Source organism: Sceloporus occidentalis, unplaced genomic scaffold (assembly GCF_023333645.1).
Source record: "Sceloporus occidentalis isolate IW3139 unplaced genomic scaffold, rSceOcc1.0.p SCAF_1, whole genome shotgun sequence".
Classification (NCBI taxonomy): Eukaryota; Metazoa; Chordata; class Lepidosauria; order Squamata; family Phrynosomatidae; genus Sceloporus; species Sceloporus occidentalis.
Genome location: NW_028316981.1, coordinates 124,449,622 through 124,593,800, shown reverse-complemented (window position 1 = coordinate 124,593,800; position 144,179 = coordinate 124,449,622). Strand labels below are relative to the sequence as shown.

General features: G+C 41.3%; 1 pseudogene across 1 annotated transcript; it reads right to left on the bottom strand.

Annotated features, from left to right (window-relative positions):
• Positions 1–30,507: 30,507 nt before the first annotated feature.
• LOC149322088 (heparan sulfate glucosamine 3-O-sulfotransferase 6-like) lies at positions 30,508–139,084 on the bottom strand (annotated as a pseudogene). The gene is made up of 4 exons (XR_016281086.1): positions 139,006–139,084; positions 127,111–127,217; positions 125,904–126,447; positions 30,508–33,225 (listed from the first exon to the last, which is right to left on the bottom strand). The product of XR_016281086.1 is annotated as a heparan sulfate glucosamine 3-O-sulfotransferase 6-like (transcript).
• Positions 139,085–144,179: the final 5,095 nt, after the last annotated feature.

The following is a 144,179-nucleotide window of genomic DNA, read 5'->3' as shown; positions in this document are numbered from 1 at the left end:
CCTTAAAACATCCAATTGTCAAATCATATACCATCATAATTAGGGTGGAACCTTAAACATAGTCTCTATATAAAATCCAATGGATAAGTCCATCAGAAAAGATCCGTCTTAAGTGCCTTCTTAAAGGTATCTAAGGTGGTAATAAGACAGATCTCCTCCGGTAGAGCATTCCATAATTTAGGGGCTGTGGCAGTAAATGCTCTATGGCAGTGTTGGTGAATCTTTTAGAGTCCGAGTGCCCAAACTGCAAACCAAAACCCACTTATTTATTGCAAAGTGCCATGTACCTCTGGCTTTCTAGTAACAAACTCTGGCAAACTCTGTGCTGGGGCGATGGCACATGTGCCCACAGAGAGGGCTCTGAGTGCCACCTCTGGCACATGTGCCAGAGGTTCTCCATCACTGCTCTATGGGAAGCTTAATTGAGTATTACGATATTCCAACAAATTCTTCCCAGATGTTTTAAGTATGCAGGGCATATTATGCAGGGAGAGGAGTTCCTGCAAGTAACTTGGGCCCAAGCCATGTAGGGCTTTAAAGGTAATAACCAACAACTTGTATTGTGCTCGGAAGCTAACTGGCAGCCAGTGAAGACATTTTAGCAGTGGTGTTATGTGGTCAAACCTAGATGTACCGGTGACCAATCTGGCTGCTGAATTTTGAATCAGTTGAAGCTTCTGTACTTGGTACAAGGGTAGCCCCAAGTAGAGCGCATTACAGAATTCTGTTGATGACATTGACTAGTATAAATTCTCTTACAGTAGTGAAAGTGCAACTTATTTGTTGGTAGCTCCATGGCCATATCCAGTTGATCATTGCACAAGCAATGTTGCACAAGTGTAACCTTTGCATTGTTGAGGTTGGCATGTATCTATTGATCTTTGCAGAAATGTTCTGGGTTTACTTTTGTGCAACAAGGGTGGCACACTACTCTATTGCGTGCCATACACTATAAAGGCGCCATAGCGCAATGACTGCATAACTGCACATGGTGATTTACTCTAGTCAAGTGTAGAATCTCTACCATTTATTTAACATTTCTGGAAAAGGCTACCACTATGATGTTACCTAAAATACTCTAGTTTTTGTTTGATTATCTTCAAGTTGTTGTTGTTAAAATCACCTTTAAAATATGCATGACATGGGAAGAAATCCAGAATTAGGTCAATTACATATTGTAGTTGTTGTCGACTGCCTTCAAGTTGATTGATGCCAATTGTATCATAAGCTTTCTGGCAAGAGGGGATTTGCCATTGCTTTCTTATGAGGCTAAGAGAGGTCACCCACTGGGTTTCAACAAGTGAATAAGGATTTTCCCTGGTTTTCTAGAGTCATCTACTCAATTTGAGTCTGAATCATACAGTCCAATACTCAAACCACTACACTATGCTGCCATATACAGGGGTCTAGACCTATTTGTTAGCCCCAATGAGAGTAAAGCCAGTAAATCAATTATTGAATGGTTAGTCAGTGGGTGTACTCTACATGTGACCAGTAACTGGACTGGATATACACGGGGGGGGGGGGGGGGAAGAGGAGAGTAGTTAGATCTGTCTCAGATGTGATAAAGCTGAAAACCACAATAATCTTCCACCATAATATTATTATGGAAGATTATTATTCCATAATAGAATTTGTAGACTTTAATGTGCCACAAGACCGCTGTGAAATGCTAACAAAAACGGCTGTCCAAAATTGTATTAAATGAATATCAGGTTGGTTGGAAGAAACTAATTTCCAAATCTATTTCTTTTAAAGGACTATAATACAGGCACCTTTATGCAGGAGTAATAATTCTAGAACACTCAATACATTTTTTGTGTGCGTGCATGTGGGGAGGGGGGTAATCTGCTACACTATCACTATCACTACTGGGAACACTTTAAAGCTTTAATTAACAATTTAACAATACAAAAACAAACCTGAAGAGTTATTATCAAACTTCCATGACCAGCTATATTTTACATTTAGACAAGACACTGAGATCTGTAATTGGTTGACCGGCCGAACCCAAAGGGTGCTCAACAATGGCTCCTTTTCATCCTGGGGAGAAGTGACCAGTGGGGTCCCACAGGGCTCTGTCCTGGGCCCAGTGCTATTCAACATCTTTATCAATGACCTGGATGACAGAATTGGGAGCATACTTATCAAATTTGCAGATGACACCAAATTAGGGGGAATAGCTAATACTCCAGAGGACAGGATCAAGATTCAAAATGACCTGAATAGACTAGAAAGCTGGGCCAAAGCTAACAAAATGAAATTCAACACAGAGAAATGTAAGGTATTGCACTTAGGGCGGAAAAATAAAATGCACAGATATAGGATGGGTGACACCTGGCTGAATGAAACTACGTGTGAAAGGGATCTAGGAGTCCAAGTAGACCACAAGTTGAACATGAGTGAACAGTGTGATGCGGCAGCTAAAAAGGCCAATGCTATTTTAGGCTGCATCAATAGAAGTATAGTGTCTAGATCAAGAGAAGTAATAGTGCCACTGTATTCTGCTTTGGTCAGGCCCCACCTAGAATATTGTGTCCAGTTCTGGGCGCCACAATTCAGAAAGGACATTGAGAAACTGGAGCGTGTCCAAAGGAGGGCGACTAAAATGGTGAAGGGCCTGGAAACCATGCCCTATGAGGAACGACTCAGGGAGCTGGGGATGTTTAGCCTGGAGAAAAGAAGGTTAAGAGGTGATATGATAGCCCTGTTTAAATATTTGAAAGGATGTCATATTGAAGAGGGAGCAAGCTTGTTTTCTGCTGCTCCAGAGAACAGGACCCGGAACAATGGATGCAAGCTACAGGAAAAGAGATTCCACCTGAACATTAGGAGGAACTTCCTGACAGTAAGGGCTGTTCGACAGTGGAATGCACTTCCTCGGAAGGTGATAGAGTCTCCTTCCTTGGAGGTCTTTAAACAGAGGCTGGATGGCCATCTGTCAGGGATGCTTTGATTTGGATTTCCTGCATGGCGGGGGGTTGGACTGGATGGCCCTAGTGGTCTCTTCCAACTCTACGATGCTATGATTCTATGATTCTATATTCAACAGAAAATCTGGAAGCCAAAATAATGCCAAAATCTGGAATACTGATGTTGAAATATTAATCATAGAATCATAGACTTGGAAGAGACCACAAGGGTCAGCAAGTCCAATCCAGTCCAGTGTCTAACTGTTAAAATCTGGAAAGAAAGGAATGCTTAGTGGTAAGGATTTTCTAAGTCAACCTAGCAAGCTACCTTCTGCTTGTAAGCATTTGTTACACTACATTAGATGAGATGAAAGTAGGGGAGGGGAAAGTAAGGGAAGGGGTTATATGTATAGGTGGGGGGAGGGTGAGAGGTAGGGATGTTGTAGATATAGATATAATTATATGCACATTGTATGTATATTGGAAAGATGGGTGTAAAAATGTGTTAAAATAAAAAAAGAAAGTAGAAATACATGTCAAGATTCAAGTTCACGGTATAAAATTCATTCCATTTTCTTTCAAGAAAAAGTGTGAAAAAAAATGTCCTTAATGTTTAAGGGGCTTGACAGACCGTCCCATTTTCCATCCAGAGGGAGCCCACAGCAACCAAACCGCGCAGGCCCCCTCAGCAGGTTTTTTTGGGCGCATGGGGAGGAGGTCATCAGTGCACCATTGGTGCACTGTGATGAATCCATGATGCAAGTGGGGCACCCAGAGGTGTGGACACAGCACTGCACTTGTGTCGTGCATGCATGCCACATATGGATGATGTCATCTTTACGTGTTAGGGTTCCAGAGCGTGCAGTTGCTGGAACACTAATTTCGGCGCCAACACAGCACTTATCCCGTGGAGTTCCCTTTTCCTCAGTACACATACCTCTGCATTTTGACCTCCAAAAGGATAAAAAAGAATGACAAAGTGAAAGACTTTATGTTCTTATGTCCACCCTCCAACTATCCTCATTCGGCAGAGACAGTCCCAGTTAATCCTATTTCATCCCACTTTTCCAGCTGTTTTAAAAATGTCCCAATTTCTCTCTCCTCCTCACATTTCCCCCTTTGTCCCCAGCTGACTTCAATTGCTGCAAACTAAGTTCAAAGAGTAAAAATAGTTTCCACTTAATCTCAGCAGTAGGAGAGGAGGAAGAAGAATCTTGCCCTTCCCAGAAGGCTCAGGTGAAAGCAAATGGCTGCAGCCTCTCCTAGCTTATTGTGTTCTTTCTCATTAATAACTTTTGCCATGTTGACTGCACTCTGATGTTACTTGGCCACATGTCTCAGTTTTCATCTACGATATGTTGGAAAATGTGTTCTCACAAGCTTCCCGTGGTTTCCTGGCTGGTAAATTGTTTGAAAATGGATGTTAGACTAGCTAGGCCTTTGGTCTGAGCCAGCAGTCTCCTCTTATATTCTCACTCCCCCCCCCTTTTTTTTTTTTTTTTTTTGGAATTAATAAAAACTTCTCCTATAATCATGTCTATTTCAACTGAGGAAACAATTTTAACAGAATCTATTTCAAGTAGGATTGATTGTTTCCCCCTCCACTGAACACCAAACAGTGACTTTGGTCATTTGTCTCTTTCATCAGTATCCAGTATCTCCTGTTATAACATCAAGATAACATAGCAAAAGCCTGACTTTGTAATCATGACTTTATGTGTAAATAGAGATGAAAGATTTCAGTAGAAGTGAGTCCTGAGTAAAATGCAGAGCAGTATCTTGCTAGGTAAATAGGGGTCAGGCAGACCTATTGGCCAGGAAGTACACTGAAATAAGAGCCCGAGAGTATAAACAACCGTATCAAAGCTATGTCTGTTCTAAATGAATCTTTAGAAAAGCAGCATCTGCAAAGAAGCTTGTGAAATGTAAGATCCCAACACAGCAAAGAATTGTGCCTCCAGGAAAAGTTAAGCAAAGGGGCTTGAATGAGCGCCTGTGGCAGGCAGTGGATTTGCTTCTTCCAAAATAAATATGGACACGGGGAAGAAAGATTAGGCCCTTTTGTGGCATAGAATTGCCTCTCTGGGCAGATTCCAAAGCCAGGATATGTTGCTTTCTTCTTTCTTTCTTTCTTTTGAGTATGACACCTAGCTATACTGGCTGGAGGGTCATGGGAATTGTAATCCCAAAAAGTAACATTTCCAAGCTTTTGCCTGAATTATAGCAAGAATTTTAATTTGCAATTTTTGTTTGCACTAGTGAACCTATCTGAACATTTGCCTTAAGAGCAGGGGAGCTTTGGTCCTCCAGATGTTTTAGACTTTAGCTGTCATAATCCTTGATCATTGGCCATGCTGGGTGTGGCTCATGTGTGGAAGATTAAGCTTCCCCACCTCTACTTTGGGGGATGGTTTTGCAAATCTCAGTTTAAATACAATGATTTGCCCAGGCTACACATACAGCACTTTTGATTTCTCTCCCAACCCCACAGGATTCAACTGGTAATACATTTCCAAGATTCAACTGGCAGTACTTTAGCTACAGTTTTAGACAACCAAGAACCTCAAGACTCTCTGTTGACTGTATTTGTGAGCTTTATCCACATTTTAGAATACTCTGATTTTGCAATTGTGAAATTTTGTATGTTTGATACAAAGAACAGGGACAGTTGTGCTCTTCCATCATCAGAGAAGTCATAGATACTGTCTGGTAAGAACCACCGAGACATATCTGCTTATGGATGATGCATGAAACTCCAGTGTGTTCACCAGTTGTGGGGAGAAAAAACTCTCCAGAAACAATGGATTGTGTGGTTTGATAGACAGATCAGTATGGGAGCCCTGAAGCAGAAATATTTGCCTGAAGGAAGATGTCTTAATCTCTTACAAGGAATAACTGAAATTCCATGCAACAAATGCACAGCAACTGTGCATCTATTGTGCTATATTGTCTGGAAAGATCCTGCATCCCTCCTGCTGGCCTCTAGTCTTGCAAAAGACAATGCCAAGCTTCCAAAAAGGAGAGAGCAGAAGATGCTGATCTTCCCTTAATTTGAAGGAGAATGCTGTTGGCAGCATGCTTCATTGCTTGTCCAGCTGCTATAGGAGAACAGCCAGATTTGCTCACTGGTTGCCAAGTTTGTAAACTATTGAAATGCTCCAAGAAAGCCTGTCCTTGAGAACTGTTTGGGTTCCACCCCTCTTGAATTCTATATTGGCCATCCAACACAGCAATTCTGGCACAGAGAAGTAGAACACCCTTATTTAGAATGAACATGTGTGTAACATGATGAAACTGACAAGCATTTTAAATATCTCTATGAAAATGGAGTAAAAGGTTAAGATGGTGTCACTCAATACACTGAAAATGGATTGCACAAATTCCTATAAAAACTTCCTTTCAGCGTGCTAGAATCCATTAAATAGTCTGCTGATGCTAACCTTAACCTTGCTGTGTTGACATACTATGTTAATTAAGGGGGATCCTTAGAATGATTGGAAAGTGGAGAAGGGGTGTTTCCCTCTTTTCAAATAATGCAGATATTGAAATGTTTATTTTAGATTTCATAGGGTTGTGGGGTTTTTTTTTTTGAATACTTGTATTTGCATATATGTACATAATGAGACATCTAGGAGATGGGACCCATGTCTAAACACAATAATGTTGTGCACAAAATTTTGTGAACATTCAGAGAACAAAGATGTCACTATCTCAGCCACCCATGAAAAATGTTTTGCTTTTTCAAGTATTTTGCATTTCAGAATTCTGGGTAAGGGAGACTCAACCTATATACAGGTATTTGTATAGAGAAAATAGGATTGCGACTTCTCTGTTTCTGATCAATAGCCAATGCCTGTCTAGAAGAATTGTACCAGTTTTTCTGCATTGTTATCTATCTACTAAATGTCTAGGCTAGTGATTCTCAGGTTATCTGATGGGGGGGGGGAGCAATCTCCCTCAGTGTACCAAGGAGTGGAACCATATTTGATCATATTGGCTATACAGTATTTTTTTTTCTTTCCTAGAAACTCACCAGAAACTGGCAGCCAGTGTTTTGGGGACTGGCATGATTTCAGGGACAGCTGCTTTTAATGGCAGTGGTCAAGGCAACCTGACCTCCAGATGATTGAGGGCTCATTCCCACTTACAAAATAATCCAGTTCGAAACTGGATTATTTTGAAAGCAAATTCTCTCCAGGGCAGTTTACTCCCCTTTTACTCCCCTTTGTCGTTCACATTAAGGGGAGAAATGAGGAAAAACGGCCACAGAGAGAATGGATGGAGGAGGAAGAAAGAAAAGGGGGGAAAATCTTCCCTCTTTCCCTCTTTCTTTCTTTATTTCCTCCTCCATCCTCCTCCTTCTTGGAGGCCGGCCTACCTGGGTGCTGCTGGTGGATGGGTACCAGTTCCGGTGGCAGCAGCAACAGCAGTTCTCAGGGCTTGGGTCTGGCCCTTTCCTCTGGTCCTCCTCCTCCTCCTCCAGGCCAGACCTTTCTCCGCTGCCAAGCCTCCTTCTCTGGGAGTTCTCTGTCCCAGTAGGCCTCCTTAGAAGGAGGCCTGGGTGGAAAGAGAGAGGCAGGCAGGCAGGCAGGGAGGACGCAGGACCGGAGGATGCAGGACGGAGGCATGCACACATGCACATGCACGTCCTGGGCCCTCTGGTCCTGCGTCCTCCCGCCCTGCCTGCCTGCCTGCCTCTCTCTTTCCGCCCAGAGGACTCCTGGAGAAGGAGGCTGGGCAGCGGAGAAAGGTCCGGACTGGAGGAGGAGAACCAAAGGAGATGCCCACCGCCCCTGCTGCTGCCGGACCACCAGCACCCAGCCACGTAGGCCGGGGGAGGGAGGGAGGAGGAACCCTTGGGGTCCTTCTGGGGCCACTGCCACCCTTGGATCATGTGATCCAAGGGTGGCAGTGGGAGGGAGATTGAGGAAGGAGGAGGAAGGAGGGGAAGCCCGTGACAAGGAGATGGCAGGGGTCATTGCAGCTGCCCTTGTCATCTCCCTGTCATCGGTGGCGGATTCGATTCCGTCCTTCGTTCCCATTGGGCTGAATCGATTGTGATCAATTCAGCCCAAAAAGAAGCGGTAAATCCCAGCATCCTTTTGACGTGGGTTTAATTGGGGAAAACCCTAACCCCCCCTTGGTGAATTTATTCCAAATCAATTTGCCATTGGGAACTATAGTGGTTTAAATCGGATTATAATTCCATATGATCCGATTTAAACCTCATTGGGAATGAGCCCTTAGTTTACAACTCCTACCACATAAAGCTAGAGTGGCCAATGTGATGATTTTGAGACAGCCTGCTATAGGGTTTTTTCACCCTATGTAAAAATGAAAAACCAGTGTTTTCCCATCAGAACCAGCAATAACCAAAAGTATGAGATCTTGTACAAAATTTGCCATGCATTTCCCACAGAAATGGTATTTTGTGCAAAAACAATGGGATTTTGGCACAAAAGACTATAAAATTCTCACCAAAGAAATATAAATCTACAAAGACATAAATATGTGGTGAGAGAGAAAAAATCCCTTGTAATCTTGCTGAAAAGAAAGAAAACTTTTGAAATTGTTCATTCTCATGTGAGAGAATAAATGAAGATTTACATCCCTCTACACTAAACTTCCCAAAGCCAAATCTTTCCTTCCAGAAACAGGGGAAGAGTGTGGTAAGACAGGAGCATTTCCCCATTTCTGATACCATCTGTCCAAACCCTTGGTTTACATATTTGAGGTTTTTATTCACAAGAACAAAAGAGTAGCTACAGAGAAGCAGCTGGTATGCTGCAGATAATAGACAGAGATCTGGCTTATTCTGGACTTTATGAAGATAAAGTGTGCAGATCTAAATCCTTTGCAACCCCTCTGTGGATCTAGTATCATTTTGTTTTGTAAGAAATCAAACCACACATATTTCTTTTTTGCCTTTGATCAGTGTTCAGATGACCACAATACTGCAGGCTTGTGGCGTACTCTCTGTACTTCCTTTGAATGCCAATCTGTGAAACAAATTGTACAAGTCTAAACCAACGTCTGAAAAACTATAGCCATAGTGTTCATGCTTGGGCTTATGGGCTGATGAGAAGGTAAGAAACTTGTCCTGTCCCCTCCTCCCAAGTCCTGAAAGCCTTTATTTTCATCTAAGCCAAACTGTATTTATTTTCAGCTAGGGAAAATGTAAGAAAAGCCAAGATGGATTAGACCAAAAGGTTGATCTGACTCAGTTTAGTCCAGCTTTTGGTTTTCAAGGAGGATATCCTGAAATCTTTGGGAAGATTGAAAAGAAAGTATGAAATTAATCTTCCTGGTTGTTTCCTCCTATTTATACTGATACATGCCCTCATCTATCATTTCATTATTATTTTGACCTTGGAGTTGGAAGGAAAAAGAGGAGGAGGAAGGAAAGACATTCAACAAGAATAATATAATTGAAAAACTGGCATTCTGTTGCCATTGTCAGTGACTTTTCTTATTTTAGTAAAGATTTCAATAGGGCATAAAACATATTTTGCAGAAAATATGTTTCATGCAGAACCATTGTGTTTTGCAAGTGTGCCTTTCTGACTTATGATGACCCTAAGGCAAACCTATCACTGAGTTTTCTTTGTAATATTTATTTGGAGGAGGGGGGATAGCTTTGCCATCTCTGAAGCTGAGAGAGTGTGATCTACCTAAGGTTACCCAGTGGATTTCCGTGACCAAGTGGGGATTTGAAACCGGGGTGGGTTATAGACCGCCCATTTTGGGGGGTCTGGACCTGCCCCTTTCCCCGGAGTATCGGGGCTTCAGCGGCTACACCGGCAGCCGCTGAGGCCCCGATCCGCCGCTTTTCAGGCTGCGGGGAAGCAGCAAAATGCCGCTTCCCTGCAGCCTGAAAAGGGGTGTCCTTGGGGCTTCAAGCCCCAAGGACACCCCGCGGCGGCGGGGAGGGGGAGAAAGGGGCCGCTTGGCCCCTTTCTCCCTTGCTTTGCTGGGCGCAGCTGTCTGAAGGCTGCACCCAGCGAAGCAAAGTGGCGCCGCGGACCAGGAAGGAGCTCCGAAACGGAGCTCCTTCCTGGTCCGCGGAAAGGGCGCCCTAGGCGCCCTGCCGCGGATTGAGGACGTCACGTCCACGCCGCCCCGTCTAGAGGCGGTGTGGCCGTGACGTCCTCACGGCGGCGGCCGTATGGAAGGTCCGCTGCCGTTTAGTGTGTGACGAGCACACACTAGGGTTAGGGCGGTGCAGAAGCACCGCCCTTTTGTAACCCTAGTGCGTGCTCGTCACGCACTAAAGTGCCGGTGTGTAACCAGCCCTGGTTTCCAAAATAGTGCTCAAACCACTACTCCATGCTGGTTCCCTTGGTGTTTTGGACACCTCATGACAATTACTTGTTTGTTTCTTTTTCAAAAACGTCCCGAAATATGAAAAAATTTCAGAAATGAGCAATGATACTTATAACATGTCAACATAACAGGCTGTCTCTTTCCATCTCTGTGCATAAATGAGGCCTTTTCATTCCTCTTGGGCAAGTCAACCGCTCTCAGACAAACCATTCACATGTTGCTTACTATTCCTCCATGTCTGTGTGATCGATGCAGTAATGGCACTAAACCACTAGGACCAGGGAAGGTGGAATTATTGGGGAAAGATTAACTGTCCTGGTTTTGGACAAGAGTAAGAGGTGATAACACTGGCCTGAGCTGATGAGCACTGGAGTCAGGAGTCCCTGATCTTTCAGAAATTCTGGTACTTTTGGCTTGGGGTATGTGTGTATGAGCCTGATGTCTTCTGGTACCATGGATCCTTCACTTTCATGTTTGTTTCCTGATCACTGCTGAACTCCTGGGTCAGGACAAGCTAGGGGATTGTTGTTTTACTCCATTCTGCTTTGCTTTTCTACATATCATCCTTATTCATTCACCAAAACCACATGTACATCCAAAACAACAGCTTTTGTTGCTAAGAGAAACAGTTGCCTAACCATACCACTCCAAGGATGAAAGAAATGACAAAAACCAGGATTCTTTCCTTTGACTGGATACAGCAGTGCAGGTTGTGTACAACAAACACAGGGATTTTTTCAAAGTGGAATTCACCGTCTGATACATATGATCTAAACATCCACCGTCCACCCCAAATACTGAGGGGGGGGGGCACAATTCTCTCTTGCCAAAAGCATTTGGATTCCCCGGGAAAGGCCTTGTTATGTTAGAGCACAACACTCAGGAGCAACATGATTTATTTCCGTTTCCCCCCTTCCCTTCCTCATTAATAGAGTGCATTTCACAAGAGAGGTATCCACTGAGGCAAGCAGATGAAGCGGTGAAGCTCTGCATTGAGAGAAAAGATGGCTTTTGTCAGTTGCTGTAGGAGCAGCATGAGTACAGGAAAGGGCTTCTATTTATGATGCAAAATAGCAATGTTCCAGCCAGCTCTCTGAAACCTTGTTGATTATTTATTTAGAAGTACTTGTCTCACAGGCACAGTCTGTATGTATGCACGCCTGTGCATGCATGCATGAGACAGCTGTCTAATATATTTTCCATAAACAGCCTTGTAACTTAATTATATTAGTCTTTAACTGCTTCTATTAATGTTTTCAGAAAGCTATAATGAGGATTTTTATTTTTTTTAAAAAAGTTTCAGTTGGGAAGCCAGCACTGCTGTTCAAACCCTTCTAGCTGTAATGTTTACAGCAACCTTGAACTGCTGGTTACCACCAGATAACAAGGAGGAAAATTCTGATCCTCTAACATGGGGAGAAGCAGGTGACAAGAGTTGAGGGAGTATATTGTCCCCCCCGCCCAATTGGGACCTTACAAAAATTAAACCCCACTGTATCCTCATCCCCCCCATTTTTAAAACTTTTAAACTAAAAATGTTCCCATATCCTCTGGGGTAATGGGGTGGGGGAGCAATTTCACAATGTTTTCCTGCTTCTCCAGGCTGTTTCAGACCTAGAAGGGACCTTGTTTAAAACCAAGAAGTAAATCAGATGGATATTTTAAAGGTGCTGCTTTCCTTCTCACTTCTGCATAAGACGTTACCCAGGGCCATCACTCTCTATAACAACTAGCACTGTAATATGAAGACTGAAAAGTCCTACTTTTTAAAAAAAGTTTTTATTAACACATCATATTAATAATATGAAACAACATATAAGGTTCAACTACCAAAAACACACACATCCAAATAACAAATCTAAAACTAACTACTACAAACTACACAAACTAACCACTACACAAAATAACAAAAAGAGGGAATGACTTCCACCTTGACAACCAATGACTAGAATGGTTATAAGTATCAACTTATTCTACTTCCTCTAAATATGTGTGTGTATAATACACTTCTACATGTATTTCCATTCTACCATTCTTCAAATCCTAAAATTTATATTTCTCCCCAATATTTTAAAAATAATATCAGCTTATCAGTTTCCACTCCTTTTAAAATTATTTAGTGAGCTTTCTTTAATCAAATCCATCAGTTTATCAATTTCAACAAAGTCATATAATTTTATCAACTAGTCTTCTTGTGAGGGAATAGCTAAGTCTTTCCACTTTTGGGATAAAGTATTCTAGCATCTGTGAGCATATATAGGACAATTCTTCCATGTTTCTTCTCCAACTGTTAGTCCATCAAGCCCAATAGGAAAAGTTCAATTGAAAGAATCCTATCATTCATAGTTATGGAAGACCATTGAGAATCACCATACCTTCTGGGAGAGATCCTGTTAGTGACAAATGTATGCCTAGTGACAAATGTATAAGTTATGCTCATGTGTTCCTCTTTTGAGCTGCACAGGCAGCTATTCTCTCGCTCCTTGCTCCACATCTAAAATCTCCTCACTGGGTAGCTGTAAACCCTGGAGGGGCTGTTGCTTAGAGGAAGGGGAGGCAATTCAGATGCTGAAACCGAGCTGCTCTGGACTCTGAGGGAAAGGAAAGTGTGCACCATCTGTGAGCACAGCCCTGTTTCTTCCCCCTCCAAGCTGAATTTGGCTCTTTCTTCATTGACTTGCATCCCCCTCCCCACGATCAGTCTTGCACCAGCATCAGCAGTGCTGGGGATAGGAGTAAGGCATGTAACTGCACAGGTAGAATATTACCCACCACATACTTCATGTAAGATCTTGGCTATAGTTGCTTATTTTCCCAGAGAGACAAATCGTGTGTGCTAGAATAGGCTTGTTTTAAAGGAAGCTACTTGTCAATGGTCCTTCTTCATGAGTATCCTACAAATATTCAAATGGTGAAAGTAATCCAGGAGGAATCCGGGTTGAATCTCTGGGGTCATTCACACATTTTTTTTAACATAACAATGTGAATATTATCACTCACATATTCCAGTTTTGTTATTCACACTTTGAAATGACAACCATCCGCATCTCTTCGGGATTTTAGCAGGAGCCATCAGCTAAGGAAGGGGGGTATCCCCCATAGCCAGTCCTGGCCTCGTCCACCGGGGTCTGAGGAGAGAACACACTGCTTTCCTCTCGGGAAGCCCCCGAAATCCACCTGTAGCAATGGCTGTGAAGGGAAAGAGAAAAAGGAGGAGTGTCTCCTCATAAAGCCAGTTGGGCAGAACCTTGCCCCACCAACAAGTAGATGATGTGAATGTATTCGAAACCCGATGCTTAGTTTAATCTGAGTTTGTTTGCATCATTTTTCACACTTCAGACAATGCAAATCTTTTTTAAAAACTCGGGAAAAGACCCCGTGTTGAATAACCTAGGTTAAGTGAGGGAGGGGGGTCTTTCTCTCTGAACTGGTCTGTAATAGGCCAGCTATGAGGAAAGCTGTCTTGTGAAGATGTTTCCAGTGAAAAATCAGGAAACAGGAGAGTTTGTGCAACTTTGTCTTGCACTCTAATTCTTTCTCTGTTCGTTAGCAAGCTTCAAATGTCTATACTCACTGATTACTAATTTGCATGTTTGCAGATGTTCATTTTGATTGCTTTTCCATACCCACTCTCTTCCTGTATTACTCTAAATTGCAGCCATTTTTTTCTTCCCTGTCTCTACACCATAAGACCTTGTAATTGATTATGCAAAAATTTTAGTAAAGTAAAGCTACTTCATATGTTTTACAGAGAAGCCTACTTTATCACATGGGGAAAAGTGGGAGTTTAAGCTGTCATTTTCCTGTGAAAGTCGCACGGTTGTGCTGAAGATTTTCAGATAATGTCACATGAAATCTCATGAATGATTTGTTGCTAGTTATTACCTGGTTATTCCCAGGATAAGTCCTCTTTAATCGTGATGTGTGTGAAAATCTTCCCACGATCACCTGATTTTCCTGGAATAATGACAGTTTAAACCCCTAATTCCCCCCCATTTCCCCCCATGTGATAAAGATCTAAGCTTAATCATGTTCTCTGCTAGACCTTGTGTGAGTGGGGGGGGGGGGGGATGGGAGTAGTGGTTGTTCAGTTTCTGCTTTACCAGTCTGGTTACTCTGAGATCCAGTATTCTCTCTTACATTTCTCAACAGTCTCCTGTACCATGCCCCTATTTCAAAAGATGTTTCAAGATGTGTATTTGATGTGGAAATCTAAGCCTGAATCTTATACATTGGTCCCAGCTAAAGTAGAGACTCTAAATTAATGGTTGAAGGGTGAGTCTACATGTAGGTATATTCCATTGGTTTAATGGATCAGTTCTAGTTGACACTATCAGTAAGGTATAGACCACCTAGTTTTGCCACCTGGATACAAAATAAATTTGTTTTCCTTTTTCCTACAGATGATGACCCAGGACAGTGAATATGAAAAAAGAATGCAAATCAAACAGCAACATGTTTTGGCTGCAAAAACAAAACAATATTGTTTTTTACATACAACACCCTGAAACATATGCTTTGTTTTGCAGAGAGTAAATATCCTTGGGATGATGAAATTCAGATTTGGAGTGCCTTCAAACTGTGTGTGGAGATGATTATCTACTTTGTAGACTCTGTAGCTGTGCGTTCACAATATGCCTACCTGACAGGGTTTTTGGGTGGAGAAACTGGGTAAGAGGAGAGCCATGTATTCAACAAGCCATAAACTTATTTGAACAAAAGGGAAATATGGATGTAAGAAATAACTTATGCGGCTTTGTAAGCAGCCAAAGCATTTGAAGCAGGACTTAGGATGGGGGCAAGACTGAACCAGAACTACCATGCTCATAATTTTTTACTTTGAACATTCTTTTTAAGCTCTGTTTCTATGGAGCCAACAAGGGAGTTTCAGTGAACTGGTGCTGGTCTGGCATCTAGATGGACAGCTGTTGAACTTGAAAAACATGAGAGCAGAGCACCCTTAGGGTAAAAGATCAAACTGCTTCTTTCAGACAGCAAGTACCAGGGGATCTTTCTTATTCATAATGAGCAGACTAGACTCTTGCTCTTGCCATGTCCTGTGGAAGAGAGCTAGAAAATGAAATGTATAATGCTCAGCCTAAGAGGTTGTACGGATCCTTCAGGGACTGGAATCAGTGGAGCTGCCCCAGATACAACAGCCTGAGGTTCACAAGTGCTTCCAACCATCTCATCTGCAAAACTATGCACCAGGAGAAAGGAAGCAGGTCAAGTTAGCTCATGCTGGAAATCCTGACCTCCCATGAGCCAGTACAACAGGTTAAATTCAAAAGGATCAATGGAGCAAAAGGGGAGAATATGAAAGCCAATTATTGTGTTTCTTGGTAAGCAATGGCAGAGTCCCCTTTGCAGAGCCCTGATAGAATTCCCAAATCACCCAGGCCACTGCGAGTGCATTTCCATGTCATGCCTGCTGTAATGGGAAGTGACAGCTGATGAAAGCTTTTATTCATGGCCTCCTGACACTGCTGCTCCATGTCGGCACATTTCAGGGTGAAGTGAGTCTAAACACAGAGACCAAAGAGCCTGGAGAACGTCTCCTTGTGTCACCAGAGGGAGCTGGGGAATGGCAGATACCATGCCCCCATTTTTTTCTGATGGTTTTTAAAATTATTTTTTACTTGACTGTGTAGCTCAGTGGCTTGCAAAGGACAATGGGGGCCTTTATGTTCCTTCCCCCACCTTTTGCAACTATGCTGTGTCTGGGTGTGTATAGTTCAGCAGTGTGGTGAGCTCCCCTTCTTGCCCTTGATGCCACGGTATCATGTTTGCACTGTGCTTACGGTCAGAGACTGCAAATTAGTGAGTGGCGGAGCCCTTGAAGTGGCCAGTCTTTCCCACATGAGTGTGGGATTCTGTTTCCTTCCCGCAACACTTTACCTTGATGCCAGTGGCCTGAGACTGCAATGTATAGTTATTAAAGGGCAGAATGGAATAGACATGAGCAAGGATGAATGATTAACTTTCCCTTGCACCTCCTCTGCTGCTCCACAGAGCTTTACTTTGGATGCCTACGCTCAACAACTGTTTTCTATTATTCAGTGTTTGATTATTCAGTGCCAACAGCATGCTAAGTCCTGACAGAATATTCATCTCTGGACTCTGTATGTGTGTTCAAATCTGCTTTTTCCCCCCATTTCCAACAAGGCTGATGTATATTTGCATTTTGAACATGAGCTGTATCCACCCATTCTTTTACAACTCTTCTACTTTCAGGACATTAATAAACCAAGTAATGTCTTTCTGCATTCCTCTCCCTTTGTAGTCAGTTGTGGGATGCATTCCTTTGTGGTTTCCTATTTATCTATCTACAGTACAAATCAAACTGTATCATGTTGTAACTGGGGACAAAGCTATACAGTATAAATCCTCAAGAAGTTTGCTGTTCCTGCTGTGAAGCTATGCCTTTTTTTGTTGCTGTGTGCCTTCAAGATATTTCTTACTTATGGAGACCCTAGGTTGAACCTATCAGGGATTTTCTTAAAATATTTATTCAAAGGGACTTTGTCATTGCCTTCTTCTGAGGCTTAGGGAATGTGATTTGGGCAAGGTCACTCAGTGGGTTTCTCTGGATGAGCAAGGATTCAAACCCTGATCTTTCAGAGTTCTAGTTGTAGTTGTTGTTGTTGTGTGCCTTCAAGACATTTCCAACTTATGGTAACTCTAAGGCAAACCTGTCATGGGGTTTTCTTGTCGTGATTGGTTCAAAGGAGGTTTATCATTTCCTTCCTGAGGGTGAGAACATGTCATTTGCCCAACATCCCCCAATGAGTTCCATGGCCGAGCAGGAATTGAACCCTGGTCTCCAGAGTCTCAGTCCAGCATCCACTATGCCATGCCAGCTTTCCCAGAGTCCTAGGCCAACACTTAAACCACTATATGATGCTGGCTTTCAGAGTTACTTTAGGCTCAGCCAAACTGAAGAGGCAGTGCCAATAAACTAAATGCAACTCACCTGCATTCATTTGTGGGTTGCCACCTACCTGAGCAGTCTTTTTCTTACATGTCAGATAAGCAGTAGAAATAAATAAATAAATTGCATGTCACCCTTCAAACCTGGAAGGCAACAGTCAGCTCAGCAAAGTGCAGGTTTTGTAAGTGAGACCTAATGTAGGATAATTCATGTACCTTGATGTGTAAGCAACAAATCTGGCACTACTATATGCTGTTCCTCACTCCATTGCATCATGGGGAGATGGCAGAGGCATAGCCATGTTGGCTCCCAGCCTCTTCAGCAACATTGCTTGCCACCTTTTTCCCTCCACAAGGCTTTGGCTTAAGGCAAGAAGAACTTTTTGAGCAATTCCAGTAGTATCCCCCCCCCCCCCCGCTGCATTTTGTCATAAATTGTCGACTGAATATAGAATCATAGAATTATAGAGTTGGAAGAGACAGCAAGGGCCATCCAGTCCAACCTCCTGCCATGCAGGAAATCACAATCAAAGCATTCCCGACAGATGGCCATCCAGCCTCTGCTTGAAGACCTCCAAGGAAGGAGACTCCACTACACTCCGAGGAAGTGTGTTCCACTGTCGAACATCCCTTACTGTCAGGAAGTTTCTCCTAATGCTGAGGTGGAATCTTTTTTCCTGTAGTTTGCATCCATTGCTCTGGGTCCTAGTCTCTGGAGCAGCAGAAAACAAGCTTGCTCCCTCCTCAATATGACATCCCTTCAAATATTTAAACAGGGCTATCATATCACCTCTTAACCTTCTCTTCTCCAGGCTAAACATCCCCAGCTCCCTGAGTCGTTCCTCATAGGGCAAGGTTTCCAGACCTTTCACCATTTTAGTCGCCCTCCTTTGGACACGCTCCAGTTTCTCAATGTCCTTTTTGAATTGTGGTGCCCAGAACTGGACACAATATTCCAGGTGGGGCCTGACCAGAGCAGAATATAGTGGCACTATGACTTCCCTTGATCTAGGCACTATACTTCTATTGATGCAGCCTAAAATCGTGTTGGCCTTGTTAGCTGCCGCATCGCACTGTTGACTCATGTTCAACTTATGGTCTACTTGGACTCCTAGATCCCTTTCACACGTAGTTTCATTCAGCCAGGTGTCCTCCATCCTATATCTGTGCTTTTCGTTTTTCTGCCCTAAGTGCAGTACCTTACATTTCTTCATTTTGTTAGCTATGGCCCAGTTTTCTAGTCTGTTCAGGTCATTTTGAATCTTGATCCTGTCCTCTGGAGTATTAGCTATTCCCCCTAATTTGGTGTCATCTGCAAATTTGATAAGTATGCTCCCAATTCTGTCATCCAGGTCATTGATAAAGATGTTGAATAGCACTGGGCCTAGGACAGAGCCCTGTGGGACCCCACTGGTCACTTCTCTCCAGGATGAAAAAGAGCCATTGTTGAGCACTCTTTGGCTTCGGCCATGTAACAGTTGCCTTGTCTAGCCCACATTTTACAAGCTTGTTTGCAAGAATATCATGGGGAACTTTGTCAAAGGCCTTACTGAAATCAAGATATACTACAGCCACAGCGTTCCCTTCATCTAACAAGTTGGTAATTTTATCAAAAAAAGAGATCAGGTTTGTCTAGCATGACTTCTTTCTCTGAAACCCGTGTTGACTTTTTGTGATTATGGCATTGCTTTCTAGATGTTCACAGACTCTTTGTTTAATTATCTGCTCTAGAATCTTTCCTGGTATCGATGTCAGACTAACTGGACGATAATTGTTTGGATCCTCTCTTTTCCCTTTTTTGAAGATGGGGACAATGTTTGCCCTCCTCCAGTCTGCTGGCACTTCTGTTCTCCAGGACTTCTCAAAGATTATTGCCAATGGCTCCAATATTACATTTGCCAGTTCTTTTAATACCCTTGGATGTAGTTCATCTGGTCCTGGAGACTTATATTCGTTTAGGTTAAACAGGTATTCCTGTACTATCTCTTTGCTTATTCCGTGCTGAAATTCCTCCTTTCTGTCCTCTGCTCCATTATCATCAGGTTGAGTTCCCTTTGCCTTTTCTGAGAAGACTGAGGCGAAGAAGGTGTTGAGTAATTCTGCCTTTTCTCTGTCCTCTGTTAGCATTTTGCCATCTTCTCCACGCAGTGGCCCTACCATTTCCTTCTTCTTCCTTTTGCTGCGGACATATCCAAAAAAGCTTTTTTTGTTGTTCTTAACCTCTCTAACAAGCCTGAGTTCATTCTGTGCTTTGGCTTTTCTGACTTTACCCCTACACAGGCTCGCTATTTGTTTGAATTCCTCTTTGGTGATTTCCCCATTTTTCCATTTCTTATTGCAATAGCAATAGTATGTACTTTTCTGTACCACTTATCAGTGAACTCAGCACTCTTTAAGTGGTTTACAATCTGTAAGCCAATTGCCCCCAACAAGCTGGGTACTCATTTTACTGACCTATGAAATGATGGAAGGCTGAGTGAATCTTGGAGCCCCTGGGATTGAACTCACAACCTTGTGGCTGCAGTACTGGCATTTATCCACTGCGCCACCAACTGAATATGAGAGGTAAATACTTCTTCATACAGCATATCCAAATATCCAAAAGATATGATGGCCACCATTTTTGGGTTAAAATACATGCAATGTTTTGTACTGAGTCATTCACATTGGCCCCTCCAAATCAGTTTTATCTACATCAATTGGGAAAGGCATGCCAGGATTTTCCCAACCTATTTGGAACTGCTAGGGAATAAACTTGGGATCTTTGGACAGCCATTCCCTTTGTTGTGTTCTTACAAAAGGTTTTACATTGGCTAATGTGATGGCTGTCATTTACAGTGGACAACCTTTCTTCTGAAAAGCTTTTCAAATGGTAGTATGGAAAAGCATGGAGAATAATAATATGTAGTGCACAGTTCTTCTCAAAAGTACCGTATGTGTATGTGGTCTTGGGCTGGGAATTTTTTTTTTTACCTTATTTCATTTCCAAGCTGAAAACAAGACTCAGGGAAACTCGTTAGGAAGGATATGTGCACATGTAAGGGCCATTTACGAATGCACATGTCCACAACAGGATTCTAGCTTGTGATTGTTAACTGTCCATTGGAGAAGGTCTTTTAATTGGGATGTGCTGTATTTTTATCCACTATTGTTATGTTTGAGCTACCTTTTAAACCGTTTTAAATTAATGACCTAAATCCTATTGCTAGTTTAATGCCAGTAAAGCCACTGAATCAATTGGATTTACCTATGTGTTGACTCACCACTCATTAATTGACTAAATGTGTCTACTGTAGTTGGGGGCTAACCAATTCAATGCCAGCAAATGTTTTTAATATAATTATTGTTTTGTTTGGTATTTTTAACTTTTGTATTATCGATTGTTTTAACTGTATTCTGTTTTAACTAATACAGTGAGCTGCTTTGAGTCATATATAGGGAGAAAGGTGGGATAGAGCAATAGCAAGTGCATTTCTATACTAGTAATCAGTAAATTAGTACTCCCTATGTGGTTTACAATTTGTAAGCCAATTGTCCCCAACAAGCTGGGAACTCATTTTACCAACCTATGAAAGGATGGAAAGCAGAGTGGACTTTGGAGCCCTACTCTAGAATCGAACTTACAACGTTGTGGCTGCAGTACTGGCATTTAAGCACTGTGCCACCAGGGCATCTTTGATCCACCAGGGCTCCTTAAAAGAAAGAAAGATATAAAAGGAAGGAAGGAAGATAGTTTCTGGAAAGGAAGTGGCATGAAAAACATGGTTTTTGTACAAAGCCTCCACCGCTTTAATGCACTTGCCCCTTTATGTATTGCTGCCCAGAATAATTTCCCTGAAGAACTTCAGGATATACAAATAGCTGGTGAATGCTGTGCAGAAATATTTTTCTCCTGCAGCAGGGAAAAAAACTATGGAAAGTATTTGGCCTTGCATGCAAGCAGAAAATAGTTGAAGACTGATATACCTAGTGCGGTCATTGTGGCTTTTCAAAAAACTTACCAGATGATCCACTTTCCACCTACTTGACAGCCTTCAGTACTGCCACAGATTATTTGCCACCAATTATTTACATCTCCATCCTGCTCTGTGGGTATCAGATCATTGCTTTGTCCACTTTGTCTCTTCCTTTTATTAATTGTGGGCCATTCTTGTAATGTGCTACAAAGTCTTCAACTCAATACCATGCCTTTCAACATTTTACAACTGAAAATCAGGACATGTGTAGCCAAGCAACATCAGAGTGTGATCAAGATGGCAAAGGTTATTGGAGAAAAAGAACATACAGTATACTGTAATCAGCCCTCCATATCCATGGATTCTTTATCCATGCATTCAACCATCCATAGCTTAAAAATACTTTTAAAATACATAAATTTCAAAAAGCAAACTCTGATTTTGCTATTTTATGTAGCTGTATTACTACAGCATTGTATTGAATGGGACATGAGCATCCATGGATTTTGGTATCCACGGGGGGACCTGGATACTAAGGAACCACTGAAATAATAATAATAATAATAATAATACCCCATTGTATATAGTGGGACTTGAACATCCAGGGATTTTTATATCTATTGGGGGTCCCAGTAGATACCAAGGGCCCACTGTACAAGCTAGAAGACTCTGCAGCAGTTTGCTTTTGCCTTAACTTATTGGGAAGAGCAAGATTCTGCCCCTCAACCTTTTGTTTCCTCCTGGCTGTGTTAACTAAGGGCCAAAACACACTGCAGAAATAATCCACTTTGAGACCACTTTAACTGCCCTGTCTCAATGCTAAGGAGTTCTGGGAACTGTAGTTTTGTGAGACACTTAGCCTTTTCTGTCAGAGAGCTCTGGTGCCACAGTAAAGTACAGTTCCCAGGATTCCCTAGCACTGAGCCAGGACAGTTAAAGTGGTGTCGAACTGTATTATTTCTGCAGTGTGTCTTGGACGTAAGTGCACATTTTTTCACTGTGAACTCAGTTTGAAGCAACTGAAATAAACTGAAGACAAAGGAGAAAAGTGGGAAGACAAGAGAGCAACTGGAACATTTTAAGGGCAGCTGAAAAAGTGGGACAACAGAGAACTAACTGAGACTATCCCAATCAAATCGGGACAGCTGGAGCATATGGAATGCAGCTTCAAGGCCAAAGTGGGCCTTAAATTTCTTCACATAATGGTGAATTTTATGAAGACTTAACAAAACAAAATAGGTAAATAGGATCTGTAGGGGCACCCAATCCTAACTGGGACTGTTGGGAGATGAGTACTTTAACCCTTTGACTAAGCAATGCCCTGATTTGAATTGCTTCTCCCTCCACACAGTTTTAAAAAATCCCCACAAAATTAATAATTGTGTAAATGACATCTCATCTAATTTGGCCTGTTGTTCCAGGACTGACTCTTTCCAAGGGAAATGGCCAGAGATGCTTCTGCCTGTTGTTGCCAGGTCAGCAGCATCCTATCTGACATTTTGAAGCCAAGGCAGGGGTAGGCAACCTTTTTGAGCCGGGGGCCGGGTTGCTGTCCCTCAGACAACTGGGGGGCCGAAGCCAAAAAAATAAATAATTAAATATTTTTTAAAAGAAAAAATTAAATAAATAAATAAACCGGGACAAATGTAGGACAAAATTTTCAAATGGTGGACACTTTTTTTAAAAAAAGTGGAGGACACACGAAAAAATTTGCTGATTTTTTAAAAAATGTTAATATAAATGCATGTTTCTGAGGCTTCTATAGACAATTGACCCTGCGTGTGAGAGGCCAAAGGCCCCGGCGGCAATCGGCGGCAGGACCGGGCTGGGGCCGGTCCCAAGGCCTTGCCGGGCCACATCCGGCCCGCGGGCCGCAGGTTGCCTACCCCTGGGCCAAGGTGTGAGACTAGTAAAGAAGGCCTTGTTGATGCTACAGAGGCAGGGGAGATAGGGGAAGGGGCAGAATCTTTCTGGGCCAGCTATTTATGGAAACTGGCATGAGGGGGGTTCAGATAAATACACCCAGAATATGGTATAATCTGGCTAACCAGGTAACATGGCAACTCAGAGCCAGCAAAAAGGGCAGGCAGCAAAATGACCCCAGCAGTTACAATGGTTGCTTTCCTGCTACATTTTTCATCCCACATAACCTTACCACAGCATACACAGCACAAGGCGAGTTTGGCCATGTCCTGCAACACTGCTGGCAGTGCTTGTCTAATAACAAGGACCCCAAGTCAAGATATTGACTTTCCTTTCCCTATCCGCTCCAAGTAGCAATAGTGTATGCACCAGTTTGCTTACTCACCATCTCCTCTCCCTTTGATTGTGCTAATGTGTAAAAAAGTGAAATACACATACAAACCTTTTTGTGCCGAGCCAGGGATCCTTGATTCCAGCTGGGGATGGGTGGAGGTGGATGGCCACATCTTAAAACCACATCACACACCTAAAAATTGTGCTTTCTCTGTCTCTAGTGCCTCTGTCTCCCTGCCTGGAGGAAAAAAGAAAAGCAATTTCTTTTTTGGGACTTCAGCTGGTGTCTTGAGACCTGGCAAACCCCCTTTCAGGTGAAGCTTTATTGTGGGCATTCTGGGCAAGTCATACTATCTCAGCCTTAGAGGATGGCAATGACCCCCCCCCCCCCCCCGGAAACGTCCCAGGAAAACACCATGATAGATATGACTGGAAAGCACACAACAACAATTCACAGAAGTGGTGGTGTTGTCTTTTATTTCTAACCCTTTCATGTCTTCTTATTACTTCTTTTTAACAAACACTGTTAAGAAGAGAAAGAAGGAATAGTTGTATGTTGGTATCTTCTACGCCAGTGGTTCCCAACCTTCCTAATACCGCAACCCCTTAATACAGTTCCTCATGTTGTGGTGACCCAAACCCATGAAATTATTTTCATTGCTACTTCATAACTGTAATTAAATAGGTGTTTTCCAATGGTCTTAGGCAACCCCCATGAAGGGGTCCCGACCCATAGGTTGGGAACCACTGTTCTTTGCTGTAGCATGAATAAGTACTCTACATGGAGGCATCCAAGTGTGTGTGTGTAGGGGGGAATAACCGCTGCTTGACATGCATGTAGTACCTTTGAGACTAGGAGATTACTGTACTACACACTTATAGTGATGCTATTCCACTTTTACTTTTCTGACTACCTCCTATTGCATTCCGAGGTTTGCATTGAGCCATGGTTAAAGTGGTGCCAAACTGCATTATTTCTTTAGTGCAGATGCAACATTTGACTCGCTATTCTGTAAGTATAATCCAATGGCAATCCAAACGCAATCATGGGATTTAACGTTATTGCGTGATAGACTACCACACACAATTTTGGGCAATGGGAAGTCAGTCCAAATGCAATCATGGGGTTTCATGTTATTGCATGATAGACTACCACATGCAATTTTGGGCAATGGCAAGCTATTTTCGGGCAATGGGAAGTCAGTTCAAATGCAATTCGAATTCATGTAAATTCGCTGAACTAGCGAATTCACGTGAATGCGTTCTGGCCCCACTTTCTTTTCATTCGAAATTAAGAGAAATTCCTCTCGTGTGATAAACTCCAGTTTCACAAAAAGCATTCACAAAAGCACAAATGGCTGTGGCCATAGCCTGTAGCATGCTTATACTGTATTTGAACCCAATATTCTAAAAAGTAGCACAAAGTGCCCAGCATACACAGGGAACAACTCCTGGTGCTGAATAGATTCTCTGTTTTTTTTTAAACCAATGTCATCAAAGATATTTTCCATAATATTTCCCCAGAAAGGATCTGTAATGTGCTCCGATCTTGTTTCTCATTTTAAGATCCTGGCTTTGGATCCAGAAGCCACAGGCACCACAGTGCTGCATTTTTATGTCACAAGAGAGCTGCCAAGGAAAACAGATGGGGTTTATGATAGCAAATTGGAAAGAAATAAAAAGGTAGATGGGTAATTCAGGGATTATAAGGCTCAGGATTTTTGTGAGGCAGTTTGAAGTTCTTGCACATTTCCCCTCACCCCTTTAATAAGATAGGAAGGAAAGTTGCTACATTTCATGTAGAACATAACACTGCAGATGCTGCAAAAATGTCTCACCCTGAGGAGTTTGTTAAAAGAAACTGCAAACCCCAAAGGCTTCCTCAAGTTGAAAAATGCACTATAACAGTGCTCTCAGGGCTCACAGAGGAAAACTGAAGGGCTGACTGTCATAATAGGAGATGAGGGCATAAGAGGAAATAGGATCTGGTCAGACAGGAATTTATACCCTTGTGTACTATGTAAAACATGCACACAATGGGCCCTCAACTCAGAGACTTTGCCAGTTTCTTCATCAGCTTGGGGTCAGAGTATTCTTGTGGCCTTGGCATTTCCTAGTGTCTGTGTCCAAGAACATGCTTTCCCAGTATTCTTTCATTCAAGATGTTACAAGGAAGAAGTCTGGAATCACTACTGCTCATGAAACATTGTACTCAAACATACAGGGACTAATGGCATGACAGTGCAAGGCAGATGTCTGTGTTTCTAGGCTGAAAGAGTTGTAGAGTGGTTGCCAGAGGTATTTTGATGGGGAACAATCTTACTCCAGTCCAAATCAATCCACTTCTAAAATACAGTTCATAGTTTAAAACTGAATGGGTTGGCTTGCTGAAATAGAGAGATCTTTAATACCATTTTAAATTCAGACAGCATGTTTAGCTGTCAAATCTCTCCCAGCAGGTCATTCTACAATCTAAGAACTGGGTGTTATTCTTTGTTTATTCCTTGAGGGTTAGTTAAGAAGACATTTCCCTTCTCCTCCATTCTGACCCAACTGACTGAAGTTCAATGTTAAATATTAGTAGACCCATCTGTGTGCCTGAGTAGTAATGTATTATTTGATTAATTGTGTCTGTGGTTTTCATTGTACATGGCTGTTATACACAGTCAGAGTGTGCATAGGCATTCCATTAGGATACACTTTGTGTCATCTGGTGACAAGCATGATGAAAAGGTTGTCCTTGACAATTTGTTGGACTGTAACTCTCACCATCCCTCACTGATGGCTGTACTGGCTAAGGATGATGGGAGTTGCCTCCAACATCTGGAGGGCTGCATGATACATTTTACCTGGCCACAGTGCAGAATGGCTATTCACTTGCCAAGATACTGGAAGGACATTTTGCGTATAATCATTTCCAGCTTTTTCAGGGCAGGAGGGGCTGTAGTTTAGTGGTAGGGAGAGAAATAATACTTCCAAGCATTTCCATCCCATGAGAAGGGTCTTGACACCATGTGGAAAAAATTGCCAGACTCCAGGAGGCTTTTTACTGTGCACAATGTTTTTTTGGGTGAACAATTTGGAGGGGGAAAAAAGTGCCTAAGTGCAAAACAAATAAATAAATATGTGCAAAATACCTTGGAATTTCATCCACTGGAGAGAAAACTTGTGAAATTCTTCATTTATCTAGGCAGGAAATGAATAAACAAATATTTCTCTGCTATCTCAGTGGCAGAATATGTGCTCTGGATGCTAAAAGCCCTATATTCAATCCCCCATAATGCTGAGAAAGAATACTGTCTAGAATCCCTAAAAGTGCTGCTGCCTCTCAGAATAGACAGTAGGGAGCCTGATAGATCAGTGGTGTAGCATCTTCCTGGGTTCTACCGGATTTGTGCCTATGCCACCATTATGTCCCTTGGAGGGGCCTCTAGGAATATACAAATTTGCAATCCCTGTTCTAGAAATCCATGTCCTTCCTGTCTGCTTTGTCTGTCTTCTCCTTTGCTCAAGAGCTTGATTTACACATTCAGGAGAATAAGGTGGTAGAGTTCATGACATCATGATGGTGATGATGGCCAGAATCCTGTATGGTCTTTACATATGCGTAACCACCAAAGTTATTTATTTATTTATGGGATTCATATCCCACTTTTCTCCCAAAATGGGATTACAAAGAATTCCAATCCCTACTCACTTCACAGCTGTCACTGCAATTGATGGAGATCTGTTTATCTGTCACTCAGCAAACACCTGGCTCTTGTTTCCACTCCCTCTTGTGAATGATCCCCATTGTGAAGTGAAGATCATACCCAGGAGGGAATGAGTGGGAACAGCAGTCAGCAACAGGGGAATGGATCTCCATTGATTGCAGCAGCTGCTTCCTACTCTACATAGGGAATGTGAGTGCATAACAGTCATGAGTGAGTAACTCCAGGTGATAAATTAATAACTGTGATACAAGATTCAGATGTATTTCAACCCAATGATGATGATAATGAGAACCACCACCACCACCAGCCACCATTCTCCCAAAATTGGGACTCAAAGTGTATTATGAGTTAAAAAAAGAAAAATATAGCTAAAAACATATAAGAAATGAATATTACAATAATGCTATTCACAATATTAAAACAAATTAAACTAAAATGATAAAAGGCAAAGGAATAGATAAAAAAGCAATTAAAACAGTTTCCGTTTGAAACAGAGTTGAGAGTCCAAAAAACCCACAAAAAAAAAACCGTAGAGTTGAGAGCGTTAGGATGTGTCTCCTTGTTTTAACACTAAGGAGTACATTTTTCACCCAACTCCTTCGTTCTTGGGCTCATTTTTATTTGTAGGCTGTCCCCTTCCCTCCCTCCATCTCTTTCTTGCTACATGTAAATGATTCAAACAGTTTTACTAGGTGTATCTAAAACCCTTTTTTCAAGGCGTTCAGATAGCCTATGCCGTTCTTTCCCATCCTTTTCATCCTGATAAGAGGATGAGATAGCTTGGGTGGAAAGAATATGACTGAGCTAAAATCACCCAGTAGATATGGTAGATCAGAGAGAACTGAACCCAAATTTCCCTGGCCATAGTCAGGGGATCTGGCCACAGTACTACATGAGCTTATATGTGATGTTTACCTGTAATCTGAAATACAACCCACTGCTTCTTTGCCCCAGGCCTTTACCACCTCATTCTTGCTGGAGGTGTGGGGTTCAGGCAAAGAGAAGAATGTCACGGACAGAGCCTGACAGAATCCAGCTGGTGACTTGTCATACTGAGTGCTGTTGCTGTATGCCTTCAAGTCATTTCTGACTTATGGCAATCTTAAGGCAAATCTATCATGGGTTTTTCTTGGCAGAGGGGCTTTCCCTTGCCCTCCTCTGAGGCTGAAACAGTGTGGTTTGGCCAAGATCACTTAGTGAGTTTCCAAGGCTGAGCAAGGATTCGAACCCTAGTCTAGTGTCCTAGTCCAATGCTCAAACCACTACCATGTTGACTCTTTCCAATAAGAATTACCATTTTATTTTTTATTGGTGGGGCTGGTAAAAGATGAGCTGTTTAGCACCCTGTTTCTATTTCTTTGGCTAAACCTCTGTTGATATCTGTTTTCAATACCAGGGTCCTATTTTCTGCTCCTCATACCAGTAAGCTAGGTCCATTGTCACCTGCAAAGTTTCTAACATCTTTTCCCTCTCTTTAAATGGACCTTGATATTTACAGCTCATATAAAATTCTGGAGTCAGAGCATTTCATTAAAACTTGTATGCATATCAAATAGGTGATGTTTGCAGCATGTTCCTGCCCAGCTATTTTCAGCAAAGCCAAAAAGACAGCACAGCTTCTCAGTACCCGTAAACTTTATTAAAATATGTGCTTCTCCAGCCTTAAGTTAAATTAAAAAGTATTTCAGCTCTTGCAGAAATAGCATCAAAGTGAGGAAATGAGAGGATTAAAACACAAAGAAATAACATAAAACAGTATGTACAAAGAAAATAAGATTTCTTCCCATTAATAATAACAAAAAGGCATGGATATCTCTCTTGTTAGGCCTTATATGGTACACCTTATATACTGAATAGAAAAGGCGATTTAAAATAATAACTATTTAAAATAAATAAACCTCTGAAGGTATTTTCATGAATAGGAACCATAGAATCCACAAGATATAATGTGATGTTATATCCATTTGCATTTATTATACCAATGGTGCTAAAGGGTAAGAGATCCATTCCCATCAGTTCCTTTGACAATCTGGCTTTTAATTTTATTTAGGAACAAGTTTGTGAGTTTACTGTAGGTCCCACTGTGGCAAAAAATGATGCTTTGGGGGTAAAGATGAAAAGTTTTCTCTTTCAGCCTTTGACATGAGCTTTAGAATTTACAGAAAACAGATTATGGTTAGTTTTTATGAAACAGCCCTTCCTAGGGCTCACAGGAAATCCCATTTGCATCAAGAACTGTTTTAAGCCTTGCATTACAGGGGGGAAAGCCAATCTAGAGACTGTGAACCAGTATTCTGCTTTACTTTGTTTGAAACTGTATGTCTGTTGCAATTGTTCTATGTAAACACACGTGCTCACATACCATGGTGCATTGGGAGATGTTCCTCTATAGAAACATCTTTCAGAACTTTTGAGAGCTTCACCAAATCTGCTAAACATGATGGAAATTTCCCATTTTAAAACATTTCAAGTTGTCTATGGAGTTCATTGCTCCAAGATGTCCAAGCCATCAAAGCCCAACCAAGTCATTCTCTTGGAATCAACTCAATGGGATTGTTAGCAGATTGTTATGAAATGGATCCATCCCAGACTTTAAAAAGACACAGTGACCAGGAAGATGGAACTCTCCTTTTTCCAAACTGCATAACTGCAGCCATGTGGTGTCTAGGAGCTCCCCAGCCCTTGGCCAAAGATTATTAATAGGGATGCATTCTTGTGTCTTCAAGCTAAAGTTACATGCCTGTGTATCATTACAGAAGGAGGTATTGGACAACTCCTTCCACAACAACATAAAAAAGGATGTAATGGAAAATTATGCTGTTTTAGGACTTTATCACACAAGACCTATAAGGGACCACATTCACGTTAGTCTAGGAACATACCAGGTTAGGGAGAATAGTTATCACACAGTTCTTCCAAATCTCTCCATTTCCCTGCCCTAACCCCTTCCCAGTATGTATTTTGCTCTGTATTTATTTCTATTTTTAGTGCAGTTGCACAATCATGGAAATCCATTAAGTAAAAAATAAAGGAAAGAGTTTTTTTTTAAAAAACACACACACAAATGAACAAAAATAAACAGCCCATTTGGGAATAGCAAGGGAGAGGAGGAGAGGAGCATAATCACACCCACTCACACCATGTGTCTGCTTGCATATTGGAATTGCTTCCAAAAGGAACTTTTCACACTTGACACTGTGCAAAAGCAGTGCAATTGGGAGCACTCCAGTAACAAATAGACTACAGACCAGCTACTGAACAGACACAGCATCATGTGATAAAGTACATCCACAGATGCTACTATCCTGCTCTAAGTCCACTTTTCAAGCCTCATGTGATAAAAATCCTTATATTACCAATATGATTCAGGGAATATACTTCAAAAATCTATGAAAAACTTCTAAGGTTTATTTTTAATTTAGGCTTTTTTTTGGGGGGGGGGGGTTGAAACATATTTAATACATGTTTTTATACAAATTAGATTCCAGGAAAAAAAATTCCTGGAATCTGAAAAATCTCACAGCACTTTTTTAAAAAAGAAAATTTGCAAGTACTCTTTCCATCCCTAGTTTCAGGGTACATAGTAGAATCCTTCATCTGAAAAAAGAGAGAGTGAGTTGGAGGGAGGGAAGGAGCATAACATAACCCCTGCCGCTGTGGCTCTTTTGCCTCTTGGGGTCACTGAACAGTCTTTCCCATAGGAGATTACACAGTATTTTGGCTGAATCAAGCTCCTTGATGGACCTCTGACAGGAGAGTTATTGTGAGCTGCAGCAAGCCAGCTTTGTCATATGTTCCATTCTCAAGTGACCTATTAGATACTTTCCCTTCTCTTTGTTTGGGTGATTTTAACATGTTTACCCAGATGTTTTATGGCACAAAACCCTGCCAGAAAAGGGCTTAAGGCTAGATAGAACATTCTGAGTTGAGACAGGAGGCTGAGCGGATTGGGTGAAGGTAGCGAGTGGTGACCTTGCAACCTTTCGGACTTAAGTGGGGGAGATGACAAGGAAAATGACTTACTTTTCCTCTTACTTTTCCCTACTGTTGACTCTTCAGCTCAGCCCAGCTGTCACTGGGCTCTGCGTAAAGAAATCTGAGCTAATATAAGGCTTTATGGAGACAACAGGTGGGTGAGCCGGGGGTTGAGGAAGCAGGCTTTGAAAAGCCTTTCAAACTATAATGAAGATACTTTATCTTAATTAGCCTGGATATTGGATCTTCTTTGAGAAAACACACAGGTTTGGAGTCATGTGTTTGGACAAGGCCTCACACCACTCTTCAGTTAATGCCTAATGATGCAATCCCAAGGGTGTACTTCAGCTTTAAGTAGTACAAACAAAGAAGCAGTATTAGACACCTTAGGAAATGATGCCTCTGCAGTGGAACTAGAGGGAAACTTTCTGTTCATGCTGGCTTGAGGATTCTGGGAGTTATGGGGTGCAGCTACAGTGGATAAATAATGCAGTTTGACACCACTTTTTACTGCCATGGCTCAATCCTACAGGATTTTGGTATTGGTAGCTTCACCAGCACCCTTTAAAGGTACAAATCCCAGGATTCCACAGGATGGAGCTACAACACTTATAGTGGTGTCAAACTGCATTATTTCTACAGTGTAGATTCACCCATAGTTTCAAAAAGCATCCACCCCCCCATTCCTCTTCCATTCCTGATTGTGTTGAGTAAAATCCAGGCAAAAATTAGAGGGTTATACTACAGTGGCTTTTTTAAGTCATGGGGAGATCAGATGGGTTACACCTGAATACAGAGCTCTTCAATATCAGCCAACCAGATAGGTGTTCACTTAATTTATATCATGAGACTCATTGAGGGGGGGGAACCTTTCCAGTTCTAATTATTTTGGTCAATAATGGAGCGGTACACATGGATGCTTTGTGATGCCCTGATGCCAAAATTAGGGCTTGCTACAGCACAGCATCTATATGCGTTGAGCCCTAATATCAGCGCCATTATGTCACAAGGCTGTGGCCCGTCCACATGGCGCATCCTCATGGCAGAAGCGGCGTCATAAGGGTGTCTCCTTTTTTTCTGCGCTGTGTTGCCGCCCTGTTTGGTTGTCCCGGCAATGTGGCGCAGCAAAGAGAGGTGGCCTTTCCCTGCTGGTATGTACAGCCCCAATATGATCAACCCCTGTGCCATGTTTAAAGAAGTCTGGCCACTGACTTTGAGATTAACAGAGGGATGGCTCTGAATGACTTTTTTTAAAAAGAGAAAATAAAAGAAAGATGACATAGAAAACTGGAAATATATTTATCTAGGCCACATACTGGTCTCATCAGCCAGACCTCAACTGAGAGTCTTCTGAATTGGATACTAATAAATCCTGAACAATTAAAACAAGTAAAATAGAAAACTGTAATATTTGCTTCCAAATGAAATAATAATTAGGGCCACCAGACATTTGCTCAAATATTAATTTCCCCTCTCTGTTGATATGTACAAAAATATAGATTTTTCCCCTTTTTATTTGTTTAAATTATAGTATTCCAGCCTCAGTCCCAGCCAAAGTTATGCCCAGTCATCTGGTAGAACTTCATGTTGAAGGGCCTGTAGAACTCCCTCAGCCGCTGCACCACCTTCTGGTCGATGCTGGGGTGGGTCCGCCCTTTTGTTTTGCCCAGACAGTGAGGCTTGCTGCTGCCTTCTGCCTTTTTCAGGCAAGGGAAACCCTTGGTCTTGTTGAAGTAGAAGTGTTTGTCCGTGATGATTCTCTTGAGGCCCAGAAAGTCCTGGACACGGCCCAACTCACCAGCTGGGTCACTGATCAGTCTCTCCCCACTGACAAAGAGGATTTGCCCAATGGGGAAATACAGGAGCCAGTTTTCCAGATGTTTGGCGTAAATGCCAATCTGGATGGCACTCCAAGAGGTATCAATAAGGCCTGTAGTCCTGTTTTTGAAAGTCAGGCTCTCAAAGGTGGGGATATCAGGCTTCTTGGACAGCGTCTGTGTGTAGTCAGAAATGGCTCTGGTGACCGGATCTCTCACCACCACAATGAGTTTGGTGTCCTTCGACATGGCAGAGATACGGGCAGGTGCTTCCTTTGTGACAAAGTAGCTGGGCGTTTTTTCCATGGTGATCTGCCCATCAAGAGTCCTTGGCATCAATTCCCTAATATAAAAATGAGAAAAGAAATAAATTACTTCTGCAGTATTGTAACCTTGTGTCTGGGAGAGAATTGACTTGACAATCAGTCATTGACTTAACTATCAGAATTGACTTGACTATCAGAATTTTAGCATTTGGGACAGCAGAATAGGTAGGGGGACACATAAATGTGGGATCTTAGGTATGGAGAAGTATTTGAAAAAAAAAGCACAGAGTTCTTCAATTGTTGCCCTTATTTATGTGAGCTATATTTGCTGTTTCCAACAAGCGCATTACAACCATGCTTTTTTCTCCTCATAATTTCTTTAATCCACAGCCTCTTATTTATATCTTTTAGGTTCTCATTTATCTTGGACACCCATTTACACCAACACATATGTGGAGGGGGCAGCTGGTGTGTTATAACCCTTACAGTTTGATTGGATAATCCACGAATGTCCAGGATGTCCCCATGTCCAGTGGCTGTATAATTCTGAATACCAGATGCTTACTACAGTATGAACAAACAGGGAGTGACCTGATTTAGCAGTGCTCCTCTTATGTTCTTCTTATATATTAATTAAAATGTTCCAGACTATAGCTCTAACCCATCGCACAACAAAGGAATCTTGCATTCTTATTTTAACACTGCACAGTATCAGAAACTGCAAGGTCAGAGACAGAAAAAACAACACTCCAATGTATGAGAAGCCTCCAGGATAAACAAACACTTCCCTTGAAACTATGCAGCATGGAGCCTTGTCTTTTAAAATCTTTTCCTCTAGAGTATTTTCTGAGTTCTGTTGAGAGGGAGTATGTCTTAAGAGAAAGACATACCCTTTGGGAAGGAGTTCTGTTTCAGGTCATAGTATATGCTAGAGGTTGGAAGGCAGAACAATTTCTCCTGTCTGTGTCTATAATGAGGGTGGGAGGATGTATCAGACTCGGTTCTCTGATGTTGTTACTTTGCATCTCCTTTCCGCCTTTGCCACAGAAGCCAAGAGTCAGCATAATGAAAGCTGTAGTCCTTTAATAACATTGGGAAGCAAGAGTGCCAAAAGCATGTTCTGGCCACTAGAGTGGGGGGATTACAGGCCACAGATTCTGTGGGGGAAACCTGGCTAGAATTGTCAGGTTTTTCAAATAGAAGGATGTTGCTAGGCCAGGTTAAAGCTGGTAATACATGCGAGGCACTCCTATATGAAACCCTTACAACTGCTCGTGAGAGTTTCAGGTTCCCATGAGATCAGAGACTATGAAACTTGAGGTATGCTTTCTTTTGGCTGGCCTCACGTGCTACTTGCCTAATTTGCCAAGACAAATATGGACCTGAGAGTGGAAAGAGTGGGTGCCAGCCAACAGATGGAATCCTAAAGTATTTAGTATGCAATTTACAGACATTTTGCTGTGTATCAAATGCTTGGGGTGTGTGTATGTCAATCTCTTGTCACACAGGATTAGTGGAGTGAAAACTGGAGAGGGCTCCTGTACCTTTAATAAAGGAAGGAATTTCAGTGTGTATTGTTTGTTATCTAGTTCTGCTGAAATGCCCTTTTATGCATAACAAAGCTACAGGAACTCTCACCAGTTTTTACTCTGACAGCCTTATGTGTGAGTGCAGCTAGTACCTGTTTTTCCTGGTCTCATCAAATGAAATAGGATTTGAGGCTGCACCTTCCTATATACAAAAACATATATAACATAGGACAAGTTTTAGATCACTAGACCACGAAATTAATACTGGGCCTTCTTGTCAGCCCTGTTGAGAGAGCAAGATACGCAGTAAAGGTGAACCAATAAGATATTAATGGCTAATTTAATGTTTACATCAATTACTTCCGTAGTTATTTCTGAATCACACTCTGGCTATTCAACTGCATTATTTATGTAACAGAGGCAAGTCACCATGAAATTGTGTTTGTCCTGCCGAGTAGCCTCTACGGAACTGAATTTGTTGATCTGGGACAAACTTGGAGATGGACCAGCAAAATATGAATAATATTAATGTATTAGTATTGTGCTGGTAAAGACTTCATTTGAATTTTTTTGTTTAAATTACACATTTCAAAAAAGTTATTGACAAAACAGAGAGGATCTGAGGAGAAGTGTGAAGAGCTACAGAGTAAGTCTTAGGAAATAAACCTGAAGGAAATGTTATTTTTTTAGCCTTGAAAAGAAATTATTTATTTGAATCTTTCCCTTCTTCCAAGGCAGTCATACTAAAACTTCAATTTCATCATCAACTTGATTGTGAGTTCTTGCATGGCAGGGGGTTGGACTAGATGGCCTTTGTGGTCTCTTCCAACGCTATGATTCTATGATCACCCAGAGACAAGGATACTAAATAATATGGGTTTACACTTGCAGGCGAATCACATGGTATAAGTTGAGTACCCCTCATCCAGAATTCCAGAATCCAAAATAGTTCAAACTCCAAAATTCTCAGCATAGGTGAGTGACATAGTTATACCTTTGCTTTCTGATGGTTCAATGTACACAAACTTTGTTTCATGCACAAAATTATTAAAAATATTATGTACAGAATTACCTTCAGGCTATGTTTATAATGTTTATATGATACATAAGTGAATGTCATGTTTTAACTTGCTATGGAATACACAGATATTCCAAAATCTGGAAGAAAAATCCAAAATGCAAAATCTGGTCCCAAGTATTTTGGATAAGAGAGACTCAACCTGTAGAATTCTGTGGTGTCACTAAACAAGTACTGTACAGTACTACTTTAGGCTGAGAGAGCTGACAGTTTTTCAGTGTCCCCTGAAAGTTCAAACTATCCATCAAGGAAAATGAGTTGGGTTTAGACTGTTAGTTTTCTGCTAGATTTCTAGGGAGATTAAAAAAAAAAACCACTGGGAAGAAGCAAAAGAATGAGATTCCAGCCTATGCAGTGTTTGTATTGCAGGGCCTGGTGGTTCTGTTTTGTTTTTTGTTACAGTGGGCCCTTGGTACCCACTGGGTACCAACTGAGTTCCAAGGCCCTCCTATGGATACCAAAATCTGAGGATGCTCAAATCCCATTAAATACAATGCTGTAGTGAAATGGTATCTCTTATACAAAATAGCAGAAAATCAAGGTTTGCTTTTAGATTTTATATATATATTAAAATATTTTCATGCTATGGATTGTTGAATTCATTGATAAGGAAGGAATCTGTGGCTACAGAGGGCTGACTGTATTGCTGTTTTGGACAACATAATTGCTTTACCGGGGACATATATCAGTGTGTACATCCCTTGCAATGTCCTCTGTAGTTATAAGATTTATGAACATGCTGCAGTAGTAGGAGCAGTGCTTTCAAGACTGCATTTTATCAGTTTGCAACACAATTGTGTGTCACATGATGGCACATAAAGCTTTCACTGCATAAGTAGCAGATGGTGGTTGTAAGAGACACCTTTCTAACTTCAGCCATTTTTTAAATGTTGTTCAGCCCAGGTACTGCTTTGCTGGTGTGCGTGTAGTGGATGTTGATGGCTTCCATATCAGTGAGATGGGGAATCCACTCCTGGTTTTAGCCTAAACTTTAAAGGAGCTTTCCAAGGCCATGAAACTATTTGGCAATACGGCCCAACTATTTGGTGGTAGAAGATTTTACGTTCAGACTAAAAGCAGGAGTGGATTGCCTACCTCATTGTCACGGACAGCCACAAGCTGTCCATGACTTTGGTCAACACCACACTACATTGTTATAGCACTGTTATTCCAATTTAACTGCCATGGTTGCACCCTGTGGAATTGTGGGGTTTCTAGTTTAGTGAGGCTGTTTTTGGAAGAAAGGTGGCATATAAATGAAGTTAAGTAAAATAAATAAATGATGTAAATAATGAGTTTTCTGGCTAACAATCTAAATGCCCCTCCCTAAGCTGCAAATCCCAGGGTTCCACAGGAGGCAGACACAGCAGTAAAAGTGGAATAATAGAACTATAACAGTGTAGAGTTCTATCATTCTTTATCTGAAAAGTCTTCTTAAAAACATTACCATTTTTATCCCAATGCAAAATGCCTCTCCCTCCTCTCATGCCCTAGTGCTACGGGGAGCTGGTGTGGCTGCTGACCTCTCTAACCAAACACCTGCCTCCTCTATCTTATCTTTCCAATCACCTTCTTTACATTTGCTGCAATCTGGGAGAAGCATGAGCCATTAATGGTGAGGGTTTTCTTGCTTTGTCTCTCTCTTTCTCAACAGTGCACTTTAGCACACACACACACACCCAAGAAAAAAATGATGGTTTTTTTTTGTTTTTGTTTTTGGCTACAGCTCCCAGAATCTTCCAGCCAGCATGGCTATTGGCCAAGGGATCCTGGAAAATATTGTCTAAACATAAATAAATAAAATTGTTCTCTTGCTTGGCATCCTGTGTGTGTGTGTTTAAAATTGCCTCTCCTGCCCTGATTTGCTTTGCATGCTGACACCACTCTTAAGGATATGGCTACAGCAGTTTACTACTTCTCCAAACTTTGGTCAATATTACAGGGACAACATAGCAAAGAAAAATACTATCCTAAATTGGATCTGCAAAATACTGAAATACAGTTAGAACTGTAGGTGTATCACAATTTGTGTGGCTGAATGAGTCAGATTTTGTTACGGAATGTGAAAGATAGTACCATAACACTCAAGCAGGGTAATTGGTATGCTTGAGCAGAAAGTGAGCAACAACCAGTCCTATACTACTACTACCCATATGCGGAGTCTAGCAGAGTACAGGTTTCTTTGTGAAAACATATCAAGCAGCTTTATTTATGAATATTAAAGTTCTATAACATCTCATGCTGAGAGGCTTTGCAGCATGTGGTTTTCTAACATGGAGGAGAGAGAGTGTGTGGCTAAGACCAACAAACAGGAAGTAACATGACTACATGCATGTGTAATCTCCTACAGAGACATGTAAACTAGCAACTATTAACTACAGGCTGGGATTTCTAGTTCCAACAGATGTTGCAATAATGGGAGTGGAAACCCTGGTGTAGATTGGGACAGGGACACTGACACAGATGGCTCAATGCCGCCCCTTTGAGCCTCGGATGGAGGCCACAGCAACCACATGCTGCAGCATCTGGAAGGAGCAAAAAGAAGCTCCCAAAAGGGGCTTCTTTTTGCATCATGGAAAGGGCGTCATAAGCGTTGTGCTGCGGTGTCATGATGCCTCTTCCATATAGCGCTGTTTGGTTGCTGCACCCAGCATGTGTCATCATGGTGCGCACTGTATGGTTGGGCGCATGCCATGATGGTGACCAGGTGGCACAATAAGGGTTTTGAGAGTGTGAACGCTCAGCCCTTACTGTGTGTACAGGCCAGAACAAAGTGCTGGTCTGTACTGCCCCTTAGTGACCTTCATACTTGCATGGGGATTTAAGCAAATTCAATCCTAGACCCACCCACTTCCCTGTACTGGTGAAAGATGGGAATCATTTTTGGAGTTTTAAAACAGTCCAAGTGGACAGAGGAGGCAGAACAACTGTTATTTTAGGGATCTGACATAGGGGAACATAAGATGTTGTAAAGATTGGAAGAAAGAGCAGTTAACACAAATGATTCAGAACTTCAGAATTGTGATGCACACTGCATTATTTTTGTTGTCAACAATGTGACACTTCATTAAACTGTTCTCTCTGAATGGCTTTCATGTATTTAAACCTCACTGTGTGACTCAGTGTATGATTATGCAGACAGAAGCTACAGTGAAGTCTTCATAGAGTACGAAAAAATCTGGTCTCTGGGATGTCTTGTACTTCAGTTCCTATAATATCTTAACATGGGCTGTACTGAGTGAGACTTCTGGCTGCTGAAGACATCTGGATGGCCAATAATTCCCTGGCATATGAACATGCCCCAGAAATTTCTGTTCTTTACTGTTTAAACATTTGAAGGAAGGTAATAATTATCAGGAGAGAATGGGTAATTCTAGAATTATCTAATTTATAAGAAGGACATTTGTGGACTTTCTTTCTTAAAAAGTAATGCTGAAGGTTCAGCCAAAATCCAGTCCCAAAAAAGCAAATAAGGATTTCTACAGATGAATCACAATATAATCAGACATAACCATATCTAGCATGAATGATCTTTTTCATAGAGGAACTACTGCAAAGCTACCCAAGCAAAGCAAACACATAAAGGGACTTGTGCCTATAGCCAGTTTAACTGGAAGAAATGAATGTTTAGTTGGCATCTCCATGGCACAATGGTCTTATTTAAAATTAGGAGATGAAAAGAATTTGGTAGGCTTAAACCACCAACTGCATGTCAGAAGCCACTAAGAATGTCCTGACCTAGCTTTGGAGAGATTAGTTAATGACAAAAGCATCTATCACGGACATACATGGGAGCTTATAATGTCTTATAGATGGGTGGCCCCTATTTTATTGAAAAGAAGCCACCAAAGAGATCAGAACCACATAAATATTTTGCAAACACAATTTCAAAAGGACTTTTGCCAAAATAAATGTTCTCATGCTATTTTTGTTTTAGTGAACTCTGTTTAATTACTTAGTAGATGACAGCTTCACTTTAGATGTACATATTAAATTCAGAGAGCAGGACATCTTCTGTCCTAAGCCTTGTGCAGCTGGTACTACAACCATGGTAGTTTAGAGTTGTACTGAAGAGTGCAATGCCCCTATGGAAGCTTAGGAACACTCAACACTTGCAGTTTGAGAACCAAGAATATATGTTGATGTATATTCTTCATAATGATGTGCATCAGCATTTCACAAAAACATGCCTCAGACCTAGTGTTTCAGGCAGTGTGGAAAGATTAAAGAGCTTTTAGCTGTGAGCTGTAGCATAATCAGAGTCATCTATCCTTGTTAGCTGGTTTGCTAAGTCATAACATACATACATGCTTTTATTTGCATCCAGACAACCTCCAGATCTTGAACAACTACAGTACTCACAACAGGATGCAGAACATGGCAATACAGAAAAAAAGATAAACCCAGATGCCAACTCTGTCCCACATCTATTCAGGATACAATATTACAAGGGCCAGTCATCCACATCAGAGGAACAGTCACTTGTTCTTCCCCCAATGTGATATGTGCCATCCCAGGGACGTAGCCAAGGGGGGGGGGGGCTCTTGGGGTCCGGACCCCCCCTTCCATTAGAAAAATGAATGGTGTGTGCTGCTGCACTGCCGCATCCAAGCCCCATTATAATGGTGGCACTTAGTCTGGAACCCCCCCCCCCTTTTTTCTAAAATCCTAGCTACATCCCTGGCCATCCTATAGCAGCACTCCAATGGAGAAACTCCAATGGAGAGTCTCTATGCAAGTGGATAAATCAAGCATTAGATGTAGCTATACCCAAAAACCAGTTGTACGACATTTCAACCTCTCCAGACATACAGTACAGGATTTAAACATTGCAGTCCTTAAACAAGGCAAAGGAAGACTAGAAAGAGAATAGTTGAAATTATATTTATAAATTCCAATCCAAATATATATATATATATATATAAATTCCAATCCATTAGCAGAGAAATAAACAAATTTGTTTCATGGTTCTTTACAAGTATTAATACAAGAAGCCTTGCTACTTTTGAACTCAAGGAAATTGACTTTTGGTAAGCAGATGTACTGCTTTCAAACTGACCACTGTAGAGATCTGAAACTACTGCATCATTTGACACAGACCTTTGAAAATTCAGGGCAAGGGACATGATTTGTATCTTTCTGGATCTTATTACAGTCCATCCTACTCCCCCAACTGTGTAAATACACTTTATATAGTATATCTTGATTTCAGTAAGGCCTTTGACAGGATTCCCCATGACATTCTTGCAAAAAAGCTTGTAAAATGTGGGCTAGACAAGGCAACTGTTATGTGGATTTGTAACTGGTTGACTGGACGAACCCAAAGAGTGCTCAACAATGGCACCTTTTCATCCTGGAGAGAAGTGACCAGTGGAGTCCCACAGGGCTCTGTCCTGGGCCCAGTGCTATTCAACATCTTTATCAATGACTTGGAGGAAAAAATTGGGGGAATACTTATCAAATTTGCAGATGACACCAAATTAGGAGGAATAGCTAATATTCCAGAGGACAGGATCAAAATTCAAAATGACCTGAATAGACTAGAAAGCTGGGCCACAGCTAACAAAATGAACTTCAACAGGGAGAAATGTAAGGTACTGCACTTAGGGCGGAAAAATGAAATGCACAGATATAGGATGGGGGATACCTGGCTGAATGAGACTACAGTTGGCCCTTCTTATACACGGATTTTTTATACACGGATTTAAGCATACACGGTTTGAAAATGTTCCAAAAAAATATAAATTTACCTTGATGTTCCATTTTTTTATTAGGGACACCATTTTGCTATGTCATTATACTTAATGGGACTTGAGCATACACGGATTTTGTTATACACGGGGGATCTTGGAACCAAACCCCAGCGTATAACAAGGATCCACTGTACATGTGAAAGAGATCTAGGAGTCCAAGTAGACCACAAGTTGAACATGAGTCAACAGTGCGATGCGGCAGCTAACAAGGCCAATGCGATTTTAGGCTGCATCAATAGAAGTATAGTGTCTAGATCAAGGGAAGTAATAGTGCCCCTCTATTCTGCTCTGGTCAGGCCCCACCTGGAATATTGTGTCTAGTTCTGGGCACCACAATTCAAAAAGGATGTTGAGAAACTGGAGCGTGTCCAAAGGAGGGCGACTAAAATGGTGAAGGGTCTGGAAACCAAGCCCTATGAAGAACGCCTTAGGGAGCTGGGTATGTTTAGCCTGAAGAAAAGAAGGTTAAGAGGTGATATGATAGCCCTGTTTAAATATTTGAAGGGATGTCATATTGAGGAGGGAGCAAGCTTGTTTTCTGCTGCTCCAGAGACTGGGACCCGGAGCAATGGATGCAAGCTACAGGAAAAGAGATTCCACCTCAACATTAGGAGGAACTTCTTCACAGTAAGGGCTGTTCAACAGTGGAACACACTTCCTCGGAGTGTAGTGGAGTCTCCCTCCTTGGAGGTCTTCAAACGGAGGCTGGATGGCCATCTGTCGAGGATGCTTTGATCTGGATTTCCTGCATGGCAGGGGGTTGGACTGGATGGCCCTTGTGGTCTCTTCCAACTCTATAATTCTATGATTCTATATCTTAAGGCCTGATTATCATTCTGTACTGCTTACAAACAAGTGGATTTATATTTATGAAAGTTTATGCTAAAATAAAATTTAAAAAGAACAGTTTTAAATGTGCTGTATTATTCCTTTCCCCCCTTCCACTTCCTCCCTCCCGTGTATGCCATATATGGAATTTCACAGAGACATCTGGCAATTGTTCCAAAAGTCCATTGTGATCTTTAATGTTTGAATGTCAAGCTAGGAGACCCTGAAGCTTCACTGTGAAATCTAGTAAACAATAACCACAATTCTCATCCAAATTGAAATGGATTTCATGGAAGGAGAGGAAACTGTATATTTCCTATGGGGGATCTTGTGCTCTGGTCAAGTAAGCATTCTATTTTAATTCATTTCAATAAGAATTTATCAGAATTTACACATTTCTTCATATTTGGAATGTAAAGACATGGAATTTTTTAAAAAATGGATGAGAGAAAAATTTTAAAAGATGGATTTATGGTTCTTAAAAGGTGCGATCAGAATCCCTGTTTATTTAGCCGTATTTTTCCTAACTTAGAATTGCCTTTTTTCTGGGAGACTCTTCGCCTTTAATGCTTATATGCCAGGCAGACATAAATGTGTTCCTCTCTGTGCTGGGAATAGCTGTACCCATTGAATAGTATAAACGGGGGAGATATTTTGCTTGTTTTTGAAAAAATACCATAAATCACAAACATTTTCATTTAAAACTTGAGGTTTAAAATGCTTGAATGTGGGCAGAAGTGGAATGCTCAGATGTTTGCACTCATAGGAAACAGTCACAGCTGTATCCTGGAATTGGTTTCATAGCATACAGGCCTGAGGGTGTCCTCCATCAAGACCAATTCCATGCCATTTTAGGTAGGCCCCAGGATGAACAGAATTGAGGGGTCTGCCTCTTGGGCTTCATTCACACTGCAGAAATAATCAATTTATCAAAATGTGGAAACTGTAGTATATGAAACATTTATATTGTTCTCTGTCAGAGAGCTCAGAGTGCAGCACTATGGAATTCTTGGAAACTACAGTTCCAAGAATTCCATAGTGCTGCACCATAGCAGTTAAAGTGGTGTCAAACTGGATTATTTCTGCAGAGCCCATATCTCCAGGCCTGATAAAACAAAATCCTATGGCTGTGAATTGCTGTCCAGTGAAAGTATGAGGGCAATATGCATGTCTGCCCTTCAGCTTTTACCTGACTGAGATTGAAGTGCCCCCTTCCTCTCAATCCATTACATCCTTCCAAACCAAGCATCACATGAATGGATCATCTCATGTTCATTTCTTCCAGCATACAATGTCTCCATTCCCTCCACAGGCAGCTTTGTAAACGGGTGGAGTAAGAGATGGGAATCTGTTCCACTCGACTGTGCTCTAGATGATCTTTCAGCTAAGATTATGAGACGGGGAGAAAAATGACTGCTAGGGCTATTGCTGAACCTGGTGTGGCAGTTTTCCTGTACCAATTCTCTCCTTTCCTTCTGTTCCTCACTTTGCAATGGCTGATGGTGATTTACTGAATGGACAATTGTGTCTTGAATGATATAGGCTTGGGATGCCAAGTCAGGAAGAAAAGAGCAGCAGCAGGCACACTTGTAAGCAGCACGGATCCAGTTTCCATGCAAATGCCCTTGGGTGCAAAGAACAAAGAGTGGCATATCATGGCACACAGTCCCTCATAGCAGAATCATCCCTGAACACTCTCTCACACTGACACAATCATTTATCCTTATTGTTGGCTTTGTTACCATTGACCTGGCCATGGCCTGTAAAGGGTATGTGGGCCATTAAATATCTTCGAGGGAAACAATGGGAAAAGAACAGAAGCCAATGCTTCAGAAAAACACACAGAGAAAGAATTATTTGTACAATGACAAGCCTGGTACAAGGTTCAGCCTATAGACTGACTTATTCATGCAGCTCTCCAGAAAAGCTTCCAAATCCCAAAGGCTTGAAAGTCTTATCACAGAAGCAAAACATGGTCCACAAGGAAACAGCAATGTGCATTCAGACATTCATTTCTATAGTCTTGACTGGAGAAGGTGATGTTTATACATTTGTAAGGTGGGCCTTTGCTAACACTCCAGGTGCACTTGGGGAGTCAGAAGGAATTTCATAATTAAAGGTGGGAACACTTAGTAAACAAGGAAATGTGAAGTCGAAGGCTTTCATGGTCGGTATCCATGGTTTTTTGTGGGTTTTTCGGGCTATGTGGCCATGTTCTAGAAGATTTTCCGCCTGACGTTTCGCCAACATCTGCGGTTGACATCTTCAGATGCCAGCCACAAATTCTGGTGAAATGTCAGGAGGAAAATCTTCTAGAACATGGCCACATAGCCCGAAAAACCCACAAAAAACCAAACAAGGAAATGATTACATTAAAAATACTACTCTCAATTCTGACATGGACACCTGGGGTACCGAGGTTATTGTGGCTCACTGCAGCTTAAAACAACCTTTCTTTCTTTCTCAACATTTCTTCAGTTTCCAAATGCATGTGATTCCTTTACTATTACCAGAAAGGCCAGAGTGTAAAGCCTGATTGCAGCCAACATCTCTGAAGTCCTAACATTATTAATGCACACCTTGGGTCCCTTCTGGGAGAAAGGCAGCATAAAAATGAAATTAATAATAATAATAAATAATGTTGTATATCTGAGTATTCCTTGCCTGAGAAAATCTTGTGAAATTCATTGGATTGTCATAAGTTGATAGCCAACTTGAAGACCTATACACGCATATTGGAAAACTAGGATTCAGCACTGGTCAGAGGAGTGCAGGGCCTTGGCTACTGATAGAATCCAACCAGAACCTAGAGGGCCATGATGCTCTTGCCACTGAAGGAACCATTACTGGCAGCTAGTTACACTTCCTAGAATATTTGCACCAACTGTAGTCTATAGTCTCTGTCTGGATGCCAGTGATATAGTAGGTCCACCATATTGGTGGGCTAGCCATCAATTGAAGTATCCATGGAGAATAATCAATGGTGGTGTGTGCTGTTATGGCCATGTGCACATTGGCATCCATTGTTTTAAGGAGACATGAGTTTGCACATTTTTTTATATTCATGGGGCAGTCCAGAGGGATGACTGTACCTCTTACAGAGCTTTGTTTCATTCTAGCTTTTAGTCAGGCTCAGCTGGCTGCCAGGGTCTTGGGGTGCTTTGAGTAGCACAGAAATTCTGTTCTCCTGTTAAAATCAAAATCAAATCAGAAAAAGACTATCATTAACTTTGCATAAATAAGGTAAGCACCAACACTACCCCATTACCAGACAGACCCTCAGACTATTTGAGTGAATTATCTTATGGCCTGAGCACACATGCCCATCATGGATCTTGTGACCTTGCCAAATTGGACTCAAGAAACCATATTCAATTGGAGCTTTCTAAAAAGGAAATTTTAGGGAACACACAACATTCAATTCAAAGATATAGTCATGTTAGCGTGTAGAATCAGTATGTAGAGAGATCTTGTAGCACCTTTGAAATTAATTGAAAGAAAGAAGTTGGCAGCGTGAGGTTTCACAGACCTAAGCCTACTTCCTCAGATACATTTGGTGGAGTTGAAAGCCAGGGACAGATCAATATATGCTACTGGTGTGAGAGAATGTCAATTCATATTCAAAATCCGTTGTGTATGGAAATGAAGCGGCAAGTCCAGTTTTAACAATTGTCATTTGTGAACAAAGGAATTGGAAACTAGCTTGTGTATGGTGCTTCATTTCCATACACAAAGGATTTTGAATTTGAACTGACCTTCTCTCACACCAATGGTTTATATACGTCTGTCCCTGGCTTTTCACCCACTGAATGCACCTAAGGAAGTAGACTTAAGCCTACAAAAGCTCATGCTGCCAACTTCTTTCTTTCAGTTAGTCTCAAAAGTGCCGCAAGATCTCTCTCTACACACAGCACTCAAGATATACTACATATTTGCACTGGAGAATTATGGTAAAACTTCAGAAATGGTAAACAGTACATGCAAAATAGAACACAATTGCTTTAGGATAAGGAGATACTAATTTGAAATGAACAAAACTCCGAGGCAGCAAGAGTTTGGAATTAAGCAAAGGGAAGCTATGTGGGTTGGTAGGAGGAAAAAGAGATGAGAGAAAGAAAGATGTTCAAAAGTGAGGATAATGTAATACTTTCACTAATTCATATGCACACACACAAACACATACACATCACAGAGAAAAAGTGGGCAATTTGGAGAAGCTACAATGTAAAGGGAAAGTACTCCCTGAAAGATTTTAAAAATCATAGAATCATACAGTTGGAAGAGACCACAAGGGCCATCCAGTCCAACCCCCTGCCATGCAGGAGCTCACAATCATCAGAAAACAAGCTTGCTGCATCTCCACCTTAAACAGGGCTATCATATCACCTCTTAACCATCTCTTTTCCAGGCTGAACATACCCAGCTCCCCAAATCTTTCCTCCTAAGGCATGGTTTCCAGGCCCTTCACCATTTTGGTCGCCCTCCTTTGGATGCGCTCCAGCGCATCAAAATATTCTTTTTGAATTGTGGTGCCCAGAACTGGACACAGTATTCTAGGTGAGGCCTGACCAAAGCAGAATAGAGTGGCACTATTACTTTCCTTGATCTAGACACTGTTCTTCTATTGATGTAGCTTAGAATTGCATTGGATTTTTAGCTGCCACAAAAACACTGTTGACTCATGTTCAACTTGTGCTCTGCTAGGACTCCTAGCTCCCTTTCACATGTAGTCTCATTAAGCCAGGTGTCCCTCATCCTATATCTATGCATTTCATTTTCCCATCCTAAGTGCAGTATCTTATATTTCTCCCTGTTGAAATTAATTTTGTTAGCTTTGGCCCAGCTTTCTAATCTATTAAGGTCATTTTGAATTTTGATCCTGTTCTCTGGGGTATTTATTAGCTATTCCTCCTAATTTTGTGTCATCTGCAAATTTGATAAGCATGCCTTCTATTCTTTCATCCAAGTCATTGACAAAGATGTTGAATAGCACTGGGCCCAGGACAAAACCTTGTGGCGCCTCACTAGTCACCTCTTTCCAGGATGAAGACGAGCCATTGCTGAGCACTCTTTGGGTCCCACTGGTCAATCAATTACAAATCCATTTAAGAGTTGCCTTGTCTAACCAACATTTTACTAGCTTGTTTGCAAGAATGTAATAAGGCACTTTGTCAAAGGCCTTACTGAAATCAAGATATGCTGTGTATACAGCATTCCCTTCATCTATCAAGCTTGCAATTATATGAGCAAAACAGATCAAATTAGTCTGGCATGACTTGTTTTTGAGAATCCCTTGTTGACTTTTTGTGATTATGCCATTCCTTCTAAATGTTCACAGTCTTTCTGTTTGAGGATCTGCTCTAGAATCTTTTCTGGTATTGATGTCAGACTAACTGGACAATAATTATTGGGATCCTTTTCCCCCTTTTTGAATATGGGGACGATGTTTGTCCTCCTCCAGTCTGTTGGGACTTCTGTTCTCCAGGAATTCTCAAAGATTAATACCAATGGCTTTGAGATTATTTACTAGTTCGTTTAATACCCTTGGATGTAGTTCATCTGGTTCTGGAGACTTAAATTCATTTAGATTACCAGGCATTTCTGTACTTTCTCTTTACTTATTCTGTGCTGCATTTCTCCTATTCCTATTGTGTCCTCTGCTCCATCAGGCTGGGTGTCCCTTTCCTTTTCTGAGAAGACTGAGGCTAAGAAGGTGTTGAGTAATTCTGCCTTTTCTCTGTCCCCCGTTAGCATTTCACCCTCTACTCCGCACAGTGGCCCTACCATTTCCTTCTTCTTCCTTTTCTACTACTGACATATCCAAAAAGCCCTTTTTGTTGTTCTTAACCTCTCTAGCAAGCCTGAGCTCATTCTATGCTTTTGCTTTTCTGACTTTACCCTTACACATGCTCATTCACACTCACATGTTTGCATTGAGGAGATCTGGGTCTCCTTAGCAATGCCACACCAAATTGATCCGGGTCATAGTTCCCACTATGTCTATCTTGACCGAATTGCTCCTTGCTGTTCACACGGAGGAGGAGGAACTTGGCGGTGGTGCAGCGAGTGGAGGTGAGCTGGTGGTGGCAGTAAGGGGGGAAGGAAGAGGAGGAGGAAGGACGCTGGGGGAAGCAACATGGGGAGAGGAAGAGGTGGGTGAAAAAGAGGAAGGGAGGAGGTTGCAGCAGCGTGGATCTAGATCAGTAGTTCCTACTACCAAAGATCCAGATCCTTGTGGCACTCCCCTCAAAAAACTTGCTAGCTGACCCGCTGTCAAATGCACTGGGTCAAATATTTTTTGTCCCCTCCCCCCCCTCAAACTGCACCCAGTGCAGTTGGGGGCAATGTGAACGCCTATGAAATAACCCGAGTTCCACACCGAGTTATTTCATAGTGTGAATAGGGCCCAAGTGTTGTTGTCTTATCAGGTAAGTCGTGCCCTCTTATGATATGGCTGAAGTACAATAGCCTCAGTTTTGTCATCTTGGCTTCCTGGGAGCGTTGATTGATCTGTTCAAGGACCCATTTGTTTGTCTTTTTGGCTGTCCACAATATCATTAGCACTCTTCTCAATCACCACATCACAAACAAGTTGATTTGTTTCTTATCTGCTGTTTTCACTATCCAGCTCTCACAGCCATACATGGTGATGGGGAATACAATGGCTTGCACAATTCTGTTTTTGGTGTTCAGTTGTATGTCTTCACTCTTTAGGATCTTATCTAATTCTTCCATACCTGCCCTTCCCATCTCTAGTCTTCTTATTTCTTGACTGCAGTCACCATTCTGATCAATGTTTGGTCCTAGGTATGGGAACTCTTTAACTATCTCATTGTATTACAGTGAGCTATCTCTATAATTTGGAAGTGGTTTGTGGAAGTTAATAGGCAATAAAGAACCACTGGTTTTACAAAATGACCTGCTCCCTTTGCAGATGAAAAGTGCTAAAACTGGTTCATTGATATGCTTTATCCACTGTTGCTTTCTTTATTTTTTGGTCTCTCCTTGAAGATGTGGATTTGGGGGCTGTGACAATGAGTACTGGACCTTCAAAATTTACCACTGCATTACTAGTCATGCCTTATGACACACTTGCTCCACCTTCTGTCCTGTCCACCTCCACGTTCTCCCTTCAAACTGCAGGGAAAATGCACTACATAAATACTGTGCATCAGGAAATTCATCTCAGGAAAGTGATATAGGCCAGTCAACATGATTCAGCTGGAATTTAGCTTTTTCTCAAGAGATGACAGTGGGGCTAAAAATGAAAGCTGCTTGTTAGTGCAGAATTATCAGGGTTTTGCATGTGGGCAGGAGGAAATGTTAAAAACACCTTCCTGTTACAAGGCTCTGAAGGAAAAAGAGGGAGGGAGAAAGATGAAGGAGATTCTGATGACAGCATCCATCTGCCATGAGACTGTGGCATCTTGACACCCTTTGCTGTTACTTCACAGTGTTTGTTGCCTCTAGCATTTGTTCATTTGGTGTTTTATTTACATTTCAAGCAACATGCGGGAGTGCCAAGATGCTCTTACTCTGTTTGGAGAAAGGAATCAAGGGGCTTTTCAAATGCTAAACAGATAGGCCTCTGTCTGTAGGACTACCCAGAGATTGTCCCAGCATGGCTGGATGTGTCTAAGCTCAGCACCAGGGAAATGTATCAAGAACTGTTTACAGTGCAATTCTGTCCTTGTTAAGTGCCCCATTGATGGGATGAGACAGTAGCTGCCTTGTGCTGACACAACACAGCTAGTCACGGCATAGCACTCACATATCTCACTGGAACCTGTGGTATTAGCTGAAAACTATAGCTTGTACAAATACACCACTACATACAGAAAATGAACATTTAATGCCTTCCTATGCCCTAGATATAGACTTGCGATAGCTAACTGGGTAGCCAAATTGCATTTATAGCACAAGGCACATGCAAGCAGTTTGCAGTTGGTGCTCTTGTAGAACATGGCTAGATCTCACTAGGAGAATATAGGGATTTTATGGTTCAACCTCCATATCTAGCATGATTGGTTACAGGATCTCAGGTAACAGAAGTGGGAAAGACCTCTTCCACTGCCACTCAGACAGAGATACACTGTCAACAGCACTAGAAAGAAGCTGCATCTTTAGTCTTGCCCCTAAGTCATGGACTCCTCCTTCTAGCTTCAGTATTGCAATTGAGCTGGGTTTGCAGGGTCAAAACTGAAGTACTTTTTGGTTAACCAAACCAATGATATTGCCTGCCACCAGCACTCCAGTTTCCTTGTTCCTGCTTAGCTTAGCTAGGGTTGCATGAGGAGAGGAGATTCTTTCCCCCTGATAACAATAAATTGTTGTATGTTATTCCAGCTATAATGCAGTGTGTGTGTGTGTGTGTGTGTGTGTGTGTGTGTGTGTGTGTGTGTTATCTTGTGTAGACATTTCAGACCATGCTTTGTAAAGGCCCTGTTCTTGGAGGAGATCAAAACTGCTTGAACTATACTGCTGATATTGTATCAATACATGGAGACTGGCAACTATTAAATGGATTTGTTATTGGTTGACCGGTCAACCCCAAAGGGTGGTCAGCAATGGCTCCTCTTCATCTTGGAGAGAAGTAACTAGTAGGGTGCTACAGTAAGAGCTGTTCGACATTGGAACACACTCCCTCAGAGAGTGGTGGGGTCTCCTTCCTTGGAGGTCTTTAAACAGAGACTGCATGGCCATCTGTCGGGGATGCTTTGATTGTGATTTCCTGCATGGCAGGGCGTTAGATTGGATGGCCCTTGTGTGAATATCTGCTCTTCAAAATGGAGAGCTACACCATTTTGTACTCCTCGACTTTTCCTGAGTTGAGACATAAGTTCTGTAGTAGGAGGTCTTTTCTGTCCAACCTATGTGGTCTCTCTTCATAATTTGGAACCCCTTTCCATCCATGTTGATAGTGATGCCCTGAATAAGAAAGGAGTAAAGGATTTGAAGAGCTGAAAACTAACATCTAGAGGGCCTCACACTATCCATCCCTTGCTCAGGATCAAAACAGACTTTAAACAGAATGCTTATTCTATATCATTAACACACTTTCCTTCAGTCATTGGACCTTCAAGTTAAGCAACAGTTTCATTGACTTGTCACAAAACAGGCATGCTGAAGGCAGGTGAAGAAAAGTGCATAATATGAAACTGATATTTTTATCACTTCAGGGAGCTTGTCTTCTAAGTTTGTGCTAGGCATATTGTACAATTTGATTCTTAGTATAAAGATGGAACGGGAGTCTCACTCAGTAGAAAGCTTTGAGAACCAAAGGCCCCTTAGTCTACTGAGGCAGCATAAGGCAGTTCATTATAGTCACTTTATGGCAAGGAGAATAAAATGCAATCCTATGGGAATTTTTCAGACAGATCCTAGAAAAATAAGCCAATATTCTCTTTTGAATGGTATAGTTTGACTTCCAGTATGAACATGAATAAATTATACCTCCCCAGCCCCAGAAACAAACAAACTATGGACAGAAAAAAAAAGGCTCCATAAATCTTGGGATTAGCCTAAAGGTGTGTGAAAAACCCTCTTCTGCAGACATCGTCATGATGCCAATGGTCATGACAGTCATGGTGGTCATAATGGTCATGATGGCCATTATGGTCATAATGATTATGATCCTAATATCAGGACTCTAATGTCATGATCCATTAGAATCATGTTCTCCTGTGCAATTCCCACCAAAATGAAGGAAGCTACAGAAAAACCATGCTGTAAGAATTTGCACAGGAAAATCTTTTATTGAATTGTGCCATATTCACATATAACACTGCATGAAATCACCTGGTCCCTCAAAGCCATTAACACAGCATATATGTACATCCTGAATGAACAGGGGCACATTCACATGTATACAACCTGAGGTAGTGAATGCTGTGGGTAAGCTGCCTCTGGAAAATAGGGATATAATGTTTTGCAAATTTTCTTCTCAAATAAGCACTGAGTAATTTTAGCATGTTTCTTCTCTCTTTCTATTTGTATTTTGGGATTTATTTTGTACAAAATGCACGTGTGGTTGTTTTCATCATTTTCTGCACAAAAACAACCACGTGCAAATTTTTGCACAGAAGATCCTAAACTGCAAATAATCGTAGCAGTCCAGGATTCTTCTTGTCAGGGTTTCTCATCACTTGAGAAATACTTTTTTTTAAACCATTTTTGAATATTTATAAATATTCTTCCCAACCCTACTGGAAAATTTGGTCAGTGCCATGCCTGGTTATTTGAAATAACTGTCATGCATTTAGTTGTGCTGCATCTTAGTGATTCCTTGGGAAAAAATTAGCAACTTGGTAGAGCTGTAAGGATTTTGAAGAGGGTTGAAGAAAGCCACCTGCAAAGAAAGCTTCCAGCATTTTAATATCTTTTTTTAGTTTATGCAAACAGTGAGTAAGAAGGGAGTCTTCAAAAAAGTGTGTAAAATTATGAAAAGTGTAGAGAAAATGTAGGGTTCTAACAGCCCTAGGACCAGGGCTTTCCACTGAATCTGAACTGTGGGAGACCGAGGCCAGAGAAAAGGATCTAGTTCTTCACAGAGCACATGGTGAAACTGTGGAATTCACTGCCACAAGATGCAGTGATGACTGTTACTTTGGATGGATTTAAACTGAACAAATTAATGGAAGTCAAGACTATCAATGGCTACAAATTAGGGTATCAGAAAGATATACCTCTCTATACCAGTGGCATCATTAAGGGGGTGCAGGCTGTGTGTTTGGACCACACCAGGTGACACCTAAGGGGAGGTGACAGCACTGCTCCTGGAACATCTGCCTTTGGGCACAAATGGGCTGTGGTAAAATGCTGACGAGATGGGATGAGTGGGGTGAGGCTCAGTGGAAGGAGAGAGGGCCCAGTTTTTAGATTTTTATTTTTTAAAAGAAATATTTATATATTTTTTAAAATTTTCTTCAAAAACATCACATTTTACCAAAATTTTACTTCAGCAACATGAAATTATGTATATGTATGCTTGGATACAACTTGACAACCTTGTCAATGGGGAATACCTTTACCTTTTATATGTGAATACATTTAGGCTGTGTGTATGCTATTGTAATGTAAAGGTATAATTTTAATTTTGCTAGTTGTTTATGTCACAACTATTAACATTATATTCAGTGATATATGGGATTAATGAGTAACATTAGTACAAAAAAGATTCCTAAGGATTCTGTATGGTGTGGTATGGAAGGAGGTCAATGGGAGGGGGTTACACCATGAGTTACCGCACTGGGTGACATTAAACCTAGCGAGCCACTGCTCTATACCATTTTCTACAGAATACAAGCAGGAAGGTGCAGTTGGATTATTTTCCTGTTTGTCTACAGTGGGCTACTGTGATGTAGAGAGTCAGAGAGGTGTAGTGGTTTGAGTGTTGCGATATGACTCTAGAGACCAGAGTTCAAATTCCCATTCGGCCATAGAAACTCATTGGGTGACTTTGGGCAAGTTCCCCTTTCTCAGCCTCAGAGAAAGGCAATGACAAACCCTCTCTGAAAACATCTTGTCAAGAAGCCCCCATGATAGCTTTGTCTTAGGGTCATCACAGGTTGGAAATGACTTGAAGGCACACAACAACGACTACAGCAGGCAAAGAATGCATGACTAGAGAGGGCTTTGGTCTGATAAAGGGTGGCTCTTATTTTCTTATGTGCCAAAAAAGGGACAAGTCTGATCTTGCCACAGGGCTAGTTGCATGAGTTTACCTAAGAAAGAGTTAGGGTAAACTGTTTGTCCTGAACTCCTTCCCAGATACAGCAGAATTCCTTTCAGGCTTTATTGAGATTTCTCTGCTGGCATATACAGTGCCAAGAAGAAACTGACAGTGTTTTTCCATCTTATGAAGGAAGCTCCTTGTTATGGATTCTGCTTTTTCTCTAGGCTTGTTCATAACCGTATGAAATGCTTGTGGTTTTCAGTAGAGGAGGTTTTGCATGTGTCCATCTGTAATATATCTACCTCTCTTCTTTGCAGGTAGCTCTTCAATATGGGTTCTGTAGCATCATTATTCTCAACTCTTGGAAAACTGAGAACAGGATTTGCATTTACATTTCAACTGGTGAACAAGCCCTTGTGTTTTCATGTAAAGTTTGGTTTGAATAACTAGTGTTCAGACACTGATATGTTGTCCAATAATAGATCTCAACAGCACTGAATGAAGGCAGACACTGATTAACCAAAGAATGGATACTAAAGCTTTCTTAATGTGGAAGTTGGATCCATTGCTACATTGCTTCTATTCATTCATTCATACTCATCTACTCATGTGCTCCCACATGAAGTTAGAAAAACAGAGATGCGAGAGGAACTTTGAATTTCATGATCACAAACTCATTATTTGTTGGTTTTGCCCTATTAAACCAAAGAGTTAGTGTGGGTAAAAGATCAAGTCATAAACCAAGAAGATTTTGGCCGTCTGTGCAGCTCCCAGAGGATCTCAGGAAGATAAAAGTGCCCCTTCAAACCCCCTGAAGCTAGCCATACCTAGAGCAGAGGATGCCTTCAAACCGAGGACTATCCTCTGTCAAGTAGGACATGTGTCCACTAGAACTGCACTGTTAAGGACTATTGCAGTCTATAAGGCCCCTCTTAACACACACATACTTTAAGTCATCATAATGCCAGTTTGAATGACTGGCATAAGAATTGCTGGAAGAATTCATGTGAAAAATTTTGAAGTACTAGATGAGGTCTTATACTGATCAAGTCCATCTTACAATTTGAGCAATTGCTTTGAACTCAGTAGTTAGCACCTGGACAGCAGACAGATTAGGCCTTCTGGTCCCTTGAGGTAGTCTACATGTAAGCGTATTATGTAAATTGCTTCTGATTTTCACATATTTGAATTGTCGGTTAATTGTCTTCACTTTCCTGTGCAAATTCTCAGCTATTCACCTTCCCTCTGCTGAAAAGCATAGCAGACGGATGGCTACACATGCAATAATGCACATTTCTGTGGATACTCCAGTAAAAACCATGAAGCTTTTTTCTGTGGAGTCAAAGGGGTCCACCTTAGAAAGTTAAAATTCCTGAGAACTGTGTGTGGTCGGATCACATTGCAAATCTATTCTTGGGTTTATTTCCACTCTTCTCAAAACTATCAGAGTTGTATGGGAGTCATCCAGGTGTTGGAACTCCTGTTCCTGGAAGAGATTAAGCTCCCATAGAGCCAGAGCAGCTGCGGGAAGTGCCACTGTTTAAAAAGAGAGATTTGCCATCCATGAATGTCCCACATGGGTGATCCATTACTGTGCGAAGAGCAAATCTACTCTCTTTTTAAACAGTGGCACTTCACACAGCTGCTCTGGCTGTATGACAGCTTTCTCAGTGCTTAACTTCTGTCAGGAACAGGAGTTCCAACACCTGGATGGTGTCCATACAACCCTGTACAGTTTTGAGAAGAGTGAAAATAAACTCATGAACGGACTTGCTTCACCTGCAACTATGGGGTCATGTTTGGAAGCTTACAGAAGAATCTTCTCGGTGTTCCAACCTAGCTTTCTTATGGCCACTGAGTGAGCAGTTACTAGGAAGAGGACAAACCACTCCATTTTGCTTTCCCCATAGTCAAATTTTGCTAATTCTGGTAAATTCTGATCAAAAGGAAACTGGAACCAAATTATCAACCATCTTTACCAGAGAATTCCTGGTTCATAAGCCCGACTTTTATTCACATTACAGTATTTTACTATAACACTCTGATTTAATTGGACTGAAACAAATACCGAGTTTAGAAGGTTGACATTTTTTAATCACCCATCTTTTTTTAAAAAATAATATGATCTAGAAGGGGGACAGGAATTGTGAGTCTTCCAGATGTTGCTGAACAGCACCTCCCAGCATCTCCCCATTAGTTATGCTGGCTAGGACTGCTGAAAGATGTAATCAAACAACATTTGGGAGACTGTAAAGTTCCTGCTCCTGGCCTAGCTCCTGTCATTTATTCCAGCTAGAGTAAAATCGCTGAATTAATAAGTAAATAAGTCAACACACATGTAAATTTCATTGATTCAATTGGGCTACTCTAACTGGGGCTAACAGTAGGTTTCAGTCCAATGTAAATTTACATTTTTTTGCACTTTTGGGTGAAGCAACTATGTTACAATGGAAGCAGACTCTATGTTAAAATTCAGGTCATGGTAAACAATGCTATGGAGAAATGAACTTGAAGGAGGAAAATGAACTATTGTTCAGACTGAATGAAAACCAGAGAATCACATCAAAGAACAAAATTGACTTGGACATCTTAGAGAGCAAGTGTTTTCTCTCTCTAATGAAAGCATCTTTCTCTTCAAGGGCTTTAAAATATATTCAGGAAAATCAGAATCAAACCCTTGCCACACGTTAAACAATGCTTATCAGAAAAACTACCACCCCACTTTAAGGGTTTTTTAAAAAAATGACTAAATTAACATGAATTGGTTGGCTTTATAGGCTGAAAAAAAGTGTTGCTACGGGTAACCAACCTGAATTGTACTCTGAAACATACTTTTTATTAGATCATTCATTCTTTGGTTTTGAAATCATGGCATGGCAAGCAACCCTTTGCTATGAGTTAAATGCACTGAGCATCTTGTAGAGAGGATATCTCTTAAATTTGTTCTTGTTGTCTATTTTCAAGTCATTTACAATTTATGGAAACCCTAATGCAAATCTATCACAGGTTTTCTTGGCAAGATCTGTTCTGAGATTTGTCATTGCCTTCCCCTGAGACTGAGAGAGGGTGACTTGCCCAAGAACACCCAGTGGGTTTCATGGCTGAGTGGGGAATTGAATACTGGTCTCCAGAACTGCAGTCCAACACTCAAACGAGTACATCATGCTGGATATCTTACTTTTATCCCTGCTAAATGCAGGAAATAAATCTAATGACACACATATATTTTTTGGATTAAAATTTACCAATGCTTAAAAATTTCCTCATAAATGGAGACAACTTAAGTTGCTTGTATTACTTATTTGTCCATTCCTAGGATAATACTTCTGCCCATTTCCACAGAGAAATGTTTTGTTCATATAGAGTACACTAGCTATCTCCCACATACACCAGTGCAGAGCTTAGGGAAGTTACTGGCTTCCCACTATGATTCCCAGAATCCTTCAAACAGCTCAGCTAGTAACTTTCCCAAGGTCTGTGTCTTCAACCTGAAACAGTAAAATTCAGGACAAGCTGGACCACTTGATTCTGAAATTGTATAAATTGACTTCTACAACCAATAAAGATGACAGGCACCAAGATCTATGCCAAAGATTTTAATATATTTTAAGATGGCTTAAGCAGGCATCTTGCCTAGAAAGGCAGGGAAATTTTAATATAAATGAAAAAAAAATGAGTTGTGACTAGCTCTACAGAAGAGCTATTTGACACTGAGGGCATGTTTGCTGTAGCTGTTGTTCTCCTCACACTGAAATGGTTGACTGAATTTATGAATTGGTTTTTGAATCAAATGGAAAAATAAATAAGAGACCCTTGCAGAAACTCAAAGACACGTCATGTGAAAACAGACTGAAAGATTTTTTAAAAGTGTATTTTGGAGGGAAGAGGAATCCATCAGATATTAAAATAATTTTACAAGCCTATGGATACAGCATAGGAAATAAGTTCAGGGGGTTTACTTTCAAATAAACATGTGGATGTCTGAGCGATGTGAATCATTTGGATCGAGTTGTCTGTGTGGTGAGGAAGAATCACAAAACTGCTTAATCAGCCAATTTCACTGATGTTTAGCTGGATCTAGGTTTGTCACCAGCTCTGGTGTGTTCAGGAATTTACCCTTTAATCTCAGGTGTGCTTATTTTGTACCTGTAAGCATATATGAACAGCCTTCATAGATTCTTTGTCTATATATATCTTCTCATACTGTTAAGTGCAAATATTACACAAAGGATGGTTGGGTTGAAGAGAGCAAGGGTTTTTCAAGTTTCAGACTAACGTTTCTGTATGGAGTGGCTGTTTGCATATTTCCAGATGTATTGCCAGCACATGAATTGGTAACAAAAGCAGCATTCATTTGCAGCTATACCTGAAAAGTGTTTTACAAGTCATGACTGCTATATTGTATACTGTATTTTACTCTGTATTGTAATGAATATTTCATGTTGTGAACCTCTTTGATCACCCTGGAAAGGTGGTATATAAAGTTTATTATTATTATTATTATTATTATTATTATTATTATCAAAACAGTAACTAAAAGTACTAAGAAGCTAGCACAGTGACTTCCCATTTCATTTCATTTTATAGGCCTGTCTGATTAACCTAAACTGATATGCATGCACATAAGGTTGTTTCCCACTACACAATTATAGTGTGATGATCCCACTTTAACTGCCATGGCTATGGATGAGACATTTCCAAGATCTCCTGTCCTCAACTGCTCTGCTCAGGGCCTGGTCTCCTTGATTGAGTCTATTTATCTGGTATTTGGCCTTCCTCTCTTTGTACTACCCTCCTCCTTCCTCAGCATTCTCTTCTCTTCTAGTGAGTCATAATGTCTTCTCATGATGTGGCCAAAATACAACAGCCTCAATTTATTCATCTTGGCATCCAGGGAGATTTCAGGATTTATCTGCTCTAGGGCCCATTTGTTTGTTTGTTTAGGACGTCCATGGTAACCTCAGCACTTTTCTCCAACACCACATCTCAAATGAGATTATTTTCTTTTTATCAGCTTTCTTCATTGTCCACTTCTCACATCTGTACATGGTGATGGAAAATACTATGGATTGAACAATCCTAACTTTAGTGTCCAATTATATATTTTTGCATTTGATGATCTGTCTAGTTCTTTCACAGCTACTGTTCCGATTCCTTGTCTTCTTCTGATTGCATGATGGCAAGCTCTGTTCTGATCAATAATTGATCCAAGGTATAGATTATTACTATGTAGTGTGAAAGGGCCTGTAGACACACATGGGCACACAACGTTTTATATTGAAATATGGGTGCACAAGCTTTTGGCAAAACTGAATGGGAAAGAATGACGAGGTATCATCTTCCAATCTTAGTGCCTAGTCATGAATCACACAGCTTCATAAAACATATGGGTAAATTACAACGTTGATATCTTTTAATAAGAAAGTCATGAGGATGAAAGTCTCCTTTTGTTTGCCCCCAGATCCTACCAGACTCACCACGTGATGCTATACAGCACAGGCAGAAGCCCTGTGAGCTTTTAGCTGCTTTCAAGGTTTAGTTCCATTGCCATTCAGTCGCCAAGAATAAGCAAGCATCTCAAATGCTTAAAAGGTAAAATGCCACTCTGGATGCTGGAAAAATAAAACCTCTGATTAAAAACCCCAAAGCCAAACATATTTTTTCCGTCTCTGAAATCAAACAGATCTGACTGCTGGTGCTGAAATACACAGGTATAGCTGTCTGGGGCTCCAGCAGACATCTTTATGGAAGAGGATGCCTCCATTTATTCAAGCAGACCTCAGTATTTATGTATCTCATTACAGCTGCAGCCTGTGGCATCTGTTTCCATGCTATATCTGTCAAGCTACATCTTATCAGAGAAGCTCTCTCTTTCTCTGCACCACATTCTTGCCTCTCTTTTTACCTCACTGATAAGTAACCTGATGCTTATTCTAAGCTCTTTTTTAAATAACAGAGTAGGAAGTAGACACAGCTCAGCAGACATCCTGGAAAAGAATTTAGAAAGAGTAGAAGAAGGAAGAAGGAGTGAGCTGCCAATCATCTCTTAATTGGTGGTATTCAACATGGCAGATTCAGACGTGCAGAACAATTACATAACGTTGGCATTTAATGGGGATGGCTGCCTATGATGCTGCACAAACTCTAAACAAGCTTTAAAAATATGCATATGCACACACAGACATGCACAGAGCACAAGACAGATGGTTCAAAGATCAGCAAAGGCAACAGCTAGACCTCCGTATTTGAGGCTTTGACTTTTGCAGCTTTGATTATTTGTGGTTTTGATAAATATATTTGTTCTAGGAATCTCTAGGTCCACCAGCGCAACTCTGCCAGAGGTTGACCACAGAATTGTACTAGAGAACCTAGAAGTTCCTAGAGAAAACAATTCTCCAGTCATTTTTAGGTCCTCCAGCACGATTCTATGATCAACTTCTGACAAAGGTTGACCAGAGAGTTGCACTGGAGGACCTGGAGATTCCTAGAGAGGTGTTCCCTCAGATAAAAAAAGGATGGTGTTTTTTTATTTGCAGCTTTTCAACATTCATGGGGGTCCTTCACCCCTAACCCCAGCAAATGTGGAGGGACCACTGTATTTATATCCAGCCTTTCCCTTAATGAGTTCAAGGCAGACGATATAGTTCTCTTCTTACCCAAATTTCCCTCACAGCAACCCTGTGAGGTAGGCCAGGTTGATTCAATGTGACTGATCCAAGGTAGTCCAACGTGTTTCAAGACTGGCCTCTTCCACTATGCCTCCTCCCCCCCCCCACCCCACGCAAGGAAAAAAGTGCATATGCTCGAGCCCCATTGAATATAATGGGGCTCGTGCACATGGCACGGCAGAGCATGCGCACCACAGGCGTGCGTGCCATTAATTCATTTGCTGTGTGGTTTCAGTGTAAGCTGAAAGCCATGTATAGTACACCCGCATACGGTGCAGGTGCACTGTACACACTTCCTTTACAGTTTGTTTTAAAGGCACATTGTGGCTCTCTCTCACTTTTTTTTCTTTTGGCTGGCATCAAACCACCTAATTTGGGACCCACAAAGCATGTGGGGGGCACATGGGGTGCCTTCTGCTCACCCCTACTCTACAAGCCTCTCCAGCTGCTTTTCCCCATCCCCCAAATGCTGCCAGAATGCCAAAAACAAACAAACAAACAAAAACAAAAAACACCACCCTTTGCAAATCCATCTCTAGAACCCTGTGAGTCAGGAGGCAGTTGTGACCTGGTCTTGTGCTTTGGTTCCCATATTAGCAGACAGGTGGGATGTTATAGACAGATTGGATGGATGGCTGGATGGATGGATATATAGAGGCAAGCAGGATGTGTGTTAATACTTCCTTGTACTGCTTCTCCACTCCAGATCATTTCTTGCCAAAGCTACTTTTTTTGTGTGCTTGCATTTGCATTGCAGAATTAATGAGTTTGACAGTTTTAACTGCCATGGCACAATGCTATGAAATTTTGGGGTTTCTAAAAGATTTCCTTAACCTTGGGTCTTCAAACACTGATTAGAAAGGGGACCACAGTAAAGAGATCAGAAGATGACTGGGAATGAGGAGGGCAGCTATGAAATAATTAGAAAAGATTCTAAAATATAAAGATATACAACTGAGCATGAAAACTAGAATCGTACAAGCCATTGCCTTCCCTATTACCATGTACAGTTGCAAAAGCTGGACAATGAGGAAAGCAGATAAGAGGAAAATCAATTCATTCAAAATGTGGTGCTGGAGAAGAATGTTGAGGATCCTGTGGACAGCCAAAAAGACAAACAGATGGGTCATTGAACAGATCAAGCCTGAAATCTCCCTGAAAGCCAAGATGATAAAGTTGAGATTTCCATGTTTTGGTCATATCATGAGAAGGAATGATTCATTAGAAAAGATGGAGGGATGTAGAAAGAGAGGAAAACTGCATGCTGGATGGATGGACTCTATTCACAGGCATGAATTTATAAGACATAAGATGAGCATGTCTCATCCACAGGGTTGCCATGAGTCGGGATCAACTCGAGGGTAGTTAACAACAAGTTTTGCGAGACATTTTGCTGTCTCTGTCAGAGAACCCTTGTGCCACAGCAAACTGCAAATCCCATGATTCCATGGAATGGAGCTTTGACAGTTAAAGTAGTGTCAAAGTACCTTAATTTTGCTGTGTGTCAGGAGAAGTGCCTTGCTATCAGATGTCTGCATATAACATGCAATGCTACTTTTATCCACAGAGTGAAAATAACTGGAAGGGACTAATGCTCCTTTCCCCTGAAGGCACAGCATCAGGGTAAGAATAAGTGTATTACCCAAGGGATGGGCTGCTTCTTAGATATATTCTTTCCTTCTTTTTTCAAAATGACCCCTTCCTTTCCTGAGAACCTCAATCCCCATAATGGCAGAGGAGATTTCAGTCAAAGGGTGGAATGCCTCTATCATGTTCCACCCTGACTGGAAGTCATTTTTATTAGGCTCTGCTGAACGTGAATTGAATCATGTTGCTGTTCCTGTAATTTGAGAATTCATTGTAAAGGAGAGTTGAAAATAAGTCCTCAAGAATAAGGGCTATTTTATAATATATAACGGCCTCAAGAATAAGGGCTATTTTATAATATATAACGGCTTCATCATGCCAGAAAGAGGAGGGGAGAAAGGACTGGGTGCAGGGGTGTAGCTACAGGGAAGGGGTGGTAAAATCAATTTCGAATAAGAATTCTGCCCCACATGAAATTTTCCTTCATGCTCCAAACTGTATATTTATTTAGTTAATTGCTTAATTTATATTCTGCTTTTCTCCCATGTGGGACCCAAATTCCTCGCACTGCAGTAACTTAGAACTTCAGCTGGGCATTTAGAAAGAGAATTTAGGCATTCAAAGAAAGGAGTAGGCAAAGTGGCCAAGGGAATGTGAACAAAGTGAATGTGCTTGAGATGTGACTGACTTTAAATGTTTCATGCTCTGCCCTGCCAGAAATTTCATAACTGAAGAAAAAATTCATGGGGGCAGTGAGAGAATTCTTATTTAGAGGTAATGCCCTCATTTTGCCCTGTATCTATCCCCCTTGACTGGCTGGCCCTGTCACACAATGTGGGATGCTTTGCCAAATGAAATGTACCACGTTCTCATTTCTCCTTCATCTGTGTGACTTCATCTGAAAACTTCAGACAGCTCCTAAGAGCCCTGCCAAATCATGTCAGAAGGCCATCTAGTTCTACTTCTCATCTAGCAGTTGGAAGCAATATAGCCATATAGCCATCATGGCCCGTAGTTATTCTTAAACCCAATATCCATTGTTTTGCCAGAGTTGGTATTCCTATGGTTCTCTGCATTCATGATAGATTTCTCATTTCTAAACAAGCCCTTACATGGTACCCTTCATGATCCATGGTATTTTTTTCAGTTTATGTGTTGTTGTTATGTATTTTCAAGTCAATTCTGGCCTAAGTCACCCAGCAGGTTTCCATGGCCTGAACTTTCCCTAGAAATCAGAATTATCAAAGTTAAGTCGAAGGCTTTCATGGCTGGCACCCATAGTTTTTTGTGGGTTTTCGGGCTATGTGACCATGTTCAAGAAGTATTTCTTCCTGAGAATGAATTAATTCTCTGAAGATGCCAGCCACAGATGCTGGTGAAACGTCAGGAAGAATCTCTTCTAGAACATGGCCACATAGCCCAAAAACCCACAAAAAACTATCAAACTGAGATCCTATCATATTTTGGATATAAAATCGTATGACTCATTAGAAAGACAGTAATACTTGGTAAAGTGGGAGGCAGTAGGAAAAGATGAAGACTCCATTACAGGTGGATAGGCCTAAATGCCCTAAAGCCACCAGATCCCACCTGATCTTGGAAGCTAAGCAGGAGCAGCCCTGTGTAGTACTTGGATGGGAGACGACCAACAAATGCCAGGTGCTATAGGCTATATTTCAGAGAAAGGAATTGGCAAACCACTCATGAGTATTCCATGCCTAAGAAAGCCCCATGAAATTCATGGGATTGCCATAAGTCAACAAGTGATTTAAACCCACATACATATCTAATCAATCCTGAGTCTGCAGGACCTTAGAAGGGCTGTTGAGTGTCTTGGAGGTCTCTCATTTATACAGTTGCCATAAGATGAAGGGTCAGCTTGATGGCAATTAATAAGAATAACATCAAGCTAGTAGGTTACCACACATTTGGCATGTCTCCTGTGAATGCCTCCCTCTGTATTGCTAATGAATTACCTTCTACAAAGATTTCCCCTTTCTCCTTAGGGCACAGCATTAACATGAGTACCCAAGGGATAGGTTCTTTCTTAGGCATTCTTTTCCTTTTTTTTTCTTTTTTTTTTTTTTTTTAGAAATAAGCCCTTTTTTTTTTTTCCAATAGAGGAGCTTTTAGTTGAAGGGTGGAATCCCTCTATCATGTTCCACCCTGGCACTTTCATCTACTTACTCCTCTGCCTTTCTTGGTGTAGATCAGGTACCTACACCAAGAGTGCTGAGTGGTCACAAGAAGAGCTTCAAGGAAGCTGGTTTACTTCCTGAGAGCCAGGCACATCCAACACAAGCACACTCATGAGTTTCATCCCATGGGCATGACACACAGTATACTGGATAGCTCCCACCTCAATACATTTCCTGTAATTCAATCACAGGAAAACTGTATTTAGAGTCAGATTAACATGGCTATAGGAGTCACTGCTCAAGGGCAAAATTGGAAGCCTGATCATTTGGGTCTCTTAATAGCCATCTGTTTAGCTGCTTGCACTTGTCAACATCCTGTGTTCTAACAAGTTGGCCAAATTAGGTTCTTCCAATCATGTCATGAATGATCAGGAAAGTGATTTTTACCCCAACCCACCCTGGCACCACTGATTATACACGGGAAATTGTATAGATTGCTCTTATTTTACGGTATGCAGTGGCTTGCCTTGTCCTATTATTCTGCTCCCCAACTCCTTTCCCCCAGTACAGCCTCTGAGTTTTCTGTTGGACCAGACCATTTGAAAGGGCCTCAGCCCTTTACTCTCACTTCAGCGCTAACCCCCCTCCCCACACAATGGAAAGACTCATCTGGCAAAAAATGAAGAATGTTGTATTTGTTTTTCATGGAAAGCCCTCACTATCTGTCTGTCAGCCCCATCCACAAGACAGATTAATTGCCCAACAATAACCCTGAGGAAGATATGGATTCACAGTAAACCAGCACTGGCTGGACTATGTGGATTAAAGTTACTTTACTCCAGATTTCACGTCTCATTTCTACAGGCAGAATTCTCAGCTTCAATAATTACTGTGGTTCCTTACAAATATAAACAAGACATAAGACATGTCCTTGGGTTAAATGACAGGTGACAAGGTGAGGTGCTTTCACCACACAGATATTAAGCTTTGAAAAGGCATTCAAGAAGAAAGGAGTGAAGATGAAAAGGTGCATCCTATTTCGTTCATAGTGTAAGTCACCCGTAGGATTCTAGCCATAGTTCACAGCAGTTAATACAAGTGTCACTGCAGTAAAAAGTTAAAGAACATGTATGCATGTTCCTGCAAGGTTGTCTGAGTGTTCACATGAAGAGTCAGTCTCCTTTTACATTCTAAAGCAGATAAGAGCTTCTGAAGGCTATCATGTATACCCTATAATGCTGCCAAGCAGTATGAGGGAATTTATACTCTCTACCAAATACAGTACACTCTCTGTATCTGCTGGGGTTTGGTTCTAGGATCCACCCTGTGGATAACAAAATCTGTGGATGCTCAAGTTCCATTGTATACAATGGTGTAGTGAAATGGTGTCCCTTATATAAAATAGCAAAATCAAGGTTTGTTTTTTGAAATCTGTATCTTTTAAAAAACATTTTCAAGCCACGGAAGGTTAAATCCATGGATACAGAATCTGTGGATATGGAGGGCCAACTGTATTTGTGAACTTCAGTGATAACTTTAGCTCATGGTGGGATCTTCTGCTGTACTACAAGAACTATAGTATGTCTGCTGATTTAACAGTTCTGAAAATCAGACTGTGACATAAGTCTAATAACAGTATACCCTTCAAGTACAGTCCCAATTTATCCTCTGCTGTCCCATGTATCAAGCTGGTTTTCAGCTGTCTTCCTTTCACTTTCCTCCTGCAAACTGTATTCAACAGTGCAACAGTAGTTTGCACTCCATTAACTCAGCAGGGACGAGAGGAGAGGAGTGGGTGCAATTTTGGCCTTCCTGGAACTCTTGGGCAAAAGCAAACTAGGGTAGCCTCTCCTAACTTGTATGTTCTTTCCCCCAAAATAGCTTTGGACATCTGATCTTGCTTGGCCACAATTTTCATCTGTGAAATGTTGGAGGGTATATCATTGACTCACTGTTTTATACACAAGTGCTGATTTAGAACTCAGCAATTGATTCAATGGAACTAGCCACTGGATTTAGGCCTGGATTTGCCCATCATGGTTATGGCACATCCACCCACCCAGCCATATAGAGTTATTTCAAAATCAGCTCCAATATATTTCAACACAGCTGGCAAAGATTAGAGCCACCTGCATTTACATATGCCTCAAATCAGCATTGATTGGCTAAGTCTACTGATACACCTGCTGAAGATTATTGATATATATATATTTTAGATTTTCAGGGCAGAAGAAGAGAGTTAGACTCCCTTGTGATTTCCTTCTTTATCAAACCTGACAGTTCTGAACTGTTGCCGAATGGCGTTGGAGGTGTTGAGCCTGAATTGCAGGGGACCAGCTGGCCTTTAGGGCAGAAAGTGGGTAGAATCAACACTGATCACAGCTAATTGCAGATTACAATCCCTTTTCTAATTGATCTGATTAATTATTGATGCAAAGAAAGAAAGAAAGAAAGAAAAAACCCTTCTCTTATTACGATATCAGGCAACACAAGCACCCCAGGCCTGAGAAGGTTCACCATAATCTCTCTCCTTTTGGGCCTTATAATTAAGGAATTAAAACTGACTGCCAGAGAACTAAGGAGCAGCATCCTACTGTGCTCTTGGGCTGTCATACCTCTAAGTGTCTCGATGCAGGTTATTCTGAGAAGCGCATCTGCAAACCTTGTGGAGGCAGTCAGTTCCTTAAGTGTTATCGACAAGAAGGAGCCCTTTGATGCCATTAGCTGTCCACCTCATTGATTTTCTTTGTTTTAACAAGGAAATCATTACAGTTTATACAACCCGAATGCTCAGCTCATCAGCTCTTTAGTTCTTTTCACCTCTTGTACATTTCTGCAGTTGCCATTGTGCATTTGAGTTGGCGGAAGTTCACATTCTTCTGCTTTGCTGGAAGCCTGGTTTGCTTTGCCTTTTAAATCAATCCCAAGTCCTGAAATAGCTATTGCTTTACTATAACTTTCAGAATCCCTTGGCAACATGACCCAGAAAAGCACATTTTTCAAGGGCTGGTTAATCCCTTTGTCCAGTCAATAGTTCTGTTCCAGGTTGACACTAGCTTGATCCTTGGTTCATTTAGCCTGTAAGAGTATTGTGCTGGCCGTAGAGACCCCAGGAACTGGACAACCTCTATGCCAGTCCTTAATTGGGTTGACAACTCCAAATGTATATTTTTCAAGCTCCATTTCAGCTAACCCGTCCTGACACCCAGAAAAGCAGAAGATCATCTGCTAGTAGATCTAATAGAGTTCAAATAGATGTTCTAATAGATTTTGGTGTGTAGAACAGACTTTCTGAACTATCCTTGCTGAATTCAGGCTTGGTGTCCAGAGATTAGGTATACAGAAAGAATGACAAACAAATAGGTGATGGATGGATGGATGGATGGATGGACAGATAGATGACAAATAGATGGACACATAGATGTTAGAAAGAAAAAGCCAGAAGGAAATTGAGCAATTAATTCATTGGACCACAGCATTAACTGAAGACTACTTGAATTCACAGACATCCACTGGAGAAAAAATGAGGTTGACTTCAATACCTCAGTCACAACTGTTTGACCTGGGACCAAGATTAGAGTCAGTTGGTGGCACCAAGACTAGAGTCAGTTCACAGAAATTGCCAGTTCTAGACAATGAAAAAAGCCAGTCACCCTGTGTGCAACAATGTCACTACTGCAACTCTCAAATTAGAAGAGATTTCTCGTTTCCCCAATGGGACCTGCTTTGATTAATCCAAGTTGTACTCCTTTCCCCTCAACTCTGGAGCTTCCTAATGAAAACTGACACCCAGCAACCTTTCTTTCCCAAACACCTCTAGGGACTGCAAACACTGTTTGTTCCAGTGGTGGGTTTTGTTACATAGAGCTTCTGATACAGCATCACCTCTTGTGCTTTACTGATTCTTCATTCAAATCTATATTCAAAGAGGGGAGGGCAAAAGAAAACAAAATAAAAGCTTGCATTCTAATCTTGATGACTGCATTTAGATGCTAAGAAAGTGTCTGATATTATGAATGGAGGTAATGGGCTATGAAAGAGAGAAGGGGGAAGGACACACACACACACACACACACACACACACAGAGAGAGAGAGAGAGAGAGAGAGAGAGAGAGAGAGAGAGAGAGAGAAGTCTGGCAAGTCATCAATGTGTGCCTCTTCTACCAAAGCTTGGAAAAACACAACATAACACCCCAAGTCAGTCAGTATGTGGCTGCTCATGTTCGCTGTAGGATTCTGTTGGTTTTCCCTCCAGTTAACAACACTAATAATATGTTTTCCAATTAACAACACTAATAATATAAATTATTATGATTATGATTATTATTCATTTTGTGGTCTACCAGGTGTTACTGACTGGAGTTTTGGCCCATCAATGATTGAATTCTAGAAATCTAGGAATCAGTGAGATATCATCAAATAATGTGGTAAATTTCAAGCAGAGCCTCTTTTTGTAATAGTGATTTGTGAGCCTATCTATAGTGATTTTATCGAGGTGTTTTGTCTAAATGTGATAATAATGAAACCACTTTTATTGTTTTCACAGTCTACCGGGAGTTACCAACTGAGTGTGGGCCATCAGTGATTCAGTCCAAGATTCTAGCAATCAGGGAAGTGTCATCTTAAACCAAAATGGCACATTCTAAGCAGTGTTGCTTTCTGGTGATTTCACTGAGATGTTTTGTCAGTCCTTTTGGAATTCTTCCCAGAACATCTGTCACTGCTGGAATCACAATTGTTTTCTTTTCCAAGAGGCACTGAGTTTCAGTTTGTAGGTCTTGATATTTCATCCTCTTTTTCCCTCTCTTTGTCTACAATTCTGCCATCCCTCTTTGTCAGTGAAGCTCTCAGATGAGTTCAATTTTGGGAAGAGAGACAAGAAAAAGCTTCCCATTCATCTACAGGAAGATGATGATCATATGTAACCCTTTTTGAAACAATGAAGGTTTTTTTAAAACACACACACACACACACAAACAAACTGAAAATAAGAAGATAGAGTAAGTTTATTCTGTCTCTTAGGCTGTCTATGAGGATGTGTTTCTGGGTAGATGTTATGCTGCATTCATGAATTCTCCTGACTGCTTTCTTTTCAAAGGAAGCACTTTTATATGTACATGAAAAATGATAAAAGGAACAGTGCTTTTATTTGCAATGTCTCAGAATGCTGAACTTTGCCTTAACTTGGGACCTTTCGGCCATTGTCCTTGGCTATCTTTAGGAAGCAGGAAAGCCACCTCTGGGGATCTATTATTTTCTAGACTTTTGCTTTATTGACATCTGTTTTCAGGATGCATTAATTGGTTTTATTTTTTAAGCTACCTTGTGAATATTCAGAAGGATCCAGTATAAGTTTCATGTGGACAGAAGAGGTCCTTGCATCCACAGGAGACTTGTGATCAGATGTTGATTCCTGCTGGTCAAAGGGAGGGGGAGTGTAATTTTTTTGCCAGTTCCCTTTTCCCCTGAAATCCCATACACACCTTGATAGAGATTTCTGTTTTCAAAGAAAGTCATAAGCAATTTTAGCAATAGCCTTCCTGCTTGTGGTTACTCTTTTCAAAAATTGCACTTTGGCAGCATTTGCTGCACAGGAGACAGCATTTTCTATACAGAAAATAATATTTATGCCCAACTGTATTATTTTCTGTGAAGAAAATGCTGTTTTTTCTTTAAAAAATGCTCTTTTCTGTTTAAAATGCCATGTGTGACTTTTGCGTAGAATAATCCCTGAATGGTAAACCTTGCATCAGTTCAGGAATCTTCTTGCCAGGGTTTCCCAACACTTAAGAAAAACAAATTATCAGCTATTTTTAAATTATTTTTACAATATTCCTTCCATCCCTACCCTTTGGAAAACTGTCCTGGAGACATTCTGGAACACTGTGGACTGTAAAGGCAGTGGAGAATCAGCAAAAGTGAGGGCATTTTAAAACAATTACAATAGTCACAATCAAGCCAATATAAACTTATTTAAAAACATACAACATTTAAACACCCCCTTCCCCCAGTAAAAAAGCCTATCTGGCATGGATACATATTAAATGCCTGTTGAAACAGAAACGTCTTTGCTTTCCGGAGAAAGGAAACCAGGGCAGGGGCCTGCCTAGGCTCTTACAAAAGGAATTTTCAGAGGCTGGGGACTATTATTGTTGTCATTGTAGTTATTATTTTAGTAACTGATTTTAAATATATATCTCCACCCTCCTTTCTGCTGGTAGGACCACAGAGGCTACTCGGAGGTGGAATAAAAGTTGAGTCCAGCAACTGAAAGAATGCTTACAGTCTTAGCAGGATGATAGCATTAAACAACAGCTTCAGACCTCTCTAAAAAGATAGTTCCAGATTTCCAATGAATTGAGCCATAGAAGTTAAAATGGCACCAAATTGCTGTGACTATGCAGCACAGTTGCGCTCTGAGTTGAACAGCAGTATCATAAATAAATAAATAAATAAATAAATAAATAAATAAAAACTACTCAATTTTGCAATTTAACAACAAGCTACTACAAAATGAAAGGAAGAATTGTTAAGACTATCCAGACAGTTGACTGGAAGAAAGAGATCTCGGTCCAGAAGCACTATTTACCTTATTGGCCTCTGGGGACTAAACTACTTCTAAAGTGCAACAGGAGGCAGCAGTAATGGAATGGCGTCCCATATGGATTGAAGATGGACAGAAATTTTACCCATGGAAAGATACCCACTTTTTTTTAATCTTCTTGGAGATTAAAAAGAAAACTAAACACCACTGTTTATTTGGCTAGGTAGTTTTAAAAAATGGTATGTCTCAGTACAGACTAAGCAAATTACCTTTAAAAAGGAAGGTTTAAAAACTGTTTATTATTTGAAATGCCTTTCTCTAGGCTCAATTTCTGATAAATTACCTAGAGCTTCATTACTTGATAATATATCTCCCTTGACATTTAATTATACTTACCCCAAACAGATTAAGCCAATCAGTCTGAACAGCCTCTTATTAATATGCAAATTTCTGCTTCTGAAAACCCATGAGTTTGTGGGAATTTTCCCCCCTTAGGCTTCAATTATGTCCATTCAGAAAGTCATCCACCTCAGTCAGATGCTTCCCTGTTCACCAGCTCAGTGAGTCAGCATTTGACTTACTGTTTAAGTTAACTGTTCTGGCAGGAGGGAGTATTTGCCATGCCGGGCTGATGAAGAAAGGGAAAAGGAAGGACCAAATGAAATTAGACTGGGAATGCACCGAGAAGATTAAGGCTACTACTTTGCAAACCTCTACTGCTTTGGGTGGTAGACTACCAATATTTAGTTGAGTTTACTGTTTTGAAGTGGTTTAAACCAGAAGCTATCTACACATAAGTGTCTCAGGCAAACTGCTGCAGATTTTCTCACATTCACATCGATGTCTGTCTTCACTTTCCTGTGCAAATTTGCATCTATTTGCATCTATTTGCTCCCTGCCAGTGAAATTGCACAGCCATCCTTATCCATGCAAAGCAGACAGATGGCCACATGTGGGATAATACACATTTCTGTGTATTTCAGCAGAAACTTCAGTAAAAACTGCAAATTCACCCTCCTGCAAAAAGCCCAAAGTCCCGTGAATTGTGATCACATACTATTAGGCTGAAATGGGGAGTATTTAAATTGTGTAGACAAGCCCCAGAGGATGATAACATATGGCTCCTCAAATGTTTATGGATTGCAAGTCCTGTCAGCCCTAACCAGGATAACTACAGTCAGCCTGTTTTATCCATGGATTTTTTTTATCCATGGATTCAAGCATCCACAGCTTGAATATATATATATTCCAAATAGCAAACCTTGATTTTCCAGTTGATATAAGGGACACCATTGTACTATGCCATTGCATTTAATAGGACTTGAGCATCCACAGATTTTGTTATCTGGTGTGGGGTGGTGTGGGGGTGGTCCTGGAACCAAAACCCAGTAGATACCAAAGGCCCACTGTAATGGTAGAGGAGCATGAGAGGTATAGTCCAATAATATCTGAAAGATCACAACTAGAGTTTCCAGATCTCTGGGCCAGGATGTAATAATCTGGCCTTCAGAGGAAAAAGAGCGAGGAATCTCAGGGCAAGAGCATTATGTTGAAAAGTGTGTGTGTGTGTGTGTGTGTGTGTGTGTGTTCATTCAGATTGCTTTGGAGTCTCTATTGTAAATTTTTCTGTTTCTGTAGATCTTGGGAAACATTATTTTGTTGGAGTACAACACCCACAGGTTCTCAAAAGCAGTGCTTACATACATGATCCAAACAAAGCTAGAAAAGTATGCATGTAGGTGTTTTTTTAACTGCACTACAGAGCTTGAAATTTTCAGTCATAGAAATACTTTGTCTCCTGCTAAAATTGCTGTTTATTATTGGAATTATAGTACATCATCTGAGCAACTGTAGTTGATGCTTAAAGTATCATGCTCAGTGAGGTGAGCAGAGTCCATCATCTGTGTCTTCAATAGGATATGTTCCTGTGTCTCAGATTCTGCGCCCAAAATCTCAGGACCTAGGATGCTCCTGACATGAAAACACTACTGCCTGCCCCAGTTTAAAATATGTCACTTGGTATTTATTTATATATTTATTCATTTGCCTGTTTCCCACCTTTATCCCCATCCAGGACCCAATGTAGACTACAATGTAGACTCAAACATAACACAGTTTAAAAGAAAAAAACAACTATAATATAAAAGAACAATTAAAAAATGAACTAATTAGCATTTTAAAAACATCACTGATTTAAAGAACTTTAGAAGGATCAAAATTATAAAAATGAGGAAAAGAAACATAGCATGCCAAGTTAAAAGATGCTTCAGCAGCGACCAGTTAATAGACAAAAGTTTGTCTAATAAAAAGATTTTTGCCTGCCGGTTCAGGTGGGCAATCCAGCTATGGGAGGGAATTCTACAGCTGGGGTAATAAGAACCTCTTTCATGTCTTCACCAAACGTGCCTGCACAAGTAGTAGGACTGAAAGGAAGCCTTCCCTTGAAGATCCCTAAACTTGGGCAATCTCATCTATGGAGATACAATCTTTCAGATGGTCCAACACAATATTTTGCTTTCATTTAAACTGTTCACATCTGCACTGTGCATATGGTTACAGCTGCAGGTAGACTAGAATATTTGACCTAAATCCAATTATTAGTCCCAACAACAGATAATGTATGTAAGGTATAACAGAATTTATGTATATTTGCTTTTCTTTTTTTCTTTTTTTTCTTTTTTATTTTTATTTTTTGATATAATTTGAAGTAATAAGGGGGAAAAAACCTTACGGGATGTATAAATCTACAGAAGAAATATAACTGTATTAAATTTAAATGTGAATTTTTTTTCCTTCTCATATGGTATGGAAAAACTGAAATAAATATTATTAGAAAGGAAAAAAAAAGAGTGAATTCACTGAATAAATGAGAACTTGGCAACTGAACACATATGTAAATTTCTTTAATTCAATGGGACTATTTGGTTGGGACTAATACTGGATGTAGTCATTTGCTCAGTTTTATCATTCCTGGTGCTAAATTGGTTTACAGCGCAAACGCTGACTAGAATGCAAATCTGTGGTCCCTCCTCCATTAACAGCCCCCACACCCACACGACACAAAGAAAACTTCAATTAGAGGAGAAATCAAAATGGAAAGATGTCCTATCCTTCATGCAGCTCTGCACAGAGCTTTCACTCATTTAAGAGAAATTTTTGTGGTGCACTGGGAAAGCAAGGATAAAAATTAGACTTTTTTTTTAGTACTAAGAAGTGTGATCTTTTTGTTGTTCTATGCCATCAAGAAATTTCTGACTTATGGTTACCCCAAGGTGAACCTCTCATGGGGTTTTCTTTGCAAGATTTGTTCAGAGGAGGTTTGCCATTGCCTTCCTGTGAAGCTGAGAGCATGTGACTTACCCAAGGTCACCCAGTGGATTTCATGGCTCAGCTGGTCTTACATACCTGTAAATTCTCCCTCCCTCCCCACATTCTTCTTATTGCTCTCTTCCATGACAAATAACTCTTTACACTTCAGAGTCAATTTCTTCCTCTATTCTGTTATAATCTCTGCCACAAATTTCCAGGTAGTTCAGTCACAATCATGGTTATTACTGGAAGTGATCAGGCTGAGGTGCAAGGTAATTTTAGACCTTAAACTTCACTGTAAGAATTTAAAAATTTGAGTAACTGTGTGTGTGCCTAGCTGGTTGTTCCCTAATGATAAAATGTTTTTTTTAAAAAAATAAATAAAAAGAAAAGCCTTGGTGGATCTTAACATTCTCAAACCAACTTAGGTATTGGCACTGGGTATTTTTTGCCACTGACCCCATCACCTGCCACTTTGGGGAATCAGTTTTGGGTGTCACTGGCAGAAGAATGTTTTGGCATACTGACTTAAATGTCATTTAGGGTTGAACTAAACAAGATAGCCTATATTTAGAAATGGAAACTTCCTTAGGGTTGCCAGCTTGAATACAAACTGAGAAGTAGGCCACAAAACTCTGAATCTGGATAGAGGTACCTGTCTTCCCTTCCCTTTCAAACTTTCAACAACAGCATTCCCTCCCAATACCTTGTAGTAGAGAGCAGGGGGAACATTTGTTTGTCCTAGTGCATGCATCCCATCACTTCCATTTCATGCATGCATCCCATCACTTCCATTTTGCTTTGCGATTGGTCATTAGAAGGTAAATATGGACTTACTTTGCAAATCCAATTGCTAGGGCTTGTATCTGTAAGCAATAGGGATCTAAAGAATATGTACAATTATTCTAAGCTTCCATGAAAAAGTATATCTCCACATCTCCAGACTTTTCACTGAAAAAACTGTAAACCTCTGTAAGATTTTCTGCCTCCAAGACACAAAAGACGAGCACTTTCTTGTCAGTGGCAGCAATAGCCTAAAAGTTGTATTTTGTGTAAAAAGATTTTGGCATGAAAAATTGTGAATTTGGTGTGTGTGTGTGTGTGTGTGTGTGTGTGTGTGTGAGAGAGAGAGAGAGAGAGAGAGAGAGACTGACATTTTGAGATCTTATCATTTACATCCCTTGTAAAGAAATCCCAGCACTGGAGGGGAGATATATTCAATGATTGAAATACTTAATGTCCTAAAAGTACTGGAAGAAGGAGGCACTGTCCCTAGCCAAGGCCACACAAAGAGCTTGTGCTTTTTCCAGTCAAACCAGACACCTTCCCCTGTGGCTAGATCATAAAGTCTGGACTCCTCTGCTGACCTCAAGTTATTCCCCATCACATTCAGTTGTGAGCCACATTACCTTAGAGTTATTGTATTGCTCATTAGGGGGTAATTAAGAAGTCCTTTTGTTTATTTCTTAAATTAATGTGATTGTTTAAGTACGGCTATTTAAATATATTTACTAGCCAAATGAATTTGTGATCATTAAATTTAATGTGCTACAATGATTTTTCAATAGCTAAAATTAAATAAATGGAACACATCAAATTCAGCATGTTAATGTTTGCCAGTATCGTTATGGCTTTCTATAAATCTGTAGTGCTGCAGCATATGGAGTTTTATACATTGGTCTGGTGAACACCTTCTTGGAGAAGAAGAAGTGGACAGACTTTTTGTTTTGTTTCACACTCACCTCACAGTAATAACACATATGGCAAACAAGTCTACGAACAGCTGAAACTGAAAGCAACAGAAGATTAGATATGGCTAGAGCTTGTAGAAGTTACTGGTTTGGAGTAAAACTACCCAGATGAGCTCCATCCAGCAGGCTAAAAGCCAGAGAGATTTATTGCCTATTTGACATGGAAGCCATATACAAATGGGGGGAGCTGGTTATTAGGAGGAAAGCTTAGCAAGGAAATACACTACTTTAAATCAGGGTCAGCCAAGTGCAGCCCACGGATTGCATGAAGTGCTCCCAGGGTTTCCAAATGCCTCCAAATGCCCTCTGGGAGTTGGGGATGACATATCCACCATGGGTTGGGGGGGAGGTGTCCTTGGGTCAGATTTTTTTTTTGCCCCAAATGACCCTGAATGCCTCTAGGGGCCTGGAAACCATTATTACCACATTTTGGGGACCAAACGCTAATTCAGGCCCAGGAGAGGCCTTTTTGGAAAAATGAGGTCACTGGCCCAACCCACAGAGACCTCAAAAATTCGAGAAATGGTTCCCATGCCCCCTGGATGGTGGGGGGACTTCTTGTGAGGGAGGTAGACCTTCAAAGGCTCCTGGAGGGGCTAATGCAGCCCCCTACCCTTCCATAGATACCCACCCCCACTGTAAAACATGATGCTGCTATGGAAGCCCAGACATCTTCATCCACTGCTTGGAAGTCCTGTGAAAAAGTAAGCCAATGTAGTGTAGTGGCTACAGGGTTGGAACAGGACTTTAGGAGATCCAGGTTCAAGTCCCTACTGAGGGATGAAATCCACAGATGCTACCTTTCTGTCTGGATACTCTCACAAAGTCAGTGTGGGAATAAAAATCTTTGTCAGGGGAGAAGAGGTGTACTATAAATGAAACAAATAAATACAGTGGGCCCTTGTTATCTGCTGGGGTTTGGTTTCAGGACCACCACCCCCACCACCCGTGGGTAACAAAATCTGTGGATGCTCAAGTCCCATTAAATACAATGGCATACCAAAACGGTGTCCCTTATATAAAATGGCAAAATCAAGGTTTGATATTTGGAATTTGTTTTGAATATTTTCACACCATGGATGTTTGAATCCACTGATAAAAAAATGGATAAGGAGGGCTGACTGTACATACAGTTGGGCCTCAACTTTCATGGAGGCTAAGTGTGCAGCCCCACCCTCCCATGAAAATGCAAAACCCATGAATATCTCTAGCCTATCCCACCTCAAACTGTATTTAACACACAGAGAAAAATACTGGTGAGTGGGTAGGGCTTGGCTCCATGTGAATTCCCTTGTTCAATTATGTGGGCAGGGCGCACAAGATGGAATGGGGGAAACACCCATACCATCCCCTTCCTCCTGGTTGCCCTCATGAGTGAGCAAGTGGACACATGTGCTCTCCCTCCTGATGCTCCCCACATCCCATCCCCTTTTCACCTATGTACCCAGATGGGCAAGGGAACATGTATGCAGCTGGGCCCAGACACCCTGCCAGTTTGATTTCCTCACAGCAACACCAATGTTATCGGAGGCCCTGTTAAAATGGCATAGGGTGTCAGCAAAAACTGTACAGTGATCTGTGAATAATCAAATCTGCAAATGCTTAACCTGCAAATATGGAGGGATGACCGTATAAATAAAAATGAACAAATGGGAAAGTGCACCTATCTCCGTATCCTGGCTTCCATCTGACATGGCCCACTGTTTTGTATCTATTCATGAAAAAAGAGTTCTTAAAACAGTTCTAGAACTATGCCATAGGAAAATAAATTAACATGAACATTAATCCTAGCTTTGAGTGGATCAAGAATTGCATACATATTTGAAGCCATTATCAACACCTTAAAGCACACAGATATCATAATCCTTGGTGCAACATTCTTTGGGGTACTGCTCTACTTTCCTCTTCATTTTCAATTTTTTGGGGCCGGGAGTTGGGGGCTTGAGGGGGAAGCAAACCACTGCATTTAGAGCCATATTTCTTTTCTTTTGGCCAGTTTTGGGATGCAAAATTGCCCCAAAATCAGTAGAGAAAATTTTAAAAAAGACTAGAGTCCTGGGAGGTGGGTCACCTGGATGGCTCCGGGAGAGTGCAAAAGTGCAGCTCAGGGGCCACATACAGCCTGCATGCTACATTTTGTTGTCCCTGCTTTAAACAATATTGTTGCTGCTCAAGTTATGCTCACACATTTTTGACTGGCCTGTCAGAAATGGATCTAGAGTGATAATGTGGTGACTTCTCAGTCAGAGCATTCTGTTTATCCACTGTGTCCCCTCCATGTGTGAGGCCTGGGGAAAATAACTCCCTTTGCCCACCCCCCAAAAAAGACCAATAACCTGTTTATATACATGAACACAACTCTCCTTATGTGACTAGGAACTCAGTAAGGGGTGTGTGTGTGTGTGTGTGTGTGTGTGCATGCGTGTGTACACACACACAAGAACCTTATTTGTTTAAAACAGGACTCTCTCAAATTATGTAAAAATGGCAAGTTACATCTCTCATAGGGACACAATTTGTCATTTTATGGGCCAATATGTTTTTGACTGGTTGGGGATGGAGTCCTATCCTCAGGCCCATAGTTACCTACTATTGGAATAGAGACCAGCAAAAGAGGGGCACTATTTGCCCACTATATTGGCTGTAAGATCCATAAGAAGGAATGTGTACCCATCAGATGGAAAGTTTCTATACTTCAGTTGTACATGTTTCTCTGCGTTTGGTGCTGTAATACAATATCTCCACATGCCCAGGCCAAATGACGACACAATTTCTTGCCAATGCCACAGCCCCAGCTTGGCGTGGGGGCTTCCAGCACTTTCCATGTGGCAAACATAACATGTAGCTGATCCCTATGCACACTTTGAAGCAACTTATTTAACATACCAATGTATATGTCTTTAAACCAGCTAGCAAAACACACACACACACACACACCACAACCAAGAGCAATACTGTTATTCAGTCTGTTGCAACTTTCCACGGTTTGTCCTCCTTCCCCTCCCTAGCCAGCTACTGATATGCTGGCTGTCGTAATCCACATTATTTTCCATGAAGGCATATAAATCACTACAGAAACTCTTATTATCTTATTTTCCCTCTGCTTCCTTCTTGTCTATTCTGAGAAAAATTAATGCATTTGTCTCTAGAAGGAAGGAATGGGGCATACACAAAAGGAGGGGGGTGGGAATGGAGCATCTCTATAATTCAGTTTTAAAAACAAGCCCTTCTGGCTGGTGGAAAGGGCTTCCTCTTAGGCAACTCATTTTTCATGCAAGTAATTGAAGCCTTCCCTTCGATTTTTCCTCCGGGTGCTAAAGACAACTGGGGCCTTCCTGGAACTTGCAGATATCTTCTGCAGAGAAAAATTCAAGGCTGATCTCAGGCACTAGCAAGCTTTAAAGGGAACATTTGAATCGCTTACGAAAAGGGATCTAAGCAAGGGCTTTTGAAGAGTGATTCTGTGAGTTCTACTGGAGACTCTTCAAAGATGGTTGTATCGCAGAGGGAGGGTCCCAGAACTCCCTCCCTCACTGAAAAGTGGGCCTCCTTTCTTCAAGCATCTTAAATTTTCTTCCACCACAACCGCTTGGGACTCCTGGTCTCAACTATTTTCAATAAGTAGTTGTGTTTTTTTTTTCTTTTTAAATGTACTAGCAAGTGCCCATTGCGGATGCAAAATAAATCCTTATCTGCACTAGGCACACACACGTAAGTGCAGTTCTATTATTGCTTCAGCAGTGGTTAGCAGTTTTAGGTCATTCAAAAAAGTACATTGCAGTACCAGCCCCATTACTCTTACCTACTATGGAACATAGATGCTCAGCCAAATGGCTCTGGCTGGGCCTGGGTTTGTTGTGCTGTTCCTACATCATGGAATGGAAACCACAGATTACTATTAGTCATCCTTGATCTAATCTTTTAGTACACACAGTGCTTCAGAAACATTACCTTGCTTATTCTCCCCAGTGCTCCAACTCAGACCATCCAAAACAAAATGTTCCCTCCCTCACCTCAAATGATCCCTTAAAACACACATACAACAGTAAATGTTTATTGATAATTTCATTTGTAATTTCTGTCTTTGATCTCATCAAGAACCTCTCCCTGCCAAGAATAAAGTTTCATAAATTATTCTGAAATATAACTTCTTTATAAGTTGCAATCCTCCATTATTCCCCTTTTGCTAAATACATTTTTATTGCAAGCAAAGGGCTCCCTTGAGTCAAAGGGAACAAAGACATCTAAAAACAACCCTCAACTTTTTTTAATGGAAGTCAGTAGAATCATTTATAGCTTGCAAATGCGATTTAAGGAAAGGAAATGTTAGAGCAGAAAATGAGGAATTTAACTAAGCCCTCATTAGCTCACAACTAACTTAATAGATTACAGCCACATTTTAAAAGGTCAAAAGTTAAGAGTGTCTTTGCCACACAGAATAACCTTTTCATAAATGCTCCACTTTCGTTCAGAAAAAGCTTCTCTATCTAACTTTATGCCAAGGGGTAGAAATCTATTTTCAGAATGTTTTGGGGATACCAAGAGTGATCCTGCAGGGCCTGGATTAACATAAGGTCCTTAAAGATATTTTTAAAAAATCAGCCAAGAGCATCTCTCTTGCTAATGAGAAACAGTAAATAATGGGAATGGGTTTTCAGAGGTCTTTGCATAGTATTCTGGCAAAATCCAGATATGACAAAATCAAGTCTGAATTTATTGCCACCTATAGGACTGGTGTTATCTATTACTCAGTCACCCAATGCTGAAATGGCAGTAAAGCTTCAGGGCCAGCAGCTGAGAAGAAATGCAGTCCATCTACCTCCACTGCTGTCCCCACTCCGGGAGGGTTGGGTCTTTTTAAAAATGCGGCCATTACAGAAACTTTTTAGTGCTGGTGCATCTCCTCCTGCACACGCATCCTATCTCTGTATTTTGTATTTTTCCATGGCAGGAGAAGATGAAGATATAGTACCCCAACTGCTTTTCCCTTAGCAAGTAAGAACCACTAGAGTTGACACCATCATGTTCCACTTTCTCCCTTCTTCTTCCGTCCATGGCAAGAAGGCAGGGTGGGTGCAGCTTACAGCAGTTCTTGCTGGCAGGCAGCCCCAGAGCCTGTCCCTTCCCCAGCTGGGTCTATCTACATACATGGGTGAACAGGGATGACATTTGTTTTTTCTTGCCAAAAGGCACTGTGCCTGGCATTCTGGGATAGCACCAGAGAGAAAGCACAAGCTGGAATGGAAAGTCCTGTGCTTACAGGACCAACAGAAAAAGGGAGTCTTGACACTATGGTTACAAATGACATAGCCAAAGCAGAAATAAAGTTCTTTCTCCAGAGAGCTTCCTGAAAGAGTCAAAGGTTAAAAGAAAGACAAGAAAAGGAAGTTTGCTGACCATAAGTGAGCCATTTCCATTCATGTAGGCTTCTGTGAAAAAAAAGCAGGGTGGGAATGCAAGGCAATGTCTCTTTCTTTTCCCAATGTTCCTAAAAGGAATCCTTCTCGGGGTTTACTACTGGGATCTGCCTGCTTGTTCCAAATGTCAGCAAATAGCAAATAGGCTTCTGTCACCTCTAAAGGGTCAGGGCATCACAATAAAACCTGGTCTAGTATTGTTTGGGAACACACAGCCAATGCAAGGCACTGTTGTCCCTAATTTGATTAATGAAGTGATTGTGTCAACAAGGTATTCTGCACTCAGCATTTTGTTGCTGACGCAAACCAGCAAAACCCCATCAGAGCATTCATTTTCCCTGCCCCTCCTGTCTCAATTGTCAGGTAATTGTTTGTGGAAAGATGAATGTACACAATAATCCCAGATGAAGAGAGCTGATGTATGTGGTGTTAATGAATGAAATAATCAGGTGGGTAATAACCAGGAGGCATGTTTGTCAGTCAGGATCCAGCAGGACATTAGCATTCGGCACCTCCTCTGCCTTTATCTCTAGGGCCCCGTGTCTGACAACCACCCTGTGTAAGTCCATGAATAAAATACGGACTGATACTCAGACATAATTAAACTGCCAATGTGGATGTACCTAAATGAACTTGATATCTTAATGACATGAGATAGCAGGAGAGTAATGAAGGCCATAAGAAAGGGATGTGTATAATGAACACAGGCCCCAGGCTGTGGTGGGAGGACTCGCCCTTAAGGAAACAACACTGGCTTGTTACAAAAGCAGCTCTCTGCACCTTTTTTGTCATCCAAGCAGGACTCTTGTAACATCAGCTTTTTCTACTGCATGGCCCTTGATCAACCAGCAGCCTAAACTCACTTTAGGCTTGTTGAATCTGAACAATTTGCTCTGGCACTCTTAACTCCAGAATTCTCAAAAAAAAAAGAGTTATCCTAACTTGCTTTGGGCCCAATGGCCTGACCATTTCACACAACCATTTTCTTATTCAGTCAGTACACTAGTAGTACTCAGGAGAATCCACACACACAGCCTGAAGGTAATGCTTCTGTTTCTCCTGCTCACTCTTCAGCATAATATTGTGATATAGTAGCAATTGTCCTATGTTGATCAATATCATGTCAATTCCACTGTATTTTATTATCTATTTACGATTTTAGAATTATTATTTTGACAGTGCTTAGGTGGTGAATTTTACAAGTCTATACGACTATATGCCTTCAGGGTTATTGACAGGCATCAGCCATTACATGCAGCTGGGTCTTTCCCAGGTACTCTCAATACTGTCATCCTGCCATGGTACAATGTATATGTGTCTAGGTGGATGACTGAAACAGGTTCCTAATATGCAATTCTTCCTCCAGCTAGTTTATTCTGTAAACTGTGAGAATGAACGTTGTGTGAGTATCACCTGCCTATTATCTGTGGCATGACTTTCAGAAAGTTTATAGTACACTTTAGACATTCAAAGCACTTTTCAGGCAATGCCTTAACAATGTTTGCAATACCCTGGAAGTTAACCAATATTGCAGATGGACAGGGAGGAGCAGAAAGAGTTGTGCTCCAAAGGAATACTAATGGGTCTGTGAAGGTGTTTGAACTGAAGTCTCTGGCTTACAGATCACTCTCATAACTGCCAGGTTGTATTTCTGGAAACTAGACAAGTGCAGTGACTAGAGTGCTGGACTAGTATCTAGGATTGCTGTTGTTGTTCCATGCCTTCAAGTCATTTCCGACTTATAGTGATCCTAAGGAAAACCTATCACAGGGTTTTGTCGGGCTGAGAGTGTGTGACGCACTCAAGGCGACCCAGTAGATTTCTATGGCTGAGTTAAACCCTAACCTCCAGGGTCATAGTCCAATGCTCAGATCACTACACCATATTGGATGTGAGGCATACAATTCATTGGGTGACCTTGGACGTGTTCTCTGAACCTGATCTCCCTGGCAGGGAGAATGTTGTCAGGATAAAATGGAGAGCAAAAGAACTGAATATACTTGAGATTATTGAAGGAAAGAAGGATACAAATTTAAATAATCAATAACAAAATAATAAAACAGAAGCAGAGTTTCCCCAAAGCCTGTGTCATTTTGTGACTTTAAAAAAAAATATTTTCATCACCGCTGTTCTGTGAAAATTCTATATTGTTACTGCCTAGTGCTGCTCCAGGAGTGTTCCCAGTCTAATCTAATTTACACACAGTAATCAAAGCAGGGAAATGACAAACAAGAACAAAGGTATATTGTCTCTTTATTTTGGGAAGCTATCTTTCACTATTGTAATTTTAATACAGCAAAATGTCAAATTCAGTAAATGTGTTTTTTACTAGTAAATCTTAAAGTATATCAGAAAATTGTGACATTTGTCAATTCTCAAAGCCAACAAAATGCTTGTAGTAAATGGCAAAATTTCATCCTCATCTCCTTCACTTGCCACAAAAGAACAAATTCAGAACTGTGAAGAAATAACTTCTTATTACTATTTCATTTTACACAAATTACATGAATATGTAAATATGGTGTAGTTTGATCAGTGCTTCCTCAAAATCAGTGGAGCGTAGGCTTCCCATTAAGCATCCAATCTTTATCTTCGAGTCTCTTACTCTCTGGGCTGGTTTACACATGGCATGAGGAGTGGGACAAAGAGTAAGCTCATGGGGATGAACACAATGTATCTGTCCACCCCTTTTTTGGGAGTGGTAGGTGACCTCACCAGTCAGGGATTTATCACACAATAATTCCCATCATCATCATCATCATGGTCATCACTATCACTCTCATCTATTCATTTATATCATGCCCTTTCCTTATAACGGAACTCAATACAAATTACAAAAAATTAAGACAAAACATAGTTAAAATCATTTACAAAGACCTAAGTAAAATGATATGTTATTGTTAAAAACCAATTAAACAAGCCATAGAATTGAAACAGCTTTAAAACAGATCCATTAAATGAGAAGACACAAAATCAGCAAACAACACACTACAGTTTACAAGTGTAGGATGGCAACATAATTCTTTATTGAAAAGCTAACTGCCTGGCAACTAGGGATGGAAATTATTGATTTTCCCACTTTCTGACAGATGTCAAGGGAAAAGCATTGATATTTCTTCTTGTAGTGCCAAAACATTTGGGATTGTGTTTTCTTGCGAAGGTCAGAAAACTCACCACAACATTTAAAAACTGTACATTTTCAAGAAACTTACACAGTTTGACTCAGAACTGCACAACTTTCTGAAAAACTGAAAATTGGTGAGTTTGCCTCTGGCCATGACTACTTATTTATGCACAACATTTTGAGAACAAGGGATTAGACCACACAGGAATGGGTGGATTAGATACAAGGAATGAATAAACAACGGTGTATTACACACTGAAGTTTGGGGGCTGGTTTTATAATCTTGTTTGATAGAAGGGCCAAGGTGTGCAGCAAAAATTACCCTCTATTCCCTTTCACCCTCTAGTGTAAGGAACACCCCAAAATGGGCTCTCTAGGCTCCCCTTCTTTTGTGACCTTGAATCAGGACTCCCCTTCTTTATTGAACTGCCTACCTATTCTCATTCTCCTATTCTTTCTCATTCCTACAAATCTGATTCATCCCCACCAAAGCTGCTCATCACTTGCTGCTCCCTCCTCCACTGTTCTTCCTCAAATGCCTATCCAGAATCAGTGAAGGTAGGCAGGTAAAGAAAGAATGGGAGCCCAGAGAGTTCAGGGAGCAATTTGTGCGAGAAATCAATTGAGAGAGTAGCAGAGAGGGGCAAACAAGAGAGGAGCAACCTTGGTAGGGATGAAGTGAATTAGGAAGGATGAAAAGGAGTCGGGAGCCAGAGCAGGCAGGCAAGTCAAGAAAGAAAGAAAGTGAATACAGATTCAGAGTCCAGAGAATTCAGGAAGCAATTTGTGTGTGTGTGTGTGTGTGTGTATGCGTGTGCGCATGCACGCACACACACACCAGCTGAGAAAAAGCAGTGGATGAAGGGGTAGGAGGAGAGCAGCAGCCTTGGTGGGGATGAAGTGAATTAGAAGAGAAAATAGTCATAGCTTTCACAATCAAGGTGAACAACTTTAGGGCTTAGCATTCAAGGAATTTTCCACTCCATTCTTCCCTTTTCAATGTCATACCATCCAGATGTTTGTAAAAAAAATGGCACAGTTTTACTTAGTATAGGTATACAATTTTGCCTTAGTATGTTGCACTGTATTCCAACTGAGAAGCTTTTAAGGCTGCGCAGTTGACAAAGTTGTACTGTTTTGCTGTTCTCTCCAGGTGCAGGAATTTTCCAAGTGCTGTTTTTCCTCCAGTCACTGTTTCCCAAATGGCTGGAAATGCCAAATTTCAACCATATTTGGAAAACTGTTGAATACCCACTCCATCCAGGAATCATGACAGGGCGGTTTTACATGAGGTGCGTGTTTTGGTTATGTTTTAACCTTTGTATGTTTTATGCTGATTTTATTTTAATTAGATGATTTTAACTGTTTTAAAATTCTTACTATAACTTTTTAAAATGTTTTTATCTTGTGAGCTGTCTTGGTTCCCATTCTTGGAGAGACAGCATAAAAATGATGATGATGATGACAATAATGATAATAATAATACCTCCCAGCAAGGCCACAGAAGCAGATAGGCAGCAGTACTGAGACAAAGATACGGCCAAGTAGCTTTGGTCAGTAGAAAGTTTCCCAGATTGAGGGAATAAAGCAGAATCTAAACATATGTAGCAGGGCAGAGTCATATCAGTGGTGTCATTGGCTGGGGAGGTGCAGGGAGTGTGGATAGCACTGGGTGACACCTGCAAAGAGTGGAGAAACATCCTCCCACCCCTCTTGTCTTCCCCAGTGTTGTAGCTTTTCTGGCATTGGAGGAAAGGCATGCAAGCGTGTTTAAGCCTCTACCACCTTCTCAAGTGCTGTGGCTCTCTAGGAGAGAGCCAAGGCACTGGAGAGGGAAAGGGCCAGTGTGTGAGTGCCCCTCCCATCTTCTTCAGTACTGTGGCTCTCTTGGATAAGCCAAAGCACTGGAGATGGAGGGGTGAGCAAGCGTGCAAGTGCCCTTCCCATATTCTATGGTTTTGTGGCTCTCTCAGAGGAGGGGATCACAGCATCACTTGGGGATCAGCACCTGATCCCCAAGACCAGGATTCTAGACTGCAGGAGATGGTCTGAATGTTTTAATACTCTCTCCTCTGACCAGCAACCCTTGTAGTACGGGCAATACGGAACATGTGCCTGGTCCATGGGGCTTCTGATGTGAGGGCTATGCCACAGCATTAAGCTGTTGCTGACAGCTGGAAGGCTCAGTGGAAAAACTGACTGGCAATGCTTCTTTCTTGATCAGAGAAGGGATGCAGGAACAGGCTTTGTTTTCTACTGACTACTCCATTTTTTCCCAGTCAGCAAGCAGTCACTGGAATTAAGAGGCTTACTTATCATCTTGGGGTCTATTTGCCCAAACCACATTTGTTTATTTAAGGCAGTATGCTTACAAAAGAATGGGATTTACTCACCCTGCCCTAATCAACTAGTAGGCACTCGGCTGTGATAATGCTAAGCACAACCACATCATTCTACCACAGGGCTCAGATGTAAGATCTTGTGTTTAGCCTACATCAATTGCTCTTTTGTATACCATAACAGTTAGGGCTGGCAATACCTAACTGTAGCAAGTACAAGATACATCTTTACACTCAAATTATAGCATACAATTGCCTCTATCAGCTCTAGAGGAAGTGTAGGATATTCACTAAATAGGAACAAAATAAAGGGGGATTTACCTTCATCAGTGTCTTCTTGGTGCACTCTTTGGTTCAGGAACTCCTCCCACTCCTTCTTCCATATTTAGCTTCATGATTATTTAGGATGACAATAATCAGATTTTATATCTTTTATAGCCCTGCTGGAAAGCCAATGTGGTGTAGGGGTTTTTTTTGAGTGTTGGAGACCAGGGATTGAATCTCCGCTTGGCCATGGAAACCCCATGGGTGATCTTGGGCAAGTCACACTCTCTCATCTTCAAAGGATGGCAATGGCACCCCTCCCCCAACAAATCTTGTCAAGAAAGTTTTGCTGTAGAAAGCAAGCACTTCCTTTTCTTTTTGTGAATGTAAATAGTTCCCACACACCTGCATACCGCTTTATGAATAAACCAGTAATGAAGTCATTTAGCAGTTGGAATACGTATGGAAACATGGCCCACAAAATGCATAATCAGGTGACATCTCCAGTGTCCCTTCCTTTTTTCTATCCCTTGGGCCAGATGGGTTGTCCTACAGCTCCCATCAGCCCCAGCCAGCTTGGCCAATGATAAAAGGCAGCAGGAGTTGTAGCCTGAAACATCTGAAGGACTCCTGCCCTGCCTATTGCTTCCTCCTCCTTGCTTAATTTATCTTGTCAGATTCCCCTCCTGTTGTAACAACACCCTCCAAATTTCTTCCCTACACATCCTGCTTCCTGTTTGTAGAAAATGTGTTGGTTATCACCTATAAAGCCCTAAATGGCTTGGGCCCAGGGTACTTAGAGGACCGCCTCTCTCCATATAATCCGCCCCGCACTCTCAGATCGGGTGATAAACATCTCCTAAGAGTTCCAGATGCTAGACGAGCCATCACTACACAAAGGGCCTTTTCCACCTTGGCCCCTAAGCTCTGGAACTCGATCCCCGACGAGCTCCGCTCGACCCCCTCCCTAGCCCAATTTTAAAAAGGGCTGAAAACGTATCTTTTCAAACAGGCATATCCCCAATAGCCCTGTTGTGATCCCTCTCCCCCTCACCGTTGTTACAATTGCTGCTAGCTTTGAATTGTTACTGTTGTTGTTTTATATACTGTTTTATATAATGTAATTGTAAATTTCTGACAATGTTTTTATTGTAAATTGTATGTTGTTGGATTGCAAAATCCACCATTGTAACCCGCCTTGACCTCTGGAAAGGCGGGCTAGAAATAAAGCTTTTATTATTATTATTATTTATCTTGTTTTCCTTTTTAAAAACATTTTTTATGCATAAGTCATAGAGTAACCAGAAGCAGTCTACAGCTTTCCCCCTTTGAGGTGAGTAATTCTACCTCTCCCCACTGAACTGGCAAAATGATATAAGATGAGATAGCTATGCATATAAAATAATCAAGACATTTCTGGAACACTAGCTAAATGGTCATACTTAACAGGTGGGGTGGAGCAGGCTGGAGAATTCCAGCTGAGTTCACCTCTTAGCTACATTTTCAAATTGGAGCCCGTTTATTTATTTATTTATTTATTTATTTATTTATTTATTTATTTATTTTCTAAAGAGATCTATAAGGCCCATTCAGACCTGTCCATACCTTTAATAATCTCTTAAAAGGAAAAGCAAGACATAACCTATTATTAGAAAGTAAACAAACTACATACTTCTATCCTGGACAGTGTTTTGGTCACAGCAGAATGTGATGAGGTGTTGGGAGAACAAGATGGAATCATGGAGAATGTCAAATACATTGTGATCAGGTCTAAGAGACCTGGCCCCATGTTGTCAAGCACTGGGATTCGATGGCTGCTCTTTCCGGTGCCCAAACATCCTGGTTCTAAGATGGTGTAATAGTCTATTTTTGTCAGGAGACCATGTTGTTAACTGTCTTCAAGTTGACTTTGACTTATGGTGACTCTATGAATGAGAGATCTCCAAGTTACCCTATCCACAATCTTTCAGGTTCATGATTGTGGCTTCTCTGATATATAGTGTATGGTCTTCCTATTTTTTTAAAAGAGCCAGCATAGTGGTTTGAATATTAGACTACAACTCTGGAGACCAGGGTTCAATTCTAAGCTCAGCCATAAAACCCACTGGGTGACCTTGGGCAAGTCACGCTCTCTCAGCCTCAGGGGAAAGCAATAGCAAACCTCCTCTGAACAAATCTTGCCAAGAAAACCCCATGGTAGGGTCACCTTAAGATCATTCTAAGTAAAAAAATGACTTAAGGCTCAACAACAAATTCCTATTTTCCTCTTATCCTCCTTTTTACCAAGCATTATCATATTTTCTAGTAAGTCCTTTCTTCTTATGATGTGTCCAAAATCTGACAATTTCAGCTTAGTTTTCTTTGCTTCTAGGGAGAATTCAGGCTTGATTTTCTCTTGGATCCCTCCATTTGTCTTTATAGCAGTCCACAGTATCCTCAGAAATCTTCTGCACAACCACATCTGCAAGTTCCTTTAGTTCCTTTGGGTGCAGTTCATCTGGCTTTGGAGACTTTAATTCATTTAGAATAGGTTGATATATCAGCTTTTTTCATTGTCAGCTTTTTTTCATTGTCCAGTTTTCACAATCATACACAGGGATGGTGTGGGCCATCCTACCATCCTAACTTTAGCATTTGGAGATGTGTGTGTGTGTGTGTCTATGCATTTTTTTAGTATTCTGTGATATATTTGTAGTAGTATGACTAATACCCCTGTCAGATTGCCTCCATGAGCCCAGCGGCAGGAAACAGTTGCTCACCCCAGAGGTACTCTTCAATTACAGCCCATGTGCAGCTTTGCTGCATTCTCTGGTTTCTAAGAGACTAATGGAAGTATTTGCATGCTGTACTGCTTAGGAGGTAATTGGCAGTTACTGCTCTAATAGTTCCAGATTTAGTTGGAAATGAGCAACGTACAGTAAGTATCGGTCTTATTAAAGCAATAATAATGAGAAATTAAAGCTTGCACCACAGGGGTGAAGAATTTACTCAGTTTAGAAAGATAGAGTCATGGCAAGGCTGACATTTGACAGCAGAGCATCCCTGGCTCCTGCTGATATCTTTGCAATATATTTAAATGAAAAAAGTTCAGAGTATATAACTAACCGACTCAATATGGATCAGCTTTCTGGATAATGAGTGGATTGCCTGGCTAACTTAGAAATAGCTATAAAATGAGCAAGGGAAATCCGCATGGGTGCACAAGCACTCTTTCTTCAAAACAGAGGGAGAAACATTTAATGCTACATTTTTAAACTAGCACTAACCTTATATCCATTTTGGTGCACATTTTCTTGAGGTAAGGTGCTTTATTCACAGTACCTTAGGGCAGCAACGTCAATGAGGAATACAGTTCACTGATACTAACAACATGTGACGCACTGAGAAAAATGAGGGAACATGGGTTGCAAAAAGGGAGGGCTTCCTTCCCAAGAAAATGGGAACTCTGACCTACATAAGTGATCCAGAAATAAAAATGGTAATGGTTTTCTTGAGTGATTATTTTTACAAAGGGTAAGTTGAAAGTGCAACACCAACTGCAGATAGCACCCTCTATGTCTAGAGACAAACCTACATTTGTGGGGGAGGGGGCTAGGTTAGGAGAAAGGAGCGAGTTAAATTTTAAGCTATATCAACAGGAGTCTAGTATCCGATCAAGGAAAGTAAACAGTACCACAATTGGATACAGCAATTTAACAAGGATATTGAGAAGCTGGATAGTTTCTAAAGAAGTGTTATTAAGATGTTCTTCCCTTGCTGGAGTTGTGTTCAACATGAGACAAGGAGACTTGAAGCTCAGGATAGGTAAGCAGTTAGTGAAGGCCACTTTAAGGGACCTATATTGGAGCACTATGATGCCACTTTAACTGCTATGGCTGCATCTATGGTATCCTGGGGTTTGCACATTGATCAAAGACATCAGAGGAACTCTCTGGCTGAGGATGCTAAATGCCCCTCTCTAAACTGGAAATCCCAAGATTCCACAGGATGGAACCACATCAGTTAAAGGGGAATCAGAATGATCTAGGTGTATAGTGTAAAAAGGCCCTAAATTTCATTTCCAGATTAATTACATCTCAGTAGAGAAACTTACAGTTGTTAGTCCAGAGCTGATGTCTTTAATTTTCTGAGAATCTCTGGAGAATAGGTGAGACTCTGGAAGACTGGAGATGGACAATTGCTTTCCATCTTCACAAGACGAGGAAAGGTAGATTCAAGAAACTATAGAACTGATATCAACATCATGCAAAATTCTAATATATTTAGTAGATGGTCTATGACCATCTAGGGAAAAAAGACATTCATTATTAAGAATAAAATTCTGTGTCCAGCTAAGTCAGCTTAGAGAAACGTTATCTTCCTTTTCAATACAGTGAGTAGTTTGGTGGCTCACAGAAATATGGGCAAAGTATATATTGATTTCAATGAAGTATTTGACAGGATTTCTCATTATGCTTGTAGGAAAAGGTCTGCCTTCTCTCTTACCCTGTTAACATTCCACTTTCTTCTCCATATAAACATGCTTGTTGTTGCTGTTCTTGTGTGCTTCAAGTTGTTACTGACTTATCTTGAACCTAAGGCAGCCCTATCATGTTTTTTTTCTCAGGAAGATTTGTTCTGAGAGGGGTTGTCATTGCCTTCCACTGAGGCAGAGAGAACGTGACTTGCCCAAGGTCACCTAATGGGTTTCCATGGCTCAGCGGGGATTCAAACCCCAATCTCCAGAGTCGCAGTCCAGTGTTCAAACCACAACACCATGCTGGATCTCCACCATTTCCCTTTCCTTCTTCTTGCTCTGAACAAAAAGGGCCTTTTTATTAGTCTGAACCTCCCTAGTGAGCCTCAAGTCATTCTGAGTGTTAACTTTTCTGACTTTCTCCCTACAAATATTGGCTATTTGTTTGTATTCCTCTGTGGTTATTTCTTCCTTCTTCCATTTCCTGTACATCTCTCTTTTAAATCTGAGCTAATTTGAAAGTTCTTTGTACATTCACTTTGCATTTTTTAGACACTTCTGACTTTTCCTCCTCAGCGGAATTGCTTGCAACTGCACCTTCAGTATCTCACTTTTAAGAAACTACAATATATAAATATTGTATATATATAAATAAATATATATAAATAAATAAAAATTTTATAATTATTATTACAATGCATCATGAACTCCCTTACCTTCAAGCATCTATGACCATAGGATCCCACCCAGTATTTCCCTAAATGTCCTGCAATCAGCTTTCTTAAAGTCCAAAGGGTGTGTCTGACTTCACCTGTATTACAGGTGGCACACTATAATTTAACATAGTCTTTTGTGGGTTTTGGGGGCTATGAGGCTGTGTTTTAGAAGAGTTTATTCCTGACATTTCACCAGCAACTGTGACTGGCATCTTCAGAGAAAGATGTCTCTGTTTTTCTGTGTTTGTGCTCTACATCAATACAGAACACAGTGTGCTTTGACCAAGACAATGGGCAGCTCTTGGTTTACAGCCAGTCTTCTCTTTTTACAGAGAGCAGATCTGTATAAGCAGGTACTTTAACACCTCTTTTCCCCTTTGGGGCTCTCAAATGTATTTCCTGGAAGTCAGTCTGCCTGTAACACAATGGCTGTTATCTTTGTTGTTATCCATCCTCAAGTCGATCCCGAACCATGGCAACCCAGTAGATGAGACATCTCCAAGGTTCCCTGCCCTTCACTGCTCTGCTCATTTCCTGCAAATTCATACCTATGATCTCGTCTATAAAGTCCATCCATCTTCCATGTGGCCTTTCTCTCTTTCTGACTCCTTCCACCTTTCCTAGCATTGTTTTCTCCAATGAGGGCTGTTGTAAATTTCATCAAAAAAAGATAGTCAAAATCAAAGATGTCCATGATTGAGCAAATGTATCCAAAAGGGCAAATGTGTCCTAAAATTAGGTGCTCATTTAGATCATCTGATCTAAATTTATGTTCAATAGTAATTTACATGTTAACTGATTTGCCTCCCATGTAGACAGTGTAGTCTATGTAGAACATGTAAAAACTCTTCATTGGTTGGTCACAGAGATTCTGAGCAAAGCGTTCCAAATTTACAGTGTTTGAGAGTCTAGGCTTCAGTCTGTTATTTAAGCTTTGTTGCTTTAATATCAACAGTGCAATAACTCTGAATTCCTTTTACTGGGCAGAACAGAGATTCTATCTAAATGAATAATTTAAAAAACAACAGCTTTCTCTTGATCCTCCCAGCATTTCAATTAGAGCAGTGTCAAATTTGTGTGCTTAGTTTCAAGGCCAAAAGCATGGTTTGACAGATGTGTGAGGAGGAAAGCCTTGCATCCCATTTTTTAAAACTGTTATGCCTCTGTGTGTGTGTGATTGTGCATCTGATTTTGTATCATTTTTGTATCATTTTTAAAACATAATAAGGCACCCCCTTGCTATTTCACTTTCTTGAACACAGCCAATAAAGGGATGATGTAATAAAAATAATGACAGCAAAGCCATAGATGCCATTGTATCTGGCTGCACAGTGATCTGAATACAAACAAAGGAAAGGCCCAGGTTTAGTTCATATTGCTCAGCAGAATCAGGCCCAGTGGCAGGCTTTAGTTGGCATGAAGCACTAACCTAAACACCTCCTCCTTTGATTCTTGAGGGAACGTTTCTGCCTATATACACCTGCCTGCAAACTGAAGTCTGTTAGAAGGTCCTTCCTTTGTGTCCCACCATTGGGGGCAAAATACAGGCTGAGTTTCCCTTACCTGTATCTCCAAAATCTGAAATAGTCTAAAATCATGGAAGACTGAGATAGTGAGACCATTGCTTTCTGCTGGTTCAGTGTACCATAGGATACACACAGTTCTGTTTCATGCACAAAATTAAAAATAATAGGTGTAAAAGTATCTTCAAGCTATGTATATAAGGTGTACATGAAACATAACTGAATTTCATGTTTAGATTTGGGTCCCATCTCCAAGATATCTTGCAAATGTCCCAAAATCCAAAACACTCCTGATCTCTAGCATTTCAGATAAGAGGAGAGGGCCTTCTCTGCTGTATCATCTCAATTGTGGAATATTTTCCACTTAGAAGCATAGTCAGTTTCAACACTGATGTCATTCTAGCACCAAATCCAAACATGATTGTTTATTAAAACCTTTAGGGCACAATTGATTTTCACATGAATAATGGTTTGCATGATTTTAAACTGTTTTAATTGGTTTTAAATTGTCTTATTTTGAGACTAAAATAGTTTGGTATACTTATTGTCATTTAAAACTACTCTTGTTGTTTCAAACTGATTTTATTGCATTCTGCTCTGAGATCCCCAGCTGCAAGCCAGGATATACAGATTTTAATATATAAAAAAATAATATAAATATATATATATACAGTGCTGCTGCCCTTCCCACTGGATGTGCATGTGACAGTGTTTTCAGTGGAACCCCAGCAACCACTTGGTTTGATCTGTAGTAGCTTGATACCATTGTAGAATCTCCCAAATTCAAGGCTTGATGTCAACACTGCACATTATATTTGGGGAATTCTAAAATGGTGGCTGTCTGAGGCGGATTAGAACTGAATGGTAACTTGACTCTATTCCTAAAGTATGACAAGTAAGCATGTGTCCTCATGGGAACACATATTAGCCTCAGTGAGTCCCACTATGCCAGGGGCTTATGCCAAACCTGTTCAAAATGCACAATCCAACCAACTTCCCACTGAGTGAAAGATATGAACATGCTGGGTATCATGAAATACATCCAAATACACATCTAGGACAATGCCTCCTGTTTTGATGTACTGGGGATGTTTCAGCCTCACAGCAAAAGGAAACAATGCTGAGGTTGCCAAAAGAAATTGTACAGCATTTTGAGCCTTCCCTCTTGCAAATTTGATAAATATGGGGGTTATTTTTCTAGAAGCATGAACAGATGTCAACAAAATTAAATCCTCAGTTTGGTTCAACTCCAGTCTGAACACTCTCTATATTCTCTATACCATTATGAATTCACTTGAGGTCCACATGCATCAGTGTAAGTTAACTCACCAGTCTGATTTTAACCTGAGCCATTTATTCTAAATATGTGAGCAACAGGTTCAACCACAATAAACCACTGAATCTGGAAAGATAGTAGTAATGTTGTAAACTGCTTTTAGAGGGACAGAAAGCTAGAAAAAGCATGTAACTTTAAAAAAATGTTTTACTCAAGTTTTAAAAGAGAACATTTCAGATGTATGTGATGTTTGAGACCATATCCTGCCATCTCTACAATCACCTTTCATATGAAGACTAATTCCCAAAGCCAGGGAGTGGTATTTGATGCCATTCAGTGCCTTCTAGAACAAGTGTGGGTGACAGGTGGCCTTCTAAGTGTTGTTGGACTGCAGTTCCCATCATTCCTCTGATTGTGTTTGCTAAGACTGTTGGGGACTGTTTTTTAACTACAGCTTGGGGACTACACATTTACCACTCCTGACCTAGTATATGCACAAAAATATCTGACAACACTCATAGGAATCCTGTCCCTACATGCTATTACCAGAGATCTCAGGGGTCTGCCTGCTATGCCAGCAAACAAAATTTAGCTAAATGGCATAATTCAGCATTTAGAAAAAGATTTCCTTGAGCAGATGCAACACTTGGGCATGCAAACCATTGTTTACAAACCCACTTCAAATGTATGTTTTCCATTTAGGTCAATGGCTAATCTTCTATCTGGTTTAAGCACACAGGTCTAATTCTTAACCATGGTTAAGACACTATGCACATTACCATTTATAACACAGAGTAGTTTTTAGCATAGAAGATGGATAATACATGCAATCAATTTGGAAGAATTTAAAATGCATAATCTGTCTCATTTTCCAGTTCAAATGGTTGCAATTAGGGGACTTTGTTGTTGTGTGCCTTCAAGTCATTTCTGATTTATAGAGACCCTAAGGTGACCCTAATACTGGGTTTTCTGGGGCTGAGAATGCGTGAGTCATTCAGGATTATACAAATACTAAGGGAGAAAAGGTGTTAGATAGCCAATGTCAAGATATATGATTTTCTCCTTTTCGAGGTTGTACATACAGCAAACATAGAAGGACAGATTCCCCACCCACAGAAGCTAGGAATGTTGTATTGTATTTTATGCAGTCTCTAGCATCAGACCTACTAATCTGATTGCCTAGAAATGAGTGATGGGAATGTACCCCAGAAGTGCTTTGGAAACAATGATGGAGATAAGTAAAAGAATAGAATCATCTCATTCTAGGTAAGAATGACTCAAACAAGTAACAGTATTAGTCAGGGCCTAACCAAAGCTACCAACCTCTCCCTGTCTACAGAAGATGCAAGGTATCATTGACAGGAAGCCAAGCAGGTCTTAAAACAGTTTTGTCCATTAAGGCCAGCTAAGTGTATTCCGTTAGACATGGTGTATCCTGTCACCTACTGTGGCTGCCCATGAGACCTTAGGAGGAGGGAAAAGAAAGAAATTTGATCCATTTCCTGACATTACAGCCCCTGCATTTCTCCTGTCATCTCTCTTATGTCCTGGGATTGAATGGCTCTATAAAAATGTCGTGAAAGGGAGATTCAAAAGATGGAGAAACACAATCCCAAAGTCAGACCTTAAGGTATTCAGAGCTCTCTGCCATTGACTTCCATTTCCTCCCCCTATCCCAACCCCTGGAACTCCCTGATGGCCAAGATCTTGGATTTATGGGCTGGAAGTTTAAATATTCTGCACTGATGGAAAAACACTAGGAGGGAAAAAGAGCAGTGACCTAAACGTATACAAAAAAAAAAAAAAAAGAGCTCTGTGCTAAAGTCAACACTTGTAAGCATTACTTTTCAACTTACAATAATTTCACCTTGTTCTTTAAAGAAAATTTTTAGTTTATTGTAAGAAAAGATAAGTATTCGTAACATTTAGAGATGGGTAAGAGGGGCTACATAATAATGAACACCCCCCCACACACACACACACATACTAAAACAACAGCATAGATAAAAGACTGGCCAGTGAAGGAAGGGGAGGGAATATATATATATCCCTCCCCTTCCTTCACTGGCCAGTCTTTTATCCAGTATTGTGTTAGTTTTATGGGTATCCATGTGAACCATTCCAGCAGTTATTTGCCTTCCAGGTACAACTGTTCTGCCTAGTTGGGAACAATCCCCAGTATAAAACTGATATGATGGGCACAAAGTTTGCAATGAAAGAGAAGAAGTCATCTAATAGTTTCATCTCGAATGGTATAAACCAGTTTGATCACAGTGCTACACACAACAGAAGACAGGTTATGAAAATGGGTTCTTTGCGTCCTGAGGAACAATAAGACTGTAATGTAATTGTTTCTCCAAAGATTCAGCTCCTATAAGCCCACTTCAAAAGGAAGAGAGTGCCTTAAGCATTTCCCTTTGTTTTTCAATCACTCTCTGCATGAAGAGTGATTTTGTGAATAGAAGGTTCTTCCTCTATCTGTGGAGGCTTCCTCACACAATTCAGCAGGCTGGAAAATCATTGCTCCAAAATGTGTGGAGAGCCTCCCTTGACAGCTCTCGGCTTCCAGAAAACTACCTTCTGTGTATGGAGGACAATGGAAGCAATGAGAGGAGAACAGGGCTACAAAGGAGGGACAAATCTAGTATATTGGCACCTGCTGCTGATAATTTTTAATACACCCCCCTCCTTTCAACAGGCTTTTCCTGGAGCTGCTGGCTAGGCTGCAAGGAGAGGTGATGCTTTCCTACTTGGCTGGCAGACCCACTGGATCCAGAAGGCAGTCCCTTCCCACCAGTGGTTGCTGGTTGGAAGTGGGCTACATCTGCTGCCCCACAGCCTTTCTGGGCCTGGCAGGGCTGCTGGTGAAGGAAGGGGACTCACATTGCTGCCTGGCCAGCAGATCCTCCAGACCGGGAAGGCATCCCCTTCTTGCTAGCAGCTGCGAATGAATGTGCAAATGAAAATACACACACTAAACAAGCAAAATATTTTTAATCATATACTATGGTGAGTAGGGAGGTGATGTCCACAGAGATAAAGAGTGGTCCCATAGGTAAAAAATGTTGAGTATCACTGATATATACCTTTCTATGTAAGATACAAGGACACACCAAACCACCAGACAATTAGCATTCATGGCAGAACTTTGAGGGCAATTGAGAAACAAGTTTCAGTCTTCCCTTTGCTTCAAGAGTGCTGGCAGTGGTGGGTTAAAACAGTTTGTACTAGGCCAAAAAACTGTCACTTTCCATGCCAGCAGGAAACCATCTGCTAGCAATCTTGCTGCCATGAAAAGGCATTCTAGACCTGGCAAATTTTTATACTTTCCACAGAGGCCAATTTCCATTTGGGTTGGATAGTAGTTGTGACAGGAGACACAAGGAACATATGTATGCTTGTTCAATAACCTGAATGCAGACTTGACTGAGAGGGATAAAAATAAAATATAAGACTATTGACTATTGAATTGAACATCAATCCTCTTTTTTTTAAAAAAAGAGTTGTTTAAATCAATTTTTGCATTACAGTTTTAATGAAAATTTTGAATTCCGTTTATTATATTAATACGGTGAAACATTATGTTTTAAAAAGCTTGATCAACCATGCTTTCATGCTTTCTTACAATAACAATCCAAAGCTATTAGGTTTTGATATGATTTACATCTTTCAGTAAAACACGCATTTTTTACGGTTTATTATTCCTATTAAATGTGAATATATGTAGAGGATACAAAATAAAACATAAAAAGTAATCTCAGCATTGTTTTGGTTGAACTGCAGGATTTGTTTCTGAATGGCACTTCTTTCACTATAAAATAAAGAGATTAAAAGAAGCAATTGACACTGGATACTGGTCTAACAATGAACAACTGCCAATAAACTGTTTAAGTTAAAATGTTTAAATTCAAACAGTCACTGTTGTTCCAGTAAGGAGGGTTGGAAAATAGCAATAATAGTCAGACCTTTAAAAATATGAATATAGCAATCAATTTAAAAAGCAAGAGGCTTTTTTAAAAAGTCATTTGGTTTAAACCAGGCAATCCTGAGCCTAGGATTTATTTGTAATTTTATGTGTAATTTTGGAGACCATGAAAACTTCCCCTTTGCTTGGGGCCATTCTCGTCACACAACAACTACAATCATGTTGGTAATGTGTTTGCAATGCTATGTTGTAAGTGGTATTGCCAGCATTAAAAAAAGAAAGACAGAAATAAAGTCAGAAATGTAGAGAACACCTCACAAGCTTGTAAGTGCATTCTGATTGGTGTTGGGGGAGTGATTCCATGGCATTTGTTCAACAAGCATGCACTAATGGGAAGGCTGTGCTGATGAGGGGCATTCAGACTCAGTTAAATGCTAACACATCATGTATTGAGATTAGAGTGTGAGATGCTTTCCCAGCTTTAGCCTTTTGAGAAGTTTTTCCAGCCATCTGTTGCCGATTCCAACTATTCTTTTCCACACTGAATATTACAGGAGCATGTGTGACACAGGTCAGGGGGGCTCCCCAACCCCACGTGTTCTGCTAATGTACTGTAAATGTCAACATCAACTCTATTCCTCACCAACACCACCATGGTATACATCTGTTGGCATTTCAGGTTGCAAGTACGGATAACAACAACGGGTAAGTAAACCTCTCCAATAAATAAATAAATAAATAAATGGTAGATCTTGCCCCCAAAAGCCTAAATACCTAAAGGCACTAGGTCTTAGAAGCTAAGTAGAGTCAGCTCTGGTTAGTACTTAGATGGGAGACTGCCAATGAATACCAGATGCTGTAAGCTATATTTCAGAGGAAGAAACTGGCAAAATCATCTTTGTATTCCTTGTCTAAGAAAACCCTGTGAAATTCATGAGGTCACTATAAGTCGACAGGTGACTTGAAAGCACATATACCCAGAAACAGGCAATCCATTATGAACCAAATGAGGTGGAGCCAAGGGCTGGGACAGAAACCAGGATTAGGGTGCCTCATAGTTCAATAGGCACACACAGATCCTATAAAACAGAAAATCCTGGAATTGTCAAACCACTGTAAAAGCACACAGCTGTAATCTCAAGCATAAGAATAGACTTTCTAGATAGAAAGCACCAAGGCCTAATAAATCACTTCAGAGACTACACTATTCTTTTGAACAGGTTTGGGAAGCTTTGCGGAAACTGGAGATATACACTGAACCCTTTTGTTGGCTTTTGCTGCAGATGGTTTGAGCTACAAATACCATCAGTCCAAATAGTAAGGAATCATGGGAGGTGTAGTCCAAAAACAGAATGAAAGGTAGCTTCTTCCAGCTTCTTATAAACAAGGAGATTTTCTTTGAGATACCACTATATTTCCGTCATATATTCTAATGTGGAAAAAACAATCTGAAACAAGAAGTCAATTATGTTCTCTCATGCTGGGATTCTGGCTCTAATCTTATCATGGACTGTGCCTGTACTCTCCCATCTCCTCTTTCTAGCACAGACAATGCGGTACATTGTGGTACCCAATGTCACTGTGCCACCAGTCTGAAGTAGGGAGGCAAGAGCATGGTGGTAGGGATAGACAAATCAGGTTTCATGTGGTTTGCATTAGTTTGGTATGTATTCATCATTAGTTCATTCAATCTCATTTCTGCTTCAATATACAAGTTAATTTATAGTGCAAAAATTGCATTTTTATATACAATTTTCCCCATGCAGCTTTCCCTAATATGTGTGTTTTTGTGAACAATTTTTGAGACAGGAAATACATTACAAAATTTGGAAGGATAATTGTCCCAATTTGCATTTTAGCTAGTACAGAGGCTGGGAATTAGATTGACTGCTTTAAAACAGAATTCACTGCTCTCCTTCCTAAGAATTCTATGAAGGGTTTAGGCCAACAAGAAGCTGCACAGGCAAACACCGTGAACTTGGCAAAGTGGGCAGTAAGCTGTAAGGGCTAGATATATATATGTTAAGCTGGGGCACAGCCATTCCAGAGTAATATTCTATTTTTGATAAAAGGGGTTGTTATTTAGCTACAGCAGGGTAAGGCAATGGTGGGGAAGATGTCCTTCAGAAGTTGCTAAACTGCAGCTCCCAACAATTTTTTTTTTTAATCACTGGATATTCTGTCTAGAGCTGCAGTTCAGCAAGATCTGGAGGATCCCTGTTCTGAGAATATAGTCTTATACCTGTATACCTGGAGGTGTGACCTCCTTCTGAGTAGACAGGGAAAGTTCTTTTAAAAAACAACAACACAGGTATTTAAACTGCACAAATTCCCCACACACTTTTAAAAATGCCAAGCATAAATTATAGTACAGCAACAATTCATTTATGAATCTGACATAATTCATTATCCAGCAGGACAATCCAATGGCTCATGCACTAATGTAAATCCCTACTCTGTGAGAGACACAGCAGTGGAAGAGCCATTCCTGCTGCCTTATCAAATCTGTAATGCCAAATTGGTACATCCCAAAAACTGTGCTTTTTCTTTTCTTTTTTCCCTAATAAACTGGTTTTTATTTTATTTTTGTTTTTTTTAAAAATCAGATTGCCTGATAAACACAGCCACTTAGGTGCTTAATAAACACTTAAATGTGTCTGGTTTAGTTCCCATTTTTCAGCTGCAATTTTATTCTCACTTATTTGGTGTCTGACTGCACACTAAAAAGAACCCTGTAGATAGGTATAGGATTTCTCTGTAAGTCACTCATTGTGCCAGTGATGGAACACAAGCAGATTCATTACATTAGGATGCTATCCAATTTGATCTGCCCTACACCTTTTCTGACCTTGGGTCCCAGAAACCCAAGGTCCCAGAAACATCCCTTGGGTGATACTTTAGGGTCACCAAAAGTCAGAAACAACTTGAAGGTACACAGCAACAACAACAACTCTTTCTGAACAGGGTATAGAGGCCAGAATACTGGGGTACACATTACCCTGGATCTTTCCACTAAACTCTTAAACTAGTTGCACTCAGAGGTCCTCACTACACCAAGCTACACATAGCAAGTAAAACAAAAACAAAAATATTGCCCATCAAGCCACTGAAACAATGCATATTTCCCCTATTTTTCTGTCATGAGTAGACAGTAGAATTCCTGGGGAGGTGCTTGAGAACTTTAAATTTAACCATAACGAACAGTTAATCTTGGTTGCACAAAGCAAATCTCAGCATGTGGAAATGAACACATTTCATTTCTGAATTCAATCTAACTGGAAGGGAATCCCATTTCTACCAGCAGGTTGAAGAGTTCTATTACATTGAGTAATTTCCTTTACAGTAAAGAACTGTCCAGATATAGTACTAGGCAAGCCTCAAGCACAAGTCCAATGGTTCTGCTGTGAGCCTGCATGCGCACATGTGTGCACACACAGACGCAATCACACCAGTGCATATCAGATTGGGGTCAGGAGGAAGACAGGTCCAGCAATATTAAGACAGGCTGCATTGATGTACATGGAATCCTGGAATGTGGAGCAGAAGTGTCTATATATATTGGTGTGTGAAAAAGAGTTATCTGCAGTTTTAGCACCATCCAAATCTGATCCAGTAGCTTTCAGGTATGGACTGCTTTTTTTTTTTTTAAGCCACAGTTTTGTCACTTCACAGTGCACACTTGTCATTTGTCCTTTTCCGCTCTGCACTGGCTTGCAATTTTTCAGATGCTATATTTGAAGATGGTGATTGTTCCCAACCCTCTCCGTGACTTGTGTGGGAGAGATTCCCCCTCCCTTTACATTCTGACTCTGTCATTGTAAGGATTAAAGGGGATAATGGGCAGTTACTCAAGTGCCCAGGAGAGTTAGGGAGGCATCTAATGACAAACACCACTGGAGATGCTGGTCACCAAGGGACATGCTGATGTTCTTCATAGTGCCAGATTACGCAGTCATCCCTTTCCCAAAGGTACCAGTGCATCGATGAGCTGCCACACTGTCTCTGGGTGTTTTCAGGGGACAGGATGGGGAGATAATTATGTCTGAAGACCATCTGAATGGCTGGTGTTTCTGTTTTAGGGCATGAGCAACCAATGAATTCATTCTCAAGTACAGAGGACAGCAGCAAAGAAGTATTTAAACAATAGCAGGCCTTATCAAGAAAAAGTAACCTTGTTCTACAGGCTCTAGGAAAACAGTTTGATTTCCTTCCCCCTTTCCACTTAGGCAGCATCCAGACCACAGAAATAATCCAGGTTGACAGTACTTTAACTACTACTGGTTCAATGCTATGGAATTCTGTAATTGTAGTTTTGTGAGTCATTTAGCCTTCTCTGTCAGAAAGCTCTGATGCCACAACAAGCTACAGTTTCCAGAATTTCATAGCACTGAGCCATGGCAGTTAAAGTGATGTCAACCTGGATTACTCCTGCAGTACAGAAGCAGTCTCAGTGCATTATACTTTAAGGTTCAACTAACAGAATGTAGCCAATGCTATATTATTTTGTGAAAAAGCTTGAGTACAAATGATGATGCAGAGAAAGAGTGTCTCCTGTCTATGAAAGCAATGATTTACTTATTTTATTTATTTATTTGAAGGATTTATATCCTTCCTTTCTCCTACAATGGGATTCAAGGTGGATTTGAAGATGCCCTGCTGCACCTAAACTTAGTACAGAACACAGGGGGGAAAGGTGGGCATTGGCACAATTGTATGTTGCAATATCATGTGTATAAGCCAAAATGAAAAGGGGAGGGAGAGGTCACACAAACTTCTACTGTTCATTTCAGTTTTTCAGGAAACTCCTGACACCAGCCTTGATGGCTCTTCTGGAAGGAGAGACTGGATTGGCCTAGAATCATTGGTTCTCATTCACGGACACAAGAATGCAGTCAAAGATGATAGCAACTCCCAAAATCCCCAGCTGCCATAACTAACGGATACATTGTAAAGATATGGCCAGCAGAATGTGCTCCTGTGGACATCCAAAGCATGAGGAGGGACATTTGAACCCTCCTTACGTGATGGAAAGAAAGCTCCATGAGCCTTCCATATTTAGGCCCCTTCTCATGGGAGTTCTGCATACCACACAGCTGTTCCAGAACCATCACTTTCTAGGCTTCTTGCATAAAAGTTTCACAGCACATGCCTCTGTCCAAAAAATGATGCCAATTAGAGGCAAAAGGTTAGCGCTGAAATTTGGCTAGATCTCAGATACTCCCTCCCTTTTTTTCTTTCTCTTTTGCATCTCATGTAAAACAATATAAAACAGTAAGCAAAACAGAGGGAGGGGGGAATACAAGTGGAAACAGTTGGGTCAGTTTCATAGGATAAAGAATAGAATTACCTGCTCTGGGATACAGCCAAGAGACTGGGATTAACACCTGTGTTCTTTGCAGAAAAACAGGCCAAAGGCCTTTTCATGACCCTCATTAGCAAGGTGTTTACTACAAAGCCTCCCACTACTCATGTGTCACTTCTTGCCAAACCCATCAGCCTGTGGGGGTGCCCCTCAGTCCAATTTCTGTGTCTTGCTTAACCCTGGCATCTCTCAAACGGATTCCTCCCTAAGAATCCTGCTTAACAGGGAAACAGTTATGAAAGCACTATGCACTTTCATTCGTGTGCTGAGAGTGTCTCTACGCAGTTTGGCCCTTTGTCTCAGGCAGCAAAATGTTGTTGGCTCATCCAGAGAACTCCAATTCTTCTTTGCCACTTTTTCATACCTTAATACAACAGCCTTGAGTTTCCTCCCATTTTCAGAACTTTATACAGAAAACATAAAGAACAACTCTAGAGGAATCATAGAATCCTAGAGTTGAAAGTGACCCCAAGGGCCATCCAGCCCAACCCCATTCTAACATACTTGACAGATGGCCGTCCAGTCTCTGCTTAAAGACCTCCAAGGAGGGAGACTCCACTACACTCCGAGGGAGTGTGTTCCACTGTCAAACAGCCCTTACTGTCAGGAAGTTCTTGCTAATGTTGAGGTGGAATCTCTTCTCCTGGAGCTTGCATCCATTGTTCCAGGTCCTATTCTCCGGAGCAGCAGAAAACAAGTTTGCTCCATCCTCAATATGTCTTTTTGGGTCAATTTTTGACTAAAATTTCCAGCCTTATACATGAGTATATACAATATTCAATTAGAATACAGTCCGTCCTCGCCTTACGCGGGGGATCCGTTCCGGATCCCTCCGCGTAAGGCGAATTCCACCTATGCTCGAGCCCCATTGGAAACAATGGGGCTCGTGCGCAGTGGCGTGGCGGTGTGGGCGCGCGCGGGGCGCAACGGGCGCGCGCGCCCATTCAATTGAATGGGACGCGCCGCCCCTTCCGCCCCGCACGCACCCCGTGGCTTGAGCGCATATGCTCAAGGCCGCGTATGGCGCGCCCGCATATGGCGCGGGCGCGCTGTAGTTGAACCTTATAAATTCCACAGATGTAACTCTTTCTTTCTTTCTTTCTTTCTTTCTTTCTTTCTTTCTTGTTACAAGTACAGAGTATACAAATAACACAGGCTGGAACAGATACATTCTTTCTTGGGCCCTAAGCACGACAGCAGAACTTTTACATTTATTTTGTTTCCCTATGCTCTGTTTAAACACTTTCTACATTTTGAACCTTCCTGTATTCATAACTAAGGCTGAAATCCTATTTACCTTGGAGCAAATCTCATTAAACTCAATGGGACTTATTTCATTCTGAATAGATATGTATAAGACAGATGGCCCTGTAAGAAACATTCATAGAGGACAGGAAGAACTCAGAGGAGAGGTCTTTTCACAGTCTCTTGTTTTTTGTGAGATACCATTCAGCAAGAAGCTAACTTTTGGATGTATATATCAGTATCATTTTACTTCTTTTACTTCATTTATTTCTATCCTGCCTTTCTTCTGACATGGAAGCCAAGGTGGCTTACAAAGGTAAAACAAGATGCAACTAAAAACTTGATGATAGAAAAAATAATTAAATTAATGATCATGTTAAACACCAATAGTTTTAAAACAATATTAAATTATTTTAAATCATAACAATCAAGAGAGAAGTACAACACACACACACACACACCTAAAACCCCATCTATGCAGTCAGTTAATTGCCAAATACCTGTTTAAGCAAAAATAAAATAAGGGTGTCTACCTGCCAGCCAAAGGAACACAGAAGAGCCAATCTAAACTGTGGACTGGAGGATAATTCTACAACATGGAAACAGCCACCAAGAAGACCCTCTTACCTGTCCTCACCAAAGAGGCCTATGATGATCTTAAGACATGGCCTAGCTCATATGGGGAGATACAATCTTTCAAATAGTCAGATAAATAGCAAATCCTCTTGGTAGCACAAAATAAAAATCAGGCGTGCATACATTTTTAACAAAATTGAGCTGTCCCATTAAAAGCAGAAATGCAAATGACTTAGCAGAAACATATGCAAGTGAGGCTCCAACAGAAAACTTTTAGTATAAATTATTTCAGGCCAGATTGCTAAGGGTCCTGGGGTCAGGTAGCAGATTCTTGCTAAAGCTGGATGTTCATATTTGCTCTTTATGTCTGGCATCTATAACTTTGTTGAATATATCTGTGTGAGAGAATGAGAGATTAGAAACTGACTCATTCTAATCAAAAGGGTCCACTCATGTTCTCAGAATTTTCCATTGAGAGTGCAATCATCCAGTCATTGCGTCTAAGAGAAATAAATAAAGCAATTTACTCCAAGGCCAGTATTTATCTGTAAGCAACACATTCACAATTAAAGAGTGCCCTTGCAATTTATTCGAGATCAGTTCCTCTGCTCCTGCAATGTTCTTAAGACACAGGAATGTCTTGCTTTTCATTCTTTTCCTTAGATGCCTACACTAGATGGCACTCCACAGCACATGGCATGATGACAAGATACCAGGATTGATTTCAACTATCCTTAGAGAAGAGGAAGACTAACAGAATACAGCTTATTGTGTGGCAGCCGCTTTCTTAGGATTCATGGTCAATAAGAGTATTGCTGCCATAAGCATCACTTTCCGGCCAAATTCATGGTTGTTACAAAGAATGTGCGAGTTTGTTTTAATTTGTAATACATGTTCATGTGTATACAGATTAATGACTTGAAGTACTGTACATAACAGAGTAGCAGTACTGGGCTGACTTTTTTGAAATAAAGAGCATGAAGTACTCCCTACAAAGGGATCTATGTAATAGAGAAAAGAGAGCTCCAAATCACTAGGCAGGCTATAATGCTGGCCCCCATACCAATTATCAAAATGGCTTACCCTCTCCATCCTCAAAAAGAGGTGTTTGTAAATGAAGTGGCTATCCCATGTGAAGACTCAAGCTGTGTTCACACAGGCCAAATACCACATCCTCCCCCCATCCTCCCAGCAAGCAATCCGAACAACGCAGTGCTCAATCCCCGGTTCTAATGTACACTGTCAAGATGACATCCACCCAGTTCGGCATCAAACATGCTCTATACCACTCTTAAAATGCTTTTTTTTTTTTTTTTTTTTTTTTTTTTTTTGGGTAGAACTCAGCTTTATTTTCTTGTGGGGCATACAAATTAACTAACAATATTTTTTCAAAATAATGTTTTATTTCAATTCCTATATAGTGACCGTTTTTGTCTCTAAGAAGTTCCTTTGCAATATCTTTTTCTTTTACATAAATTGCTACTCCTTTCTTCTTTTGTTTCTCATTCCCCGCCATAAATAATTCTCCCATTTTTTTATTTTCCAAAACGAAGCTATCTTTCTCTTTTATATGTGTCTCTTGTAGACATATTCTTGATCACCTAGGAAAATCGAGACCCCCTGTAGCAATTACAGGCAGCTATTTGCAATGCATCCTGCCCAGTGCCATCACCACTGGTGTGTCTCACTCACTTGCTCTGAGATGAGAACAAGGTGCCCAGCCATGTGATCAATGTGTGGCATCTCATTCTGATCTCAGAGTAAGTGACTCATGCCGGCAGTGGTGCGTGGGTGACAAAGTGAGAAATATGTGCAAACAACCACCTGGCATTGCAATGGAATACCCAAGATCTATACATTCTTTTAAAATGCAGGTAGCCCCAAAGCACAATTTCATGGATTCCTGGCTTTAAAAGTGAAAAATCCTGACTTTATCAGAAAAGTCATGATATTACTACATAACCCATAAAAACCTGCTAATTACCACTACTGTAATAATAACAAAATATGTTATTGCACCAGTAGAAACCAAAAGGTTCAGGATCATCCAGGAACTGAACACATCCTGCTGACCTCACTTTGCCTTCTTTATTTTAATCCAACAAGGCACATTTAACTGCTCTATGACTAATTCAGTGCCTTGAGTTATACAGCCTCAAAATCATTCCTCCATAAACACTTTTTTCAGTGAGGCAAACAGTGTGTACAGTATGATTCAAAGGCTGATAGCGTCTCAAAAAGCTACTAGCCAGCCTGTGAAAACCCTGACCCCTAAAAACATGGGTTACAGTTCAAAAGCTCATCAAGGAGCTGACCACTGCTTTTGTATCATTTGGGGTCTGAAGCCGGCTGGAGGAAGATCCCTTTCAAAATATACCCTGAGATTGCCATGATTCCCTTTTGGGAATGTACTAGCATAAATTCGGCCTTGATTGTGAGTAGGGATTACTGCTAGATGCCCAGTACATTGGGTGAAATAAAAGTCTATTGATATAAGTCAAGGATTAAATAGGTGCATTTATAATTGCCTAAAAGATAATGGGTTGTGTGCATTACACATATATGTACTTATATACATATTTAAGGGGTGGGGTGGCGTGAGGGTTAGAAAATGAGGAAATAAATGTGCAACAGTAAAACCCAAGAAGAAGTCAAGGCTGAGTCCCAATATAGGAAAGGTTAATTAAATGTGTTTAGTTCATGTTAGTTATTCTCACTCAAAGAGAAATTCTGAGAGCATACAAACTACCAAGACATCACAACCTCAGCAATGCCAATATAATCCTCACCACTCTTCTAGTCTTCAGCCATCAACAGAAATCAGAAATGACTATGGTATGTTATTGGCTGGAAAATCAGAAGATGAAAGTAGGGGAGAATCTCATTTAAAAAAAAGAAAAGAAAGAAAGAAAGTTAAGATGTATCTTATTCAACACAGATCAGCACAAGTGTAATTTGAAACAATCTCTTTGCTTTCTGGTTGAATTCTGCAATCAATCTTTCAAAGACATAACATATATGTTGATGACATTCTTTGAAAAGGGAACTTACTCAGAAAATTAATGTTAAATTTGTTTTCAAAACAAACAGATCCTTATGATTTAGGGAAAGCTGGTAATGCTGACCATAAAGGACTGGTTTGGAAGTGGAAAAAAACCATGGTTTGACCTGATGTAAGCAAGGGCACAGCCACATCTTCCCACCTATAAGCAGTGTGAGAGAGTTAGAAAAGGAGTTCCTCTAGACACTTGAGGTTAGCTGAGGCATGAAATTTAGAGCAATTGTTCAGGGAAGGTGAAATGGGGAAGAAGGAGGGTTTGAGTGAGCCCACTCAAAGTATCTGTGTACAGTGCAGATGCATGATATGCTATGCTTTGCTTGTGTGGGTAAATGGATGTGAGGATATCCAGGCAGGCTTATCTGCTCAGAATGATGATGATCAAATTTGTGGGGATAGGGAGCCAAAGAACTTTTTTCCTCTATTTTCAATGGCGCAACAGTTATGAGCAGAGAATTACTTTCTGGACTAAAGCAACAATATATTGTTGAGTCTGTGACTGCAGAATTATATCAATCGATAGATAGATAGATAGATAGAGTAAACTGGCCTATCAGAATGAATATCCTAAGTGGCCCTTTTAAAAAACAACACTCTAAGTTCCAGTTTGACTCCATTCTGACTTTGTCCAGTACTGCATACTGGATGCTGCATTTTAAGGACAGTAGCATCTGGAGTGTGTTCAGAGGGAGCAGTGAGGATGGTGAGGAGATAGGAAACCATTCAGTCTTATGAAAAATCATTAAGAGAGCTGGGTATGTTTAGACTGAAGAAGAGAAATTTAGGGGGAGATATGATATGGGTCTTCCAGTATCTGAATGGCTGCCATGCAAAGGATAGAACAGACCTGTTCTCTCTTCTCCCAGAGAACATGGCCAAAACTAGTGCATAGTAATTGCAATGAAGCAGATTTTGGTTGAGTACTAGAATAAACTTTTTAATAGTGAGAGCGATTTATCAGTGGCATAGCTTGCCTCAGGAAATGGTGGGTTCTACTTTGTGGAAGCATTTAAGTCTTGTTGGACATCAAGGGAAGTTATAGTTTCATACTGCCATTTAGAGCTGGCACTGAACAGGAGGCTTGATCTCCAAGGTACTCCCTGGCTTTATAAACCCACGATTCTCCCAGTGCTGTGATGGGCTCAGCTCTGGCCTTCCTGGTCCTGCATTTTGTTAAGCCATATCATTCATGCACAACCCATGGCAGCAGCCAAGATACTGAGTCCCCCAAGACACAGATTTCATCTTAACTTTTCAAAAGCAGACATGCTTGAGGCACTGTGGATGGGAAGCTGTACAAGAAACTGTGTTCCACAGCTGCTGCCAGCTGCTGGAACAAACATCTCCCCCAGCCCTGTCAAAGAACTGCAGATGTCTTCTTTGGTTTTGCTTCCCACCATCCCTGCTTAACTGGGAAGGAATGAGAGGGTGCACGGGGGAAGAGAAAAGGTATTAATTAGAGGACACAGAGCCTCCCGGATCTGATGCAACAAGGAGTGTCAGTTCTTAACCTCTCACATACAGATCCACAAAATATCAGCACTGAATAATCTTTCATCTCCTTGAGGTACGCTGCCTACGACAGTGGTGCACACACATTACAATATATAAATAGATATTTGTAATTCATACACACACACACACACACACACACACACACACACACCTGCTAGCAAATCTGGTGGCAGCTTTACAAAGGGCAAGTGAGATTTAAACATACAGAATAGATAGTCTCGATGTGACTGACCAGGATAATAGGATTCCAGTGGGCCAGCAAATTAGTGGCTGGTTAAACAAAGGATCAGAGAAAGCAGCGGCACCTCTTCAAATACTCCTTCACCTTAACGTGCTTAGTAATGACAATTTCTTTTCTTTTCCTTCTTTGTAACTACACCAGGTTGTTCCCAAACACTTTAATACAACCTATATATGGTTTTCTCCTCCCTGCCTCAGGCTTTATAAAGTCGCATTGCACATAAAGAGAAGAGTTCACCTGCTATTGAACTCTGCCTGCTCAATAGACTTGTTCAGCGATTCCTTTATTTTTTAAAAAAATCAATGAGGCCATTGTGACTTGCTTCCCTCCCTCTCATTTCTCAATTGTTGAACTTAGTAACTTACAGACATGAAATGGAAAAAAAGGAATGAGCTACTGAACATACTCATAGTCCCCATATTTGATCCTCACAGATCCACCCACATAGGTGTTGCAATTTTCAAATTAAAGCTCAGAGACAAGGTTTAAAATTTAAATAAACATCTCTGTAGGTGATCTGTCTTTTGAACAGAAGAGAAGTACTCAAAAACCACAGGGGGTGGGAGGGAGAGACTTTGTTTCCTTGAGTCAACATAAAGCACTTTATACAGTACATGTTTCATTTCCTATTCTGATCTGTAAGGAAGCAGAAGGACTTTAACTGGCTAACAGAGAGATTGGCTAGATGCACATACTGCTTTTCTGTAATCACCAGAATTACTGTGTTGATATTTGAGAGAGAGAGAATAGCTTAATCAGATTTTCTCAGCTTCTGACTGGAGTGTTATTAAACTTTTAATTTCCCATTAGAAAAGTAATGTAAAACTCTTTCTGTACTTAAAATAAAACTTTTTTAAAAAACACAAGAATCAAAAAGAACTGCCGTCACTCTATTACAATATATTTTATTTCAATATTTCTTTATCTTTTTCCAACTGTAGGGGTCACTGTTGTCCTCCAGTGTTATAGTAGAAATTGAAAATCTCTCAAGTGAACAACTACAGACTGATCCTAAACCCACTTCTAATTCCATATTCCAAACACTGTGCTTCACTAATATATTTTAGCATAAACATCTGTACATTGTATTAACTTAATTGTCTGGTGCTTGAATAGGTTGCTTGTGTATCTCAGGAGCCAGGGCTGCAAGTCGTCTGCTCTGATGTGATGGTAGCATATAGTCATCGTGAAATTTCAATTCTGAAATAACTACTGAATATATAACTAAATAACTAAGTGAAGATCATCTAATACATGCCATCAGTTAAGTAGAAAATGTGTGCATGAATACCACTAGGGTGTTTATGTGCACAAGAAGACAGGGTTCCTATACATTTAAAACCTGTTTATAAGAAGGAATTTCTTGTCATGCACACCACCAATTCTGAAATTTCAACTTATATACACCTAGTAAATGTGAAGAATTTAGAGATGTAGCTTGTTAGTTTGAATCAGTATGCAAAGATTGCATCTGATGAAGGAGACTTAAGTTTACAAATGCTTATGCTACCAACTTCTTCTATCAGTCTCAAAGGTGCTACAAGATCCCTTGCATATTAAATGTGAAGAACCCCTGTCCTCTTTTGCATCTGACCATACTAGAGACTGTGAGACCTGGTGAAAAAGAAAGCTTTATCCTACAATAGATGAAATTCTCTAATTTTCTTTTACAGACACCTGAGACAGATGCCATCACTACAATCTCCAGGACATGAACTGTACACTGTATGAAGAAGAACTTGTTTTTATTTGTTCTGTATCTGCCACTATATAGCTTTTTTGGATGACTCCAGGTGCTTGTATTTTGAGTTTCTTTGTTCTTTGAACTAGTATTAAGCTAAGTGAGTCAGTTGCTCAGTCTGAATTCCTGAAGAAGTATTTTTTACCCCTTCTGCTCTTTCTCATCATACTTTTCGGTGAATAATTACTGAACTTAGAAAATTCCATATCCTCTAACTTTTCACAGATGAAAACTAGGACATGTGTGTTCAAGCAACATCAGAATGTAATCAAGATGGTAAAAACTATTAATATATAAAGAATGCACAAGCATAGAATCATAGAGTTGGAAGAGACCACAAGGGCCATCCAGTCCAACCCCTGCCATGGAGAGGTTTGAGCCAATTAGGCTTTTTCTCCTTTCCCCACTACTGAATTGTGTGCAAACTACTTTGGCTCTTTAAACTCAGTTTGCAGTAAATGGAGTAAGCTGAGAACAAAGGGAAAATGGGAGGAAGACAAACAAACTGAAACACTTTAAAAACAGCTGGAAAAGTTGGGCCTCAGAGGATTAATTGGGATCATCCCTGACAAATCAAAATGGTCAGAGGGTATTGAATTCTGCCTCCATTATTTTAATGAAGGGCTACTCCAGAATATTTTATGATACTGTAAAGGGCCATAAGGAAAGAAAACATTCCTCCCAAATACAAGATCTAGAATATCAGCATTATGACTTGGTGGCTCTCCCAATTAATTTACCAGTGCCAAAAACACATATAAAAGATCTCTTCAGTTGAATTTAGAGACTGTTTCTCATGCCAGTACCTTGTTCCTAAAGTTCTGAAAGTTTATTTTAAGCATAAAGGATACAATGACATGCTGAAGCCATCTGTAACTGAGCAGTGGAAAGTGATGCTCTGGGGCCCAATGTGTCATCCTTACCACTGCTCAGTTATGGATGGCCTCTGCATGTCATTATATTCATTCTTTTTAGAAATAACTTTCCACGCTCTTCTTCTTCCCAAAGTCACTTGGGTTTAGAGACTAGACACTCATGTGTAAATAATACTGTTCATAGATTCATCTGGGTCCCTAAACAAATAATCTGAGAAAAATAACTGCATTTCTAATTCCCAGACGTCCAGTAACTAGTGCATTAGCATTAGATTAATGTTCTCATGCCAAGTTTTCAGGGGCAGCTTTTAGGAAAGGCATGGAGGCAGGCACATATGATATCTCGTTCTTTAGACCGTATGTGATGACTGCCCAGGAGTCCCTATGCCTAGCCATCACTCTGCTTATACTCAAGCTGACTGTTAAGAAAGGACCCATGTTTTACACGCGCATAGTAAATGTGTAAGTGTAGTTTGCACTGCAGGAGAGAAGGGAAGAGGAATCTTGCTCTTCCCTGTACATTCAGGCAACCTCAAACTGCTGCAACCTCTCTTAGTTTATATGTTCTTCTTTATTAATAACTGTTTTCCATCTTGACCACACTTGGATGTTGCTTGTCATACCTGCCCATGTTTTCATCTGTAAAAGGTTGGAGGCTATGATATATGGAGGGCCACAGATTCCACATTCCTCAGTCATATGATAGATAATATGAAGACATCAAAACATTTTATCTCTTTATCAAATCTCATTGCTACTTCAAGAAATGTATTGTGCAATGATATATGTGGCTGTTTCTGTATTCTTCACAGCCACACTGGCAAGAATTATGGGACTGTATGCACTACCATTTCCTACCAAAAACATGTCCTTGATTGCAGTGGAATGTACATCCAAGCCCCTTTAGGATCACAACCACAGATCAACAGTTTTCTAGAATAGCAGCCAAACATTATGGTCATGCACTGCCCTCAAAGTCAGGTGTTTATTTTCAAAGTAAAAAAAAATGTGCTTTTTTTAAAAAATGAAATACCTCAGAAGTTTTAATGTTTTCTTTCTGATCCTTTTTCAAGGATCACTTATCCATGCAAAACTGGATAACTTCAGAGTTAAAAAAATACCATTCATAGACAACTTGGGTTTCATCTTTATTCTCAGGAAATACACACACACACACACACACACAGAGAGAATCTATAGAGTTAATGGTGCATCAACTGGCATCAAGACAAGCAATATTCCCCATCTTCTTCAGAAGGGCACCGATTAAGGTATATTAAAATGCCTAAGTCTACAATCTTGTACAAGCATACTTAGGCCCCATTCCCACTGGGTGATAAAGCGACAAATCTTGCTGCGATTCAGACTCGGAGTGAGTTCCCGAGTCGTATTCGAATCACGTCCATCATTCCCATTACAAAAGGGAGCAAATGGACTCGGTTTTTCTTGACCCATATTCTCATTCCCATTGATATTTCTCCATTGTATTTTGATGCTGACTTTTTTGTTCCCCGTTCCCATTGCCTGTCTGGTACCGATTTTTCCTTTTTTAAGCTGTCAATCAAGTGCTTAGGTGATTAGACATCATAGTGACTTCAGTTGCTTCGATGCATTTTGACACGGGCTATTTCTGGTTCCCATTCCCATTTGCGTCTTTCAAACCTGTTTTTCTAGGGTTTTTTTGTGGTCAGTGAATCGCTGAAGCGTCTGAGTGCTTGGGTGGCTACGCGTCATTGTGATTGCCGCCCAGACACTGGAGCGCTGAGGCACTCAGCAAAAACAGGAAAAGGAAAAAGAAGAATAGTTATTAAAAGGGTGTGCAATGGGTATCCTCATACATTGATCTATGTGGAGGGGGGGTTGGCAGGGGGCATCATGCGCTTACCGCATTTGGAGGCCAATGGAGGAATTTGCAATGATCGGACACCCAACAGAGCACCTAGGCGATCGAAAGCTTAATTAAAAAAAGAAAAATTGTCTACACAAGCAATCGCCTTGCCCTGCTTCCCATTCCACCAGGGGAAAGGCTATGCAAACGGGAGGAAATGGTGCAGAGAATACAGGAAAGAGAACAAAGTTGGTGACACCCCCGGGACAGCCCCTTGAACATTGCTCCTCCTCTCCTAAAATACCAATTCGAACACTCGTCATTCCCATTAGTTTACCCAGATCCGACACGGCAGCTGCAAACAAAAAAACAAAAAAACAAAAAAACAACCTCTGGAAAAGTGCAGTCAGGATAACCCAGGTTATCCACCACTGATTCGGGGTTTCACTGGAGAAATCGATCAAAGTAGGATCGAACACAAATTCAAATGGGATCTATGTCCCTATAATCCGATTCTTGATTCACTTTATAGCCCAGTGGGAATAGGGCCTTAGATGGAAGTTCCACTGAACTTATTCAGATTTACTTCTGAGTAGACACATAGTCTTGCCTTTACTGTTTCTCTTCCAAAATAGTGTAATCCTAAATTGGTTTATTCTTGAGCAAAGATGGATGAGAATTGGTTTGGTTCATTTTTTTAAAATAAGAACTCACCAAATTTATTTTATAGAATGGACTTTGAGATGTGAAGAAGAGGAGGAAGAACAAGGTGGGAGAAAGCAAACTTGACAAATGCATCAATCCCTACCCAGAATTTCCACTGCCCAGTTTTTTAGCAAAGGTCTCCAAACCTACAGCCTTATGCTCCAGTCCTGATCCTATGCCTAAGACGGAAGGCTACTGATGATCATTTGGACATCCTTGTTATTGCTAAATATACACCTATCCCAGTCTGACAGCCCTTTGTTTTACCCCTGTGTACTTGACAGGAAACAAAGCATTTCTGCTGTTCAACAAAGACAAATTGCTTGCTGAGCCAACAAGCTATTTTCATATTAACTTGCCAGAGGACACAACTTTATTAACTTTAAATGACAGACGCACGTGGGAGAACCATCTAAACAATGCAAATTGCAAATAAGACAATTGCCCTATGGCTCTCATGTTTATTTTCACATTATTGTGGCCTCTTTCATTTCTTTCTTTTTGGTTCTTCTCCCAAAGAATGAAAAATGTATTCCATTAAAAATATTTGATTGGACTTGATTAAAGCTGTCTTTGCAGGTACTTCTTCTAACCAGTGTTTATTAGATTTCTCAAAATTTGACTGTTGCAAAAATGGTTAATTTAAATAAATGAATGGGGAGGGTCAGGAGTGGATACTTTCCGTAACTCTCCCTGTTCCATCCATATGTTACAAAACACATGAGAACACAATTCTCTACTAAGATCCACTGACTGAAGGGTTACAGGATTCAGCAGAAGTCCAAGGATATGAGCTGAAGTAGGAGTGGGGGGGGGGGGGTGACAACAGGTACTTTTACACTTGTTTCCAGATGGATGGTTCCTGATGCCACCAATCCGGGGGGGGGGGGATTGTACAGCTATTCTATCTTTTCCTCCTTCATGAATTTGTTGTGTTAGAAATAAAGATGGAAGAACTTGGAGGATGAAGAGGGTGGAGGAAACAGGAAAAGTTACAAATGGAAGACAACATCATTTAGATTTACACATGTGCACCACTGTCACAGATAAATCAGTGGAGTTATGTGGAATTGTGAAACGGATGTAGGTAGTAACATAGGAAAAGAGGCCACTTATGCCAGCCCATTAAAACCACAATCCTTTACCCTGAAAACAGAGCAAAGCTATACAACACCTCAAATCTGGCATAAAGAATTTCCATCTCAGATGCTTCAATGGGAAGAGGAAAATTTAAAAATCATAACTCCATGTCAACAATCATCTCACCTATGTCACTATGACAGAACAAGGTTTGTTCAGAGGAAGTTTGCCATTGCCTTCCCCTGAGAGAGTGTGACTTGTCTGAGATCACCCAGTGGATTTCACAATAGAGCAGGGAATTGAACCCTGGCCTCCAGAGTTGTAATCCAGCACTCAGACCATTTACCACTATAGGAAACCCATACACTGGGATTATGGGTTCTACACTACACAATTGCAATTTCATACCACTTTAACTGCCATGGCTCTCTCTGCCAGCCCCCTCCTAGATCTCTTTTCACCAGCAGCTGATGGCATTCTTATTTAACAGTGACTTGGGTGCATTACAGAGCGCCAAAAACGGGCACTCTGCCGGCGGCGCCAGTTGCTGCGTCCCGGAACCGCAGCTGTCAAACTGCGCGGTTCCCAGATGCACCAAAAAGAAGCCACAAAAAGCGGCTTCTTTTTGGGCCCCGGAAGTGGCACAGCACTCGTGACATCACTTCCGTTGCAGGACGTGTGGATGCTATGCATCCACGTCAAGATGTAGAATGGGTACCACCATTTTGTACATCCCCAGGATGTACTAGGGTTAGGGGCGTGCATAAAGCACACCCTTTCCTAACCCTAGTACGTCCTGGGGACGTACTTTACGCCCGTGCGGAACAGGCCTTGGAGAATGGAAGAGAGGGCATGCTTATCAAATCTGCAGATGACACTAAATTAGGAGAAGTAGCTAATCCCAGAGGACAGGATCAAACTTCAAAATGACCTTAATATTGAAATGCATAGCTATAGGATGGGGGATACCTAACTTGACAACAGTGCACATGAAAGGGATCTTGGAGTCCTAAAAGGCCACAAGTTCAACATGAGTAAACAGTGTGATGCGGCAGCTTAAAAAGCCAATGCGATTCAAGGCTGCAACAATAAAAGTATAGTGTCTAGATCAAGTGAAGTAATAGCACCACTCTATTTGGCTTTGGCCTCACCAGGAATACTGTGTCCAATTCTGGCACCACAATTAAAAAAGGATGTTGACAAGCTGGAGTGTGTCCAGAGGAGGGTGACCAAAATAGTGAAAGGTCTGGAAACCATGCCTTATGAGGAGAGACTTAGGGAGCCTGGAGAAGAGAAGGTTAAGAGGTTATATGTTGGTCCTGTTTAAATATCTGAAGAGATGTCTTATTAAGGATGGAGCAAACTTGTTTTCTGAAGTTTCACAGACTGGGACATGGAGCAAATTACAGGACAAGAAATTCCACCTCAACATCAGAAAGAACTTCCTGACAGTAAGAGCTGTGGAGCACACTCCCTTGGAGAGTGGTGGAGTCTCTTTCTTTGGAGAGTTTTAAACAGAGGCTGGATGGCTCTCTGTCATGGTGCTTTGATTGTGTATCCCTGCATGGCATGTGGTTGGACTTAATCACCCTTGAGGTTTCTTGCAAGTACAATCATAAAGTATGAAGATACCTCAAGGGCCATTCAGCCCAACTGCCTGCCATGCAGGAACACAGAATGAAAGCACTCCCGACAGATGGCCATCCAGCCGCTGTTTTAAAAACTCCAGAGAAGGAGATTCCAGATACAAACTGCCCTCAGTATCCATGGATTTCTTATGCATGAGTTCAAGCATTCACGGCTTGAAAACATTTGAAAAATAAATAAATTTCAACAAGCAAACCTTTATTTTGCCATTTTATATAAGTGATGCCATTTCAATATGCCATTGTATTTAATGTGATTTGAGGATCCATGGATTTTGGTATCAATGGGAGATTCCTGAACCAAACCCCAGTAGATACCAAGGGCCCACTGTATTTACATTTATAGTCCACCTTTCCCCTATTATCTCAAGCTGGTACGTTTGGTTTTCCTCCTTCCTGCATTATTCTCACAAGAATCCTGTGAGGTGGATTAAACTGAGGTGGAGTAAACTGACAGGTATAGTTCAAGACCAAGTTTTAGCCCAAAATTCATGGTGCTGTGTGGATTTAAACCTGGATTCAAGTCCCAGTCTAGTATTCTAAAAGCATGTTTTCTATTTTATATCAAATAAACATTTTTGGGGAAAAAATCAGATTTGCAACATAATTTATTTCTTCAGTTCATAATCATCTGTCTTATGATTTACTAAATCAGTTTGTGGTGATTTCCCACTGTAGCTAAAATTAAACGTATTTTAATATGTAACTGGTCATAAAGCCCCCATATATTCCTCTCCCTTTCAAAATCCACTCAACCCAGGGATGCCCTATAATAAAGACTGTACTTTTGTCCCGTGTTGTTTCTTTTTTGTTAGGAAATGGGTGTGCCACAGCATTTGATAGATGCATAACCTATACTCAGGACAAGAAGTTACTGTCAGGACAGAATATAGAGAAATGGAATGGGTTCCAATTGGCAAGAGGATCCAGGCGAGCCTTCTTCTTAGCATCCTGTCATATTTAATTTGTATGCTGAATATATCATACATAAAGCAGGACTAGACTTGGAGAAAAGAGGCATGGAAAATTGGAGGAACATCACCAGTCGGCAGATGACACCATGCAACTAGCGGAAAACAGCAAAGATTTGGAACAATTGCTGAAGAAAATTAAGAAATAAAGGGCAAATGCAGGTTTGCAGGTGAACATTAATAAAAAAAAATATAGACCACAGATGGTTTACAGCTTCAAAGAAGACAATGACAACACTGAAATATTACAAGATTTTCTATACCTTAGCTCAATCATTAATCAAAATGGAGACTCAGTTAAAAATCAGAAGAAGACTAAGACTTGGAGGGACAGCTATGAAGGAACTAGATAAGATCCTGAAGCATAAAGATTGAATACTAAAGCTAGGTTTGTCCATGTCAAAGCTAGGGTTGCCCATTTCTTTGGGAAATACAAGGGCTGTGAAAGCTGGACAGTGAAGAATAGGAAGAAAATAAACTCATTTGAAATGTGGTGCTGGAGAAGAGTTCTGTGGATACTGTGGACTGCTAAAAAGACAACTAAATGGATCCTAGAGATCAAACCTTAACTCTCCTTAGACTCCAAGATGACTAACCTGAGACTGTCTTACTTTGTCCATATCATGAGAAGACATGAATCACTAAAAAAGACAATAATGCTTAGCAAAGTAGAAGGCAGTGTGAAAGGAGACAGACCACATTCCAGATGGATAGACTCAGTCAGAGAAGCATGGCCCTGAATCTGCAAGATTTGAGCAGGTCTGCTGATGATAGGGTCACTTGGTAGTCTCTCAATCATCATGCTGCCATAAGTCAAAGTTGACTTGATGTCAGTTAACAATAAAATCAACAAATGGTGTGGTAGATAGGGATCCCATTCCTAGAGCCAAATATGATCTGGTTTCACTGGGGGGGGGGGCAGCAAAATAAAGAGCTCTCCTCTGTCTTTATCTCTCTTCATTGATGTTCCCTATACTTTGAAGGATTGGGCTGCTGCTAGTGTTCACGAGGCATTAAACTAGGGATGGAAAGATTTTTTAAAAAAAACCAATAAAAGGTCAACAAACATGTTTGTGGAGTGTCTGGAAACCTTGATGAGGAAAATATTCTCAATGCGAACTGAGGACACCTCAGGTTTGTAAAACAACGCACATTCAGAATGTATTGCTCCCACTCTGGAACAGGTCAAAGTGTCTGTTCATCCAAATCTCTGTGGAAAGCCCTTCCCTTCAGCACAATACTAGCATGCATCCAATTCACACAATCCTTTCCCCTCAGAAAAAATGTGATGCACCCCTAGGTAGACACTGAAACACACAGCAGGGAAGAGCTTTCAGCAAAACTTCTGAGACATTGGCTAAATGATTCTTATGTTGACCTAGAGAGGCCCATGTTGGGGCCTTCACACTACAGAATTATAGCCCTATGATCCCACTTTAACTGCCATGACTGTCTCCTATGGAATCCTGGGATTTGTGGTTTGGTAAGAGACTCCACATGATCTCTCCAGTTTGTGATTATAAAGGCCCTTCTTCTTCAATTGCCAATCCCAGGATTCCATAGGATGTTGCCATGAGAGCTGAAGTGGACTGATAGAGTGTGTAAAAGAGCCACATGCTCTTGAAGTCTCCTCTGCCGTCATTTGGGGCAATGCATTTAGCATCTTGACACCTTCTATGTGCAATGTACCTTCCTTTGACATCACACATATTCTGACCATTTTTATTTTTTAGATCTGTTGAAACTGTACACCCCTGTTTGGAAAATCTTCTTGGTGTAGTTCTGCTATCTTCTGTAAGGATAATGTTAATATTGTACTGTATCTTGAGTTTTTACATTTTAGATGGGCTCTGCTACTATTTTATATCACATTGAAATCTTCCAATAGATACAGTAAATAAGTAAATGAAAGCCAGGAGCATTGTCTGTCACTAGTGATGCCACAGCATTTCACAATTTGGCATTGGTCCCTATTACAATCCCAGTACCCTGGGTCACAATCATTACAGTCACAATACCTTGGAGCGCGAGGGTAGAGATTAATTTTTTCTCAGAAAAAAAATCTCCGCGCTCTAAGTGATCAGAAGATGAAATAGCCATACACTTCTTCGAGAAAAGATAGTGGAATTGCTGTAGCTCACCACAGAGGTCTATGCTTTTCCTGAAGAAAGTCTCAGGTTCAGCCCCTGAATTTAACCTCTAGGAAGGGTTCAAATAAGAACGTTTTTATCTGAAATCCCGAAGAGCTATTCTCAACCAGTATAGACTACAGGTGGGCAACTGTGGCCTTCAAGAGGTTTCTGGCCTACAATTTGCATCAGCCCTAGCCAGGTTAGCCAAGGTGGAGTGAGAGATTAGCTGAAAGGCCATAGGTTGAAATCCCTTGTGTGGAAAACACTGAACTATGTTCTTACTAATTTAAAACACTTCCCTTTGTTCCTAAGAGATTTGGTGTTTTCCCACACAAGAACAACCTATAGCAGCTGCCCTTTTATAGGTTAGAGCCATATGCACCAATCTAGGGAAAGTTAACTGAAAGTTATCCCACTAAGCAACTTGGCTAATATAACTCCTAGTGATTTACTACCCAAAACTAAACTTTCTGTGGGCTGGACCCAGAGTTTTTAGAAAGCCCTTCAGATAGCGGGTGTCACAAATTCACTGTCTAAGGCTCCAGGTCTACGGATTCTCAGAGTGCATGTAATGTGGCCACAACAGAACAAATGAAAAGGCAGAAGTATTTACAGGAATGGAAAGGTACTTAATAGTTCAAATTTTCCACAACCATGTCAGGGTACTGTTAAGAGCTTCAAGAAAGACTGTCAGAGTGGAATGCATAAGAGGTTGAAGCAGTTAATTGCTTAATGCCTTCTCAGTGATACCTGTTTTGAATTCTAAATACATTTGTAAAAATTATCATCTACACACGTTTGCTATGCACGATCCTCTTAGCAACACAAGAAGATGCACATAGTTTAACAGCTAACAGAAATAGTCATCCTGAGGAAGAAGGTGATAATGGTTCAAATTTTCTTTCAAGCCTGTGTCTGGGGTGAAATTGCCTGTCCCTTTGATCACTTGCACACTGTTTATCAAATGACAAATTGGATTTTTTTTTTCAATTCCTTAAACCCGAAACACATTTCCTCCATACCTGAAATGTGAATTTTACATACACACGTGTACACTTTGTTGGCTTGAACAAACATTCAACTTGAAACTGTCTCTCTTCCACATTCAGTCCTACATTAAGTAATGTCACAAGTGCTATATCACAGGCATTCATGGGATCAGTTCTGCAAATGCCCCAAACTGGGATTTTGTCAAGGGTCTCTGCTTTCTTCTTCCTGCCCACTCGTTCCAATGAATGCTTTTATTAATTGGGTGTTCCTGATTTTTCTCACCCATCTCCTCCTTAATCCTGAAGGCAGAGGCGAAAGGGTCCAGGAGAGATACCAGGTAAGGTCATTTCCCAGAGTGAGGCTATAAAGGTCAACACTGAAGAATAGGATAGATGGCAGGGAGGCTTAGTAGGTTCATGGAAGGTGTAGACATTAATATTTATTTATAATGATAGGGAAACTCTACAGATCAATTTGATTTTTAAAAAATATTTATTTGGCAGTCTCTCTTTCATATGACTGCCATAAGTTGAAACTGACTTGATGGCAATTAATAACAACAAATAATATTTATAGGGGATCATTGAGACCTGGAAAGGAAACTGATTGGGGTCTGGAGTGTACATTTGGGCTTCTGTAAAGGACTGAAGTCCTAGGGCATGTCTACATGGGCCAAATGAAGCGCCTCCCCCCACCCTGTCCTCACGGCAACATGTCTACACAATGCAGGGCCAAATCCTTGATTTGACTGAGGACTGTCATCATGATGTAAACTCAGTCCTGCACCAAAACCACATCATACCAGTCTTGAATCAGTTTAAAATAACTTATCATTTTCTCCAAATTTTACAGGAAAACCCAAAGCACTCTGTAGCAACACCAGACAGCTGTCCACACTCAAGTCCCACTGTGTCACCCAGCTTCACCATCACTGGCGTGAGTTGCTCCCTCTGAAGTCAAAATGGGGTGCCCAGTCATGTGATCAATACTGAGCACCTCATTTCAGCCCTCATAGGGAATGACTCACACCACCAGCAGTGATTCCTGGGAAGACAGTGGCACATGGGGGTAGACAGCTGCCTGCCCTCACTACGGAGTATGGAGATAACAGGGGAATCTGGGGCAGGTCTGGGGCCAGAATACTCCGGGAGGAGCCTGGAGTATTCTGGCCAGTGTTGATGAGCCCCTAAACACCTCTGATTTGGTAAAATTCAATTGGAATTGGTAGGGTGTACTTCACTTCCAAGTACACATACTTAAGATCAAGGTGGAAAGACATTTTTTTGTAAAGGAAGCTGTCACTATGGCTGCATCCACACTGCAGAAATAGTGCAGTTTGACACTGCTTTAACTGCCATGGCTCAGTGCTCTACTTTGAAAACCCAGGATTTGTCATTTGTCGTGGCACTAGATGACTCTGAGAGAAAAGGTTAAATAGCTCACAAAACTACAAATCCCAGAATTCCACAGCATTGAGCCAAGGCTGTTAAAACGGTGAAATGAGGGCTGGGAGTAACTTTAGCTATGCCTGCAGAAAGTTAAAGATATTACTCCCCACAGGCGAGGTGCCTTCAAAGATTACAGTGGTCCATGAAGGGATCGTGAGGAAGATGGCTGGTTTATGCCAAGAATTTAAGACTTGGGAAAATGGAATCTGGGTGGATTTAGGCATCAAGGTTTGGTCTGGATTCTGGAGTTTCTACTGGAGCAAAGGGAATTATGGTTAGCACATGAAACTGTGGGAAAGGAAGGTTCACAGGTTTTACAGTCCTGGAAAATTAGCAAGGGAAGAAGATGGTTTGGCAGAGCAGGCTGGGGCTGCACAAAGCATTCAGTTACAATCCTTTTCCTTACCATCGGAGAGTACCTCCAACTGATAGAATAACTTCCAAAACCCACAGAATAGTGATACTTTTATTTGACCAACCACAATGCACAAAATACATGATTTTGTGTATTTTGGCCAGCTGAATAAATCTCTCACTATTTGTGGTTTTTGGATGCTACTGTGCTTTGCTATATGACCAACACAGCTATCCCTGCATGTGTTTCCAGTTGATACATGCCAGCTTAACACAGGCAAAGAGATCTCTGGGCATACACAAAGTATTTGTGACACAACAGCATACCACAGGGAGCCCCGACAGATTTAGGACTGAGCGACAAAGTTTTCCAAGCAAAGTATAGAGCCCAAGTCCCTCACCATTCTTAAAAAATGAGCAAAGAATCCAGTAAAGTGGGGACCCTGCCAGCTGTCATGCAGCCCTGCATGCCCCCAACTGCATTTTGGGGTCCCTCGTATTTGGAGATAGCAAGAACACTAAAAGGTCAGCCTCCCAGGGGGAAAACGGAATTGCTTCCCCCAGGGATGGGCACATCCAAGAAAACAAAACCACAGTTGGAGTGTTAGCTGGCGCCCCGGGTTCGAATCCTGGCACAGGGATGTAAAGCCACAGGGCGGCCTAGGGTGAGTCCCACTCTCTCAGCCTCAAGGCAAAGCCCCTCTGAAGAAGCTTGCCCAGAAACCCCATGATAGGCCTGCCTTAGCGTTGCCCTAAGTTGGACATGTCTGGGAAAGAGACAGCCCCAAATGCCTGGGCCCTTGGGAGTAAGTCAGGCTTCTTCTTCCCGGGGGAGGGGGGGCAAAGGCGTGGGCCTGGCCCTGTCTCGGGGGAAGAGCAGCGCAGCTCCCAAGAAGACTGCTCTCCCTGCGCTGCCCCCAAAGGACAGGAGCCTCGCCTCGCCTCCTCCAAAAGGCAGAAGGGCTGAAGGTCAGGCTGAGGGGGGAAGCAGGGGAAGAGAGAAAGAAAGCGGGCTGAAGGGAGAGAAGGGGAAGAGAGATGCCCTCCCTCCCTCCCTGCCTCCCTCCCCCTCTGGCCCGGGGCTGTACCTGTACCAGGGGAGCCCTCTCTGGTAGTTCCTGTCGAAGAAGTGGGGCTCGGCGCCGGCGGCCCGGACGTCGGGATGGACGCGGAGGAACTCGAGGAGGGCGCGGGTGCCTCCCTTCTTGACGCCGACGATCAGGGCCTGCGGGAGGCGCTGGGCTCCGTCGGGGGCCATGGCCAGGAGCCGGGGCGCCTGGAGTCCGGGGCCCGGGGGGAGCGGGGCCGGGGCGCGGGCCAGGAGGCGGGCGGCGCCGGCCAGGCAGTAGCTGGCGTAGAGCGACATCAGCAGCGAGCCCAGCAGCAGCAGCAGCTTCCGGAGGGCGCGGCGGGGAAGGGGCTCCGGGGCCCCGGGAGCAGGCGGAGAGGAGCAGGAGGAGGAGGAGGAGGCGCCGGCGGGGGCCATGCTAGGCGGGCCCCGGCCCCGGGGCCATCGCCCCTCTGGAACTCAGCCCCTCGGCCGCGGGCGGCGGGAGCCACGGCGCAGGAGCCGCCCCGCCTTGGCCTTCGGGGCAGCCAGGAGGAGGAGGAGGAAAGCCGCCAGGCATGGCCCTACTCGGAGCGGGGCCGCCGGCAGGCAGCATCCCAGCCAGACGGGCCGAAAACCTGCCCAGAGGCCGGGACCAGGAGCCCCATCCCTGCCTCCTTCTCCCGGGAAGATAGTAATAGTAATAATTAATAAATCATAATAATAATAAGAAGAAGAAGCCTAGGGTTTCTCTATAGCGCCCTTCCCTCTGCTCCAGGAGGGTGGGCCGGGGCGCCTCCTCCTCCTCCTCCTCCTCCTCCGGCTTCCACTGCGGAGCTCGTCCCAAGAAAGTGAATAAGAAGAAGACTGCTAACGATAGCAGGGTCTCTCTCGGAGGCTCTTTCCCCGGGAGAAGGAGGGCGACCGGCCTCTCTCCTTCCTCCGGCTTCTGGTGGAGAGCTCTCCCCGGCAAAGAAGAAGGCGAGGAAGAAGAGGCTCTCTCTCAACGGCCCTTTCCTCTGGGCCAGGCGCCGCCTCCGACCTCGAGGGCAGAGATCGTCCCAGGAAAGTCAAGGAGGAGGACAGCAATAGGGCCTATTCCCCCAAAGGGAGGGCCATCAAAAAAGGGCGCTCGAAAGAACCAGGCGAGGCTGGAGGTCGAGAGGCCAGGGACCCCGGGAGGGCTCCGGAGGGTGGCAGCTATCTTCGCCTCCTCGGCGGAGGTCCAGAGGCGAAGGAAGGCTCACCTGCGCCGGACTCTCCAGCGATGGCAAGCGGAGGAAGAAGGCAGGAGAGGGAGGCGGCTGAGTGGCCCCGGAGTCCTCCTCCTGCTCCTCCTCCTCCTGGGCCTCGGCTGCCCCAGACCCACGTGGAGCCCGCGCTGGGAGCAAAAACTTCTCCCCCAAAGCACCGCCCCGCTCCGCTTGAATGGCGTCCCCGCCAGCGAATCAGAGGCCGGGGAGGAGAAAGGGGCGGAAAGGAGCAGGGTTTTGGGGGGGGTCTGCAGGAGGCCACGCCCCTTCTGAGGCGGGTTGGTTTTGGGTGAACAGAGACTTTGGGGGATCCGCAGGGCGGAAATAACCCGGTTTGAGTCCCCCTTTAACTGCCCTGGTTCAAGGCTATGGAATTCTGGGAACTCAGACTCCCAGAATTCCATAGCCTTGAACCAGACAAAGAGTTAAAGCGATGCCAAACCAGGTTATTTCTCCTTTGTGTTTTGGAGCTATATAACAAGTCCATGCATGTGATCTGAAGTAGACTTGGACCATGGAAACTTATGCTACCAACTTCTTTCTCTCACTGTCTCGAAGCTGCTACAAGAGCCCTTTGGGAAATGGCAAATTATATATATATATATATATATATATATACTCCCTCGGTCGTTGTTTGGAAGGGGATATTCTGGGTTTTGCCCTACAGAACTATGATACAAGTAGATCCCTTTGCAAATGGAAAGAAGACAGGTACAAAGTCCCTTTGCAAATAGGAAGAAGACCGGTAGAGATTCCCTACCCTCATTTTTGGAAGGGGATAATCTGGCTCTTGCCTTGCAGAAATATGGTACAAGATCCTTTTGCAAATGGGGAAAAGACAGGTGGAGATTCCTTGTGCTCAAGAGCTGTTGGGATTCTGGCTGCCCAGCTAGCCCCGCAGAAGGGCAAAAGGCTGAACCCTGCCAGTCAAATTCCCCTTTTCCCACTGACTCAGCTGGAACAGGAGCCCTTTCTCTATGGACAGGTGACTATCTATTTTGGGGTGGGGAAGTGGACAAGACAGATTACAAAACTCTCTTCCTGAGGGGCTGGAATAGGGGGAAAGAAGACATAGGGGCTCTTGAACAAATTGCCAGAGCAAAGCACAATGAATCTGACTTACAGGCTTTTGTATAACCATCCACAAGAACAAGAAACTTGTTCTGGTTTGTTTTAAAAGAGAGAAAGAGATTGTCATCTAGCTTCATCTCCTTTCCCTTTTACTGCTGTTGGGCAAGGAAGAAGAATGCCTTTCTATCCTGGCACAAAAGCTTGCCATGTTCTGTGCTTGTTAAAGGCACAGGAGTCCTGCAGTGATTCCCAAGCAGTTCCCCAAATTCCCTAGCATTGAGCCCAGGCAGTTAAAGCGGTCTCAAACTGGATTATTTCTACATTGTGTTTTGGACCCCTGCAAGCTAGGAAAAAAAAGGTGGCAACCTAAACAGTAAAACAACTTATGTGGGCAAGGAGGGACAGAAGCAGACAATTGCACAGACAGTGTTGCAAAGTAGCTTAACACACTTTCCCAAACCGCAAGGGTACTCTCTGCTCTGAAATACATAACATGGCACATGAGGAGCGCACAGAATCATTCAATGGTAGTAAAATCCCTCAGGCAAATAACATATTGGCCTTCCAGTTCCAGGATCCCTTTGCAATACAATGGCCATAGGCTGGGTTGAAAGATGTTCTCATTGTTACACAATCCCTGTCCACCCAAGGATCTCCCTTGTAACTTCTGCAACAGTTGATCAGCATTTACCAGAATGGAGAAACCTATTAATCTGTCCTCCAGCAATCTTTTGCACGAAGTGGTGAAAATCCAAAACACTTGCACATCTGAGGACATTCTTTCCCTACACAGATCACCACACCAAGACTGGAAAGCCAGTGTGTGTGTATATATGCTTGCATGCAATGTTTTAATTTTTCTCCTCACTTAACTGTTCTTCTTTGGGAGTGAATAATGTATAGTAATTTTTTGCATTTCATCCTCAAATGCCTCCTAGTAAGAGCATCATTATTTCATAGCCTGCAGGGAAGTCCTTTTCACTTGAAATGGTTTTCATCACTTTTAGAGATGTCGACAAATGGTGCTCACAAAACATTTGACTCAGATCTTCTCGTGTTTATTTGGTATTTAAATTTAGCTCTATACTGAATTTTGTTGGCTTAGCAGAATATATCCAATAGTGAACTATCTTCAGCTATTGTTACTTAGGTCGCATCTGCACTGCAGAAACAATGCAGTCTGACACCTCTGTAACTGCCATGGTTCAATGCTATAGAATTCTGGGATTTGTAGTTTTGTGAGATATTTAGCCTTCTCTGTCAGAGAGCTCTAATGCCATAGCAATCTAGAAATCCCAGAATTCCATATCATTGAACCATGACCATTAGAGCAGCATCAAACTGCTTTATTTCTGCAGTGCAGGTGTAGCCTAAGTAAGCAGAAGGGGGCAGGGATCACACCTCTGTCAAAGTCCAGATGATTTCAGTGTTAGAGGTGAATATTTACATAAAGCTCCAACTGCATATATATTAACTTGGCAGTGGGGCTGTAACACAGATGCATTTGCCTAGCATTTAGTTCCATTGAAATCAATTGGAGAAATATGGCCAGGTTGACAAGTAATTCCAAACCAACAGTCTTTTCAAGTGGTGTGCTACTCAATCCAAAAATCTTTTCCTTTCCTACTGACAGTGCCTACCTGTCTTGTCTTAAGAACACAGGAGCCCAGCTGGCTCAGACTAAAGCCTCCTCTGGTCCAGCATTCTGTCCCCACTGTTGCTGTGAGAAGCTCTCCAGCAGGACATGAATGAAATGCCACCCTCCGCCAATCATGTTTCCCAAGAACTGATTTAGAAAAGCACACTGGAAGGAGTATATATCCATCATGAATGTCAGGGGTGCCATTAGGTGTGTGTGAAATGCACCAGGTGACGCCCTAAGATGGTGGTGAGGGTTTATACCACTGCTTCCCAAACACCTGTCTTTTGGCAGAAACAAGCTGTGGCATTCACCTGCAACCCTTTGAAACACCGAAGAGATGGTGTGAGTGTGGCAAAGTTCAGCGGGAAAAGAAAGGAAGACCCCCAAGTATTTTTTTACTATATTAAATTTTATTTTTATGTTTTTTAAAAAAAACTATTTAAATTTTCTTTAAAAATTACAACTTACCAAATTTTCACTTTTAATGTAACTATATGCATGGAAATACATTTAGGCTCTGCATGTGATATTGTATTTTAAAGGTATAATTTTAATTTTGCTAGTTGTTTATGTTACAACTATTGCCATTACACTCAGTGATATACTGAAATTATGATTTATGAGTAACATCTGAACAAAAACCATTACTAGGGATTCTGTATGGTGTGGTATGGAAGGAAGTCAATGGGGGATTGACACCATGAGTTACTGCACCAGGTGACTCCAAGCCTAGTGACAACAGTGATGACTGGTAGCCACTGCTAGCTTCATCCTCCATTAATTTTTCCAACCCTCCTTTACAGTTGTCCAGTTTTGTATTGTAGTGACTCTTAATTAAGCTTCAGTTGATCTTATCCTCTCCGCCACTTATCAGCTCCACAACCAAATCCATTAAGAACCATCTTGACTAATCCTCAAGGAGCCATTCCTTGAAATGTCATGGAAAGGATCCTTAATTCCTGTTTTATTTAGATGCACTCTTGAGCTGGGATGATGTCCATGTTCCTATGCAACATCATAGGCATCATGTGGTCCTTCCACTAATATCAGTGAATTTAGAACCCACATATGTAGGGAAGAAGGCCCCCTTTGTATCTATAATCATATGTGCAGAGAGAGACTACCAAATAAGTTGGAAATGCAATAGAAGAAAAGGCTCATCAGAAGGCCTCTAAGATTGCAAGTACAAAGTCTTCTTTCTTACATTCTCACTAAATATACAGACATCAGGTGCAGGAGCTAGGGCTACTCAGCATGGCTTTGTCACAGATCATATGTTCAGACTATGCTGCATTAAATATTGCCTAAACAGCAGAGCTCTGACAAGCTATTCTTGGAAGACAGCTCCCAGAGTCCTCCAACCAGCACAACCACTTGTAGACCAAGAATGACTTTCTAAGCTCCGTTTGAAGAGTGTGTTAGAATTGCTTTGTTATCTGTGGTTTTGACAAAACTGCACTATGGAGTAACAACACTACAGTTACATCATTCCCTGTGTACTGAGACAGCATGTAGGAAACGAGATGTGGGACACCATGGACCAGCCTCCAAATTGTTCATGCCTGTAAATGGAATGTTTGAGAATGTCTGAACAGTACTCTCAATGGCAGGGTTCTTGAATGCCTTTTATAAAGAGGTCTTACCCAGAGGAAACTCATGGACTAAGTAGGGAGGGAGGAGGCACCTTTGGTTTTGCCACTGCCTCCTTTAAATTAGCCAGAAGAATGCAAGGGACCATTTACCACTTTCCTTAACCACTAAATTAGTCATCAGTGGTTGTTTAAGCAGTCTGAAGCCAGAAACAAAGTGCATGGAAATGCTTAATCCGAGTACAAAGTGTTTTTCTCATTACGGAATTTATAATGATGGAATGGAGAGTGGAGTACTTTTCTCTTATAAAATACTATATGCCCTGTTTTTGCACACCTCACTGCCTGAGCCGCTGTCAGCAAGGTGAAGAGTATAACTACAAGATGACTTACAGTGTACTGGTTAAACTGAACATTTAGTATTTGGATCCATTTATTCAAATCAGGGTACTAAATCAGCTTAGATTAAGAGTGTCTCAGCACTGCAGAATTAAAGCAGTTTGACACCCCTTTAACTGCCTACAGAATCCTGAGATTTGTAGTTTGATGTAGCACCAGAGCTGTCTGATAGGCTGGGCTGAATATATCACTAAACTACAAATCCTGGGATTCTGCAGGATAGAGTCATGACAGTTACGGTGGTGTCAAAATACTTTAGTTTAGTAGTGTGGAAATAAGCTAAAATCTAGATCAATTTCTACATTTTGACTGTGGTTTCCCCCCCCCCCCCCCCGCAGTGCAGGAAAGCAGCTTCAGCCATCCCCCAGGGGCTCTACATGTAAGTAGAAACAAAACTGAGGCATACAGTTACAAGCAGAATTCAGTCCAGGGGTGAGCATTATTGTACTTTTTAGATTGCAAGCTTTCCTTCTTTCTCCTACGAGTCCATGATCCTCTTGGGAAGAGGAGTGAGGCTATTTCCCTTTCTGTTTGGGGAAAGGTCCCTAGTATTCCAAGACAGCGAACAGATGCCTTGACCAGAAAAGAGGCTGCCAAAAAACCCAGCCAACTGAGGCATTCCTCTTGAAACTGGAAGGCTGGCCATGTTTAGTGTTTCCCATCAGCTCAGACAGGTCTAGAGGTTAAATGAGGAGTTTGGGAGAGAGGGCACAGGGGCTAACAATCCTTACAACTGATTACAAGGTCAAAAGCCAAAGGCAATCACTCCCCTCAAAAAGCACCAGAAGAAAACACAGCATTGTGTGCCTTGGGAGGGGAAGGGTAACTGAGGTTAGCAAAGGGAGAGAGAGGCAGATTGATAAGCAAGGGGCTATCTGACCCCACATGGGTCTGTCTAACAAAAGACCCTTCATCGTTTTGAATGGATGGGAACAATTGCAGCAAATGAGGAGGAGCCAGTGGCAGCATCTAAGAACCCAGGAAGAAAGAACTCAGTGGAGGCCCGTGCTTTAGCTGAATCCACTATTGATATGGATAATTTTCTAAGGAATCTCTCCTTGAAATTAACTGGAAAGTTTACGGAATGTGGTTTTTTTTTTGGGGGGGGGTATCTTTGTGTGTGTATCTTTCTATTGTGTGGGAATTAAATCCCTTGGTTTGACAGGGAATTGTATCAAGATGTTCCCACTCAAGTCTTGGATGATCTAACCAAAGCAGATTCAAGAAACTTAGATCTCAGGAGTGGAATGCTGCCATGTTAGTTGCTCTTCTCCTTGACTCTCTCTCTCTCTCTCTCTTTGGAGTTAAAAGCATTACTCTCATTCAGCTTGTCTGGACCTTTTGTTTGGCAGAAAAGGTCACTGTACCTCAAAGATAGGTGCCTCACTCAGATTTGTTTGCTCAACATCCCATCCATGTCTGAGTTGAGACTCCTAACATGCTGTAATCTCAGCTGCACAAATAAAAACATCCTCCTAGGCTGGATTTAAAAAGAAAGAAATACAATTGATGGTTCGGTACAATTTTCTCCAAGGTGCTGCCCTGTAAATGTTTTGGACTACAACTCAACCATTCCTAACCTAAGCACTGGCTGTGTTGGCTGGAATGATGGGCATTGTAGTCTCACTCATCTAGAATACTGGGGATGGGCAATTTATTGGATTAGACATTTACAATTGCTTGACTTTTAGGCTATTTGTAAGAACAATAAAAATTCTATTTGGAATTGAGTTTACATTTTCTTTCATTATTTAGACAAATATGGGGGAGAACTGTAGCAGTCTCTCATCTCATGGTGACTGGACTCCTTAACATCTCATTTTCCAGCTTGAAAATTGCAGTGAACTCCTTGCACATTGAAATGGCTCAATAGTATTTAAGGCTAGAAAGGGGAGTGCAGAATCTCATTTAGGATGCAAACTTGCTCATAAATGCAGTGCATTTATCTTTGTTTGTGAAAAGTAGTAGTATTTTTAAAAGCATTAAGCATGAAGCGATTAATCAAAGGGCAAGAATGGCAAGCAATTATTTGTGAATTGTTACTTCCAAACTCTGCCCAAAGCTTTCTTCTTAAGCACCCATTTGTTGCTCTCTGCATTTTGGTCTGGCACTAGCTGTCTCATTAGCAGCCCCTGTAGTAAGCGTCTCTTCCACATGCAATGCCTCTAATACTTGCATTCCTACTTCAAACCTTTTGCCTTCCATAGACCACACCAATCTATGTTTCCCTTCCCCACTTTAGTGATCTCTGTTGTGCTAACTGGATAAAACTTCCCCATCGTTACTTATGCATTCAGTATCCCTTGTGCCAACAGCTGATCATTAGGCATATGGCATTATTCAGAAGGCTCTTTCCTTGTTGAGATTTGGGTCAATTGTAGGGATCATCCCATGCCCAATTCCGGCTGCTGGGAGTTGGTAGCTATCTTGGACCCTCTCCTTAACACTCCACATTCAGAATGACAGGGATTTCAGAGGCTGCAATGAATCCTACTGCACCCTCAAGATCAGTGCAGAGTTGAAAATTGAAAGCCATTTGTACATATGTGTGCAATCCGCACAAGTAATCTCTCTCTTCTTCCGTGTATATCACAGACATTATGCTATGGTGGTGGTAGTGTGTGTGTGGGGGGGAGTGAAACAATGGTATGACACGGCATCTTCTTGGTAACATTATGAGAAATGTATTATCTGCTGAATTTTTATTTCTGGTAGTTATTCTTAGTCTGGTAATTTATTTTTAGGGCATCGTATTTTATAATTCAGCTTTATTACAATACTTAAAGCTTAATATTGCATTAAAATTAATATCCATCTTAAGCATTCATAAAGCTGTTAATAGTTTAAATTGGTGGAAAGTCCTCAGCTAAAATTTAAACTCAGTTATGAACTTACCACCTGGCTTTAGACAAGTTACTTTACCTTGCCTCTTATTTCTAAAAATGAAGTTAATAATATCTGACCATTTTATAGAATTATTGTAACATTTTCTGAGAAAATGCAAGTCCCAACCTACATGCATGATGGCAACAGACATAAAGAGGACAGGATCATCATCATTGGGGGTGTTCCCACTTGGCAGATAAAACGGATTATATTGGCACGATTCTGATTCGGATTATGTTCCGGGAATAATTTGAATTTTCCCATCGTTTCCATTACCAAAAGGGGCAAATTACCTCGATTCATTTAGACCCTGTTTTCGTTCCCATTTATTTTAAATCGCTTTATTTTAAAGCGGATTAACTTGCTCCCCGTTCCCATTTGTGTCCACAAGCTGTCAATCAAGCGCCTAGGCTTCAGACGTCACAAGTCTAGGTTTTATTTTTTTATTTTTAGGGCAGCCAATGAAAATTGGCTGCATCCAAGGCTCTTCTGTTGTGTCTCCCCAGACTAGAAGGAGGCTTGGCAAATCGGATCAAGGAGGAGAAGGCAGCGGGCTTCATTATTGGGGAGAGAATGCTTGGGGAAGAGAGAAGATAAGGCTCGACCCCCCCCCCTCAGATCCCTGGGCGTCTAGGCTCTCCTTTCCCCAAAATCGCTTTGCCTCCCCCATTGCTCCCTGGGCTGTCTGGGGGGCGATCAAGCAGGGATGTCCTGCAAAGCCCATCCCATAGTCCCTCTGGAAGGAGCCTCCTTTCCCCAAAAACGCTTTGCCTCCCCCACTGCTCCCTGGGCTGTCTGGGGGGCGATCAAGCAGGGATGTCCTGCAAAGCCCATCCCATAGTCCCTCTGGAAGGAGCCTCCTTTCCCCCAAAAACGCTTTGCCTCCCCCACTGCTCCCTGGGCTGTCTGGGGGGCGATCAAGCAGGGATGTCCTGCAAAGCCCATCTGCTGCTCAGGCGCTCAGGCAGAGGCGAAAAAAGAAAAAAATAATAGTTAAAAATGGTGTTCAATGGCTCTCCTCACACATCGGTCTATGAATGAGGAGCAGAGGGGAGGTTGCAATCCACCGGGGGAAAGTCTATGCGAATTGAAGAAAATGGTGCTGGCAATGCAGAAAGAGACCAAAGAGGGTGACACCCCCAGACCAGTCCCTTGAGCACTGCTCTTCTCATCTCTAGGTTCCCGAATCAGACACCCTTGTCATTCGCATTCGGATACAGCAAATCGTACCCCGCTTTCAAAAATAACCCACTTTATAACCTACTATTTTTTTAAACCAGTTTATAGGTGTCTAATTCGAATTATACGATATTTCGATTTTGAATCGAATCGCAGTGGAAATGATTCCGGGGCATTGAGGAACTAATTCAGGCATCAGTGGGAACGACACCTCTTAATTTGCTTCATGATCCGCTTTATAGGCAAGTGGGAACACCCTCATTATCATCATCTTGGTTTCAGAAGGTGCATCTACATTGCAGAATTAATGCATCTGTCATGGTTCAATGCTATGGAATTCTGTAAATTGTGGGTTTCTTAGACCATTGTGGTTTTGCAGTGCAGATGCAGCCCCAAAGGAGCTGGATCTCAATTTGTAGGTCTTCATATTTTGCTATTGCTTTTTGTTTCCAATTCTGCTATCCCCAAGGACTGCCACTTCTGCAATCTAATGCTACTTCTGTAATTGTTCTTTTTGTCAACCACAGTTGTGTCATACATATTATGTTTTAATTGTTTATCAGTTTGACTCTTAAAGTTTCCATAAGATTTTTACTTCATCCTTTTTCACCATTTTTAAGGCTCATGTTTTTTCTTGGTTCTTTGTAATCTCTCTCTCTCTGTGTATTTGCATAGATTCCAATGCAGCATTGAAGCATCTTTATTGTGGTGTTTCTTTCATTCAGTCTGTGTGATCATGGTGCATGGAGCAGGAAACTGATTAACAGTTTGCACAGACAAGATTTAGTAGCCATCATTTTTTTTTCTTTGCATAGGTAACATTTACTGTCCAGAGTTATTTTTTTATTTTTCTTAATGTTATTTGACTGAATTGCCTATTCTAGAGTCACAAACATAATTCCTCCCCCCCCCCCCCCCGGTGTCTTTTTTTCTTCTTCTATTCTGTAGCATATTGAACATTTCATAATTTTCTTTCTGTGGGCATCTTTTGTTTCTTCAGTGTTTAATAAATGCTCTCTGTGTAAATCTATTAGCACTTTTCCTCTTAATACAAACTCTTAGTACAAAATACCAATGTTAATACCCATGTTCTCTCATGCCCACTGTTGTTGCACCACACAATAATCAGTTTGTATCTTGGAGAATAGATGTTGGAATTGCTGGGACTGCCAAGTTGACCCCTTCAGCAATTGGTTTCTGTTCTTGAGTATGAGTTTTAAGTTTGGTAACTTTTCCCATTTTTAAGTGTTTTGAATGTTACTCATTTCATCAACCATCGTCAATATTTCAATAAAAGTCAATATGTCTTAGGTTTCTGAAATTCCTATTTATGTCTCTTCATTGATATCCACTGATATCCCAAGAGGCCTAAATACTCTGAAATACCTTGATTCCATCTGATCTTGGAAGCTGTGCTGGGTCAGCTCTGACTCACAGTTGGATGGGACACCACCAAGGAATACCAGGTGCGATGGGCTGTATTTCAGGGGAAAACAATGACAAATGCCTGCTGAGTATTCCTTGCCTAAGAAAATCCAATGAACTGCATGGATTCACCGTGAGTCAACACTTAACTCATGAAAGCATGTATACCTACCCATTCATTTTCTAAATTCCACATACCAACTCAATTTTCACTTAATGATCTACATACTTTTTAACATTTCCACTGATTCATTTTGAGCCCCATGATATTGTTATTTTCTATTTTCTTCTATTTTATTTATCTTTGCAATTCTTCAAGTTCTGTATTTGAACTTACATTATTTTAGTTAATGTGTCATCTTTGGTCACATAATCACTCTTGTTTTACATTAGAATCTGAGAATATTTCTTTACAGATGGCATACATTATCTTTTAGTGACTTTGGGTTGATAAATTTGCTTTATGGATTCAATAATAATAATAATAATTGTTGATAACAGCTAATCCTATGATACACAAACATGGACCAAATTCTGGCTCCCTTTCACTTATATGAATCTGGCCAGAATCTGGAATTTTATATATCCAGATCCACAATTCCATGGTTCTTGTTGTCACCATCTCCTACCTTTTATGATAAAACTATGGTATGCTATATCAAAGTCTCCTTAGAAGGAAACAACTGTATCAAGAATCACAAAAGATATTTTATCCTGTCCATCCTTCTTTTCTTGCATTCTTTAATTAATTCAGGTTCAGGTTCTGCAGTTTTGGTGGCACATATCTCCCAGATGGCTTCTTGAGTGATGCCAGGCATTTGGGATGCACTCCTCACCTTTTCTTTTCTTTCTTACGAAATGGAAAAAGGTATTGTTTGCCATAAGTACAGAGAGCAACAAGTACAGAGTCTTTGTCCACTGTATCCAAGATGAGGCTCAAGTATCTTTCTTTCCACTAAGTATATTGTAATACTGTGCTGAGAAAACAATTACTCCCAAACCCACCTTCTAATAAGGATGGTGGAAAGTTTTTCCCCACAATTTGTTTTTGATAAGAATTGCCCAAAATGTGGGAAGAATTTTTGAAGTGTGGGTGTGTGTACACACACATATTTTTAAATGTGGGACCTATTCATTCAGATCCCTAGGCTTTCAGAATTTAATGTTTAAAAGTATGAGTTTGAATCCTAGTATATCAGCAGCTAAAGGACCATAGCACTGATCTCCCATGCAAGCAAAATCATGCTTAAAAAGCTTCAACATAGACTCCAACCATACATGGAAAGATGGAAAGAGCAATTCCAGAGATTCAAGCAGGGTTCAGGAAAAGAAGAGGCACTAAGGATCATATACAATGGATAAAAGAGTGCACCAGAGAATTCCTAATAATAATAATAATAATAATAATAATAATAATAATAATATGCTTTATAGACTATAGCAAAGCCTTTGACTGTATAGATGATGTAAGGCTATGGAATGCCTTTAAAGGAATCCATACTCAGGACAAGAGGCTACTGTCAGAACAGCACACGGAGAAAAACAGGGGTCAGACCTTTCATCCTATCTGTTCAACTTGTATGCAGAACATATAAGATAATCAGGCTTGGACACAGAAGAAGAAGGAGTGAAAATAGGAGGAAGGAATATCAATAATCTAAAATATGCAGATGACACCATAGTACAGTGAGCCCGTACCATACACGGGCTCATTATAGGTGGCTTTCAGCTTACACTGAAGCTGTCCAGCAATAGAAACAATGGCATGCACACCCATGGTGCATGCACACAGCTGCGTGGTGAACCCAAGCCCCCATTCTATCCAATGGGCTTGAGCATATGCACTTTTTGCTTTATGCCGGTGTGTGTGTGTGTGTGTGTTCCGGAATGGATCTCCCACGTAAAGTGAGAGCTGACTGTACTAGCAGAAAACATCAAAGACCTGGAACACCTACTATGGAAGATCATTGAAGAAAGTGCAAAGACAGGCTTAATGTTGAACATAAAGAAAACTGCATTATTGACCACTGACGGCCTTCACAAATTCATCCTAGACAATGAATAAATAGAAATAGTAAAAGAATTCCCATACCTGGGATCAAACATTGATAGAAATGGGGACTGCAGTCAGGAAATCAGAAGAAGATTAAGAATGGGGAGGATGGCTATGAAAGAACTAGAAAATATTCTAAAATGCAAAGATATACAATGAGTACAAAAGTTAGAATTACACAAGCCATTGCATTCCCTATTACCATGCATGGATGTGACAGCTGGACAGGTAAGAAAGATGATAGGAAGAAAATCAATTTATTTGTGATGTGGTGTTAGAAAAGAGTGCTGAGAAATGCTTTTACCAAAATGACAATGAATGGATCCTAGAGCAGATCAAGCCAGAAACGTCTCTGGAAGCTAAGATGACCAAGCTGAGGCTGTCATAGTTTGGACACATCATGAGAAGGAAGGACTCATTGGAAAAGACAATAATGCTGGGGAAAGTGGAGCGAAGTAGGAAGAGAGGAAGGCCACATGCCAGATGGTATTTAGGAGATCACACGTATGGGTTTGCAGGAATTAAGCAGAGCACTGGAGGACAGGGGGGCTTGGAGATGTCTCATGCATAGGGTCTCCATAAGTTGAGATCAACTCAAAGGCAGTTAACAAGAAATACCACTGGCAACTGATAGACTGTAGGACTCAGCACCTTGGATATTTCTTTTAAAATTCAGACTAAAAAATGGAGCAAATTGATGACACCGGTGGTATAGAAACCACTAGCGAGGGCTCTGTTGAGTCAACCATACTGGTGATGAATTCTGATTGTCACAACTCTATGCTGTGGCTTTAATGGGGGCAGGATTCCTTCTAACAGTTATATACAGTGTGTAGGTACCATATGATATATTCTGCATACACGTAATAGCTGGAATGATGGGGGAGAATTTAGTGTCCATTTATTTCCAAAGAATTTATCAACATTTACTTTTTCTCATATTTGGATGGAAAGAACTTGAGCTTTTAAAAAAAAAATCAAATGCAAGAGAAAAGTGAGAGATTTCCCCCATTCCTTTCACCAACAATGTCATTAGAAAAAGGCATGGAATTCTTCTTGGAACTATGGACCATATTTTGTAAAAGTCCAGTTTTGATTATGATTGAGGTCTGTTTATATGTTTCAGCTTTTTGAAAAGTAAGAGTCAAGATGTCTGAAAAGGAACACTGTCTGAGGTAGATTTCAGAGAGGAGTGAGATGTTTCCACAGTGTTTTAGAAACCAACAGCATCTTTAGCCATCCCAGAGTCCAGGCTGCCCTTTACTCTCAAGCAGCCACCAAATAACTTCCCAAACATCACTCCCTTTATTCTCAGTCTTCAAGGATACTTGTTCTTGCTTCTCTAGGCAAAAGAATGCCAAACATGCATCAATGGGAAGCCTCAGCAGATGCGAAAACATAAATTAAAAACAAAATCTATAGGAGAAAGGCAAAAACAGCCCAATGAGAATCAGGCATACTCAATAGCTACAAAATTCTAGATGACTGTTGTGTGGGAAGAGATGAAAAATGGCATGAGATGGAATCACCTCTTCTAGAGAGTGGCTGATTGACTGACTGAAAACCCAAGGGACAATACTGACAAAATGCTAGGGAGAATGGGAAAGCCTCACATGGCAATCTTTTTGTGGGTACCACTGGCAGCTTACTAGAAAAAGATCTATCAGTTTTGATGTGTTTTTAAGTGAATGAAGGCCCAGGGGAGACTGTAATGGAAGGAGAAAGCACTGCAGAGATTAAAAGGGAAAGATGTTTCCTCTTTGGTCACCATCTTCCACAGTGATTGGACCTCCATTTGTTTTGTACTTGAGATCCCAGAAGCCCCAGTCAACTTGGCCAACATTCAGGAATTTTGGGAGATGAAATCCAAAACACCTGGAACTATTGGGAACTATTGTTCTTATGAGACCTCCATTGCTGGGGAGTTTCTGCTCTTTGCTACCCCATCTCTTTTGCAGGGAGGGTTTAGGTATGCTGAAGGTCAGCCAGGATTGTTTTCATAGGTAATCAGGAGCCTGGTGGAGATAACAATCTGGAAGAGCATGGAAATGCATTCCTCCCCCTGGTCTGTTAAAGCTACCCAACTGAGGGTCCTTCTACACAGATACACAAACTGGGGACCTCTAGCTGCTTAGGATTACTAGACTCATAAGCCAGACTATTGGTCAAAAACTATAGAAGTTGTAGTCCAAAATATTTGGAGGCCACCAAGTTGCCTACTCCTGTTTTACAGAGAGTGATTTGCTGATATGAATGTGCAATGAATGTCTTCAGTTTTAACCAAGGCATTTTTGCCTAGACTATAGTCAAAGACAGGATGCTTGGATATATTTGGTCCAGAAAGGCAGCTTGTCAATATTTAATTATCACTGTTGTGGATTCTCTGCCTAGTGCAACCTACAGAGCTACAAGTCACAAGAATTCCCTTAGACCTGAGCCCTTGTCTGTTTTGTATTTGTGCTCAACCACAAGAAGATGCAAATAATGCATCTTCATATTGTTATTTTCTGACTCAGATTTTATAATAATAATAATAATAATAATAATAATACATAATACATAATAATAAATAAAACTTTTATTTATACCCTGTTTTTTGTTAAAACAATCAAAGCGGCTTACAACAGTTAAAATAGTACATCCATATATACAAAGTATCTCCCCTTAAAAAAGATTAAATAATATAAGATTTAAAATTAAATAGCTATTAAAAATCAATAACAGTGGCAGAGTCATCACATAGATGTGGGGGAATCACCACATGGCCAAGTAGTTTATTCTGGAAAAGCCTGCCAGAAGAGATCCATTGTGACAGCTTTCTTGAAGCTGTCTAAATTGGTGATTTGATGTAGCTCGTCCAGCAGGCCATTCCACAGGCTGGCAGCGATTGCAGAGAAGGTCCTCTGGGAAGTCGCAGTCAGTCTGGTTTTTATAGGTTGCAATAAATTCTTCTCAGAGGACCTAAGGGAAGGGGGCGGATTATATGGAAGTAGGTGATCCCTTAGATAAATTGGGCCCAAGCCATGTAGGACTTTAAATAACCAACTGTGCCTGAAAACGAATAGGCAGCTAGTGGAGTGAATTTAGTATTGGTGTTATATGGTCACTCTTGGATGTTATAGTAATCAACTTGGCTGTCATATTCTGTATCAGTTGAAGTTTTCAGACTAGGATCAAGGGTAGCCCCATGTAGAGCGCAATGCAAAAATCAAGTCTTGAAGTTACCAATGCGTGCACTACAGTTTCGAGATCCCCCCGGTTCCAGGAAAGGGCACAGCTGGCATACCAACTGAAGCTGATAACAGGCGCTCTTGACCGTCTCATTCACCTGATTACTCATATGAAGTGACAACTCAAGAAGCACCCTCAGACTGTGAACCTAGTTCTTTGAGGAGCGCGTGAACCCCTCTAGGACTGGAGGTTGCAAATTTTGTCTGGATTCAGCTTGAGCTTGTTTTCCTCATCCAGTCCATTACTGCCTCAAGACACTAACTGAGGGGAGAAATTCCATCTGTCATCGTCACTGATGCCCGAGACATGAGAAATATTTTTGGGTGCCATGAGCATAGATAACACCCCGCCCCTTGTGTACAGATGATTTCTCCCAGCAGCTTCATATAAATGTTAAATAGCATCGGGGACAGGATGGTGCCCTGAGAGACGCAATTAAGCTCCATTTTTGAGGAGCAACTGTCCCCGAGCACAAACAACCTGCCTGAGAGGAAGGAACGGAATCACTGCAACACAGTGCCTCTGATTCCTAACTCTCTCAGGCGTTCCAAGAGGACGTCATGATCTATAGTATCGAATGCCGCTGAGAGGTCTAGAAGCACCAGCAGGGTCATGCTCCCTCTGTTGATACTTAGACAAAGGTCATCAGTTAAGGTGACCATGGCAGTCTCCACCCCTATCCTGTCCTGAAGCCAGTTTGAAATGGATCTAGATAATCGGCTTCATCTAAGACCACTTGGAGCTGAAGAGCAACAGCCCTCTCGATCACCTTGCCCAATACCGTATTAAAGGATTTTAAGTGTTCACCCACTCTCGACTTGTTGTGTCCCTTCAAGTTGTTTCCAGCTTATGGCGATCCTAAGGCCCATGAGATTTTCTTGACAAGTTTCTTCAGAGAGGGTTTGCCATTGCCATCCTCTGAGGGTGAGCTGATTTTCATGCCTGAGTGGGCATTTGAACCCTTGTCTCCAGAGTAAAAGTCCAGCACTTAAACCACTATTCCTTGCTGTCTCTCTCTCCCCCACAACTCGTTTACACACCCAATTACTAGCTGCTGTTGTTCTGATAGCTGTTTTGACAGGAGTGGTGTCGGGGAGAGAGTATTTTTTCTTCCTTCCTTAGCATGTTTCTCTCCCTCTCCTCTTGCTTATTCAACATGTCAGGAGAGGGAGCATGCTAGAACTGCCCCCTCTACAGTTGTTTTGTATATATGAACAGTAAGATTTCCATAGGAGCCGAAACCCTGGCTTTCCTGCATTTTGGCTCACTTGGAGAGCCTCTGCAAACAAAAAAGACTTTTTGCTTCTGACTTACCACTTTACATGTGAGCAAAGAAAGAATAGTAAGAGTGGGGTTACCTTCTTTGCATGTAGAGTCAGCACACTTAATGGTGAAGAGGGCTCTAGAGTTCTCATACAATTAAAAAGCTGCTGGATACATACTATAGATAAATGGTTCCCCTGATGATGTTGGACTTCAATTCCTAGCATTTCGAATGGTCAAGGATTCTGGAAATTCTAGTCTAACCAGTGGCATCACTAGGGTTGGTATCACCCGGTGCGGTACATCACCACCACCCATATTGACC